Genomic DNA, 144,179 nt, shown 5'->3' with positions numbered 1-144,179 from the left:
GTGGTAATTAACTGGTATCTCTCTATTTCCCTCTCCCTTTGTCGCCCCTCTCTGCTGTCGAAGATAGCAATTAGCAAGCAGTAACTATGAATGTGAATGGATATTAGTGTTGTACACAGATATTGAAAGATGTGGCTGAACATTAATGGCTAGAGTATTATATATTTCTTATAAGTTTCAAAAATTAACTAGCCTCATCACACGCGCTTCGCGCCTGCGATGAGGCTTATTTTTTATTTTTTATAGTGTCATAATTTTTCATTTAGGTTTTAATGTTTTCTCATTAATATTATGTATTTAGAACTGCTAATATAACTAGAGTGTCATGAGGCTAGCTTCAAGAAATGAACAAATATTACATATTTATTTTATATATATATATATATAATTTTTATTTTGAAAATCTAATTTATAAGTAGATAAAACAATTTGAAAATCAATGGGAAGAGTGACCCTGTTTTTTAGCCAATGTTTTAGTGGATTGTCCTTTAGTTTTGTTTCTACTTAAACATAAGGTGTACGAGCATTTTTGAACTAAAAAAAGAGATCCCAAACAAGGAAAGCCCATTAAATAGTAGTGTGTGTGTGTGTATATATATATATATGAGATTAAATTTTATAAGGACGTGGTGTAAAACCCATGTTTTACCCCTCCAATCCCAACATGCCACATTATCTTATCACATATTTAAGAATAAACACAATTACACTCAATCAATTCTAATACCCATATATAAATCCAACCAAATTGGGAATCTATCGAGATGTTATTAGGTGTGGTAGGATGTATTGAATTTTAAGTAAAATGCTAATGTGTCAATCACTTATTGGATGATGTAAAACATGAGTTTTACACCCCATCCTTATAGAATTTAATCTCTCTCTCTCTCTCTCTCTCTCTCTCTCTCTCTCTCTCTCTCTCTCTCTCTCTCTCTCTCTCTCTCTCTCTCTCTCTCTATATATATATATATATATATATATATTATTGTTCTTTATATAGATTTTGAGGTAAAGACAAACTTTTGTATAATTGTTCATTTTATTTGACTTCACCCAAACAGTAATTTAAGTCCATTCCCTTATTTGGGAGTTTAAGTAGGAGGGAATGGAATGGGTAGGAGGGAACACTCATTCCTCTCTATTCTCTTAAAATCTCAAATTTTCATTCTCCCCGAAATTGGGAGGAATTGGAAGGAATGGAATTAGATTTAATGATTTTTTTACTAAAACTCCCAAAATACCCCTGTATATTCAACTCTTTATTTTAAAATAGGGGTCTAATAATAATATTGTTATAAAATGATTCTGTTCCTTTTCCTCCATGTCGCTCCCAAACAAGATTACTTACATTCCATTCATTTATTTTAAAATATCCAATCAAGGTTACTTAATTCCATTCTTTTCCATTCATTTCCCTTACTTAAATACATTCCATTCATTTCCATTCCCTTATGATCATTTCATTCAATTCCATTTCATTCTCTTATGAACTCCCAAATGGAGCCTAAAAGAAAAGGAGGAATGAACCAACTAGAATCACAATGATAATGGACTGAGAGGGAGTTGAGGGTGACCTTAAAGGCGGGGTGCTCTACTTAACGGAGGGTGGAGAGATAGAAGAGGCTGCATTATGGTTTGGAAAGCAAAGTAAGTGAATGAATGAGAGCAAGAGATATTGAGCCAAAAGAAGCGTATCTAAAAAAGAGTCAGGTTTTCCAAAGAGTTCTTGTAATATTCATACAATAAAAATTATATAATTTTTAAAATAAAATTGAAGTGTAAAATTCTAGAGGCTACAAAACTAAGGTGGCACACTCTCATGAGGTCAACAAAAAACTAGAGGCTCCAGTTATCTATTCTTTTATTATAATAAATTAATAGGTAAAAGGAATCAGAAGAAAGGTAGAGAAGAAACATAAAACTTAGAGAAATGTTATATTCACAGTATTTTTACAACACTTTCACAACAAATTTTATGTGGCAGATTGTTACTTGTTATTACTAGTGAGCAAGAAAGTAATTTCAGTGGTGGATTCGAATTAAAAACTTATAACAACCTGCCAACTAAGATTTGTTGTGAAAATATTGTGAACATAGTACTTCTTTAAAACTTAACATGTTTAGTGCCATATTTTTATTAAAAACTATTAAATAACTGGAGTAATTTAAGAAAACTCATTTAATCTTGAATTAAATACAAATATTTAAGTAATAAACTTTACGAATATCAAATATGTATAACAGTCATTTAATTATGAGTATTTAACTAAACTCATTATGATGTGTCAAGTACTTATGACTTGTACAAATAGTTGTTTGCTAAATGGCGCCATTGTAGATTTACAAACATATTTTGTTATAGGCTTTGCCAGAGGGACACTTGCCACCATTTTGTGTATCTACCAGTTTTAAAGATTCAGATTTTATAATATACTAACATCTGAGCATGTGCTCATGTGCGTGTTCAGAAACTCTTTTATTTTTATTTTTTTATTTTTGTAATGGTTAATAGTTTTCATTCATCATAATTCAAAGTTGTTACAATTTTTAATTACAAAATACATAAGGGTATGATGAGATTTATGCCAAAACATTATTTCACCAACAATTCGAAGTTGCTACATTTTATAATTTTTTTTATTCATAAATATGTGAAAAGAGTAAATTTATCTTATAAGAAGTTCTCATTAAATTTCTCTCTCGTAATTTGTGTGGGCCTCCTATACCTAAATTAAAGCCACCCAAAAAAGACATATAAAAAAAAATATAACGACCCCCGGCCCCCCCCCCCCTCGAAAAAAAAACAAAAAAACAAAAAAATAACGATAGATAATAATTCAACCTGTAAAATAATTACATACATACAAAGGAAATGCCCAAATAAGTAAATTACAAAAATGTGCTAAAAAAAGAATGAAAATTTTCCCTAGGAAGGAAAGCCTTAAAAGACTTTGAAGATAAATTTCTATTACATCAATATTGTAAAATAAAACAAAGCAAACCCAACAAAATATTCGTAAGTCTTGAAGGCTTGAAACTCGCATGATAAGATAGTCATAAAGTTTGAGGTAATCACCCGCAAAAATTTTAGGATCCTATTGCTTTTCTTTTTTGGAGAAACTTCTGAAAGATAGGAAATTTATTGACCAAAATCAAGATAATGGAAAACAAAAGCCTAATCAAATTATCATTTTGTTGAAACAAAAAGAAGAAGAGAGAGAGAGAGAGTACGTTATAATTTTAAGATGTTCAATGGCCTAGAAATCAAATAAGTAAATAGCACATACACGACAATATAAAAATCACATAACATCGCTAATCTGAAAAATAATCTCTGTTTGACATAATCTACCACTTTTTTTTTTTCATGGTGTACCTTCCTTCTCTATGTTAGAAGTTTATGGTGATTGGCATTAAAAACTATCATATTTTTATAGCAAATGATTGTTGGGAAGTTTTGAGAATAACACCTACATGATAAGTGATAACTGATAAGCAGTTTTTATTTTATTTTATTTATTTAACATTGAAAAAGTAAATGAGTAAAAAATGTGAGTAAAAAACAACACAAAAAAGAGTTTTTGGGGCCGTTTGGTAATATTGCTCTTGTAACGTTGTTTGTATTTTTTGGAAATATGTGTGGGTAAAAAAGTGTATAGAAATATGTGTAATATTGTTTAAACATTGAAAATTGTTACTCAAAACACCTTACCAAACCGCCCCTTTATTTTTAAAAACATGTAAGCTTGTGTTTTTTTTTTTAATCTATATTTATCCTAAAAGAAAAAAAAAACATTCATTTCAATTTTCTAAAAAAAAAAAAAAAAAAAACTCAGGTTCCTATATAAAAAAAACCCACGGTAATTATATTAAAAAATACGTATCCTTATCCTTATCCCTATTTCCATGTAGTTTATTTATTTATTTATTATTTTTATGAGATTATTCTATGTAGTTGAAAGAATATCTAGTTATCTATTACTCTTTTTCACTTATCTAAGTAAAATTATTATGTTTTAAAATTTAAAATTTTAGGTTACTTATTTTTGATACAAGATAGAATTCTACTCTAGCCTAATCTAAGTGTTACATGTGTGTGAAGCTCCCTCCTGGAGACTTGAACCCCGACCCTTGCCCCCCACACTCCACAAGCACTTATACCTGTGGAGTGACCATCGCACCAAGGGTGTGCGGTGGTTTTAGGTTACTTATAAAAGCTCTCCTTTTTTTTTTTTTTTTTTCTCTCTCTCACCTTTTTCTTTTTTGCACATGTTCAACTCGAGAAGGTATTTAGTATCAAATGATACCATATCAGCAATATCAAAATCCAATAAATGTCAGACATATTAGCCAAAAATAACTAACCCACTAATAAATGAAAGACATGTGTTAGTGAGTAATTATTTTTGCACACATGTCTCTCGTTTATTGGATTTTGATTAGGATGATGTGGTATCATTTAATATAAAATACTTTTGTTCAACTCTATCAAAAATAAACCCAAGTTGATATAACCTCAAAAAAAATAAAAAAAATAAAAAGTGTAAGGAGAGGTAGTGCCTAATTTTATGTGATATGGAGACTCAAGGTGGGGTGGGGCAAAATTGCCATCCTTGAAATGGTGCTCACTCAAACATGGCTTAACGTGGTGAAATCATTGAGTCCCACGTATGAAAAGAGTTGGGCTTTAGATAGGTTTATATATTAGTTGGCTATTAGTTTGAGCCTTGAGGAGTAACTCACTTAGTGGAGGGGGAAGGACTGACTCAATGGATCTACTCAAAGCCGAAGGGTGCGTGTGTTCGTGGGCTAGACCTAGTCCATTGAGTATTAACTTTTTTTTTTTTTTTTGGTAAAAATGCAAAATCCACCCATTAAATTTCCACTTAATATCATTCTAATTAAGCTAAACAATGGTTGTGTTTGACGTTTTTCTAATTTATTGTTTTTGCAATATCTTAATCCTTTTAAATTCGATATTGGCCTATGAGCAATCATTTTAAAGTGAATTCAATTACCTTCAACAAAGACTTGAATTTATCCCAATCAAATGATCAGATTTTTGGTCAAATTGTAATCAGTCATGAGTTAACCTTGCTTAAACTTGATCAAACTTTGGGGAAGTGTTTGGAAGTATGAATTTTGATGCAAAATAATAGAATTTGGTGGTTAGGTGAACTTTTGAGTTCATTTGATTGTCAATTAACTAGGTCAAAGTTTGGTCAACTTAAGATATTTTGGCCATTTTGCCTATGGACCCATAAAATTGGCTAATTCAACATTCAAATGGGACAAATTTTGACATTTGCTTGATCTCAAGGTAAAAATATAATTTTTGAAATTTAAATTAGGACTGCTGCAAGTAAAGCGAGGGTGGCCAAAATAGAATATTGACAATCATGAGATTTATACAATGATTTATATTTATACGATAAATTGAATTGAATATATGAGTGAAAATTAATTTTTTTAAATAAAATAATAGGTGTTGAATTTATAATTTTCACTCAATTAGTATAAATCATTTTTAACCTATCAGATTGTAAAAAATGTAATAAAATTGTCCTTTGAATATAAGTTTCTAATTCCCAATTCACAATAGATCCTTATAAGGCATATACTTCATTAAGTTCTCTCTCTCTCTCTCTAACAAATAGAAAAGATATTATAACAGCAAAACACTTTGAATATAAGTTTCTAATTCCCAATTCACAATAGATCCTTATAAGGCATATACTTCATTAAGTTCTCTCTCTCACTCTAACAAATAGAAAAGATATTATAACAGCAAAACAAGCCAGAAAAGGGTTGAACAATCAGCCTTCCATCAAGAACCAACATAAGCATTCTTTGGAGACCAACTCAAAAGCGCCTGTAATGTTGTATTGGTGAATAATTGTCAATAGAATTGATTGATCAATTTTTATGAGACTCTCTATCATAGTATTTCCCAGGAATATAACTGAATTTATTTTGAGATAAAGACAGAAAATAATAGTTAATAACGATTTTTTTTTTTGAGAAAAATTTAATAACAACTAAATACAAGTAAAAGAGAAAATAAAAAAGTAGTATATGTTGGAAGAGATCAAAACTCTAGGAAAAAAACCTACAAACAATATACTATCAATACAAGGAAACCACCTCAAATTAAGGAGAAGTATCAATGAAAATTTTGAGAAACCAAAAAACCAAAGCTCTCCAATAGGCAATAATCCACCTCAAAAGCTAACAAAGTCGCTCAGGGGAAAATCAAATCCAGAAGAGAAAGCCCACACTGAGCCATGTTAACACAGATGCTCTATTCTATAGCCATGACTGACTGAGGAGGTACCCATCTGGTGTTAGAACTGTAGCCTTGAGATCCAAAACATTTTGGTGCAAAGAAACTTTAGATTTTCAAATTAGCCCAAGATTGATCTAGACCAAAACTATTCCACAAGGGCTTTTAAGAGCGGTCTACAGAGCCCTGCACCGCAAGGTAGACTCGATACCCATGTGAGGGATGATGAAAACTGCCACAAAAAAATGTCACCTTTACAACTATCATTATTTGACTTTAACATGAGTCCTTACAATCGATCACGTTATGTGTACATTATTTATTATCGATAATTTTAAAATAATAATATTTCCATGTATACATCACTTATTAAATCTTTTTTTTTGAGAACATTAAATCTATTAATTTAGAATTATACAATACACACTAATAAATTAAAATAATAGATGAATGGTCAAGGTTAAGAATATATAGTATATAACAAAAGAAAGTCATGTATTGTAGAATGACCCTTAACTCTAATTTAAAATAAAACAAAAAAAAAATTTCACTGATTTAGAATTAATTGTTTAAAATACTAAATGTAACGGTACACACTAATAGATTTTATAATAATAAATGAACAGTTAAAATTAAGAAGATACGACACGTGATATAAATAACTGTGTAACGTATTATGCCCTTTAACTCTAATGTAAAATACAAACAAAAAAATTGATTTTTCATAAATCTAAAATTGACTGCTCAAATTCTAAATATAACGAACTAATGATGATCTAATTGACAAAGCAAATTGATTACATTTGTAAAACCTTCATATATTTGATAAAATAGGAAACAACCTTTTAAACTCATCTCTAGCTAGTAAAATCTAGAAGCAACTAATCTTACCCTCACACTTGAACCAGTTGCTCAGAAATCTAGGATTCACTAGAAATAAGAATTTTTTAAACTTGTGTCTAGCTAGTAAAACTTACTAGCAAACTAGTTGTCGGGTAATCTCAGACATTCAATAGAAAGAAGAATCTTTTAAACTCGTCTCTAACTAGTAAAACCTACAAGCAGCCAATCACACTCACACACCTGAACTAGTTGCTGGCTATCTAGAATTTACTAGAAAGAAGAATATTTTAAACTCATACTAATCCAAACTAGTTGCCGGGTAATCCAAGACATTCACTAGAAAGAAGAATCTTTTAAAATCGTCTCTAACCAGTAAAACCTACAAGCAACCAATCACACTCACACACTTAAACTAGTTGCCGACTAATCCAGAATTCACTAGAAAGAAGAATATTTTAAACTCATACTAATCCAAACTAATTGCCGCGTAATCCACATAATATTCACTAGAAAGAAGAATCTTTTATACTATTCCGAACTAGTTGCTGCGTAATCCACAGGATATTCACTAGAAAGAAGAATCTTTTAAACTAGTCTCTAGTTAGTAAAACTTACCTGCAGGCAGCTAGTTCTAGTTACCAAAACCAGTTATCGGGTAATTCAGGATAATGTTGACTGCCTAAATAGTACTCCATATGTCTATATTCCATATATAAATAAAGAAATAGAAAGGGGAAAGTGTAAGAAAAGGAAGGTGAGAGAGAGAGAGAGAGAGAGAGAGAGCATAGATAGCAAATAGCAATCATCGAAGACCAGAAGAATTGGTAGAGAGAGAGAGAGAGAGAGAAAAGACTGACTGAGTAAGCCCTCTCTGACTCTGACTCTATAGACTCCCAGACCCTCTTCTCTTTCTCTCCTTCATTCCATTCTCAACACACAAACCAACACAACACACACAAAAAAAAGTCTTCACCTTTTCTCTTCTCTCTCTCTCTCTCTCTGATCGGAGCTCGATCTCTTCTCTCTTATCTTCTCTCTTTCTCTGTTTCGATCGGAGAATCGGAAACCTCTCTCCATCGAGGTAAGCTTCGTTGCATGCACAATTCCGTTCCTTTTCGAAGCTCTTATCTGTCAAAACCGCTGACTTTTTAGGGTTCTAGGGTTTCGTTTTCCGATTTTGCTGTGAATTTGTGTTTAGGAAATGAAATCGGAGATAAACAAAAAAAGGGTTTTTATTTTTTTATTTTTTATTTTTTAGGGTTATGTGAATTTTGATATTTCAGTATTTTCTAGGAGTTTTGACTTTTTGTATTTTCTTCTTTGTGTAGATGGATTATTTTGATTTTTGTAATTTAGTTAGTTTTTTTTTTTTTTTTCAATTGGGTTTTAGAAAGTTTTTTTTTTTATTTTTTTTTATTTTTTTATAATGCTATTTTTGGTGGTGATGATGCGAAATTGGTTTGAGTGTGTGTATGTTTGTTTGTGTAATTATAAGTTTGTATTATGGTCTTATAATTTGTGGGTTTTGTTTGGCTACACGAGAAATTCTGAGCCTCAAGGACTGTTTGTTATGTTGGGCCTGTTTGTTTGTTTTTCATTATGCTAAAATTTCTTCTTTTGGGTTTATTGAAAATCTTGAACTTTTATGTTATGGGGCTTCAAATTAATTGTGGGTTTGCTTTAGATTTCTAATAAAATTTGTTGATTTTGTGTTTCATAATAATCTAGGATTTTGTTATAAAGACCCTTTTTTTTCTTCACTTAATTATTATTTATCTAGAATTTAGAGTACAGAAAAGAAAAAAGAAAAGGTATGAAATGGTTTAGTGTCAGGCTAATAATACATGGGAGAGACATGTGATAGTAAGAAAAAATAACTCTGCTCGAATGCTTGATTGAGCCAAATATTTTTATGCTTGCACGGTTGAATCTTTATATTTTTTTAAAATTATCTTCCAACATATTTCACACAACCTGTTGGAGATATTAGGTTCTAATGAAATTATTTATATGCCTCAGAGTTTAAGTTGATTACAAATTTAGGATTTTTGTTGGTTATGGGATTGTGATGTATAAGAGGCCAATGCTGAAAATGTTTGTATAAAAATTTTATGTTTCAGGGTTTAATTAAGTGGATTGAGTTTGCAATTTCTGATGCAGAAGAAATAAGGAGGCTTGCTAGATTTGCTTGTCAGTCAGAAAATGTTGGAGGGTGGTCCAAAGTTCGCAGGAATAATAGACCTTAACAAAAATGACAACAACTATTACGACTTGTCCCAGGGGTTTTACCAGAAACTTGGTGAGGGTACCAACATGTCAATTGACAGTGTTGGCAGTTTACAAACAAGTACTGGCGGAGGCTCTGTTGCAATGTCTATAGATAACAGCAGTGTTGGATCAAATGATTCTCGTACTCGCATTTTGAACCACCAAGGCTTGCGGAGGCGTGCTAATGACAATTACTCTGTGCAACACAGCGTTAATCGTCGTGGAAAAGTCACGCATGCTCTCAGTGATGATGCACTGGCCCGAGCTCTAATGGACAGTAATACCCCTACTGAGGGGCTTGAGAATTTTGATGACTGGACAATTGATTTAAGGAGGCTTAATATGGGCGATGCTTTTGCTCAAGGGGCTTTTGGGAAACTGTACAGAGGTACTTACAATGGCGAGGATGTTGCCATCAAAATTTTGGAAAGGCCAGAAAATGACCTGGGAAGGGCTCAGTTGATGGAGACACAGTTTCAGCAGGAAGTGATGATGTTGGCTACACTTAAGCATCCAAACATAGTTCGCTTCATCGGTGCATGCCGGAAACCAATGCTTTGGTGCATTGTGACTGAGTATGCAAAGGGTGGTTCAGTTCGGCAGTTCCTGACAAGGCGCTCAAACCGATCAGTTCCATTGAAATTAGCTGTCAAGCAAGCCTTGGATGTAGCAAGGGGGATGGCTTATGTTCATGGACTTGGATTGATCCATAGGGACCTAAAATCTGATAACCTGTTGATTTTCGCAGACAAATCAATTAAAATTGCTGACTTTGGGGTTGCGCGGATAGAGGTGCAGACTGAAGGAATGACACCTGAGACAGGGACATACCGCTGGATGGCTCCGTAAGACTCCTTAACCCATTAGCTGCTAAGATTTATTTGCTGTATTGGTTTTATTTCATTAAAATGTTTTGCAAGCTCATGTTTTGGCTGTCATGATTTTATCCCTTGATAGTCTTTCCTGGGGGAGATACATACATACATACACACACACACACACACACACACACACACACACATATATATATATATATATATGTATTATGTATATTAATTATATGTATATGACTATTCTATGTTAGGTTAGTATGCTTTTAACATAAGTTTAAATGTTGATTATGTGCCTTATTTGCAGGTAGAAAATTAGCAATGCACATTTACTATGAATTACAGATATTTTACTTGTTTTAAAATCTGAGTTTGCTTGCTATTGCACATGTATCTTGCTCTGCTTTTGGATATGGCTACTCTTTGTAAGTTTGAGAGTAGGATTTTGTGTCATTGACCATTTTAGCAATTGTTTCTTCTTCAAGATATGAAGTTGCTTAGTTTATGCAAAAAATACTAGCGTAGAATTTTGTACTTATTTAAAATATCTGATAAAAAATTCTTTTATTCTGTTCACTACCTAATTGATCTTGTACACATTTCTTTAATGCAAGGACAGCTATTGTTTTGATTTCAAAATCAATTAGGCTTTGATTGCTTTGACATAAATATTTTCCACAATATGTTATTCTTCATGTTCTTACATTTGGTGCAACTGACAAACCCTGTCAACAGAAAATAAGCTCAAAATGGGGGAAATGACTTATGCTTTGGCCTTGACATTGCAATCTGAGACAAAAAGAAGGTTATCATAGGGCTTCCAGATTAAGATACAGTACCATCGCAATCTTCTTCTACTTCCTTCTCTCTCACTCTCCTGGTTATAATCTTTTCTTGGATCTGGCTTTTCTCAGATCCAAGTTTTATTCTGCCTTTGCCTCAAATCCTACCCCCTCCACACTGTGAGCCCCATGTCCGAGATCCAAAACTTCCTCAATTTACCAACACTTGCACCTTGTCAAGCAGCTCCTCCAGCTCTAGCCCTCAACAAAGCAGATCCCTTAAACACTCCAAAAAATTAGATTGCAAGCATTGCTCCTTTAATCGCTGATCCACCTAAATTCCTCCAAGCCCTTTGCTCAAAATTGATTTGCAAACCCCACCAAATGGGTTTTTGATAATGGTCAGGTTTGGTATCAGATTGGAGAATGGAGATTCTGATAAGGCTCCTGTTGTGTCTTTGTAAATTCATGGAAATTGTTATATCTATGGTTATATAGAGATCCACAAATATATTGAGAATTTGAGTTTTCCATTGCATGCTAAACAACATGATTATTTTCTCAACATTTCCATACATCCAGCCAAACAGTGGAGAATATGTCAATTTCCTCGAAACAGTTTACATTGAAAACTTTTTCTGGGAGAAAATATTTTGCATTGAGAAGTCTGCTGTGGCAGAAGACAATTCTCGAGGGTTTCCTGGGGGCTCATTCTATCTGAAACAAGTTGTGGGTCTTTAACCCACTTAAATAATATTCAATTTTATTTAGTCATTAAGTATCAGGCTTCCCCTGCTGCTTCAGCTTGGAACCTGTTATTTTTGCATAATTTCCTTCAAGAGTACGACACCTATTATGGCCTTCCCCTTTTAGTTAATGTCTGAGGGGAACGTGTTCACTAAATACTATGTTGTCATTCTTCTAAGATTTAAATGTGTGTTTGAGATGTCGTTAGCTCAATTGTATTACCCCGCAAAAAAAAATTTCTGACAATTAAGAGCAGGATATAATTGTCCTCTAAAAGCCAGTTTTAGATTTTCAAAGCATGTGATGTAGTTTGATATTCAATGACCATAAAAAGCCAATAAGCCCTAGCTCAAATGCAATCTCCTCCCCAAGAACAGGTTGAAGTCAGGTTCATGATTCATTTTACAAATATATTTATCGAGCCAAAAAAAAAAAAATTGCCAAAATAGAGATTGGCTGCATTTTAAGTGGATGATGTTGACTTTTTTATGAGATTATGATAACTTACTGTGTAGAATTTTTGCTTTCCTTGTTTGATATATTATTCTTATAAGCTCTTCTGCTTGTTTTCTGGTTGTTTCATTTCCTTGGCTTTTAACAAAACGTTCTTTTTATTCAAATTGTGCTTGGATGTAAAATTCTTGTTCTCCATTGCTTATTTCAAACTTTGACCAGCATGTAGGAGAAAAGTTTTGATTACAACCATTATTGTCAAAAGAGAATTGTAATGGGTCTCTTCATAGTGGAGAGGTTATCGTAATTCAGATCTCATTAGAAGTTTGATGGTGGTCATTCTAGCATCATTACAACCAAATTGGATGATCCTTTTCAAAATGTGTGAGGTGCATTGCTAATATTTCCCACTTTGCAGCGTCTGTCAGAGGCGACATAAGTTTGTCCTTTCTCCCTTTTAAACTTGATTCAGAATTTTAATATGATTTTTTTTCCGAATTTTCTTGTGTCTACTTAAGGAAGATATTCTTGGGCTCTTTTCTTTTAATTCTTTCTTAAAGCTAATTGATGTTTTTAACTTGAGAGTTGGGTTGTGATTGTGATGGTCTCATAGTATACAGCCTGTACGCTTGGGGTATCTTCTTCTCCTCCTCCTCCTTCTTCTTCTTCTTCTTCTTCTTCTTGTTTTTATTTTTGTTTTTAAGTTCTGTTATTTATCAAAAAATAATAATATGTATATCGCTGGGTTATGGAGCTAATGGGATTTAATTGTAATCAGATTTTGCCTGATCTGCTTAAGTTGGTCAGATATGGTTGCCATTAGTGCATAGTAGAAATATTAGTCGGCTGGTGGCTTGGTGCACTGTCTGTTACTTCCGATTTTCCAAGCTTTAGAATCACATTGCTATCTATAAAATGTTATTGTGAAACCTAACTCTCTATTAATCTAATGAAAAAGTTGGATTAGGTATACTAGGGAGTGATGGATTCAATCAATTTGAGTGATATGGGTGTAAAATATAGTCATTGAGATATGGTTCCATATTGTGAACAACTTTCATTTTTGGAACGTTAATGTTTTGATGCTATTATGTAGGAAAATCCTGGGTATCATGGTAAAAGTAGAATCTCAATCTTTCATCTAATTTTTACTCTTTCCAATTTTTTGCTATTTCTTATTCTTTGCCCTTTGTCATACATTAGTAAACCGGGCCTGCTTTTGTGATTGTGCTGAGGATCGACTTGGCTTTCTGCAGTTTTATGTCTACTGCATTTTCTAGTACTATTATCTAGTGAGGGGTTGGGGTCCTGGTGAATAAGGTTGACTGGCAAAATGGTTTAAACATTGCAGTTTGGTTTTTCCAGAACCATCATTATATTCTGCTGAGCAATCAAGCGGCCGGCTAGTTTTATGTGTTAGTAGTTATGGATTTGTGCTTATAGAGTAGTTGGTCTGGCTTTGATCCTACTTGCCTATTGTAATTGACTTTGTTTCCCATTCTCTCTGAGGTTCTGGAAGAAAGTTTGCTTCTTCTTTTTTACCTCTACTGAATGGGAGACTATCTTTGTGGCTTATAGATTTTGTCATGTGGTTTTCTTTTTTGATATGTATTGAATTGCTCCTGGTTGTATTAATTGGATTTGTTGTAATGGTAGTTCAGGTCGAAGTAAAAGCAAAACATGTTTGATCATCTTACTAATGGTATTTAGTATTGTACGATATTCCTGAACTTCATTGATCATTATTTTATTCAAAGGACTGCTATCTGAAAAGTTGTTAGATTCTAAATAGCAAAAAAAGAAAAGTTTTTAGATTATCTTTTTGTCATTTTCATCACAAGCTTTGCTTCTTATATTAACAAATTAGTTAGTAACTAAATATCTGCTTGTTTAGTATGTTTCAGTTCTCTTTTGATCTAGAGAATCTTAACAATTTGCTATTCGTTGATGGTTGGTATGACATTTCTTGTTTGATGAATCTGACAAATTTACTGATTCTTTTTTGGTATTCTCTCTCTTGAAACTTCACTGAGGATTACTTGAGTGCATGATTATTTTTTATCTGGCTATGCAGGGAGATGATCCAGCACAGGCCTTATACACAGAAAGTGGATGTGTATAGTTTCGGGATTGTTCTCTGGGAACTCATAACGGGAATGCTACCATTCCAGAACATGACAGCTGTGCAGGCAGCATTTGCAGTCGTTAACAAGGGAGTTCGTCCAATAGTACCCAGTGACTGCTTACCTGTTCTCAGTGATATCATGACCCGGTGCTGGGATGCCAACCCTGATGTCAGGCCCCCTTTCATGGAAGTTGTCAGAATGCTGGAGAACGCAGAGACAGAGATAATGACTACTGTCCGCAAGGCTCGTTTCAGGTGTTGCATGAGCCAACCTAGGACAATGGAGTGATCCTATCAGAGAAACATTAAATGAGAAAACAATCAGCAGAACATAAAAAGTAAAAAAGAAACTGGAAAAAAGAGAAAAAGAGGCAGAAGGAGGTGATTACATTTGTAGCCTTGTGTATTTATGAGTTGGAATTTATTTCTGAAGATAGAAAAAGGAAAAGGTATGATAAAACTTTTGGTTTTGGTGTTTCAACATGAATGGATTCCATTTGCTGAATTAGTGATAGAAAAGGAGATTGATGTGTATGTATAATTCTCACTCTGCTTTGTATTAACCTATACCTTGTTTAGCTGTTGTGCTTTCTTGAGAAATACAGCTCTCTCTCTCATTTGTCTTTAATCCCAACCCCCCCCCCCCCCCCCCCCCCCCCCAAAAAAAAAAAAAGAAAAACCCTGGAAAGGACATTATTATTATTATTTTTATTTTTTCAAATGGATTATGCTTGTTTGGTTGTAATCAGATTTGTCTATATAATGAAAGTGAACTTGAAAGAAGTCAAAGCTCTGAGGTGAATATAGGCAACTGGGTACCAAATGTGATTGAGCTGTGTGAGTTGAAGATTATTGGAGGTTGCTGTTGGCTAGAAGTTGGAAGAAATTGCTAGAAGTCCCTCTTCTACTAGAATACCAAGCAGCCCTGGAAGTTCAAATATTACATCTCTTCTTGCAGGAGCTGTGTGGAAAGGTGGAGTTGTGACTTGTCCCAAATATCAGAGATGGAGAGGGTGCGAAATGTCTGCTTGCTAAGCGTTAAGCATAGCTTTGATTAAAGTTGCTTAATAATCAAGAAAAGCAAAGCTCATTGAGTTGAAATTTTATTCAGGAAAAAGAGAGAGAGAGATTTTAGGTCCAGAAAAGAGCCCACTAATGAAAAAAAATGTCCCACACATTTTTTTAGTTCCGCCCTGCGTACAATCATTCCTTATAAAAATATTAATGATTTTGAACTAAAAAAAAAAAAAAAAAAATTCTAGTTTATTTTTAGGAAGCAACCAATTTCCAAACACAGGAAATAAGTAGATTTTTCATAAAAAAAAAAAAAAAAAGAAATGAAAAGAAATAATTATTAAAAAAATATCCTCCAAAAACAAATGAAGTACATGCACCTCTGTGGGTATTTTTTTTTCTTCATGTCATTAATTAATTGTTTTTAAATTTTGGGTAAAATATAAGTTTGGTTCTTAATACGTTGTATTTTAATTTAGTCTTTAACCTTTTAAATGTGTCAATTTGATTCCTACCATATCACCGAGGACTAAATTAAACTAAATAAAAAACAACCCTGGGGTGGCATGGCATGAATCTGGACTCCGACACCCTTCACTCTAGCTCTTTGCTGTGTGTGTGAAAGCCTCTCACTTTGACCCACTGCGTTCTTAAACTTGATAATGCAGTCACTTTTTGTTATTTTCTCTTTTTATGTTTGTTTAATGATAAATAAAGGCAAAAATAAAAAGGCAACCAAATCAAAGACAGATGAGATGTGGCTTGGGCCAAGGACCAACCGGTGACTGGTAAGTTTATCAATTGCATACTCTTCATCCTCATCATATTGATTAATTACAAGAAAAATGTTGGAAATTTTTTAAGTAAAAATTTCAATTTTGTCCAACTAAAATTCATCGTTAAAAAAGTTTTTAAAAGTCTGAAATACTACTAAATTTACTCCATTAAATATTTTTTTTTTCTATAATATTAATAATTTGTAATTAATATAAATTGATATTTATTTGTCCCTTCATATCAGAAGTGATATACATAATATTATATTTGCTTTTTTATTATTATAAAAACAATGACAATTTTTCATTTTAGGGACAAAACAAAATAAAATTTTCACCTCTCTCTCTCTCTCTCTCTCTCTCTCTCTCTCTCTCTCTCTCTCTCTCTCTCTCTCTCTCTATATATATATATATATATATATATATTTATACATATAAAGGGGAGGAAAGCCCGTTCCTTCCTTTATGTTTGGGGTAGTTAACAATTCTCCCCTTAAATTTCGAAATAGAGTAATTTCTTCCATTTTGTTATGTTTTGGAAATGAGCAATATACCCTTTTATTATCAAATTCTTTGATAAATCCCAACAAAATCTTTTGATTCTTGAAATATTTTATTGTTTATTGTCTAAATCATTCCCAATTAGTTGCTAAGTACTTTATCCCTGTAATTCATAATCGCCCAAACCTTTGAAACCAAGCAATTTTTCCTTTTATGGTTTGAAATGAGCAAAGCTAGCTAGTACCCCCTCTACTATAAATTATCGGTTAAACCCTAACAAAATCTTTTGATTCGTAAAATATTTCATTGTGTAATGGCTAAAACGCCACCCCAAAATAATTACTACATCCTGAAAATACTCCCATGCCAAACCCAATCAACTTAATAGAGTTAAACTTAATTAAACCAAGTAATCCACACAACCTATCTAAACCCAAACCTCACTTGGTAACTAAACCAGTTGTGAACATGCGTGAGACTCAGGATTTTCTGTTTAGGTTTGCATTTGAGACTGTTTAGGCATCACATGCAACACATCAATAAGGCTTTTGAAATAGGCAGCAACATGCTATCTAAACCCAAACAGTCAAACACAGGTTAGTTAGAGCATTCACAGTAAAACATCTAAAATATTTAGCTTTTAGCAACTTAAAATACTACTTTATCTATTTTAACAGCTCACTTTATAATACACCCTACAGCAAATGTTTTATATTAACATTCAACACATTAAAATAATATAAACAACACAATAAATAATATATCTAACACAATAACTAACAATCACAATCATCAATACATTAAAATACTTTCTTTTTTTAACACTCTACATTAAAAAATATATATATATATATATATATATATATATGTATATATTTTGTTTTTAAGTTTTGAGCAGCCCACTGTAGCTCAAAGTTAATTTTTTTTAACGTTAGCTGCTTTGCTGCAGCCACAGTTTTGGAGAGTTGGTTGCTAAATTGATTTTTTTGTCAATTTAGCAACTTCACTGGGGATGCTCTTAGCTCACTAAATATATCTAAAAGCTGAAGTATAACATTTATTGTTGCTATGTTCTTGTTGAGCCATCTCATCGCCACGTCATTGGCCACATAAATTAGTCGTTTTCATATTTATTTTTTACGTTTAATTTTTTTACAATATTAAATATATTAATATATTGGCTTTTTAAATTCATCTTAGGCGGGTTTAACTTTAAATATTTATTTACTTTAATTTTGATGTTATAATCTATATAATAAATCAATGGAAAATCAAACAAAAATATTGTTAATATATATTCATCTTGGGCGGTTTTAACTTTTCATATTATTTTGTCCCTTCATCTTCCTTTATTTTGGCTCTTCTTATTCCCATCGTCTTACTATAAATTCATCTCTCTCTCCCATTCCATGCATATTTTTCCTATACAAAAAAGGTTCTCTCTCTCTCTCTCAATTTTTTTTTTCATTTTTTGTTGGATTTTTTTTTTTTAAATTTTCCCTGTATCTCTACCTTAGATTGATGAATATTTGTTTTTTAGAATTCTACTTTTTAAAAATTTTCTATAAAAAAAATTCATTGCCCATAGAAGGATCTTTGACTAGAGGTTCATTCCCTTATTGTCCTATTATTAACTAATTCATATGTGTTCCTTGATGCAAGTTGTTGTTGTTGTTGTTGTTGTTTTTTTATTTTATTTTATTTTATTTTATCATTTTATTTATTACAACACTAAATACTTTTAATGAATGGTGTTTGATGTTGATTTGAATTAGGGAAAAATCATATTATAATGTCATATTTTGTGGTGTTATCAAATTTTAGTTTTTTTGGAAAACAACAGGATAATCTGGACAAGTTGATGAAGAATAGTTAGTGTAGCTAAAGACAATGGTCTTTGTGCAGTTTCTTTTCACTGTTTGTAAATATTATGTTTAATATATTAGTAGCAAATTGTTATATTAACCATCCAATTATTTTTTATTTGACTAACCTTTGCTTTTCTTTGAATAAATGACATTATAGAGTACTTCTACTACAACTATTAAGAGTACTTTGTCCACCTTAAAGGATTAAAAAAAAAAAAAAAAGGTAAAGTCTCATAGTTTAACATCTAAATTGATCACTATAAATAAATAAATAAATAAATAAAAATTCTAACTTGCAAAACAACTAATTATTAACTCAAATCAAATCAAACCAATGGGATAAAGAAAAAAAAAATTGTGATCATGAATTGGAATACCAAACTACTTTAATATGCATAAAAGTTGATAAAAATTTACCAAAAAAATAAACAAGTGTGATGTGACAATTAAATCAATAATAACAAAAAGAACCATTAGTAGAAAAAAAAAAGTGGTTGAAACAATAATAAAAAAATGGAGAAATTACACTTTACCACTCTAAACTATAACTCATATTACACTTTGCACCCTAAACTATTTGAATGCACAATTTGCACTCTAAACTATAACACTTATTATCCTTTGCCCCTTGATGTTAGTTTTACAGTTATCTTAGATGGAACTTTCATGCATGTGACAAGCACTTGTGTTTTGCTTAAGTGGAACAAAGTTAAAAGACAAAAACACATGTACAAGTACAAGTAAAACTCTCTCCAATCTCCCCATATCAATTGGCTTTATCATAGTTTAGGGTGCAAACTGTGCATTCAAATAGTTTAGGATACAAAGTGTAATCTGAGGTATAGTTTAGGGTGGTAAAGTATAATTTTTTCTGAAAAAAAAAAAAAAAAAACCCACGAAAGAGAAACAAAATTGGAGAAAAAGAGTGAGTATTGACCTTTTTTATTGTTGACAACTTGGAAGGAATAGGGAAGAGAGGTGGAAATGAAGTAAGAAGATATTTATATGAAAATTAAGATGAAAGAGGAATGGTACAAGTAGATGAAAGGTTGAACAAAGTGAAACTGTAGGATTTAAGAAGATATAAAGGAAAAAAAAATAAAAATCTAAAGGGAATCAAATGAAATTTTTTTAAAAAAATATTTATTGGAGGGGATGAAAGATTAAACTAAAAAGAAAATGGTTGAAGAAGAAGAAAAGTTGAACAAAGGAAGAATTGTGAAAAAGAAAAAAAAAACAAAAACAAAAAATAAGGAAAGACGCTAAAGATTTAGTGCATAAAGAGCTTTATAAAATTTATTATAAAACTTCCATTATTATAGGGGTGATAGGCCCGGTAGTATATATCTATGTATATATTGGGCTTGGGGCCTAATCTGAGGACATAAGTAGTCCGAAAACGGGTAAACACTATCATGGGAGTCCGCATTAGTGAGTGAAAAGGTGAGGTTTGGTCATAAGAGTCCGAGAGGGTGGTTTGAGGAGGAATGCCTCCTCAGTTGAGCAAAGCCGAGGTCCAAAGGTGTGGTTTGCTATCTAGGGCAACATTCCGGGAGATTCTATTAATGACGATACGCATCATAGAAGCACAAGACAGAGGGAAGCCATAAAATATTTAAGAAAAAACTGCTACCACCGCATTGAATGCTCTGTAACTAACTCTCTGGTCACATTAATGAGGAAGTGATACTTGAATAGTAATTTTCAGCCTTACAGCTACTCCTAAAGACTTCAAGAAGGTGCTGATGGGATAAGGATCAACACCAGTGATCTAATCTACACATGGAAGGTGGAGATGAAAAAAAGAAGAGAGTATAAAACAGAAAGAAGACCTTGAGGGGAGGGGATCGGAGAATTAAGAGCAAAACATTGTAAGAACAAGAGCTGTGCTTGTAATCAAATTCAAGAGATATATATATAAGAACTGATCTCCTCGGATTGTACTGAGGATGATTTTCTTTAGATAAAACCAGTCTATCTTTACTTTATTGTCATCTGGATCCATTATAATTGTTACCCAACTCATTAGAACCTAGTTTTCTAATCCACTCTCTACAAATTCATTGTATTAGGCTCTTTGGGCCTAGATCCTTTTACCTTTTAAGCTTAGGAACCAAAACTTGTGACCTTACAATTATATATAGTATAGATATGTTAGACATTGTTTTTGGCTTTAAAATTTTCATTGATTTCATGATTTAGTTATAAACATCTAAATTAATGTAGATAAATATGCAAAGGAAAAATTATATGTAATTTTAAAATAGCCCAAGATGAATGTGTAAAGTCAATAATCTATTTATATATTTTTTGTAAAAAAAAATATAAATTAAAGTAGATGAATATGTAGAAGCAAAATTATATGTAATGTTAAAACTGTCTAAGATGAATGTGCAAAGTCAATAATATACTTATATATTTTTTGTAAAAAAATAGGAATAAAAAATAAATAAGAAAAATAATAATTATGTGGCCAATGACGTGGTGATAAGATGGCATAATAGGAGCTCAGTAGTAATAAATGTTATGCTTAAGATTTTAGATGTATAAATCTCGTAGGTACTATTGAGGCTATGACAACTAATGCACAAACAGTCAAACATAGGTTAGTTAGCTCACTAAATATATTTAAAAGTTGAAGCATAACATTTATTATTTCTATGCTCCTATTGAGCCACCTCATCACCACATCATTGGCCACATAATTAGTCTTTTTAATATTCATTTTTTACGTTTAATTTTTTTACAATATTAAATATATAAATATATTAGCTTTATAAATTCATCTAAGGTGGTTTTAACTTTAAATATTCATCTATTTTAATTTTGATATTATAATTTATATAATAAATCAATGAAAAATCAAACAAAAGTATTGTTAATATATATTCATCTTGGGCGGTTTGAACTTTACATATTATTTTGCCCCTTCATCTTTCTTTATTTTGGCTCTTCTTATTCCTATCATCTTACTATAAATTTTCCACTTTCTCCCATTCTATACATATTTTTCCCAAACAAAAAAAGTTCTCTCTCTCTCTCTCTCTATTTTTTTTTTCATTTTTTATTGATTTTTTTTTAATTTTCTCTGTATATCTACCTTAGATTGATGAATATATATATTTTTTTAGAATTCTACTTTTAAAATATTTTCTATAAAAAAAATATATTCACTGTCCAAAGGAGGATCTCTGACTAGAGGTTTGTTCCCTTATTATCCTATTATTAACTAATTCATATATGTTCCTTGATGCAAATATATATATATATATATATATTATCATTTTATTTACAACACTAAATACTTTTAATGAATAGTGTTTGATGTTGATCTAAATTGGGGAAAAAATATATTATAATATGTCATATTTTTGTGTTGTTATCATATTTTAGTTTATTTGGAAAACAACAGGACAATCTAGACAAACTAATGAAGAATAGTTAGTGTAGCCGAAGACAATGGTTTTTGTGCAATTTCTTTTCACTGTTTGTAAATATTATGTTTAATATATTAGCGGCAAATTGTTATATTAACCATACTATTATTTTTTGTTTGACTAACCTTAGCTTTTCTTTGAATAAATGGTATTATATAGTACTCCTAGTACAACTATTAAGAGTATTTTGTCCACCTCAAAGGACTAAAAAATAATAAAAAATTAGTTAAGTTTCATAGTTTAACATCTAAATTTATTACTATAAAAAAAAAAAAAATCAAATTCTAACTTGTAAAACAACTAATTATTAACCCAAATCAAATCAAACCAATAGGATAAAGAAAAAGAATTTGTGATCAGGAATTGGAATACCAAACTACCTTAATATGCATAAAAGTTTATCCAAATTTACAAAAAAAAAAAAAAAAAATCCACCAAATGAGAAACAAGATTGGAGAAAGAGAGTGTGTACTGACATTTTTTATCATGACCAACTTGGAAGGAATAGGGGAGAGAGGTGGAAATGAAGTAAGAAGAAATTTATATGAAAATTAAGATGAAAGAGGAAGGGTAGAAGTAGATGAAAGGTTGAACAAAGTGAAATTGTAGAATTTGAAAGGATATAAAGGAAAAAAATTTAAAATCTAAAGGGAATCAAATGAAAATTTTAAAGATAAATATTTATTGGAGGGGATGAAAGATTAAACTAAAAAGATAATAGTTGAAGAAGATGAAAAGTTGAACAAACGAAGAATTGCAAAAAAAAAAACAAAAACAAAACAAAAAATAAGGAAAGATGCTAAAGATGTAGTGCATAAAGAGCTTTATAAAATTTATTACAAAATTCCATTATTATATATAGTATAGATATGTATAGACATTATTTTTGGTTTTAAATTTTTTATTAATTTTATAATTTAGTTATGAACATCTAAATTAAAGTTGATAAATATGTAAATGCAAAATTATATATAATGTTCAACTGGTAAAATCTCTGATAATTATATAAGATATCTGGAGTTCAATCTCTGCCTACACCAATAATTGATTGGTGTCTTGATCTGATAATAAAAACTATCATTGGGAGCGGACAACATAGGTTGAAACTCTCTAAAAAAAAGTCAATAATCTATTTAAATATTTTTGGTAAAAAAATAGGAATAAATAAGAAATTCTAAATTAAAGTAAATGAATATGTATAGACAAAATTATATGTAATGTTAAAACTATCTAAGATGAATGTGTAAATTCAATAATCTACTTATATATTTTTTGTAAAAAAAAATAGTAATAAAAAATAAATAAGAAAGATAATAATTTTGTGGCCAATTATGTGACAATGAGGTGGCACAACAAGAGTTTAGCAGTAATAAATGTTAAGTTTCAGCTTGAAGATATAAAATTATAATATAGATAGATTACAATGGCAACCCAAGAAAACAACAAAGCAATCCCCAAAAACAACAAAGCAATCCTCAAGTTTTTGTTTCCTTCACGAAGTATAACTAACTCATCTTGATCAACTTTATCCTTATCAATCTTCTCCAGGCGTTCTTGTAGTTCACATATCACTCTTCGTTCATGGGAACACATTTCTTGATCTTCCCATTCGAAGAACCCGCAACTTACATTTTGCTTGATTTTGCCACAACTCCAAAACCTTCTTCCAAGATTCTCATGAGTAGTGAATATTGTTTTCAGTGGAGCTCGGGCTGGACAGTAACAATTCTTTTGATCGCTTACACTAATGTTGCTTGGGTATAAAATTTGTATACCTACAAAACAAAACATTATTTGGACGTATTTCACAAACACCTACCATGCTTATCAAAACAAAGCATTATATATAGAATAAGACAACAGAATAGTTCAACTTCTAAAAATCTAACTAACTTCTTGTCTACAGAATGCCAGCAAGCCCTCACTGAGTCTAATAGCTTAACAGCTCTAAATTTGAATTGGGCACATGTTGCACATGGCCCGTGACCATTTTCAGTCAGGGCAAGAATGCATCAATTAGTTGCACTTAATCAACGAGTGAAGCTTGAGAACGTGTTTCTTATGCAGATAATATTCTCAACTTGGCTAATAAGGTTTACTAGTTATTAAGCTTCTTGTAAGTGATGGTGATGTAGAGGCCTAGACAATTTGCAATGAATTCATGCGGGAGAATCTAAAGTTAATTTTTAGGAACACAGAAAATATAGGATGTTTGGATAATTGCTTGCACGTGGTCAGCAGAGAGAAGAAAAAGATAAATGAATCGACTGACTTGCTAGCGAATAACCCAGCTGAACAACTAGAAAGAGCATAAAATAAAATAGGATTTGGCATGCATGTAACATAAGGATGTTTAATAAGATCATTACCATTGTCTGAAGAGATGCAACTTTCAATTTCCTCAGAAGAGCTGCAAATTGCACTAGGTTCATTTTCATTATAGTCATCACAGTTTCTCCATAAATTGTCAAATTCATTATGAGAACCATCCCAACCCTCAAAAGTAATGCCATTACTGCTGCATATTGTTTGGGTGAACATTTCCACACCTTGCTTATATACCAAACTGAGCCCACATTTCCGCACAAATAAGCCTGGCCTAGAGCTCTCAAATACAACCTCAATCTGATTGAATTCACCACTCCGAGCAGTAGCAAACCAATCATCACGAGACAGATGCAATAGCCAAATGTGCCTCGCAACAAGTTTTGTGCTACAGGAAATTTCAGTGGTATAATAACAGTGAGGCATATCACCAAGGGCTATCACACGAGCTTTAAGTCCAAATGTTTCGCCATGGACAAACTCTTCAACAGAAATATGTGAATATGATGCATCCAAAGAAGCGCAGAGTGCGAATCCCATCCACCTGCTATTACACCAATTTGGAGGCAGCTCTATGCTTATTGAGTTCCCTGACCTTTGATGAGTTATCCACCACGGAATTTCACATCCAGGAATAATTATCTGAAATGCAATTCCAAATCCGTCCTCTTTCCTTCTGATAGAAGTTTCATATCCAGTTTTTGGACAAAGGAGCCCCTGTACACCCCCAAAATAAAAACACTTGACACTTCAGTTATCAATTAAAGAGAGAGAGGAGAAGGATTACCTGTAGGTAACGATTCAATATTGTCAATGTCATTCCAACGCTGATTTCATTATATTGAGGCCATTGCGACCAGAGTTGTGACCAACTGCTCTGCCCGTGCAGTGCTGGTGATGGTTCCAGACAAAGGAGCCCCTGTGAACCACACAAAATTTTTTAAAATAAAATAAAAATAATAATTCACCAAAACATTAAGTAAACCACAATGTAGAAAATAATTCACCAAAAAATAATTGATTGTAAACTTTAAACAAAAGCCACGTTCATAAAATTATATTTTCTTAAACATTAAAAAAATAAAAGGAATAAAAATGACTAAATACCCTTGTAAAAAAAATAGAAAAAAGTAAATCAAAACAACTCATACCATATTTTTAATTAGTATTTCAGGAGCATCCTCATAACACAATAGCCTACTACGATTTTTTTTTGAAGTTAGAACATTCACAATGATGGTGCTAAAAATTTAGCTTTTAGCACTTCAAAAAGCTACTTTATCTATTTTACCACCCAACTTTACAATACACCCAATATCAAATGTTTTTTTTATCACTTCATTTAAAATAATATAAACAACTCATTAAAAAAATAAAAGAAGCGAGAAAATTTGAGTTTTTTAATTAAATGAAGAGATATAATCATAATAAAATATTTTATTTTATTTTTAACAACTTGCTATTGTCAACTGATATTTATACCAATTTACTATAATTGCAAAAAATTTACCTTTAGCTTCTCCAATAACACATTATTTTAAAGTTCTTTGCTGGTAAAATTAATAGTTTTTTATTTTTTTGCTAAAATACAATTTTCATTGTGCCTGTTTTTATTGTTTTTGTTAATTTTTTGGGTTGGATAGATGCTATTTGAATGAAGCTAGTTAAACTTATTGAGAAAAAAGTGACCTAAAGTTTTGAAAATAGAACACAACTACAAAAATAAAATATATTATAATTATAAAATAAAAAAATAATTAAAAAAATGGGACCCAAGGAGCCCGGGCCCCCTTTGGGCCCCCACCTGAATCCGTAATGGTTCTAGGGAAAAAAAATCTTCAGCACTTATATTATATCTCAAATGGTTTGACACTGATTGAAGCAGTGTTTCAAATTCGCCGTCTAATGGCAGTCCCAATGCTGGTGGTGATTGAGTTTCAAGAATATTTAATGAAAGCCTTGGAAGTGACTTAAGTCTTGATGATTTAATTACAGGTAAGAGTTTCAATTATAAGTGATTGAAGAGCTAGTGATACTTCCAGGGAAGTACAATGTTCAGCAGTTATATACGTAATATGTGATGGATGGAAACTTTGGACGTACCAGAAGTTGAACTACCTCAAGCCAATCAAGTTCGATAGTCAATGACCAGCTCATGTAAACTTTTTTTATTATATTAGAAGTCGTAGGTTCCATAGGATAATAAAGAGGGACAACTGAAGTATCACATATGTTCACTTTTTCAAACCATTTCGGAATTTCCCTTCCAGGAATAATATAACATTTCCCAAGTTGTTTACTACTTTGCCCTTAAAATATACAAACCATGATCTTGGGGGTTAATAAATAAAACCCAACACACACAGACAACAGAGACAGAGATAGACACCTGAAGAATATTAGCGTAATTTCTCAAGTAGGTGATATTTAGAAAATACACATAGAGATTAGAGAGAGAGATACCTGAAACATATTACTGAAGTTTTGAATATTGTAAGCCAATGTGAAGCGGTTGAAACACTGGACAGTGAAATTGTTATATGACCAGTAGAAATCATTTGGTGGTTCTGGCACTATCTCCAGTGAGGTAATGATTGAAGGAATATTTGATGATGATCGAAGGATTTTGCAACCATCCAAGCAAAAAAGTTTTAGTTCAGAGAGTTGATAGGTGCTTTCAGGAAGGGAAACGAAATTATTTCTACTTAGATCTAAGTTCTGTAGGTCACTGAGATCTATCGCGTAACTTCCTGGCGTAGAAGTCAACAAAGATGATGACAATTGACATCCCTTGAAAGATACTCTCCAGATATGGTTAGGTGTAAATGGTGGAAACCTACTCAGCGTTGGGGAAAGTGACCGGCTCCTCACAGAAACATTTCTATCTAGAGGCTGTCCAAATGCAGTTCGACTCAAATCATGTTCCAAACACTCTATATTCCGAAGGTGCTCTGGCAGGTAGGTAAGTTTTGAGCATCCAATAACAAGAAGTTTTTTAAGTGGCCTCAAACTATCCTTGTTACGTGGAAGACATGTGAGATATTGACAATCCCTCATACTCAATAAAGTAAGGGCAGTCAAACACTCGATTGATGAGGGTAGTTTTTCAATAGCAGTCTTATCCAAATGAAGTTCTGATGATAGGCTTCTCATTATTCCCTTAAATTCCGGAATCTTCCTGATTTTTGAGCAACCGCAGAGTTTAAGAATTTTAAGGGATTCCATTTCACTAGACATGCTGGGAAGATCAGTAAGAGAGACACAGTATTCTAGATCTAAAACAATAAGCCTACTGAGTTGCCCAATAGATGGGTGGATCTCAACCAAATTATCACACCATCTAAAATGTAGTCTCTCAAGTCTTGGAACTCCTGTGAAGTCAGGTGTCTCAATAAGGTCCTTGGAATTTCTAAGATCCATGCATTTCAAATTGTCCAAATACTGTTCAACCCACAAAAGAAAAAAAAACTTCCATTAAATAGAGTATTTATATTTTAATAAGATAAATATTTTTTTAAAAAAATTAAGGAAATGAAAGGAGGAAACTCAAATACGCAAGAGTGTAGCCACTCCTAAGAAAAGAAAAATACTAAATAATAGAAAAATAGTTAAAAGAATAAAACAAAATTACCTTTAATCCTTTCCAAAGATATTTCATTTTGCTATCACGTAAACTAAGTTCCAGAAGCTTTTTTGGTTGGAAACTGGATGGCAAACATTCTGAAGGATACCCAATCCATTGAAGAAATTTTAGGTTGTTAGAAACATGATTCAAACCATTGGGGATGTGCACATTGTGAATTATAAGCAATCTAAGATTACACATCTTTGAAAAAGCTTCAGAAAAGGTTTCAAAGTTCCAGTCTTGTCTTTCCCATTCATAACGATTTAGGACTATGGCTTGAAGTGCTTCCGCTGCCTAAGAATCAATAGCAAAGGATAGGAAAATTAATTATACAATAAAAGATAAGAATAATTGAATTCTCAAGTTTTAAATTGTGTCAAAGGAGATGAAAATATCAACTCAGTTTTCCATACAAATTTTAAAAGATTATATAAGAACAAATTATCCTTGGATAAAATCCAGAATATCCTCTGACCAAACTTTGTCTATTCTAAGTACCTAGATAATTACTTTTCTCTTATAAAAAAAAAAAAGGTTTACTTTTCTATTGGATAATTTTTTTAAAGAACATTTAAGAACAAAATTATGTTATTATTATACCTACTTAATCTTGGTTGCTGAAATTGAGTTCTAGCTTTGTCATTGTTCTTACCATATCTTTCTTCAATACATGAAGCAAATCTTCAAAAGACCATAATCTGCTACGCTTTCCAGGCTTTTTATGTGATTCTAGGACAATTTGTCTGCCCATTTCTTGTAATAGATCATGCATCCACAATTTCTTATTTTCTATGGTTATGAGAGATCTTTCCATCAGAACCTTTATACCGATTCTCGCATCAAAACCACGATACTCTAATAACTCTATTACTCAACCTTCCGTCTTTCCTCTAAAGAAACATGCAATATCCAAAAATATCTCCTTCCATGTTTCCTCTAGTCCATCATAACTTACTTTAAGAGTATGAAATATTTTTCCTTGTGGAATTTGTTTAAAATTGACCAATGCACTTTTCCATTGTTCCATTGTTCTTCCAACCAGAAAGGAACCCAAAGTAACAAGTGCTAATGGAAGGCCTTTAGCATAGTGTACAATATCCTGAGAGAGTTGCTTATAACCTTCTTTAGGGTTTTCATTCTTGAATGCTTTCAAACAAAAAAGTTTTAAAGCATCAGCACTATTCAATACATTAGGCGAATATATGTTATGCACACCATGTTGGACCAACAAATGTTCATCTCTAGTTGTTATAATGATCCAACTACCCAATCCAAACTAGTCAGGCTCTCCTGCCAATTTTTCTAATTGGTCCAATTGATTAACATCATCAAGAACAAGAAGAACTTTTTTATGACGTAGCCTATTCTTGATCATGTCAGTTGCACGATCAACACTGTTTATCTTTCTTTCCATCAAAATATCTTTAAGAAGTTGTCGTTGTAGTAAAAACAATTACCTTTTTCTGAAACTTCCCTAATGTGAGCAATAAAACTAAAACCTTCAAAAGAATTAGAGAACCTATCATAAACAGCTCTAGCAAGAGTTGTCTTTCCCAGCCCCCCCATGCCACAAATCCCTATCATAGAAACCTTGTTCACAAGACCAAAATACGAAGTGAACAATTTCTCCACTGAAGAATTTATTCCTACCAAGTCTTTGGTAAAGCTTGAGGATTTTGGATTTAACTTGAGTGAAATCACTTCCACGAGGTGCTCAATAAATTCTGCCTCGTGCCTGTGGAAAAGATAGAACAACAATTACGTGATGGTACAAATCTATCATAAAACCATGGGGGAGGAAGAAGAATATTAGGTAGTGATATTCTTTGGCAAGCAAATATGAGTTAATTAATTACTTATAAAGCATACAATTATCATTCTTGCACAAGACATGTGGGTCTTCCCAATCATAGAACCAAAAAAATATGAAAATTAGCAAAAGAGGGAGAGAAAGTAAGTGCTCAACCACTACCATTTCTTAGCTTAGCAATGATATTAGCTCGCTAAATCCAAAATCAATTTGGGTTAGAGATATATTGATTGACCAAAAAACATTAGGTGTCTTATTTCATGCTTGATCGCTAAGAGAAACTTCATTGGAATGTTTGAAGTTAAACATGCTAAATATAAAAGTCCCTGACCTTTTAAGATTGCTTGAGAACAAAAGAATAAAAATCTTTCGTCCTAAATTGCCAATTGTACCACGTTCAAACTTAGGATGATCTACTCTAACATCCTATTAAGTGTTCCACTTTATACTACACCAACTATATCTTGTTGCATGTCTATTTTTTCCTTTATTAAGTAACCAAAGCTTAAAAAGGATGGGTGGGCAAGAACACATAGTATAATATAATTGGCACATAAAGTAGAACACTAACAATTTTTGTTCCAAGGGAAATTGTGTAATATTCCTGGAATATAATAACATTGTACTCCCTTATTTCAGATAAATGTTGGGTCTCACTATTTAAATTCATGATAGAATCCACTATTTAAATTCACCATACTCTGAGAATGTTGAATAATTTTCTTCCAAAATATTAATATCGATGGCTTACACAAATTTAGCAGAGTAGACAGCCAAAAAGCTGAAAACACATCCTAATTGCAGGTAAAATGACTAAATGAGTGAAGAGAATGTAATGATCTCTGGAAAAAAAAAAAAAAAAAAAAAAAAAAAAAGAATATTTAAGCCTTTGTGCCAAAACAAACCCAATCTTCCTCCTCCTGAGTCGAGCCCAAATTAAGGTATGCGATTTTCATTGTTGAAGAAAAAAAAAATGGAATACTTCAATTAGGTTTGTTTTTACTTCTTTTAAGTGAAGGTATTCTTTGAATTTATATATCGGTGGATTAATATCAATTATAAACTACTACCCGTTCTACTTCTTCAAAATTATGTAAGCATTTTTCTACTAAATAAAATTATGTAAACAATTGGTTTATGAATAAAACGGTTAAACGAGCTCCAAGGATTTTATTTAACCCAAAACAATGATTGAGCCAAAACTACATCTTTCTGAAAACAACCTACTTGTCCACTTTGAACTTAATACAATCTGTAACTTGGCATGCAGAAGAAAATTTTGGCTCATTAAAGCATTACTTTGAGTTATAAAAGTGTTAAAATGTCTCCAAAATTTGAGTTTGATTGACTAGAAGTCTTAGGGGCTAGGTTAATGGAATTGTTAAATGAAGTGACTCTAGTTATCGGATTAGAGGCACATGTTGTAGGAACATCGTCTTCGGCCACCGGACCGCCAGCACAGGTCGTTAGCACTGTAGTTCCGAGCACCAGACCGGTGACCTAGCCACCAAATGGGAGAGAGGGAGTCACTATGTGTTTTTGTAAAATGTTTTACCAAGTTTTTAAAGGTAAAACGTTTTACAACTTTTTATAAAAGATTTACAATCAATGAAAAATATCTTACAAATTTGACCACATTTTACATGCAAACAAACACTTAAAAATAGGAAAGCATTTTTAAGAAAATATTTTTCTTCAAAACAAACGGTTTATATATATATATGGTAATTTATGGTTGTGCCTCTTAAAGTTTGGACTGGAATGAAACCATTAGAATTCTGTCCAATCTAGACTTTTTTCACACTTGTGATATGAGCAATTTTATGGTACTAGCTTGACAAAAACACCCTTCACAGATCCAACAACATTCCATTCTTTCAATTTTTTTTCCCTTAGAAATTGTCAATCAATTTTCCATATTTTCTAAAAGTGCTTTTGTAGTTGCAATTAGTTTTTTTTTTTTTTTTTTTGTGAAGCGGTTACAATTAGTTAGTTTGTTAGTTTCAATTAGTTAACTTTAGTGATATTTTCTTGATTTTCCTCGTGTATATAAGAGAAGTTAGTCATGTAATAACACTCTCTTCAATTTTTGACAACATCATAGGGAGTTGAATGGCGCTCAAGTCCGACACCAAGATTCTGTCATTCTCGTTGGCATCAAAGCAGTTGAAGAAGACCTTGTCAATGTTTTGGAGGTAGACCAATGCCGAGTTGGTTTAGTCTTGAGGTTCGACTATGGGTTTGTTGTGAGAGAGACAAAGAGCGTGTGCGTGTGAGAGATTTTTTTTTTTGATAGCATGTGTGTGTGAGAATTTAGATAATGAGTTAATGGTTATTTGTTGTGATTTTGGATTGATTCTGTTTGGTTTGGGACTCACCAATTGAGTGTGAAATTGGCTCAACCAATTAGGTGTGAATCGTGTGATGCAATTTGTTATATTGGTTTACTATGATTCTTAAGAATTTGGTTCAAATTGTTCTTAATTCTCAAGAATTTTGATGGGTTGTACATATGCAATTTTTTTTTTTTTTTTTTTTTTTTTTTTTTTTTTTACTTTGAAAATTTGCGATTTTCTTCAGACTGTGCTTTTAATTCCCAATTCAACATGGAGAACATTGTTGGCTATACAGTATACAGAGCAGATTAATTGACCAATTCAATATTATTAGAAACTTCTCCAATTGATTTTAAGGCATATTTATTTTATTTTTATTTATTGTTTGGAATACAATCAGTACATATTGGAGGAGTAAGAAGAAGAGAGAGTAAATTGAGGTATAAATTTGTTTCGTAAGAGATATATATATATATATATATTTTATATAATTGGAAATTTATAGACTAAATTATGTAATGGGCAGCAAGCAAAATGTAAATAGTAATTCTTCTCAAAATTACATATATTGAAGATGATAAATAATATAATTAGATTTATGTGGGATAATTACCCTCTTTTTTAAAAATACACACATAAGAGTTTAACACAACATCAATAAATTTATTATTCATAGAAAGTTACGTTCTTTAATCAACTAGGTCCGTCTTAATCATTTCAAAGGTGCTCTTCTTAAAAAAAGAAAGAAAAAAAAAAAAAAAAAAGGGGCTCACGGACTATTTATAATGGTATCAAGTATCAACACCTCCCAAAACACAACTGAATTTTAACTAGTATATGTAATATTTCAATCTATTCATATCATGACACATTATAATAGCTATTTTTATGATGAGCCATGCTAACGAGTATCCTTAGGGCATTGGTTAATAATCCATTTTAAAAAAGTTTTGACACCACTTTTATAGAAAACGAAAAAAGTTGTTAAAACATTAATTGTTTTTTTTTTCTTTTCTCATAAAAACTTTCTTTAAATGAATGGTTAACTAATGTCCTAAGGGCATTCGTTAGCATTCCCCTTTTATGATATATGAAAGAATTACTATGGCTTATATATCAAGAGAAATAAATTTGTCATTGAAATTACCTATCTTGTAAATGCCAACCAGAGAGATTGGCCACTTTCTTCAAAGCATCTCTCCACATTTCTACCTTTTTTATGTTCTCTTCATCTTCATGTTTATTAAAAGCTTGTCCAAAAGTTCCTGTCTGTTTTCGTATAACATAAGGATCCACATCATAAAAAATGGGTAAAATTGTCAATCCCTTCTCTTCCCTACACCTAACGATCTCTGCAAGTTCATCTAAGCACCACCTAGAAGATGCATAGTTTTTAGAGAAAATGATAATAGCAAACCTCGATTCTTCTATTGCTTTCAAAAGCTCTGATAAAATAGATTTTCCTCTGTCAAGTCCTTCATCGTCCTCAAATGTCAGAATGCCCTTCCATTTCAAAGCAGCCAATAGATGATCCGTAAAACTTCGACGGGTGTTTACACCTCTAAAACTAAGAAACACATCATATTTCCGCCAAGTTGTCGTAGAAGAAGATGGTGACAATGTTGAGGCTCCTTGCCTGCTCATGGAAACCTTTAAAAATATACTAGAAAATCTTAACCTGTTATAAAAATTAGAAAAAGGACCATTCAATTAAAGCTAAATAAAAAAAAAATAAAATAAAAAAAACTTCTTTTGCTTTTTAAGAGGATGATGATAGCAAACCTTGATTCTTCTTTTGCTTTTTCAAGAGCTCTAACAAAATTAATTTTCCTCCCTCAAGTTCTTTGTTGTCCGGAAAGGGCCAAACGCAAATCCTTAGCCAAGCAGCAAATACAGAGACTGCAAAACTTTTTCTAAAACTCTGCCAAGGTGATGAAGAAGAAAGAAGATGATAATGATAATGAGGTTCCTTGAGTTCTCATGTAAACTGATGTAAATATACTTGTAAATCTTAAACTATAATATAAATTTAAAAAGTACATTAAATTAAAACTAAAAAAAAAAAATATATATATATATATATATATATTGAGTGCTCATGTAAACTGATGTAAATATACTTGTAAATCTTAAACTAAAATATAAACTTAAAAAGTACATTAAATTAAAACTAAAAAAAATATATATATATATATATATATATATATATAAAGGAAAGTAAATTAGTAAGAACAAAACAATTTGATGTGGAATTTTAATTTCAAGGACGAAGTGAATGGAAATAAACAAAACTGATGAATATGTCGGAGAAATGATGACTAACAGATATGATAATTGAAATCTAAGTAGTAGTGATTGTAATGCTCGAAACCCTCTTTTTTTTTTTCTTTTTTCTTTTTTCTTTTTTTTTTTTTGAGAAGGAAACCCTCTTGAAATAAAGCTGGATTCAATTCCAATATCCAATTAGATAATGGCCTGTTAAATAAAGGAATGGACTGTGTTCTTTTTCCGTGTGTTTCTTTGCGTCCACTACTTCAACATTATCTGTTTTGAGTCAAGTCAACAACCCTCTCTAGTTATTATTATTTTTTTAATGAAAAACAACCTTTTTAATTAGTGAAAGTTAACTCAAGATATTTTAAGACTACAACTTTTTATACCATAATTTTGTCACAATTATAATGTGGTAGATTGTGAGTTCCATATATTACACTTTTTTTTTTATCTACTCTTTGTAACCTGTTACATCAAAATTGTGACATAGGTGTGGCATAAAAAGTTGCGATGCCAGATTTTAAAGTCGGTGCCTCTATGATTGCTCTCTTTAGACCAATTACATTAGCTTGTGCATAAGATTCCGTCTATTTTACAATTAAAACCTACTTTTTCTATTTTACACCATCACTTTTACAAAACACTCACATCAATTTATCTATTATACACAATTATTCAATAAAATATTCATTATTTTATAATTTTTTATTAAACTCTCCCTCACCGCCTCTCTCTCTCTCAGACCCATTCTCTACAACATCAAAGCAAGAAACCAAAGGCTATGGCAAGCACTGAACCCGAGCACGAGCACAAAGAAGAAGTGGAAGCCCCAACCACCGGCGATCGTTAAGCTCCGATCGGCAAGAAACTGCCTCTCTCTCTCAGACCCATGCTCCGATCGTTAAGCTCGAGGAGATTGCCGTCACCACCGGCAAGGAGGATGAAACTTCCATTCTCGATCTGTACGTTTCTCTTTCCTATCTCTCTCACTCTCTCTATTCCTATGGTTTTCCTTTCTTTTTCATCGCTATCTAATTGGATCTAGGGATTTTTTATTTTGCAGCAAAGCTAAACTTTACACATTTTCATCCCTGTTCTGTCAAGTTTCTCAGGCACAAAGAGCACCAGAGATGAGACAGAGAAAAAACGAATAAAATAATAAATAGAAGTGCTACAGTAACTATGCATATATGCACAATTACTGTAGCAATTGTGCATAAATGCACAATTATGCACAAGCTGGTGTGAGTGTTTTTTTGCTCAAATTGTGTAAAATTGGCCACTTTTTCCATTTTGCACAATTATGCACTAGCTGATGTAATTGCTCTTAGTCTTACTGTGGCAAAAGGGACAAACTCACCGACATGAGGCAAGTCACTCTCACTCTCTTGATCCTTTATGTGCTGTACGCCAATTATTGCTACACTAGCGGTACACAATTTATAATTGTGAGGAATGAGATCCAAGTGTAACTCTGACGCAATTGCTACAAGTAACTAAGATTTAAGGTTGTAAAAAATAATTTTAAATCTCAATAATAAAAAAGAAAAAGTAAAAAAAGTAAGATTAGTAAAAAAATATTGTGAAAGGGAGGGGGTTAATTGCATGGTGCAATTGCACCAGATCTCAATCCTAATTATGAAATGATGAAATCATATTGTCATTCAACACATGATTTGACAATTTTAACTTAAAATTGTAATTTAATTTTCACTTTTAAAGCCTATGTATAAGTACATGATAGACTACATACTACATGATAATCATTAATCTATACTGTCACTACAACAAAATGTATTTTCGGTGACGAAAAAATTCGTCACTAAAAGTCCAGTTTTTCGTCACTAAGGACCTTTAGTGATGAAATTGGACTTTTAGTGACGAAACTCATTTCGTCACTGTAGCCCCGTCACTAAAAGTCCTGGTGACGAAAAATTTCGTCACTAAAAGTCCGATTTGATTTTAAAAAAAAAACTTTTAGTGACGAAAATGTTTCGTCACTAAATGTTTTCCTCACTAAAAACACTATTCAGTGACGGAAATATTTCGTCAGTAAAACTATATTCGGGTACATATAATGACGAAAAAATGTCACTAAAACTATTTTTAAGAAAATCTAGGCACATATAGTGACGAAAATTTTCGTCACTAAAACCATTTTTACAAAATTTTGCTATATTTAGCGACAAAATATTTTGTCACTAAAACAATTTTTTGTTGCTACATTTGTGATGAAAAAATTCGTTGCTAAAACTTATTTTCTGTTTTTATTTTTTTATGGCTTTGATATTAACCTGTAACTTGTCATTACATTACTAAAACCTCACATTTGATTAACACATTTATTTCAACAACACATTTATTAAAAAAAAAAATCCATACATTCCACAAGTAAAAAATAAAACAAGTATCCAATTCAAACTCCTTTCATACAATAATTGTTTGCAACACATACAATAACTCAAGATGTTTTATAACAATACAAAAAGTGTAACATAATATAATTAGAATTAACGGAAGATGTCCTCATATGTCTTCAAGTAATGCCAAAAGTAAATCCCCTAAAAGCCACCAATAAGAAATCTGAACAAATATAAAAACAATACTACATTAAAATCGTAAAGTAAAAACATTAACTATGTTATAAGAACATTTCTAACAATGCATTAAGAGTAACCACACCAATGAATTAAAATCACAACTCCTAATGTATAAATTGTAGTAAGCAAATATAAATTTTCAAGTGTAATATAATACAAGTTTCAAATAATGCATAAAAAAAAGTAGTCACACCATGTAGTGTGGATCAATTGCTAAAATAAAGTACTAACCAAAAAGTGTTTTAACTTGAAGTTGAACCACCCCCAATAGGTAAGAGTGTCATCATAACCCTTACTCCTCAAAAAGTTAAGAACATTCTATTAGACCTCTTCTTGCTTAGCTCGTGCCTCTTGGTCCCTAGCACACTCAAACACTCTCAATATGAATTTCAACCACCTTATAAGACCATGCAAGCCACCCGCTTGCTTAACACAACAACTCACCACAAAACCAATCACAAACATCACAACAATAATACTTACAAGTATTTAAATCAAATAAAATATTATTCATCACATCTAATCAATAATACTCGTTCACATTTGCAAGAAATAAAAAACACTCTCAATATGAATTTAAACCACCTTATAACACCATGCAAACCACCCGCTTGCTCCAACACAACAACCCATCATAAAACCAATCACCAACATACAATATATAATGCTTACAAGTATTGAAAACACTTAAAATATTTCCATCACATGTAAATCAATAATACCCAATCACAATTCAAAAGAATGAAAAACACTTCCAATATTAGTTTAAACCACCTTATAACACCATACAAGTCACCCGCTTGCTTCAACACAACATACCACTACAAATCTAATTTCCAATATCACAAGTATAGAGTTTTATAAGTTTTTAACTAAAATTTACTTACTTTACTCAAGCTAAGCTATTGCAAACCATCTAATCAAAGTTATTGCAAATAATTTGTATTTAGCCTGCAAATAAAAAATTAAATTTATAAGTACTTCAGTCTTGAAAATGATCCTCTCATAAATTACAAAGGCACGGGTTCCAAATTAAAAAATATATAAGCAAAAATTTCACAAATGATCTTTGGCTCAAAGGGGTTTAATTCATAGATTCAAAACCCATTGAGTGGGTGGGTTGTATAACTTGGACAAAAATTTAAACAAAAAATCAAATCAAGCCTAAAAACCGAGAACCCCAACTAATAATGAAGTTTTTGAAGGGGTTAAAAAGAAAAAAAAAGGAGCGCTTTGCCTTTGCCTTTGGGTGCTCTCTTCTCTTCTCTTCTAGTTCTAGTACACTACTACTTGCATGATATGACATATGAGAGAGAGAGAGAGAGAGAGAGAGAGAGAGAGAGAGAGTTTTTATGTGGGGGAAAATCCCTCTCATGTGAAGGAGACGAGGAGAGAGAGTTTTTATGTGGGGGAAAATCCCTCTCATGTGAAGGAGACGAGGTTGTTCCGAAAAGTGTTTTTAAGAGTGCTGTGTACTCTTTATTTTTTATAGTGTTTTATTTATTTTTATTTATTAATAGTACTTTTTTTAGGTAAACACACTGTTCTCAACTTTTCATGAATTTACTACTTCTAGTAAAAGAGAAGTTTTTATTTATGAGATTATAGGTGTGTTCTGCATATTTTTATTTATTTAATAGTAATCCGAATATTAATATCTACTTGGTTTTTGGTATCCCAAGATTTATAGTAATTAAACAAAAACTCTTTGAATTCTCTAATCACAGTGATACGCATATGACTGTATTAAAGTTCCTCTTCCCAAGATATTGATAATATTAAGGTTTTTACCAAAAAAAAAAAGATAATATTAAGGTGAAGTAGCTGACTTGATTTTTGGGAGGTGAAGTAGCTGAAACCAATTGTTGCTCAAGTGGGTTTCAGAACTTTAAGGACCACTTTCTTTTGTTTTGAACATGGGAAAGCACTTACAGAGTTATATAATAATAATAATAATAATAATAATAATAATAATAATAATAATAATAATAATAATATTCTGTTGGCAATCATCAAACGCGTGAACCCATCCCTTCTCAAGGTAGAATGACTACAATTTGTATGTATTATTTATTTTAGATTGGGAGCTTTAAATATGCCAGCTACCAGAAAGCATGGAATTCATTTCATTGTATCAAACACCTTGACCTTGACCTTGTCATAAAATGGAAGTTAACTGATTCCAAGAATCTCACAACTCGTATAAAAAAAAAAAAAAAAAAAAATCTCACAACTTGTTATTAATTAATTTGATAATTTCACGAATAAAAAGGAATCCGCAGTGCCAATTTGTTAGAAATAATAATAATAATAGGTTACCAAGAAATGGGTAACCTATTATTATTATTAGTTGTGCATTAAATTTTGAGAGGTCTCCATGAAATGGGTATATTTAAAAAAATTCACAGAGAAATAAATGAAAGCTTAAAGAAACGGTAACTTGGAGAGTACTGAAAATGGTTTGACAAATTTTATGTACAAAATTCAAATTTAAAGTCAATTCAAAGTTATTTTCATTTTCAAAACTATTGTATCATTTTCTCTTGGAAAACTAGCCTAATAATCGAAATTCGAACCCCAACAAAATGTCAAATTTATAACCAATACCACATAGATCCTTGTAATTTTTAATCCCAAAAAAAAAATCCGAGGCCTGTGACTAGATCCACTCTTGATCAAAGTCATCAAAACTAAATCTTTGTAACCAAACAAGGGAAATAGACAGATTCCAGTGAGGCCCAGATGATGAAATGGAAGTAAAATTTAAAAAAGGAGGTGAAAACCCCACACACCAAAAAAGGAAAAAAAAATACTAATGGTTACAGTATCCTAATCTAAGTAAGTTAGTTACTTTATCTATGTTTCTAAGGTTTTTTTTTTTATACGTGTCTTATCACTTTAAATATTAAAAAAAAGAAAAAAAAAAGAATGATAAGACACTTATAAAAAAAAGGTGCAATGTGAAAAACAGCAACATAGTATTTGATTTTGTTCTAAAGATCTATTTTAAAATTCTATTCAACTACTTTTAGTGTTTTAATAAAACACTAAATTCCCTTCATTTTTTTTTTTTTTTTGGATAAATACAAAAACTTAGTTAATATCAACTTTTTTTTTTACATGGTTTTACTTTTTCTATTTTGTGATATAAACTTTTTTTTTTATTCTATGGTATAACACAATTTCTTACATGATCCTAATCTAAGTAAATTAGCTATCTTATCCATGTTTCTAAGGGTTTTTTTTTTTAAGTGTCTTATCATTTTAAATCTTTAAAAAAAAAATTCGGCAATATTGATTAGACTTTTATTAGTAATATATAACTTTTTTATATATAAAATTTTTCTTTTTATGTGTATTGTAGTAATTAAAAAATAAAATAAAATAATTGTTGCTTTTTCTTTATAATACACTACACGTAAAAAAAATTAAAAAAAAAAAAGAAGAAGGATTACATGGATAAGATGAAGAATTTGGGTTGTAAAAAAATAGATATACTTTTTTTTTCTTATCTTCTTCTCCTATAATTTTTAAGTTGATAAAAATCTTAATTTAATTACAATCCAAATTCTTTTCTTCGTCTATTTCTTCTTAATTTGATTACAATCCCAAAATCTTCATCTTCATCCAATCTTCTTTTTTCTTTTTTCTTTTTTCTTTTTTCTTTTTTTTTTTTTTTTTTCATTTAGGTTATATTACTACCCTATTAGCTACAATTTGTTTTGGATAAATAAAAAAATAAAAAATAAAAAGAGCAACGTGAGTTGAACTAATCTTTTTAAATTCTACAATATTGATTAGACTTTTATTTGTAATATATAGCCTTTTTTATATAAAATTTTTCTTTTTTATAATACACTATACATAAAAAATAAGGATTACATGGATAAGATAAAGAATTTGGATTTTAATCAAATTAAAATTTTTATCAGCTTAGAAGTTATAGGAGTATCGATAATTTTAGATTTTAAATTTTAAATAAAATACTAATGGTTACATGATCCTAATCTAAGTAAATTAGTTATCTTATCTATGTTTCTAAGGTTTTTTTTTTTTGTTTTTTTACATTATTATTTTTTTTAACGTGTCTTATATATCATTTTAAATCTAAAAACAATTTTTCAATATTGATTAGACTTTTATTAGTAATATATAACCTTTTTTTATATAAAATTTTTCTTTTTACGTATAGAGTAGTAATTAAAAAAATAAGAAAATTGTTGCTTTTTCTTTATAATACACAACACATAAAAAATAAGGATTACATGGATAAAATGAAGAATTTGGGTTATAATCAAATTAAGATTTTTATCAACTTAGAAACTATAGGAAAAGAAAAATTATATATATATATATATATTTTTTTTTTTTTTAAATCTAAAAATCTAAAAAAATTTCTATAATATGGTGAAGCCATTTGGCGCAACCACCGCGTCTAAACCAAACTTTTATTATATAATATATATACGATATAGGTAGATTACAATGGCAATCCAAGAAAACGACAAAGCAATCCCAAAAAACAACAAAGCAATCCTCAAGTTTTTGTTTTCTTCACGAAGCATAACTAACTCATGTTGATCAACTTTATCCTTATCAATCGTCTCCAGGCGTTCTTGCAGTTCACATATTACTCTTCGTCCATACAGACACACTTCTGGATCTTCCCATTCAAAGAACCCACAATTTACGTTTTGCTTGTATTTGCCACAACTCCAAAACCTTCTCCCAAAATTCTCATCAGTGAATATTGTTTTCAGTGAAGCTTGGGCCGGACAGTGACATATTTTTTGGTGGCTTACATTAATGTTGCTTGGGTATGAAATTTGCACACCTACAAAACAAGACATTATTTGGACGTATTTGACGAACACCTACCATTCTTATCAAAACAAAGCATTATATATAGAATAAGGAGTAATTAATAAGATGACAGAATAGTTCAACTACCAAAAATGTAACTAACTTCTTGTCTACAGAATGTCAATTGGCCCTCAATGATTCTAATGGTTTAACATCTCTCAATTCTAATTAGGCACATGTTGCACATGGCCTGTGACCATTTTCAGACAGGGCAGCAATGCATCAATCAGTTGAACTGAATCAGCTACCAGCCCATACACTGACACTAAAACATTCTAGCTATTGCAAACCTTAAAGTCTCCTAATGCCACCCAGAAGCTAGTACAATGCATCCGACTTAAACCAATTTCATTATCCAAAAAAAGAAGAAGGTGTAATTCAACTTAATTAAGCTTCATGACAGCTTTAGACCAACTACTTGTTCCAGCAGTCCTTAATGATGACTTGTTTTTCCCCCCAAAAAAAAAAAAAAAATTTAATAATTCACTCATTAATAATCAGTCTAATTGGATTTCCTTCATAGCAGTCCTAGAGAAGGAAGTACTCTACAGTCTGTAGTTTTCATGTGTCAAAATTTTCTTGCTTTCACCAGCACAAGGTGAATATGAAAATTAAAATAATACTCAAGACACTTACAAATAGGATGCCAAACTAGGACTGGACCATGCATTTACCTTAGCAAAATCCTGAAAGCAATGTAGCAGTGTAATGAGTGAAGCTTGAGAATGTATTTCTTATGCAGATAATACTCTCAACTTGGCTAATAAGGCTTTACTAGTTATTAAGCTTCTTGTAAGTGATGGTGATGTAGAGGCCTTGACAATTTGCAATGAATTCATGCGGGAGAATCTAAAGTTAATTTTTAGTAACACAGAAAATATAGGATGATTGGATAATTGCTTGCGCGTGGTCAGCAGAAAGAAGAAAAAGATAAATGAATCGACTGACTTGCTAGCTACTAAGCTGAACAACTAGAAAGAATATAAAATAAAATAGGATTTGGCATGTTTTATGTAACATAAGGATGTTTAATAAGATCATTACCATTGACTGAAGAGCTGAAACTTTCAATGTCCTCAAAAGAGCTGCAACTTGCACTCTTTATTTTATATTCTTTATCGTTATAGTCATCAGAGTCTCCCCATAAATAGTGAATTTCATCATCTTGCTTATATACCAAACTGAGCCCACATTTCCGCACAAACAAGCCTGGCTTAGAGCTCTCAAATACAACCTCAATCTGATTAAATTCACCACTCTGAGCAGTAGCAAACCAATCATCACGAGACAGATGCAATAGCCAAATGTGCCTCGCAACAATTTTTGTGCTGAAGGAAATTTCAGTGGCATAATAACTTTGAGGCGTATCACCGAGGGCTATCACACGAGCTTTAAGACCAAATGCTTCGCCAAGGTCAAACTCTTCAACAGAAATATGTGAATATGATGCATCCAAAGAAGCGCAGAGTGTGAATCCCATCCACCTACTATTACACCAATTTGGAGGCAGCTCTATGCTTATTGAGTTCCCTAACCTTTGATGAGTCATCCAGCACGGAATTTCACATCCAGGAATAATTATCTGAAATGCAATTCTAAATCTGTCCTCTTTCCTTCTGGTAGAAGTTTCATATCCAGTTTTTGGACAAAGGAGCCCCTGTACCCAAGAAAAAAACTTGATACTTCATTTATCAATTAGAGAGAGAGAAGAGATTACCTGTAGGTAGCGATTCAATATTGCAAATGTCACTCCAATGCTGCTCTCATTATATCGAGGCCACTGAGACCAGGGTTGTGACAAGCTGCTCTGCCCGTGCAGTGCTGGTGATGGTTCTAGGGAATAACAATCTTCAGCATTTATGTGTGTCATATGCATACCATGTTTGACCCACAAATGTACATTTATAGTTGTCATGCTGATTTGACTACCAAATCCTAACAGGTAATGGTCTCCTATGAAGTCGGGTATCACCTTAAGATTGCAATAACTAAGATACAAACTCTGTTCACCCCCAAAAAAAAAAAAAAAAAAATCCTTGCATTAAATATAGAATTTGTATTTTAATAAGATAAAGGAGGAAACTCAAATACCCAGAGTGTAGCCACTCCTAAGAAAAGAAGGATGCTAAATAATAGAAAGACAGTTAAAAGAAAAAAACAAAATTACCGTTAAAGACTCGTTTAGTTGGAAACTGGATAGCAAACGTTTGAATGTTAGGGGATACCCAATCCGTATCCGTTTGAATGTTGGGGGATACCCAATCCGTTTGAATGTTGGGGAAAGTGACCGACACCTCACAGAAACAAGTCTGTCTAATGGCTGTCTAAATGCAGTTTGACTCAAATCATGTTCCAAACACTTCATATTCCAAAGGTGCTCTGGCAGGTAGGTAAGTTTTGAGCATCCGATAACAACAAGTTTTTCAAGTGACCTCAAACTATCCATGTTACGTGGAAGACATGTGAGATATTGACAATCCCTTAGACTCAATAAAGTAAGGGCAGTCAAAAACTCGATTGATGAGGGTAGTTTTTCAATAGCAGTCTTATCCAAATGAAGTTCTGATAGGCTTCTCATTATTCCCTTAAATTCTGGAATCTTCCTGATTTTTGAGCAACCGCAGAGTTTAAGAATTTTAAGTGACTCCATTTCACTAGACATGCTGGGAAGATCAGAAAGAGAGACACAGTATTCTAGATCTAAAGCAATAAGCCTACTGAGTTGCCCAATAGATGGGTGGATCTCAACCAAGTTATTGCACCAACTAAGATGTAATCTCTCAAGTCTTGGAACTCCTCTGAAGTCAGGTGTCTCAATAAGGTCCTTGGAATATCTAAGATCCATGCATTTCAAATTGTCCAAATACTGTTCAACCCAAAAAAAAAAAAAAAAATCCTTCCATTAAATAGAGAATTTATATTTTAATAAGATTAATATTTTTTTTCAATTAAGGAAATTTATTAATGAATGGAGGAAACTCAAATACGCAGAGTGTAGCCACTCCTAAGAAAAGAAAAATACTAAATAATAGAAAGACAGTTAAAAGAATAAAACAAAATTACCTTTATTCCTTCCCAAAGAGATTTAATTTTGCTACCAATTAAACTGAGTTCCTCAAGCTCTTTTGGTTGGAAACTGGGTGGCAAACATTCTGAAGGATACCCAGTCCATTGAAGAAATCTCAGGTTGTTAGAAACATGATTCAGACCATTGGGGACGTGCACATTGTGAATTATAAGCAATCTAAGATTACTCATCTTTGAAAAAGCATCAGGAAAGATTTCAAAGCTCCTCCAGTCTTGAGTTTCCCATTCATAACGATTTAGGACTATGGCTTGAAGTGCTTCCGCTTCCTAAGAATCAATAGCAAAGGATAGGTAAATTAACTATACAACAAAAGATAAGAATAATTGAATACTCAAGTTTTAAATTGTGTCAAAGGAGATGAAAATATCAACTCAGTTTTCCATACAAATTTTAAAAGCTTGTATAGGAACAAATTATCCTTGGATAAAATCCGGAATATCCTCTGCCCAAACTTTGTCTATTCTAAGTACCTAGATAATTACTTTTCTCTTATCAAAAAAAGAAAGTTTACTTTTCTATTGGATAATTTTTTTAAAGAACAATTAAGAACAAAATTATGTTATTATTATACCTACTTAATCTTGGTTGCTGAAATTGAATTCTAGCTTTGTCATTGTTCTTACCGTATCTTTCTTCAATACATGAAGCAAATCTTCAAAAGACCACAATCTGCTACGATTTCCAGGCTTTTTATGTGATTCTAGGACAATTTGTCTGCCCATTTCTTGTAATAGATCATGCATCCACAATATGTTATTTTCTATGGTTATGAGAGATCTTTTCATCAAAACCTTTATACCGATTCTCGCCTCAAAACCATGATACTTCAATAACTCTATTACTCGACCTTCTGTCTTTCCTCTAAAGAAACATGCAATATCAAAAAATATCTCCTTTGACACTTCATCTAATCCATCATAACTCACTTTAAGAATATGAAATATTTCTTTGTGAGGAATTTTTTTTAAATTGACCAATGCACTTTGCCATTCTTCCGTTGTTCTTCCATACAGAAAGGAACCCAAAGTAACAAGAGTTAATGGAAGGCCATTAGCATATTGTACAATATTCTGGGAGAGTTGCCTATAACCTTCTTTGGGGTTTTCAATTTTAAAGGCTTTCAAACAAAAAAGTTTTAAAGCATCCTCTCTATTCAATACATCAGGCTTATATATGTTATGCACACCATGTTGGACCAACAAATGTTTATTTCTAGTTGTTATAATGATCCAACTACCAAATCCAAACCAACCATCCTCTCCTACCAACTTTTGTAATTGGTCCAATTGATTAACATCATCAAGAACTAGTAGAACTTTTTTACCTTGTAGCCTATTCTTGATCATTTCAACTCCATGATAAACATTCCATATCTTGCTATTTTTTTCCCCCAAAATATCTTCAAGAAGTTGTTGTTGTAGTGAAATCAAATCACCTTTTTCTGAAACTTCCCTAACGTTAGCAATAAAGCTAGAACCTTCAAAATATTCAGAGAACCTATCATAAACAGCTCTAGCAAGGGTTGTCTTTCCCAGCCCCCCCATGCCACAAATCCCTACAATACAAACCTTGTTCACAAGACCAAAATAACAAGTGATCAATTTCTCCACTGAAGAATTTATTCCTACCAAGTCTTTGGTAAAGCTTGGGGATTCTAGATTTAACCTATGTGAAATCTCTCCCACGAGGTGCGTGATAAATTCTGCCTCATGCCTGTCGAGAAGATAGAACAACAATTACGTGATGGTACAAATCTATCATAAAACAATTACATGAAGATAGAACAACTATGGCTTATATATCAATAGAAATAAATTTGTTATGGAAATTACCTATCCTGTAAATGCCAACCAGAGAGATTGGCCACTTCCTTCAAAGCATCTCTCCATGTTTCTACCCTTTCTATGCTCTCTTTACCTTCATGTTTAATAAAAGCTTGTCCAAAAGTTTCTATCTGTTTTCGTACATGAGATGGATCCACATGATAAAAAATTGGCAAAATTGTCAATCCTTTCTCTTCCCTCCATCTAACGATCTTTGCAAGTTCATCTAAGCACCGTCTAGAAGATGCATAGTTTGTAGAGAAAATGATAATCGCAAACCTCGATTCTTCTGTTACTTTCAAAGGCTCTGATAAAATTGATTTTCCTCTGTCAAGTCCTTCATCGTCCTTAAAGGTCAGAATGCCCTTCCGTTTCAAAGCAGCCAAAAGATGATTCGTAAAACTTTGACGGGTGTCTATACCACTAAAACTAAGAAACAAATCGTATTTCCAGCAAGATGTCATAGAAGAAGATGGCGACAACATTGAGGCTCCTTGTCTGCTCATGGAAACCTTTAAAAATATACTAAAAAATCTTAAACTGTTATAAAAATTAGAAAAAGGTACATTCAATTAACCCAAAAAAAAAAAAAATACTTGCAGTAAATAGAGAATTTAGATTTTAATGAGATAAAGGAGGAAAAGAAACTCTTTTTTTTTTTTTTGGGTGGGGGGGGGGAAGGAGGAAAGGAAACTCAAATACGCAGTGTAGCCACTCCTAAGAAAAGAAGGATGCTAAATAATAGAAAGACAGTTAAAAGAACAAAACAAAATTAATTACCTTCATTCCTTTCTTATGATTAGTAATTTTGATAAAAAGATGTTCCCAAAGCTCTTTTGGACTGGATGGCAAACATTGTGAAGGATACCCAATCCGTTTGAATGTTGGGGAAAGTGACCGACACCTCACAGAAACATTTTTGTCTAACGGCTGTCTAAATACAGTTCGACTCAAATCATGTTCCAAACACTTATTATTCCAAAGGTGCTGTGGCAGGTAGGTAAGTTTTGAGCATCCGATAACAACAAGTTTTTCAAGTGACCTCAAACTATCCATGTTACGTGGAAGACATGTGAGATATTGACAATCCCTTAGACTCAATAAAGTAAGGGCAGTCAAAAACTCGATTGATGAGGGTAGTTTTTCAATAGTAGTCTTATCCAAATGAAGTTCTGATAGGCTTCTCATTATTCCCTTAAATTCCGGAATCTTACTGATTTTTGAGCAACCGCAGAGTTTAAGAATTTTAAGTGACTCCATTTCACTAGACATGCTGGGAAGATGAATGAGAGAGACACAGTATTCTAGATCTAAAACAATAAGGCTACTGAGTTGCCCAATAGATGGGTGGATGTCAACCAAATTATTGCACCAACTAAGATGTAATCTCTCAAGTCTTGGAACTCCTCTGAAGTCAGGTGTCTCAATAAGGTCCTTGGAATATCTAAGATCCATACATTTCAAATTGTCCAAATACTGTTCAACCCAAAAAAAAAAAAAAAAAAAACTTCCATTAAATAGAGTATTATAAGATAAATATTTAAAAAAAAAAAATTAAGGAAATGAAAGGAGGAAACTCAAATACACAAGAGTGTAGCCACTCCTAAGAAAAGAAAAATACTAAATAATAGAAAAATAGTTAAAAGAATAAAACAAAATTACCTTTACTCCTTTCCATAGATATTTCATTTTGCTATCATGTAAACAAAGTTCCAGAAGCTCTTTTGGTTGGAAACTGGATGGCAAACATTCTGAAGGATACCCAATCCATTGAAGAAATCTTAGGTTGTTAGAAACATGATTCAGACCATTGGGGATGTGCACATTGTGAATTATAAGCAATCTAAGATTACACATCTTTGAAAAAGCTTCAAAAAAGGTTTCAGAGTTCCAGTCTTGTCTTTCCCATTCATAACGATTTAGGACTATGGCTTGAAGTGCTTCCGCTGCCTAAGAATCAATAGCAAAGGATAGGTAAATTAATTATACAATAAAAGATAAGAATAATTGAATTCTCAAGTTTTAAATTGTGTCAAAGGAGAAGAAAATATCAACTCAGTTTTCCATACAAATTTTAAAAGCTTATATAAGAACAAATTATCCTTGGATAAAATCCGGAGTATCCTCTGACCAAACTTTGTCTATTCTAAGTACCTAGATAATTACTTTTCTCTTATAAAAAAAAAAAGGTTTACTTTTCTACTGGATAATTTTGTTAAAGAACAATTAAGAACAAAATTATGTTATTATTATACCAACTTAATCTTGGTTGCTGAAATTGAATTCTAGCTTTGTCATTGTTCTTACCTTATCTTTCTTCAATACATGAAGCAAATCTTTAAAAGTCCACAATCTGCTACGCTTTCTAGGCTTTTTATGTAATTCTTGGACAATTTTTCTGCCCATTTCTTGTAATAGATCATGCATCCACAATCTGTTATTTTCTATGGTTATGAGAGATCTTTCCATCAGAACCTTTATACCGAGTCTCGCCTCAAAACCACGATAGTTTAATAACTCTATTACTCGACTTTCCGTCTTTCCTCTAAAGAAACATGCAATATCCAAAAATATCTCCTTCCACCTTTCCTCTAGTCCATAATAACTTACTTTAAGAGTATCAAATATTTTTCCTTGAGGAATTTGTTTTAAATCAACCAATGCACTTTTCCATTCTTCCATTGTTCTTCCAATGAAAAAGGAACCCAAAATAACAAGAGCTAATGGAAGGCCTTTAGCATAGTGTACAATATTCTGGGAGAGTTGCTTATAACGTTCATCAGGGTTTTCATTCTTGAAGGCTTTCAAACAAAAAAGTTTTAAAGCATCATCACTATTCAATACATTAGGCGTATATATGTTATCCACGCCATGTTCGACCAACAAATGTTTATCTGTAGTTGTTATAATGATCCAACTACCCAATCCAAACCAATTAGGCTTTCCTGCCAAATCTTCTAATTGGTCCAATTGACTAACATCATCAAGAACAAGAAGAACTTTCTTACGATGTAGTCTATTCTTGATAATGTTAATTGCACGATCAACACTCAGTATATTTCTTTCCATCAAAATTTCTTCAAGAAGTTGTTGTAGAAGTAAAATCAAATTTCCTTTTTCAGAAACTTCCCTAATGTTAGCAATAAAGCTAAAACCATCAAAATAATTAGAGAACTCATAATAAATAGCTTTAGCAAGAGTAGTCTTTCCCAGCCCCCCCCATGCCACAAATCCCTACCATACAAACTTTGTTCACAAAACCCAAATGCGAAGTGAACAATTTCTCCACTGAAGAATTTATTCCTACCAAGTCTTTGGTAAAGCTTGAGGATTTTGGATTTAACCTATGTGAAATCACTTCCACGAGGTGCTCGATAAATTCTGCCTCATGCCTGTCAAGAAGATAGAACAACAATTATGTGATGGTACAAATCTATCATAAACCGATGGGGGAGGAAGAAGAATATTAGGTAGTGATACTCTTTGGCAAGCAAATATGAGTTTATTAGCTCAAAGCAACGAGGATAAAAATACCCAGAGAAGAAATGTATAAGTCAAATGAACAGATTGGGAGCTATAGTTTTTTGTTATATTTATTTATAACAGATCCATACAGTTTTGTTAATTAATTTCTTATAAAGCATACAATTATCGATCTTGCACAAGACATGTGGTTCTTCCCAATCATAGAACCCAAAAAAATGAAAATTAGCAAAAGAGGGAGAGAAAGTAAGTGCTCAACCACTACCATTTCTTAGCTTAGCAATGATATTAGCCTGCTAAATCCAAAATCAATTTGGGCTAGAGATATATTGATTGACCAAAAAAAAAAAAAAAAAATTAGGTGTCTTACTTCATGCTTGATCGCTGAGAGTAACTTCATTGGAATGTTTTTAGTTAAACATGCTGAATATAAAAGTCCATGACCTTTTAAGATTGCTTAAGAACAAAAGAATAAAAATCTTTCGTCCTAAATTGCCAATTGTACCAGGTTCAAAATTAGGATGATCTAATCTAACATCCTATTAAAGTGTTCCACTTTATACTATACCAACTACATCTTGTTGCATGCCTATTTTTTCCTTTCTAAAGTAACCAAAGCTTTAAAAGGATGGGTGGGCGCAAGAACACATAGTATAATATAATTAGCGCATAAAGTAGAACACTGATGATTTTTGTTCCAAGGGAAATTATGCAATACTCCTAGAATATAATAACGTTGTACTCCTTTCAGATAAATGTTGGATCTCACTATTTAAATTCACCATACTCTAAGAATGTTGAATAATTTTCTTCCAAAATATTGCTATCAATGGCTTACACAAATTTAGCAGAGTAGACAGCCAAAAAGCTGAAAATGTTTTCTAATTGCATGTAAAATGAGTGAAGAGAATGTAATGATCTCTAAAGAAAACAAGAAAAAGAATTAGAATATTTAAGCCTTTGTGCCAACACAAAACCTATCTTCTTCCTCCTGAGTTGAGCCCAAATTAAGGCATGCGATTTTCATTGTTGAAGAGAAAAAAAAATAAAATAGAATACTTCAATTAGGTTTGTTTTTACTCTTTTAAGTGAAGGTATTCTTTGAATTTATATATCGGTGGATTAATATCAATTATAAACTACTACCTGTTCTACTTCTTCAAAATTATGTAAACAATTGGTTTGTGAATAAAACGGATAAACGAGCTCCAAGGATTTTATTTAACCCAAAACATTGATTGAGCCAAAACTACATCTTTCTGAAAACAACCTACTTGTCCACTTTGAACTTAATACAATCTTGTAACTTAGCATGCAGAAGACAAATTTGGCTCATTAAAGCATCACTTTGAGTTATAAAAGTGTTAAAATGTCTACAAAATTTGAGTTCGATTGACTAAAAGTCTTAGGGGCTAGGTTAATGGAATTGTTAAATGAAGTGTCTCTAGTTATCGGACTAGCAGCACAGGTTGTTGGAACATCGTCTTCGGCCATCGGACTGCCAGCAAAGGTCATCGGCATGGCAGTTCCGAGCACCAGATCAGTGACTAGCCACCAAATGGAGGAGGGGGAGTCACTTTGTGTTTTTGTAAAAAAATTTAGCAAGTTTTTTTTTTTTTTGAGAAAGTATTTTACGAAGTTTTTAAAGGTAAAATGTTTTACAACTTTTTATAAAAGATTTACAATCATTGAAAAATATTTTACAAGTTTGATCACATTTTGCATGCAAACAAACACTTAAAAATAGGAAAACATTTTTAAGAAAAATATTTTTCTTCAAAACAAACTGTTTATATATATATATATATATATATATATACGGTAATTTATGGTTGTGCCTCTTAAAGTTTGGACTAGAATGAAACCATTAGAATTCTGTCCAATTTAGAGTTTTTTTCACACTTGTGATATTAGCAATTTTATGGTACTAGCTTGACAAAAACACCCTTCACAGATCCAACAACATTCCATTCTTCCAATTTTTTTCCCTTAGAAATTGTCAATCAATTTTCCATATTTTCTAAAAGTGCTTTTGTAGTTGCAATTAGGTTTTTTTTTTTTTTTTGGAAGCGGTTACAATTAGATAGTTTGTTAGTTTCAATTAGTTAACTTTAGTGATATTTTCTTGATTTTCCTCGTGTATATAAGAGAAGTTAGTCAAGTAATAACACTCTTCAATTTTTGACAACATCAGACGGAGTTGAATGGTGCTCAACTCCGATACCAAGATTCTATCATTCTCGTTGGCATCAAAGCAGTTGAAGAAGGCCTTGTACACCTCGTCAATGTTCTGGAGGTAGACCAATGCCAAGTTGGTTTAGTCTTGAGGTTCGACTTTGGGTTTGTTGTGAGAGAGACAGAGAGTGTGTCTGTGTGTGTGAGATTTTTTTTTTATTTTTTATAACATGTGTGTGTGAGAATTTAGATTATGAGTTAATGGTTATGGGTTCAAATTTTTATTATTTGTTGTGATTTTGGATTGATTTTGCTTGGTTTGGGACTCACCAATTGAGTGTGAAATTGGCTCGACCAATTAGGTGTGAATCGTGTGATGCAATTTATTATATTGGTTTGCTATGATTCTTAAGAATTTGGTTCAAATTGTTCTTAATTCTCAAGAATTTTGATGGGTTGTACATATGCAAATTTTATTTTACTTCAAAATTTTGCGATTTCTTCAGATTGTGCTTTTAATTCCCAATTCAACGTGGAGAACATTGTTGGCTGTTTCCATAAATTACAAAGTAGATTTATTGACCAATTCAATATCGTTAGAAACTTCTCCAAATGATTTATGGCATATTCATTATATTTTTATTTGTTTTTTGGAATACAATCAATACATATTGGAGGAAGAAGAAGAAGAAGATGAGAAAGTAAATTGAGGTATAAATTTGTTCGTAAGGAAAAAAAAAATTAATATAATTGAAAATTTATAGTCTAAATTATGAAATGGGCAATGAGCAAAATGTAAATTGTAATTCTTCTAGAAAAATTACATATATTGAAGATGATAAATAATATTATTAGATTTATGTGGGATAATTGCCTCTCTTTTTTTTTTTAACAAACACACAAATTGGAGTTTAATATCAATAGATTTATTATTCATAAAAAGTTATGTTCTTTAATCAACTAGGCCAATCTTAATCATTTCAAAGGTGCTCTTCTTTAAAAAAGAAGAAGAAGAAGGTCACTGACTATTTGTAATAGTATCAAGTATCAACACCTCCCAAATTACAACAGAATTTAGTATATGTAATATTTCAACCCATTCATATCATGATACATTATAATAGTAGCTATTTATATGGTATATGAAAGAATTACTATGGCTTATATATTAATATAAATAAATTTGTCATGAAAATTACCTATCTTGTAAATCCCAACCAGCGAGATTGGCCACTTCTTTCAAAGCTTCTCTCCATTTTTTCACCTCTTCTATGTTCTCTTCATCTTCATGTTTATTAAAAACTTGTCCAAAAATTCCTGTCTGTTTTCGTACATCAGATGGATTCACATCATAAAAAATGGGAAAAATTGTCAATCCTGTCTCTTTCATGCATCTAACAATCGCTGCAAGTTCATCTAAGCACCAACTTGAAGATGCATAGTTTCTAGAGAAAATGATAACAGCAAACCTAGATTCTTCTATTGTTTTCAAGAGCTCTGATGAAATAGGTTTTCCTCGCTCAAGTTTATTGTCAATAAAGGTCAAAATGCCCTTCCTTTCCAAAGCAGCAAATAGATGGCCCGTAAACTTGTTACGGGTGTCTACACCGCTAAAACTAAGAAACACATCGTATTTCCACTGAGATGTCATAGAAGAAGATGGCGATGACATTGAGGCTCCTTGTCTGCTCTTGGAAACCTTTAAAAATATAATAGAAAATCTTAAACTATTATAAAAATTAGAAAAAGGTACATTCAAGTAAAACTGAAGAGAAAAAACTTACTGTTAAAGATGCATAGTTTTTTGAGAGAATGATGATAGCAAAGTTTGATTCTTCTTTTGCTTTTTCAAGAGCTCTAACAAAATTGATTTTCCTTAGCCAAACGCAAATCCTTATCCAAGCAGCATATACAAGGCGTGCAAACTTTTTCTAAAACTCTGCCAAGGTGATGAAGAAGAAGATGATGATGACCTCAATGAGGTTCTTGAGTGCTCATGTAAACTGATGTAAATATACTTGTAAATCTTAAACTATAATATAAATTTAAAAAGTACATTAAATTAAAAGTAGAGAAAAATATATATAAAGGAAAGTAAATTAGTAAGAACAAAACAATTTGATGTGGAATTTTAATTTCAAGGACGAAGTGAAAGGAAATAAACAAAACTGATGAATATGTTGGAGAAATGATGACTTACAGATTTGAAATTGAAATCTAAGTAGTAGTGATTGTAATGCTTGAAAGTCGAAACCCTCTTGAAATAAAGCTGGATTCAATTCCAATTAGATAATGGCCTGTTAAATATAGGAATGGACTGTTCTTTTCCGCGTGTTTGTGTCCGCGACTTCATCATTCTCTGTTTTGAGTCAAGTCAACAATTCTTTCTGATTAGTGTTTAGTGGAAGCTCGCGTGAGTTGATTTAGGACTGCAACTTTTTATACTACAGTTTTGCCTTAATTATGATGTGGAAGATGGTAATTTCCACATCAAAATTATGATGCGACTGTGATATAAAAAGTTGTGAGCCTAAATTTCAAAGTTGGTGCCTCTACGATTATTGCTCTCTTAACTCTTTAGTCTTTCAGCGTGGAAAAAGGGACAAACTTACCGACACATGCAAATCATTCTCCCACTTTCTTGATACTAGCTTTTATCCTTTTTTTTGAGAAAAATAAAAAAATAAAAAGCTGCTAAGAGTTATGTGCTGTACGCCAATTATTGCTATCCTATCGGTGCACATAACTGTTCTGTGAGAGGATGAAACTGTATTTTCAACAAATGATTTGACAATTTTAACTAAATTGTATTTTTATTTTCACTTTTAGTGCTGTATGATAATCTTTAGTCTTCGCTTTATTAATTATTGGCTCATGTTATGGCTCTCATGATTTTATTCTTGATAGTCTTTCCTAATTAATGCTATAGTATGATATAAAAAGTTGTCATCAAGAGCAAACGTCATAAATTGAAATTCTCTAAAAAAATTGTTTGCTTAGTATACTTTTCATATACGTTTAAATGTTGTTAATGTTTCTTATTTGCAAGTATAAATGTGCATTAACTTCTAATTACTGACTTTTTTTACTTGTATTAAAATATGAGTATGCTTGCTATTGCAAAAGCATGATGCATCCCATGTTCAATACTTGGACCCGACAAACAGCTCCTCCACCTTTGGCCCTCAACAAAGCAGATCTTTCAAACACTCCAAAAAATTAAGATTGCAAGCCTTGCTCCTTCAATTGTTGATCCACCTAAATTCCTCCAAGACCCTTTGCTCAGAATTGATTTGCATACCCCACCAAATGGGTTTGATAATGCTTAGGTTTGGTATCAAATTAGAGAATGTGATTCTGATAATGCTCCTGTTGTTTCTTTGTTTGTAAATTCATGGAAATTGTTGTTTTTATGGTTATATAGAGTTCCACAAATATGTTGAGAATAGGAGTTTTCCATTGCATGCTAAACAACATTGTTATTTCTCAACAATTGCATACTTCCAGCCAAACAGTGGAGAATATGGGTCCGTTTGGATTGAGCTTATTGTTGCTGAAACTGAAAATTGAAAACTGAAAACACTGTAACAAAATAATTTTTAAATGTGTAAATAGTGTCGTGGGATCCATGAACAGTATGTGAACAGTGCATGAACAGTGCATAAATAGTGTTTTTTGTCCCCTGCACAGTGATTTTACTGTTCACTGCAGAGCAAAAAAAAAAAAAAAAAAAAGGCATGAAAACACAGGGCTGAAACGCAACTTTCAGCCCTGCCCAAACGCTCACTATGTCAATTTCCTCAAAACAGTTTAAATTGCAAACTTTTTCTAAGAGAAAATATTTTACATTAAGAAGTCTACTGTTGGCAGTAGCAAAATTTTTAATTTGGAGCTTTTACGCTAAAGCTTTAAGTCATTGTCTATATCTCTGGCTTTATCAAAACGTAACCTCCAATCTCTCACAAAACTCCTAAACTCAGTCTCAAGCTACAAAACTCTCAAAATCAAGACCAAAACTTTAAATCTACCTCATGAATAAAATAAAATAAAATAAAAAAATCCGAACATAATTTCACCTAACCCAAAAAAAAAGTATCATAAAGTCTTCTAAATGCTAAATGATTATGCTAATATAAATGGTAACTAATACATAAATTAATATGCTTATTGTGCAAATTCATTTATATATATATAATTAAATAAACATACATACTTCAAGTGCAAGCAAGTTAAGGCTCGTTTGGTACATGAGTTTAAACACATGTTTTCAATTTTTAAACAACATTATACGTATTTCTACACATTTTTTTACCCACACAAATTTTCAAAAAAACTAAAAACTATTATTTAAATATACGTACCAAACAGACCCTTACTCTTTAGAAAATTGTGCTCATAATAGTGGAAGTTTGTGCCAAGGGCAAGTGGTTGTTTCGCAGTAGTCGCTGGTTCCAAGTTCTGACTAGAGGGAGAGGGAGAGAAAAAGGGATCATAAAACATTAAAACTTTATTTTTGATAGAGTTGTTCATAAAACGTTAAAAACTTTAAAAGTGAAAACAACAACAATTCATGTGTGAAAGGTTTTATTGAACTTTGGAAAATGAGTTGATAGGAAATTAGGAAACTTCCAGGAAGTTTCCTGGTTATAAATATAGTCTTAAAATCTTGTTTATTTACTAGAATACCATAATTGCTTCATTTCCTTTTCTTTTCTTTTTTTGAGAAAAAAAATGGGGGTGTTTATGGTTATATTAAACCCCTAGGCAGAGCATACACGCTTAGGGATGTGATACCCACCAACGGACTCCTGCTGATAGCGGGAATCGAACCTGAGCGTGTTAAGTAGAGCGAACGAACCATACCCAGTTGAGCCAAGCCCCCGTTAGCGCTTCATTTCCTTTTATACGTTTACTATATTTTCAAAACAAATCATAAGTAGTAAATTGTTATTAGTTCTAATTTAAATCCACTACTTAAATTACTTTTTTTCCCACTCGTAACAACAAATAAACACTTACCACATAAAATTTGTTGTGAAAATATTATAAACATAACATTTTTCTTTAATATAACATTTTTTAAAGGAAATTCTTTAGTATAATTGATAATTCTTCAATTTTTTTTTTTTTTTATTCAGCACTTCACTCTAGGATATTAATTTAATTTGAATAAATTACTTTGAAACTCTCTTCACATGTATTTCTCTCACAATAATGATACCAATAATAATAACACAACATTTATATATATACATCTGGCCCTTAATCCTAAAACAGTGTAGCGGAATACACTAATACCGAAATATTTCTTTTTGTAGCCAATTCGAATGCCTCCGAAACGGAATTCAAAACCTTGGTTTCCAAGTTGGGTGCGGCTTGTGTCTAGTGGCAACCACTGGACCCGTTGGATTGCGGACACATGTCCACTCTTGGACACGTGTTCGTATCCTAACGTGTCCAGTGGCAGCCATTGGACCCATTGGATTGCGGACACGTGTCCACTCTTGGACACATGTTCGTATCCTGACGTATCTAGTGGCAGTTGTCCACTCTTGGACACATGTCCGTATCCTGACGTGTCCAGTGGCAACTGCCACTGGACACAAGCCCTTCCCTTCCAAGTTCTAACTTGAGAGAGAAGGAGAGAAAAAGGGATCATAAAACATTAAAACTTTATTTTTGATAGAGTTGAACATAAAACATTAAAACTTTAAGAGTGAAAACAACAACAATTCCTATGTGAAAGGTTTTATTGAACTTTGGAAAATGAGTTGATAGGAAATTAGGAAACTTCCAGGAAGTTTCCTAATTATAAATATAGTCTTAAAACCTTGTTTACTTTATAGAATACCACAATTGCTTCATTTCCTTTTATACGTCTACAATATTTTCAAAACAAATCATAAGTAGTAAATTGTTATTAGTTTTAATTTCAATTTACAACTTCAATTACTTTTTTTCTCACTTGTAACAACAAATAACTAGGGGTGTCCACGGGTCCTCATCACCCGACCAACCCGCCGGACCCGCCCGAAACCGACCGGCCACCACCCGAACCGACCAATCCGATGGTCGGCGGCGGGTCGCCACGCACAGAACCCGAACCCTTCGGGTCGGTTGGCGGGTTTCCTCCCCAAAAACCTGAGCCACCCGACCCGACCATCAACTCAAAACATCCGGCGACATTCGAAGGTATTCCGACAATAAGTGACAAATACCGGTGATATTTTTGCTTTTCCGACGAAGATCTACTTGAAATCCACCAGATCCAGCAATATTTCGTCGAGATCTAGTCCAGATTCGACGGATCCAGCCAAATATCGGCCAGATCTCGCCGGATCCTGCGAAATTTCGGCACCGGCGGCGAAACCCGAAACCGACCGACACAAACCCGAAAACCGATAGACCCGAACCGGACAACCCGACCATTAATACGGGTCGGTTTCGGTTCTGATTTTCGCCCACCCGAGAAATTCGGGTCGGTTCCAGGTCAGGCACAAACCCGACCCGGCCCGACCCGTGGACACCCCTACAAATAACAACTTACCACATAAGATTTGTTGTGAAAATATTATAGATATGTGGGTTCCAGTTAGCTCAACTGGTAAAGTCTCTGATGGTTGTATAAGAGATCTCGGGCTCAATCCCCACCTACACCAAAAACTGATTGATGTCTTAGTCTGATGATAAAGAGCTATTATCAGAAGTGGATGCCATAGGTTGAAACTTTCCCTAACAAAAAAAAATATAGATATAACATTTTTCTTTAATATAACTTTTTTTTAAGGAAATTCTTTAGTATAACTGATAATTTTTTAATTCTTTTGTTTTTTTTTTGTTTTTTTATTCAGCACTTCACTCTAGGATATTAATTTAATTTGAATAAATTACTATGAAACTCTCTTCACATGTATTTCTCTCACAATAATGATACCAATAATAATAACACAACATTTACATATATATATATATATATATATATATATATATATGGCGCTTAATCCTAAAAAGTGTAGCGGAATACATTAATACCGAAATATTTCTTTCCGTAGCCAGTTCCAATGCCTCCGAAACGGAATTCAAAACCTTGGTTCCATCATTTGATAGTAAACCTCCAACAGGATGGTGCTCACTACTAAAGCCTTAAAAGTACGCTAATTTCATTGCTAAAAATCCTCAAAGAGAGAAAGGATCAAGAGAGAGATTAGTCCTTCGCTTCTATGCTCTTTTTTTTCTTTTTCTTTTTATATATATATATATATATATATAAGAAAGAAATTCTACTCTAGCCTAATCTAAATGTATATGTGTGTAAAATTTCCTTCTAAAGACTTAAATCCCGGCTCTTGAGCCCACATACCCCACAAGCACTTATACTTATGAAGTGACTATCGCGCCAATTAAGGATGTATGGTAGTTTTTCACTACTATACTCACCTGTTCAAGGGCGTCAATCAAAATAAATGGTTTGCAATTTTCTTTGTAATGGCCATGAATGTTTTAATGAGCCAACTTGGCTAACAAAATGTAATGTGTATTCTTATATTGAGATTACGTTAATATAAAATTACATTAATATAAGATTACAATAATGTAATATTACAGTGTAATGTAACATCACAACAAACCACATGCGTCCAAGGTTTACTAGGGTTGGGTTTCCTTTTTGTCATCCTCCTCTCTTTCTATGAGTTAGCATAACTAATACATACATTATATTTATATACCGGGTAACACGAGTATAATAATAATAATAATAATAATAAAACATGTATTAAACATTTTCTTTATACTTATATAAAACTTTCTTGAACGATTAACAGTTTTCTATAATACCTATAAAAAAAAAAAATAAACAGTTTTCTATAATATTTTATTAAAAAAAAAACATTTTTCTATAATATTAATGACATAAGATCTTAATCTCTCTTTCTCACACACAAAAATAGATTTATAAAATAAGCAAAACCAAATTAATTTAAATTACAATAACATGAGAAAGTAAATACTTTTGTTTGTTATTTTGTTTGTCAAAATTTGAAATTAAATTACTAAATATATAAAACTACTTGAATAATGCCTTTAATTAGTTTTTTTTTTTTTTTTTGAGAAGAAGAATCCCTTAAATTAGTTGGTTTTTTGTTTTTGTATGTCTTGGAAATGTTTTCATTTATTTTAAAGAAAAAAAAAAAACGGAAATGATTTGACTAAATTTTTGATATTATGATTTTGGCAAAAATCACCATATCTGGCTCTTTCGTAATAAAGCACTACTTTATTCGATCCAAAAATAAAGCACTCATTCAAGCATTTTTAGGGAAAAAAAAAAAGAAGAAGCCAAATTCTGCGGAGAGAGAGAGAAAGTGAGTAAGGCAGAGAGCAAGAGCAAGAGCAAGGGAGAGAAGAGTCCGCCACCAGCCACCGCCACCTCCACCGCCACAGTCAGACTGCCGGAACCACCGCAACCGGTAATTTTATATTTTATATTTTTAAAATTTGAGCATTATATATGATTAGATACTGATTGAAGAAAGAATCCAATACGTCAAAAATCAAACGCATAGTCTGATTCCGTTGCATGCATATATAGATAATATAAAATTGGTATAAATAAATAAAATTATGATCCAAATAGAAATATTGGTGCTAATTAATTGCATTTGCGTGTTGAGGTTTAGCGGAATGGGATACATAGGGGCACACGGTGTTGCAGCGCTTCACAGGTACAAGTACAGCGGCGTGGATCACTCCTACGTCGCCAAATATGTGCTCCAACCCTTTTGGTCTCGCTTCGTTCATTTCTTCCCCCTTTGGATGCCGTATGTCTCTTCTTCTTTTTTCTACACACTACATATTTTGTTCTTTTTTCTACACACATTGCCACATGGACTGAAATCGCATTTTTGAAAAACGTGATTTCAGTTAAAATTATGAAATCGTGTTTTCAAAACGCCATTTCAAGAGGAGTGATAATAGTTTACATACTCACCACCGTATACACATTGTTACATGGACTGAAATCGTGTTTTTGAAATGAGTTCCTTATTACACACTTTGCCACGTGGACTGACTCTCACCGAATACACATTGCCACATGTACTGAGATCGTGTTTTTAAAATGAGTTTCTTTTTATTACACACTCTCACTGTATACACATTGCCACATTAACTGAAATCATGTTTTTAAAACTAATTCCTTATTACACAAACTCAGTGTACATTGCCACATGGACTGAAATTGTGTTTTTAAAATGAGTTCCTTATTACACACACACACTCACTGTATACACATTTCCACGGGGATGGAAATCGTGTTTTTAAAATGAGTTCCTTATTACACACGCTCACTGTATACGCATTGCCACGTAGACGGGAATCGTGTTTTTAAAAACGAGTGCCGTTGATTACACACCTCTGTGTGTGTGCCACCTTAGCTGAATACACGATTTTAGTTCAATTGTGAAATCATGTTTTCAAGACGTGATTTCACTTTTTCGAAATTATAACTGAAATCGTATCTTGAACACACAATTTTCAAGGCTGTGTATACTGATGTGTGCAACAAACATTAACCTTTTAAAACATGATTTTTTAGTTAAAATTGTGTTTTTAAAACACGATTTCAAAAGGGAGTGTGTAATAAGATTTTCCAATATTTTTTTATTGAGATTAGATATGCTGACTTCCTTTCTCTTTTTCTTTGATCTTTGGTGTTGCATTGCATTTCGGGATCATTTGCCAGTCCAAACATGGTATAGTAATCTTCTTTTTCTCTTTGTATCGTTGCATTTGTTTGTAACTTTTACTTTGATGTAATACGCTCATGCCTGTTCAATTCACTGATGGAATAATCTTTATGTTTTGTCAGATAACACTTATCGGATTCATGTTCTTAGTTGTTTCTGCACTGCTTGGCTATGTGAGTGGGCGTTTCTCTATTATCATATTTTTAACTTTCATATTTGTTAGATTCTCCTGTTTATAGTTCTAATATTCTGAGAACAAAAGGCTATTATTGTTTTTCAAGAAGTTAAAAATTTGTGCAAATTAAATTTACCTCCCGTGGCTAGGTTTACTGCACTTTACTTGACTTTTAAAAAATTACAGTAAACCTCCATACAATTTGAAATCATTAAATTTATACATTTTGATGAACCCTCAATTGATATCACATCATGACGTGGGTACAATCAAGTGTTGGTGTGCTTTGTGCCCTAAATGCATGGGTTTTGTATCATGTTATGTAATAACTGAATCTCTATGTTACTTGGAATAAATTTTTTGTTGAAATATTGATGCGGGAAGCTCAAAGAGTTACCTGTTTAAATTTATTTTTATTTAACTTTGGAGATAATTGTATTTAATTAGTAGTTAATTAGGTTTGTAATTCAATAATTGGGATTTCCCAAGTCATTTATCCAAAAAAAAAAAATTTGGGATTTCCCCAGTCAGTTAGGATTAGGTTTTCGTATGTTAGTTAGAATTAGGGTTCGGTAGTCTATATAAGCACAAGAATCTACTCCTATGAAGGGGGGATTATTTTGATGAATAAAATTTCTATTGAAATTTTCCCAATGATTTGGTGTCAACTTTAATGAAACCTAGATGATGTAGGACAATATATGGGGTTTTATTTTTATCATTTGTTAATTTTTATGCAATTTTCCACTTATCAAAAAAAAAAAAATTATGCAATTTTCCTAATTTTTGGCAATAAAGCTTTATTTCCTTGATTTCATGTGTTTTTAAGAGTTTCCCAGCCAAAGTAGAATCTTATTATGGCACTCTTTCAATTAGGATATGTTTAGGAATATTTTTCTTTTAAAATAAGTTTTTTGGAGTCTTAAATTGGCTTGGAGCCTGTAAAACGAAAATAGCAATCTGCTTGAAGTAAAATTGAGTTTTTCTTTATTTGTGGTGGATTCTAGAGTTCTTCCTTGTGGATTCAAGGAGACCCTTATGGATTTAAGAGTTTGCGTCTAGCTAGAATGAGATCTAGTCCTTTCATGTTTTCCGTTTTGCGTCACTACATGTTGACTCCTATAGGTTTTCAAAGCAGGTCTAGGTGTTGACCCCTAGGTCCTCAATCTTTATTGGCTTTTGTTAACGAATGTCCTAAGGGTAGTGGTTAAAATGCATTTAATGCTTTATTAAAAAAAAATTTATACATTTTTCAAAAAATAAAGTCAAACTTTACACATATATCCAAAAAAGCACATATAGCACAATGAATTTGTGCATGTAAGCCAATGGATCATTAGCACACTTATTTTTTAAAAAGAGTGCATTACAGCTCATAATTGAGCATTTATTAGTCTTTAACCTATGCCCTTCGGACCCTCGTTAACAAGACCCATCTTTATTATTCATGTTCTTTAATTTTCCTGTTGCGTTGTTTTGGTTTGTCACGCATCAAAGTTCTTTGTAAAGAATAGTCATGTGGCAGCCTCCATTTATGTGCTTTGTGCCCTAAATTGGCTCTCCAGTAATTTGACAGAAAATTTGGTATATAATTTGTTAGATGATGAGTTGCATGAAATATATTGTTTACAAACACACTGATTGTTCTTTCAGATGTTTCCAACTTTATAAAGAGAAGCAAGATTGTTTAGTGTTCCTTCTAACTTCTCTGACTCCTTTATATAAATATTTTTGTTTCAGATATACTCGCCTCGCTTAGATTCGGCTCCTCCAAGATGGGTTCATTTTGCCCATGGATTGCTTCTTTTTCTCTATCAGGTCTATATGGATTTTATTCAAGCTGTGTAGTCCAATCATGTTTTTTTGTTTTATTTATATAGGCAAGCTTCTTTGTGACACCTGAATAGATTAATAAAGTTAAATTACTTATCCAATATTTCATTAATCTTATGTCTTTTACTTTCATGTATAATTTTAGTTTTATGGTTGTGCAGTTTTTTTGCTTTCAATTTATTGTAATTGTTATGATGTTCTTACTTTATCAAGATGCTCTAGAATCTAATGACTTTCAATTAAGTAGGACCAAAACATAGTACATCAAATGTAAGTTTAGTAAAAGTAGATACATAGATGAAGGGGTTGTAAGGATTGATGGTGAAGAGATTTCAAAGAGTGAGAGTTTTTGATATCTTGGATTAATAATTCATAGAGATGAGAGATTGAAGAGTATGTGAGTCATTGGATAAGAGCAGGGTGGATGAAGTGGAGAAGTGCATCAGGATTATAATGTGATTGTAGAAGACCTATTAAGTTTAAAGGAAAATTTTTATAAGACAAGCTATTCTCTATGATATTGATTGTTGGGCTGATAAGAAGTAACGTATTCATAAAATGCTGAACTGAAAATTTTAATTGGAAATACAAGGAATGATAGGGTTCGAAATTAGGAATTTTTCTTAAAGATAGGGATGACCCTTGTTGATAAAAAGATGAGGGAGAGTTGCTTGAGGTGGTTTAGTAATGTTCAAAGGAGTGATTAATGCACCAATGAGAGAGTGAGTTGATTCAAGTTGAGGAAATGAAAAAAGGCAGAGGAAGACCAATAATAAAATTAGTAGTAGTAGTAAAAATGGACTAGTCAATTATAAAGTAATAAAGAGTGACTTAGGAGAAAAAAGAATGGCGGAAAAGAATACATTTGGCCAACCTTGAAGTCAAGAATTGGCTTGTGGATTTTAATCACCCAAACTGAAGATGTCTAGTTAACACTTAACGGCATTGGAAACTGATGCCGACCAAGATCACTTGAGAAGCCAACTGAAGTGTAGCCGTTTGTTTTGGTCATCATTGTCTGAGAATCAACTAATGATTTGTAGGAGGGGCTGTGGCGGTGGCTTTGTCTAGGAGACCAATGTGTGTGTTTGGGGGGGGGGGGGGGGGTGGTGGTTTAATAAATACCTTTCCAAATTGATCTCCACCTTGGACATGCCATCCTTATTGTCTCCAAATCAAAATTTTCCTTTGTTGAGGCAGAGGCTATGAGAGAGAGATACTGAGGACGGCAGATAGACTAGGGGAGAGAGAGAGGAAGGGAGAGGATAGGGGATGCATGTCAATAAAAGGAAGGGGAAATCTATGCAATCAATCACATAGTGCCATGTGTATTGATAGGGTTTGTATTGGTTGGGTTGGGTTCATTTAGATGAATGAAAACTGACATCTGAACTGATTCGGTTGTGTTTTCATCTCAAAACCCAAATTCAACCAAATGCCCTGTTTAAATCGAGCAGATGCTTTTGAGTTGAGTTAGGTGGGATGGTTTTGATGGGTTGATTGGGTTTTTGAACAGCCCTAGTTCTTAAACAAGTTGAATGTTGGGGATTGTGTTGTAAGGCTTTAGACTCCATTAGGTATTATTGTATATTGAATGGTTTGAAATATGTAGTAATTGTGGAAATTTTAGTATGCTGCTGTTAACTATAATATGGACACAATTATTGGAAAATTCAGAAACACTAGTATATGATACAGTGGGGAGACGGAAATTAATTAATTAATATAATTTTTTAAGTATATTTGATGATAGTTTTAGGTTTTAAAAAATAACAATCAACTATTAAAAGTGAGTTTCAATCTTTTTTGGGCTTCTAAAATGCAACCATTTTCAAGCTGTTTTGGCTTCTAATTAATAAATTATTTAAGTTGAGCATATTTTCTAATGATTGTCAAAGGACCAATTCAGTCCTAAGAGTTGGAGTAGGATCAAGCTGTTATGAGAAGCAACATCTGGAAAATTAAAAAAGAACAGAGAGGCGAGATGAACCAAAGGAATAAGACAATGCAGAAGTGGAAGATAACTATGAGAGAGAGAGAGAGAGAGAGAGAGAGAGAGAGGTGGATTTTCCTAAGTATTCACTAGATACATATTAAAATCCTTTTTTCCGCCCCAATTTTTTAACCTCCTGTGTTCAGATTGTACCCAGTATGTCCATCCTGTATTTTAAATCTTTTTTAAAAATTGCTTGAAATGTCCTGGACATGCATGCAGCTGTGCCCTTGGGACTGTGTCCAATAAGTGTCTCATGTGAACATTATGGAGAGTTTGCCATATCCATGCTCCCTTGGTCTCTGCGAATAGAAATTTTATTGCAACTTAATTTTTTTCCCTCATTCTAAATCTCAATTCCTGATCAGTAGATAGAATTTCTGCCATGCCCTTTGCAATGTCTTTTATACTGATTATTTATCAATATTCTCATATTGGCATGCCCTTCTCTTTCCCCTTCCTTTTTTTAATTATTCTTTTTACCACTTTTCTTTCTAACCTTTCACTACTTTTATTTAGACCTTTGATGCTGTTGATGGGAAGCAAGCAAGACGGACAAATTCCTCCAGTCCATTAGGGGAGCTTTTTGACCATGGTGATATACAATTGTCATGTATTTTGTCTTTCTTTCCATTTTTTCCATAGTTTAAGTGTTAATATTGATAAATAACATTCTTGCCTTTCTCAATATATTGCAGGATGTGATGCTATTGCTTGTGCGGTATGTATCATCATATTTGGTTGTCATTTTGTAGCCCTTGGAAATCCATCACCTTTATCATTTTCTTTCTTAAATATAGTTAGAAGCATTGGCTTTTGGGAGCACTGCTATGTGTGGAAGAGATACTTTCTGGTTCTGGGTAATTTCAGCTGTTCCATTTTATGGCGCAACATGGGAAAGGTAAGTTGTCTTATTGATACCCTTTCATTATTTATGCATGTTATCCATTATGTTAGTTCCCATCTTTATGGATCTGCTAACTATAATGGTATTTTCTTTTTTACATTTCTATCAATAAGAAGAAAAACATTGTTGTATACATTTGAATGCTATAAATTAATAATTTTCTTCCATGCTCCCATGTTCTGGGGGTCATAGCTGCGGGCTTTGGAGGGTTTTTTTTTTTTTTGGGGGGGGGGGGGGGGAATATATTAAAATCCTTGTTGTTGTTATTTAATCTTTGTCCCTGTATGATGATTACCAATCTGTTTGTGTTTCTTGACTTCAATGCATCCGTCTTTTCTATTGAAAATTGAATTATTGAAATTATTATTTAAAACTATGCTTTCCAGGACAGGTTTTGTCATTGTTCAAATGTGTACATTCCAGTATTCCACTGACTGTTGGATCTTTTATCAGCAGTATTGATATTTGATTTGATACAGCTATTTCACCAATACCCTTATTCTTCCGGCGATCAATGGACCTACTGAGGGTCTTATGTTGATATATTTCGTTCATTTCTTCACAGCTATTGTAGGTATGCTCCTGCCACCAATGTGCCTTCAACCCCTCCACACCCCCTCCCCCTCCCCTCTTTAAGTAATGTGCTTTTGTGCACTTTCAATCAATATTCTGAAACTTCATGTAAAATCCAATACAATATAATTTTCTTTATGGGTTGCCTTTATATATTTTGTTCTTTATTAAGCTTCCGAGCTTCATGAAAGTTTGGAAGATCTCAGACTTCTCTGCTAAGAAATAGAGCCTGTGAATCATTTGATTTGTACTTAAGAGTTCTTAACTTCTCCAGGTGCTGAGTGGTGGGCTCAACAGTTTGGAAAGTCTATACCCTTCTTAAGTTGGGTACCATTTCTTCATGGTAAGACTATTCTTTTTAAGGCCAACAACCTACAACACATTATTTTGGATCTGGAAAAACCATATGAAAACTATGCTCAATGTTATGCATAATATATTTTAATGGTTTAACAATATTCAGACCCAGCAGAATGTTTTTATTATGAGAGATCTTATTTGGGGCTTGTTCACAGAATGCTGTTTCTGTTTGTATTTGATTGTGTCCTCCTTTAGCCGTCTCATTCTTATTGACTCTGAATTAAATGATCTGTAAGTCTTTTAGATTACAGCAGTGTTCTTAAAGTTTTTGGTGAGGTCATGGGGGAATGTGATTCAGGGGTAATATTTGAAGTTTTTATACATAATTACCCTATGCCTGTAAGCAATGTCATTTAGGTGGTTTTATCTTGCTAAGTGCTGTAATTAGTATATGTTGGCCAAAATATTTAATTTTATTTTTCTCATGTGGCCTTCACTGGAAACTGTAGAGAAAATGCATTACATTCCATTCCATTTTTTCCTCTGCTATTGACATTGGTTCTGTGTAGTTGAAGGGTCATCTTTGTTGGTATGGCACATTCTACCTTTTCATTAAGGCATTTATTTCAATGCTTTTAGGATTTGAGCATTTCATCTATGGATCCTAATGTGGTAATATATGCACACGAATTCAACATTATTTTCATTTTATTACTTTTCTTGGTGTCCTTCCCAATTGTGTACTGTTTCCATCCTGCATTTTTCTTTCATATGTTCCTTCTTTGATATAGCTGCTGTTTGCTGGTAAGTCAAAATTTATTTTTTCTGTTTAAGACACCATAACTTAAGTGGTACTTCTGTAGAAAGAGTTTGTACTAGGCATCTCATAATGTTCAGTTGATAATACTTATCTATCTTTCAGGCTCAACCACTGCTTAAATTAGCAATTTATACTTCCTGTTTACCTGTTTTTCACCTTCTCACTTTTACATTGCGCTACTTTTTCTTCCCTGCTTGATAATTGTGAATAAACTCCTGAATCCCTTTTGCAATTGTTTGAAATGTAATGTTTTCAGTTTTATTTATTTATTTTCTCCAGAAATTCCCACATCCAGAGCTGCGTTGTTTCTGATGATTGCTTTTGCTGTTATACCAACAATCACTTTCAAGTATGTACTCCATACCCTAAATTGCATGATTTTCTGAGTTTTGATGCATCTTATATGACTTCTTCAACGTATGATGTAAACCATTTTTGATGGATTGTTTCATATGCAACTTCAAGTGCTTTCCCACTCTATGATATAGGAATAACAAAGAAACAAGAAGGCACATGATATTAATTTAACCTTGACTTATTTTTTGAAAAAAAATAAAGAGAGAATTGAAATAAAGACAAGGGCAAAGAGAAGGCACAAATGGAAATGGTGTGGATCTTAAGCTAGCAAGTGACTAAAGGTTAAAGTTTCAGCGGCCAACTGATTAGATGTGAAATGACGGAGATCGTCATTTATACTGTTTAAATACACACTGCCTGTCACACTGTGGGAGCTAGCCATGCCCAAAGTCATTACCTTAACCATGTTGAGGTGGGTGTTGAAGGCAGGGCTAGTGACATGAGGGAAGCTTAAATAGATTAAAGTTTCAGCTCTTCTTTTATTTTTTATTTTTTTTGGTTTTTCCTTTCTTTCTGTTATGTTGAGCTATGGATATTGGAATGACATTTCCATGATATCAAATTGCTGTGTAGTTGTTCCACAATGGGATGTGTATGCATATCTGTGTATATGTGCAAGGCCTTCAAGACATATTGCAACCAAGTGTGAATTTACACAATTTTTAAAATGAAATAATTGTGCATGTGTATCTGTATCCATTAGTGTTGATGTTAAAGAGTTCAAAGGATTTCTATTATTGTGTCTTGTGTTGTGGGCTTAGGCATGCTCAGTGCTTAAAGCTCTCAGCCCCGAGGTTTAAGCACTTCATTTTGCTGAAGCGAAGCTCCCTTAATGAAGCGTGACTTAGAAGCACTTTTCTGTTTCTTTTTGAAGCACAAAGCATGTTTAGGTGCACTCTTTTATTTTATTGTTAAAAAAGATAAGAATCTTTAAAATTAAGTGCTTGATCTTGAAGCAAATGACATGAACCATTGATTTATTATACAAACATGATTCTTAAGGTGTTGTACTACAAATATGAAAAAAATTAAAAAAAAAATAACACTAAGCATATACTACAAAAAAAAAAAAAAACATCAAATATATATATATATATATTTTTGATAGGTAATAACAAACTTTATTGATAATAGAAGTACAATGGATTTACGATAGTAACATCAAATATATATTATATTAAAAAGACACAAACAAGGAATTTATTGTTATTGTGCTTCTTGGTCTTTGCCTTTTGGACATATTTAGATTGAATCATGTACTTCATTTTGATAGTAACTATCAAAGTTATGTACTTTTATAAAGCATAAGAGAAATAATAACTATTGTCAATCATGTACTTTTATATAGCATAAGAGGATTCTAAAAAATGTTATGCGTAAACTTTATATGAATATATTATTATCATATTATATATTGTCAATTTTTTTCAAATTTAATATATAAAATTTTAAGAAATTTTAACAATATATTTAAAATTTGAACTTAAGAAACTTTGTACAAGTGCATTATCCTTTTGAGCAATAGGAAAACTATGTTATTATTTTGAGCTTATAATTTTTTTTTGGTATATATCATAAATATTTTTATTAGAGGTTATTAACTTATTATATGTTTTTATCTGAAAATATGCGCTTTACTTGAATAAGTTGCGGGCTTGTATGTTGGGAATTTGAATGCTTTGGCTCGTACCCTTTGTTGCAAGGTGGGTACTCTGCCTATGAGATATCTGGGCACGCCTCTTGGGGCACATTATAAGGATTCGTTGATATGGAATCCTATTATAGAAAAGATGGAGAAAAGGTTGTCTAGTTGGAAATGACTTTATTTGTCGAAAGGTGGCAGGCTTACTTTGTTAAAAAGTACTCTCACAAGCCTTCCCACCTACTTTTTGTCTTTGTTTACTATACCTCAGGCTATGGCAGCTAGAATAGAAAGGATTCAAAGGAATTTCCTTTGGGGGGCCTCAGAGGATGTTTTTAAATATCCTTTAGTTGCTTGAGATAAGGTCTGTTTGCCAGTTGAGTGTGGTGGTTTGGGGATTAGGAGGATTGGGTTGTTTAACAAGGCATTGCTTGGGAAGTGGTTGTGGCGTTTTGGGAAAGAGAGTAATAGATTATGGCGTCAAGTTATAGCAGTCAAATATGGTGAGGCGAGAGGAGGCCGGTGCACTAGAGGGGTAAGAGTTTCTCATGGGTGTGAGATGTGGAGGAGTATTAAGGAAGGAATAGATAAGTTCTTTAGTTAGATTCTGTATAATGTGGGGGAGGGTTGCCGTGTTAGTTTTTGGCATAATCCATGGAGTGGGCCTATTCCTTCGAAGGAACTCTTTTATGCTATGTTTGCTTGCTCTCTATCTAAAGAAGCATGGGTCTCTAACTTGGTAGTATCTATTTCAAAAGGAGGCAGGAGTTGGAATTTACTTTTCCGTCATGGTCCTCAGGATTGGGAGGCAACCACTATTTATTCCTTTTTTGAGCTTATTTATTCCTCTATGCCGAGGGGTGAGGGGGATGATCACCTAGTCTGGAGATTGACTACGTCTGGGGTATTTGATGTGCGCTCTTTTTATAAGCAGTTATATGGTCCTAACATTGGTGTTTTTCCTTGGGAGTGCATTTGGAGTGCAAAGGTGCCTAAACGGGTGTCTTTCTTCTCATGGACAATAGCTAATGATGGGATACTCACCATTGATAATCTTGTTAAGAGAGGTCAGTCTCTAGTTAATAGGTGTTGTTTATGCTACTGTGATGGGGAATCAGTGGATCATCTCTTCTTCATTGTAAGTTTTCTTATGCCTTATGGTGTGAAACTTTTGCGGTGTTTAGGATCTAGTGGGTAATGCTGAGGTCAGTCAGCTCTTTTTTCTTCATCTGGAGAAATTGGTTTGGAAAGCATCTTTCAACCATTTGGAATATGGTCCTGACATGTTTAATGTGGTTAGTTTGTCACGAACGCAATACCCTGACATGTTTAATGTGGTTAGTTTGTCATGAACGCAATACCTGCATTTTTAAAGACAAGGAGAGAACATTGGATCATCTAAAATCTCTCCTCTTTGGTACTCTGTTTCATTGGGCTCGTATTTGGGGGTGTACGAACTGTATTTCTTTATCTGAATTCTTAGTCTCTATTTCCTTTAGTTCTTGATTATATTATATTTGTTTCTTGTTCAGAGTGTTCACCATCGTGAACATGATCAATTTTTTTCAATAAAAGTCTTATAATCTATAATAAATAAATAAATAAAAAGGTGAATTTGATGCTTTTACCTATAACATTACTGTCAGCTCACATGTTTTACTTAATGATGTTGTTTGCTAAAGGGCAGCTAAGATCTCCCTTGTTTTGTGTTTATTTGCAGCATACAGAATGTTTATAAGGTAGTTCAAGCAAGAAAAGGAAGCATGCTTCTGGCATTAGCAATGGTAATACTGCTACCTATTGGATACCTATCTTTTTTCGTTGCTCATAGGAGATGTGATATTATTTTCTTCTTGTTTCTCATCAGCTTTACCCTTTTGCTGTACTCTTGGGAGGAGTGTTAGTTTGGTATGATTCAAACCTGTTATATATTATTTCTATATGTTTTTCTTTAAAACATGCTTATGGGTTTACATACTGGCATTATTTTAAATGCAGGGACTATTTGTCTCCATCTGACATAATGGGGAACTATCCGCATTTAGTTGTATTGGGAACTGGACTTGCCTTTGGTTTTCTTGTGGTAAGATATTTGAGTTTTAGTGTGACTACCCCATTCATTGGAATTTTCTATTTTTCCTTCTCTGACTTGAATTGATTTTATTAAAATTGCTGTTACTATGCATTCTTTAAATTTTTTTGATTTTCAGTTTTGCTGTTCTGTGGTCACTAGCAAATATATTTTACTTATTTGTGACAGGCTAAGATAAATTGGAATTTTCTGTTTAATAATTAAAAGATCAATTTATAGAGATGAGAACATTATCATGCAGGAAGTATACTAGAGCAACACCTAAAGAATGCAATAACCTTCCAGATTTCACTCTTATACCCAGATTGCACTTACTTTGCCAACAAACCAGAAGTTTACAACTGTCTTAGGCTTCACCCATTTAACCCCATAAAAAGAAAATGCGAGTGCTCTTGTACCCAGATTGCACTTCCTTTGTTGTTGCATGATGGACAACATAGGAAATTAAATTGATGGTATAGATTTGGACAGAATCAGGATTTGACTTGAACATGTTTTCTGGTGCTGTATCTTTGGCTTAACAAATAAATCTGCTATAAATAAGTGATATATTTGAGCTTTTTGTAAATTTGGCAATGTTTGTCGATCCCCATCTGAAAGCTGAGAGGAACTAAGAGGATCCTGCTTTGATTTAGGTAGTCAAGGTTTTGTTGATCCCTGTTTGAAAGCTGGTGATCAAGGTTTTGTGGTTATGGTAGTAGCTGCATCATAGTGCAACTTGATTTCAATATTTGCCATTTTATATCTTATTTGTGTAGCTATGGGTGGCACATGATCATATGAAAGCAGTGATTTAGGTTCCAAAAAGCTAGGAACTGATGCTGCACCAAGAATGTGTACCAACTGATGATCATATGAAAGCAGCTATTTAGATTCCAAAACAACTAAGAACTGATGCTACATCAAGAATGTGTACCATCTTGTGCTGTATTTTTCTAGAAATATGATAATTAAATTTTTTAATAGCGCAATAGTAATTTTGGTAGCCTTTGTGTGCCAATATAAAGTTGTAGTTTTGGTGCAACTTTGTAGATGACTTTTTTGCAGGTTGGTTACTGCTTAATTTGCAAATTGATAATTTTTATGTCCATGTAATTGCATGTTTTTCTTTAGTTGCTATGGTAGTCACTACGACATTCAATAATCAGTTGTATAGATTGCCAAAGAACTTTAGGTTGACTCACACAAGATACCTGGTGTTTTGTTATTGGTTAGAGATAGTCTTTAGATTACTTATCAAAAAGAAATGAAGTCCTTAGAGAATTGCTGTGGTTACATGATATGTGATTATGTTAACCTTTTATCTTTCTCATTCTAGATTTTTGGTAATAAACTGTAGAAAGAGCTTACTATAGTCAAATGGGTTTTAGAACCCTAATGGTGTATAATTGACTCTGCAAGGTGCCGTAATTAGTTGTGGTTTAAAGATCAAGCTTGTTTTTATGGTTTGTGGCATTCTAACATGGTACAATGTATCTCTGGCTTGTATTTTGGGCTGTCCTGTAGATTTTCCTCTGGAAGCCATAGCATGTGATTGACAATATCAAAAAATAGGATAAATAAATAATTCACACATATACATGGTCATTTTCGTTCTAGCCTTGTTATTTGGTGTTGTAATGTCTGCTCAATGTTTTATTTTTTCCTTCTTATAGCTACCTTTTGCTGTATAAGTTTTTAATTTTTTCCCGAGCACTACTGTTTTCGACAATCAAATTCTTTATCATTGAATTGTTGCTGAATTACATCTGTTTTCGCAGGGAAGGATGATCCTCGCTCATTTGTGCGATGAACCAAAGGGCTTGAAAACTAATATGTGCATAGTATGTTGCTTTCTCATACCAAACCACTTTGAAATTAGTTGGTAATCTAGAATTTGGTTATGGTTATGGCTTTTTTTTTGGCTGTGTTGTTTCTGAATATGTTGCCTATCTGTCTCTTTCCACCATAACTGGTTTTTGAACTACTCAAATGTTTAAAGTAAGCCTACTTATCAAAAAGTTTCTGTCATGTTATTAACTGCCAAGTAGGAAGAACAGACATAACAAAAAGGTCTGCATGTCATGTCAGACACAGGCATGCCTGGGATATGGCTGTTTGCATGTCTTTAGGGTCCATTTGGTTGGAGGAGTGGAAAAGTGGGAGGATGGAAAAATAGGAGAATAGAAAAAATTTGGTTTTCCCTCATGTGTGTTTGGTTGGAGGGGTGTAAAAGTGGGAGGGTGTAAAACTTTTTTGTTTGGTTAGAGAGAAAAAGGGGAGGATGGAAAATGTAGTTTATATAAATTGACTATTATGTCCTTATTATATAACATATAAGAAATAGATATATTTACACTCATTAAATAATATAAAAATTAACACAAATACATGTAAATTTATATTAATTATTTTATTATAATAATAATTTAAAATTTATGGCTCCTGCTTACTGCCTGGGAAGACAATTTTCAAAAAAAAAAAAAAAGGGGAATGACATAACAAACAACTATTGGCTTGCTCTTTTTGTGTCTATTGTTTAGTTATATTATATACGTGCTGTGTGAAGACCTCTGGGAATAATGGAAAAAAATAATAATAATCATTCACATGTGAGATAAATAAGGTGAGGGGTAGGTGAGATGAATAAAGTGAGGATATTTGTGTAAAGTACATCATTCAACACTTTTTCCTTCCCATTTTCCTCCCAAATTGGGAGGATAAAAAAATGAGGGCCCAGAGGGAAAATTTTCCTCCCCATTTTCTGTCTCTCTTGAACCAAACAATGAAAAATGCTATTTTCCACCCTATTTTCCATCTTCCCTATTTTCACCCCAACCAAACATACCCTTAAGGTATCCGGCCCAAAATAATAATTTTATATTATTTATTTTTAATTTCGAACATGGAGGGGACACAAGCGTGACACAGCTGAACAAAAAAATTAAAAAAGATTACCGATTTGTTTTCTTGACACAATAATGATTGTAGATTTATAGACTACACGGCTTAAAATAAAATTAAAAAAAAAAAAAAAAAAAAAAATCTCTCTTTCTCAATCTGCGTTGCACCATAAGCCATCGATATGCTCTTTCACAATCAGATAGGGGACCAAACAGCCCATTTGCACCTCCTTGGCAACCCTCACTGTCAGATTGGTAACCCATCTGGCAGCTTGATCTGATTTCTAGAAGCTTTGCTGCAACTGTTAGCTCCTCTTGCCTGCCCCTGTTGTGCTCCCTTTGTGGGATTTTTTTTTTACTAGTGTTGTAAAATTCTGAGTGATGGAAACGGGTCTGATGGGGTTTAAACACTTATTTTAATGGTTATAAAATTAGAAAATTTTGGTTATTGTTTATTATTTTTACTGTTTAGTGATGTTTATTGTATATGTTTACTGCTTACTGTTTAGTGGTTATAAACTTATAATTGTAATGTGATTATCATTTATTGTTAAGAGCATTGAGGGTTAGTAAGTCATATCATTTATTTGCATTTCAATGGTTATTTATTTTTAAAACCTAGAGCATACGTAATATATGTCCAATAATATATAAATATATATAATTTTTATTAATTAATTGCTCTTTCCTGCCATGACTTGTTCTAAATTTTCAAGAACTGTTGCGTTGTGTCTGTGTCTGTGCTTCTTAGGTATGGGATTGTGGGTGATGTCATGTGTCTAGACTCCTTGGCTCAAAAAAGCAATTGCAATTCACAATCTCTATTATTTTGTGCAGTCACTACTGTATCTCCCTTTTGCCATTGCAAATGTACTCACAGCCAGACTAAATGATGGGTATGTTGTAATTTGATTTTTGTGTGCTGAATAATGGACTTACCATTCTATTCTCAATGCTTGTGGTTCTATTTCACTCATGAACCTCTGTTCATCTTTTGTGGCAGAGTCCCTTTAGTTGATGAGAGGCTGGTCCTTCTTCTTTACTGTGCATTCTCAGGTATGGTGACTTTTACCCTTTTTTTTAAAAAAATGCATTTGGTCAACTGTCATAAATTACTTATTTTTTCACATTTTACAAACTCCTATATCCAATTATTTGCTTGAAATAGGTCTAGGTGGAGCTTAGTATATGGAAAGAAAACATATTTAGATCTTTACTGCTGCAGTGGCTACTTGGGAATATTGTCTAGATTTTACTATTGATTAGAGATGTAATATTGTGATTTTATGATCTTTCTGTTCTGTGCCTGACATCTTCTTTTACTGAACTCAGTGGTACTGTATTTGCACTTTGCCACATCCGTCATTCATGAAATCACAACTGCGTTGGGAATTTATTGCTTCAGGTGAGGCTACCATCAAAAACCGTGTAAAACTTCACATTTCCTTTTTGCCCGACTTGGTTCAAATCAGGTTTAGATTGGATGTGGGTTTTTTGGCTTTAAAATCAGTTGTGACTTTGCCAAATTGAGCATATTTAACTTATTTGTTCAAATTATATTGAAATTTATAATATGTTTGCTACTGTGGTATGAAATGTGTATAAATTTCGTTTTCTATATTTTTATTTGGTGGGTATGACACTTGTGTTAGTCCAAAAAAAGGTTTTAGTTAACTCCAGCTGGCTGTTTTATTTAGGATGTAATATACTTACTCGCAAGTCATTACTAACCCAGACGCTAGTATTTGTTTCCTCCAATATTCCCTTGGTTTCTTGTAAGGAAAATGCTAAAGGTACTACAAGCTTTACTGTATAAAGTTTACAAATTGATATGACAATAAATGTGATTGATGGGCTTCAACTACCTCATAAATGAATCTTTGAATTGTCATTTTATGATTGGTGACCCATTAGTTTGTAAGCTCAATGCAGTAAAACTCATAGTACTTGTAGATTGTAGCACTACTCTTCATGTAAATGAACACAAAGTATGTTCAACTACGTTGAATCTTTATTTTTATAAAAACAACCATTTTACATGTAACTTACTTAGCAATTTAATTGTAATTTATAATAGCACAATATAATGAATACTGCGGTATTAAGGTTTCAGATATTTACCCTGCAATAATAGCTTTACATAGAGTATGACCTTTGCATATGTTTTTCTTTGTCAATTACAGGATAACTAGGAAAGAAGCTTGAACTTTGCCAGTGTTTCCCAGGTTCACCCATCTTTCTTGAGACTTGCCCAACTTATTTCCCCTATACAGATTTCAATTTTATGATCAATAGCTGGGTCTCTGCTTCCTAGCATTTATACCAAACATTTTGTAGTGCTGATTGTGTTTGGTGCTTTTGTATCTGCATGTTCTCTTCTGCTCATTTTGACCTTCCTTTTGCCTTCCAGCTGTGAGTTGCAGAATGATGGAGCTATGCTGAGGTTTTGGGGTTCTTTTTTTTTTTTTTTTTAATAGAACATTGATGACATAGTTGTCAATGGGTTTTAGTGTTCGAGCTCCAATTTGATCATCCTTACCTTTGCAATAGAATATTTTTTTTCTTTTAATTTATTTAGATTTGTAAACTCGTTTCATATAATACAAGCAAATGTATAACACTAGCGTGTGTGTTTTTTTCCTTTCAGAATCATGTATAACACTGGTTAGTAGTAACCCATAACCCATGCAATGTCTCTTTTTTTATTTTATTAAATATGTAATTTTATAATTGTAGAAATGCTCTGAATTCTGTTTCGGTGCCAATTCCAATTTGTGACGGAATATTTTAGTACCCCCTATTTTGGCATACCATTTTGGGATGTGTGTGTGTGTGTGTGTGTGTGTATGTATAGTTCTATAATAATGATAAGAACAATAATAAAACGTTTTTACTTATTATTATTATTAACCTAAAGTAGTCAAACAGTTCATCTAATGCAAGGTTTAAAAGTGAAAAAAATTCTTCTACTTTTGTAAATAAGCAAGTATAATCTGGTGTAGGGAAGTGGTAATTACATTGTGTAATAGCTCCGGATCCAAATCCACATGACTGGTAAAAGCCACAAAATAAGGAAAAGGCATTAAAAAAAAAAAAAAAAAAAAAAAAAAAAAAACTACTACTAGGGGTGTCAATGTTCGACCCAACCCGCGAACACGACACGAACCCAACACGGTTTTTTCCGGGTTAGGGTTGGGCCTTAATGGGTTTGGGTCATAAACGGGTCGACCCGAAAGCGACACGATAAGAAGCGGGTCATAAGCGGGTCAACTCGCGTAACCCGCAATAGACACGTTTGACACGTCAATTTATTTGTGTCAAACCCGAAATGACCCACTTAACACAACCCGTTTAACTCGTATAACAAATAAATAATTATTTTATTTTATATTTGTCAAATACCTTTTATATCCAACATATATTTTAAATTTAAAAAGAAAAGTAAGTAATTACAAAAATTTACAAGGGATGTAATTGAAAATTAAAACTTCACAAACCCTAAATCTCTAAACCCTACAAACCCTAAACCTCTGAACCTTCTTATAAATATCTAAATTTTTTTTATTCCAGCCGTATTATTCTTCTCACGCCAATTCTCAACAGTACTCTCAAGCCGGTTATCTCTCTCTCTCTCTCTCTAATGTGTTTTTTTTTTTTTTTTTTTTTTTCTGCATGATGCTTTTCAGCTTTTGTACCGTAAACTTTGAACCCATGTGCCTTGTGTTTTTCTTGATTGCATGATATGGTTATGGTCCACTTGTTTTAGTTTCTTTGAATGATAATAAGACAACTTGATATTATATTATTATGCTTGTTGGCCATCTTATAAACGTGTTAAGATGCAAAAGCTGAAAAGCAACAAAAGTGTATTTCATATGTTGCGGATTATAGAATTCATAACCCTTGTATCCATAACATCCGTATATCCATCAGTGAAAAACAACAAAAATTCATAACCCTTGGATCCGTATATTATTTTTTGAAGTGTATTTCATATGTTGCGGATTATAGAATTAAAAAGTGTTTGTGACGGAAAATAATAATAAAACGTCAAGAACAGTGTTTATATTTGTATTGTGTTGTTTATTTGCATTTTGTGAACTGTGTAGGTATAGATGGAGGAAACCAATAAGAGCAATAACATGGAAAATACAAATGATGTGGAGATTATAACTGAGGAAGAAGTTGATGACTTGGAAGATGTAACAGTTCTAATGGAAGGTCAAAAAAAGAAAAGACGTAGGAAAACTTCACTAGTTTGGCCACACTTTGAGATGGTTTCTCCCGGACCAGACAAGAAGCCAAGATGCAAATGTAAGAGATGTGGACTTGTTTACTTGGTTCCAGGTAATTACGGAACTGGAAACTTAAGGCGTCATTTGGAAAATTGTGTGAGAAGAGATACACGAGATGTGGGTCAATTACTTTTAAGTAAAAATGGTGGGGCTGTATCTAAATTTGAACCTGATAAATTTAGAGAGTTGCTAGTTGCTGCTATTGTTATGCATGACTTACCATTTCGTTTTGTTGAGTATACTGCCATAAGAGCTATATTTGCTTATTTATGCCCTGAAGCTACCATTATTACTAGAAATACTGCTAGGGCTGATTTGATTAGGATGCATGGAAGGGAGAAAGAAAAGATTAAATTCATGTTAAAAGATGCTCCAAGTAGAATTAGTTTAACATCTGATTTGTGGACTTCTGTAACCACTGATGGATATATGTGCATTACTGCACATTTCATTGATAGAAACTGGGTTCTACAAAAAAGGGTGTTGAATTTTTGTTTTATGCCTCCACCACACAATGGAGTTTCTTTGTCTGAGAAAATGTATAATTTGCTTTGTGAGTGGGAAATTGAGAACAAGGTATTCTCTGTGACTTTAGATAATGCCTCCTCTAATGATGTTTCTGTTGAAATCTTGAGAACTCAGTTGAGTATTAGGAAAGCACTTGTTTGTAATGGTGATTTTTTTCATCTTCGTTGTTGTGCTCATATTCTTAATTTAATAGTACAAGATGGCTTAAAGGAGATTGATATTGCTATCCAAAAAATTCGAGAAAGTGTTAAATATGTGAAAGGTTCACAGGTGAGGAAGCAAAAATTTTTAGAGTCGGTGAATCAAATGTCTTTAGATGGTAAGAGAGGCTTAAGACAAGATGTTCCCACTAGGTGGAATTCTACCTTTCTTATGATTGAGAATGCTCTTTACTACAGGCGTGCTTTTTGTCATTTAGAATTGACTGACTCTAATTATAAGAATTGTCCCACTGTTGATGAGTGGAGTAAGGTAGAAAAGATTGACAAATTCTTGGCTGTTTTTTATGATGCTACTTGTGCATTTTCTGGAACCAAATATCCTGCTGCCAATTTGTACTTTCCATCAGTGTTCATGATTTATTTAACCTTGAGGCAACAAATGGAGAATGAAGATGAGTACATGAGAAGAATGGCAATCCAGATGCTTGCCAAGTTTGAGAAGTATTGGTTGGACTTCAATGTACTACTAGCTATAGCAGTTTCTTTGGACCCTCGTTATAAGCTTCAGTTTGTGGATTTTTGCTATAAGAAGCTTTATGGATATAGTGGTTCTCCTGCATATTTGAATGTTCGTGAGAAATTATTTTCTCTTTTCTTGGAATATGCAAGTAATGCTCCTACAACATCAACGGCTACTGGAAAACGTGGTGGAAAGGTTGTTAATGTGAGTCCAATTCAATCTTTTAGCAAAGAGACTAGAGCAGTTATGCAGGTAAAAAATTATTTTAATTTAATATGTTATTTTTTATTGCTATTTTTTATTTTAATTTAATAAGTTATTTGCTATTTTGTAAGAGTGATATTTAATATTTATTGATATTGTTGTTTATTTAGGAATTTGATTCATTTGAAATTGATGAAGAGTCTGCCCATTCACAAAAAAGTCAATTAGAGCTCTATTTGGATGAGCCAAGAGTAGACAGGAGTGCAAACTTAGATATTCTCTCATTTTGGAAAGGAAATCAATTTCGATTCCCTGAATTAGCTTCCATGGCTCGTGATGTTTTGAGTGTTCCTATTTCTACTGTTGCCTCAGAGTCTACTTTTAGTGTTGGTGGGAGAGTGATTGATCAATTTAGGAGTTCATTGAGGTCGGACACTGTCGAGGCATTGGTTTGCACTAGAGATTGGCTGTATGGAGAGAAAGGTAATCTTATTTGTTTCATTAGTTATTATTACTCTTACATTATTATTATTTAGTTCTTGTAAAACTGTTGAGGCATGATCATATTTTGTAACTACTAATATTTTTTTTTTTTTTTTTTTTTTTGGCATAGAACTTGCACAAATGAAATTGGATGAGCTTGTGGAAGATGTTATGAACTTGGACATCAACAAAGAATCTATGGATGATAATTGTGGTCATAGTCAAGATTAGTCTACTGTTTGCTCAAATTATTTCAATATTGATACTTAGCATTTGGCAAGTTCCAAGGATATTATATTTTTGTTGAACTATGTTATTTTATTTTTATTAAACTATGTTATTTTGAATTTGGGTTGAAGTGTTGCACTTCTTTTGGAGTGTAAAGAACTTTTTCTAGATGAATGTTATATTTTTATTGAACTATATTATTTTGAATGTGGGTCGAAGACTTAAAGTGTATGCACTGGTTTTTGGGATGTAAAAAAATAATAATTTATAGATGGATGTTATATTTAATATTATGCAGGTTGAAATGGGTTGTGTTACATTCGTGTCAACCCAACACGACTCGTTTATTAAACGTGTCAAATGGGTTGGGTCAGGTCAACCCGCCTTATTAACAGGTCGGGTTAGGGTTGAAGGATCCTGACACGATTATTAAATGGGTCGGGTTAGGGTTGAGCCATTTAGTCTAATACCCCTACCTCGACACGACACGAACCCGACACGCTAACCCGAATTGACACCCCTAACTACTACTACGGAACTTGGTGACCAATTTGCAAAACTTGGTGACCAATTTGAAACAGCAAAACCAGATGAGGCGTAGCAAAATAGAAAAAGAACTCAATTTGTAAAATAGCTACGATAAATGGATATTGAATGTAGTTAATATTTAAATAAAATGTAGTTAATATGAAATTGAACGTTTTAAAAAGTAATCAAAAAAAAAAAATTCTTATAGGACTAAAATGACAAATGATAAAACGAAAAGTATTATGTTTATAATATTTTTATAATAAATTATAATAAATTGTTATTAATTTTAATTTAAATTCATAACTTAAATTATTTTTTAACCTACTTATATAAATCAATAATAATCTACTACTTAAGATTTATTGTGAAAAAAAAATTATGAAAATATTATAGACATAAATTTTTTCATTCTAAAATAAATTTTGTGTCTAGTAGGGAAAAATATACCGTGCAACGGGTATATGTTACTTGTGTCTCACAATTGGTGGGTCTGGTCCCAAGTGGGACCCACCAGTTGTGACACACATGCAACACATACCAGTTGCAAGGTAGAACTTCTCCTACGCTAGGACCTTCCTGTGATGCAACTGTGGTCATCTACGGTCAAAAATCGAGGGTGACCTTAATGAGCATCCTCAGTAGGTGAGGGAATCATTACTAGCGAAATGCAGAATCCAAGGAATATCTAATGATTTGGCTTACAAAAAGCGGTGAATGTGCAAACCAAAACTACATTGTCAATCTCTAATATTTTAGAGCATCTCCAACAGATGCTGTATTTTTATTTTTCTGAGATAAAATGCTACTATTCACACACTGATCAGACTCCAATAGCTTCTCTAAACATAAAACTTTTCCAAATATTTTTTTTGAAATTACTACAGTAATTATCTTAATTTAGAGATTGCTGTAACAACTCCTAACCCTTATTTTATCTTAAAAAAAATACCCGGCTGAATAAAAAAAATATTCTTTCTCTTTCCTCCTCTCTTCTTTGTTCATCTGTCTCTCTCTCTCAAACGGTTACACAATCTAAAATCAGAATAGAAACAACAGATCAAGAACAGGAAAAAATACAAATTTAATTAGAACAACAAATCTAAAAGGAGGTAGGAGTTGGAATTTACTTTTCCGTCATGGTCCTCAAGATTGGGAGGCAGCCCCTGTTTATTCCTTTTTTGAGCTTATTTATTCCTCTATGCTGAGGGGTGAGGGGGATGATCACCTAGTCTAGAGATTGACTACGTTTGGGGTATTTGATGTGCGCTCTTTTTATAAGCTATTATCTGGTCCTAACATTGGTGTTTTTCCTTGGGAGTGCATTTGGAGTGCAAAGGTGCCTAAACGGGTGTCTTTCTTCTCATGGATGATAGCCAATGATGGGATACTCACCATTGATAATCTTGTTAAGAGAGGCCAATCTCTAGTTAATAGGTGTTGTTTATGCTACTGTGATGGGGAATCAGTGGATCATCTCTTCTTCATTGTAAGTTTTCTCACGCCTTATGGTGTGAAGCTTTTGTGGTGTTTAGGATCCTGTGGGTAATGCCAAGGTCAGTCAACTCTTTTTTCTTCATTTGGAGAAATTGGTTTGGAAAGCATCTTTCAACCATTTGGAATATGGTCCTGACATGTTTAATGTGGTTAGTTTGTCACGAATGCAATACCCGCATTTTTGAAGACAAGGAGAGAACAGTGGATCATCTAAAATCTCTCCTCTTTGGGACTCTGTTTCATTGGGCTCGTATTTGGGGGTGCATGAACTATATTTCTTTATCTGAATTCTTAGTCTCTATTTCCTTTAGTTCTTGATTATATTATATTTGTTTCTTGTTCAGAGTGTTCACCATCGTGAACATGATGTTCAATTTTTTTAAACAAAAGTCTTATAATCTATATAAAAAAAAAAAGGTGAATTTGATGCTTTTACCTATAACATTACTGTCAGCTCACATGTTTTACTTAATGATGTTGTTTGCTAAAGGGCAGCTAAGATCTCCCTTGTTTTGTGTTTATTTGCAGCATACAGAATGTTTATAAGGTAGTTCAAGCAAGAAAAGGAAGCATGCTTCTGGCATTAGCAATGGTAATACTGCTACCTATTGGATACATGTCTTTTTTCGTTGCTCATAGGAGATGTGATATTATTTTCTTGTTATTTCTCATCAGCTTTACCCTTTTGCTGTACTCTTGGGAGGAGTGCTAGTTTGGTATGATTCAAACCTGTTATATGTTATTTCTACATGTTTTTCTTTAAAACATGCTTATGGGTTTACATACTGGCATTACTTTAAATGCAGGGACTATTTGTCTCCATCTGACATAATGGGGAACTATCCGCATTTAGTTGTATTGGGAACTGGTCTTGCCTTTGGTTTTCTTGTGGTAAGATATTTGAGTTTTAGTGTGACTACCCCATTCATTGGAATTTTCTATTTTTCCTTCTCTGACTTGAATTGATTTTATTAAAATTGCTGTTACCATGCATTCTTTAAATTTTTTTGATTTTCAGTTTTGCTGTTCTGTGGTCACTAGCAAATATATTTTACTTATTTGTGACGGGCTAAGATAAATTGGAATTTTCTGTTTAATAATTAAAAGATCAATTTATAGAGATGAGAACATTATCATGCAGGAAGTATACTAGAGCAACACCTAAAGAATGCAATAACCTTCCAGATTTCACTCTTATACCCAGATTGCACTTCCTTTGCCAACAAACCAGAAGTTTACAACTGTCTTAGGCTTCACCCATTTAACCCCATAAAAAGAAAATGCGAGTGCTCTTGTACCCAGATTGCACTTCCTTTGTTGTTGCATGATGGACAACATAGGAAATTAAATTGATGGTATAGATTTGGACAGAATCAGGATTTGACTTGAACATGTTTTCTGGTGCTGTATCTTTGGCTTAACAAATAAATCTGCCATAAATAAGTGATATATTTGAGCTTTTTGTAAATTTGGCAATGTTTGTTGATCCCCATTTGAAAGCTGAGAGGAACTAAGAGGATCCTGCTTTGATTTAGGTAGTCAAGGTTTTGTTGATCCCTGTTTGAAAGCTGGTGATCAAGGTTTTGTGGTTATGGTAGTAGCTGCATCATGGTGCAACTTGATTTCAATATTTTCCATTTTATATCTTATTTGTGTAGCTATGGGTGGCACATGATCATATAAAAGCAGTGATTTAGGTTCCAAAAAGCTAGGAACTGATGCTGCATCAAGAACGTGTACCGACAGATGATCATATGAAAGCAGCTATTTAGATTCCAAAACAACTAAGAACTGATGCTACATCAAGAATGTGTACCATCTTGTGCTGTATTTTTCTAGAAATATGATAATTAAAATTTTTAATAGCGCAATAGTAATTTTGGTAGCCTTTGTGTGCCAATATAAGGTTGTAGTTTTGGTGCAACTTTGTAGATGACTTTTTTGCAGGTTGGTTACTGCTTAATTTGCAAATTGATAATTTTTATGTCCATGTAATTGCATGTTTTTCTTTAGTTGCTATGGTAGTCACTATGACATTCAATACTCAGTTGTATAGATTGCCAAAGAACTGTAGGTTGACTTGCACAAGATACCTGGTGTTTTGTTATTGGTTAGAGATAAAGTCTTTAGAGTACTTATCAAAAAGAAATGAAGTCCTTAGAGAATTGCTGTGGTTACATGATATGTGATTATGTTAACCTTTTATCTTTCTCATACTAAATTTTTGGTAATAAACTGTAGAAAGAGCTTAATATAGTCAAATGGGTTTTAGAACCCTAATGGTGTATAATTGACTCTGCAAGGTGCCGTAATTAGTTGTGGTTTAAAGATCAAGCTTGTTTTTATGGTTTGTGGCATTCTAACATGGTACGATGTATCTCTGGCTTGTATTTTGGGGGCTGTCCTGTAGATTTTCCTCTGGAAGCCATAGCATGTGATTGACAATATCAAAAAATAGGATAAATAAATAATTCACACATATACATGGTCATTTACGTTCTAGCCTTGTTATCTGGTGTTGTAATGTCTGCTCAATGTTTGACTTTTTCCTTCTTATAGCTACCTTTTGGCTTTTGCTGTATAAGTTTTTAATTTTTTCCCCTGAGCACTACTGTTTTAGACAATCAAATTCTTTATCATTGAATTGTTGCTGAATTACATCTGTTTTCGCAGGGAAGGATGATCCTCGCTCATTTGTGCGATGAACCAAAGGGCTTGAAAACTAATATGTGCATAGTATGTTGCTTTCTCATACCAAACCACTTTGAAATTAGTTGGTAATCTAGAATTTGGTTATGGTTATGGCTTTTTTTTGGCTGTGTTGTTTCTGAATATGTTGCCTATCTGTCTCTTTCCACCATAACTGGTTTTTGAACTACTCAAATGTTTAAAGTAAGCCTACTTATCCAAAAAAAAAAAGTTTAAAGTATGCCGAAAATGAAAACTCAAAATAGTATACTTTTTCAGCTAAATATTTTATTCAAAGATAAGTCGGGTTTTCCTTTACTTTTCAGTGGTGCATAAGGTCCCATTTTCATGAAAAATAAAAAATGGGAAATTGGTATTACTCTACCGGTTGTTCGGGTTGACATTTCTTCTAACATCAGTCAGCTTTATTGCTCTAGAGCTTGACATGAGATAAGTGTTGCTTCTTTGGCCAGCCTTTCTGCTGGAAACTAGAAATTTGAGAATTAAAAAGGGCATGTCAGTTTCTGTCATGTTATTAACTGCCAAGTAGGAAGAACAGACATAACAAAAAGGTCTGCATGTCATTTCAGACACAGGCATGCCTGGGACATGGCTGTATGCATGTCTTTGGGATCTATTTGGTTAGAGGAGTGGAAAAGTGAGAGGATAGAAAAAATTTGGTTTTCTATTATGTGTGTTTGGTTGGAGGGGTGGAAAAGTGGGAGGGTGGAAAACTTTTTTGTTTGGTTGGAGAGAAAAAAGGGAGGATAGAAAATATAGTTTATATAAATTGACTATTATGTCCTTGTTATATAATATATAAGAAATAGATATATTTACACTCATTAAATAATATAAAAATTAACACAAATACATGTAAATTTATATTAATTATATTATTATTATAATAATTTAAAATTTATGGCTCCTGCTTACTGCCTGGGAAGACAATTTTCAAAAAAGAAAAAAAAAAGGAATGACATAACAAACAACTATTGGCTTGCACTTTTTGTGTCTGTCGTTTAGCTATATTATATACGTGCTGTGTGAAGACCTCTGGGAATAATGGAAAAAAATAATAATAATCATTCACACGTGAGATGAATAAGGTGAGGGGTAGGTGAGATGAATAAAGTGAGGGTATTTGTGTAAAGTACATCATTCAGCACTTTTTCCTTCCCATTCCCAAATTGGGAGGATAAAAAAATGTGGGCCTGGAGGGAAAATTTTCCTCCCCATTTTTTGTCTCTTTTGTTTTCTCTCTTGAACCAAACAGCAAAAAATGTTATTTTCCACCCTATTTTCCTCTCCCTATTTTCCATCCTCCCTGTTTTCACCCCAACCAAACATACCTTAAGGTATCTGCCCCAAAATAATAATTTTTTATTATTTATTTTTAATTTCGAACATGGAGGGGACACAAGCGTGACACGGCTGAACAAAAAAATTAAAAAAGATCACCGATTTGCTTTCTTGACACGATAATGATTGTAGATTTATAGACTACACGGCCTAAAATAAAATTTAAAAAAAAAAAAAATCTCTCTTTCTCGATCTGCGTTGCACCATTAGCCATCGATATGCTCTTTCACAATCAGATAGGGGACCAAACAGCCCATTTGCACCTCCTTGGCAACCCTTACTGTCAGATTGGTAACCCATCTGGCAGCTTGATCTGATTTCTAGAAGCTTTGCTGCAACTGTTAGCTCCTCTTGCCTGCCCCTGTTGTGCTCCTTTTGTGGGATTTTTTTTTTACTAGGAGTGTCGTAAAATTTTGAGTGATGGAAACGGGTCCAATGGGGTTTAAACACTTATTATAATGGTTATAAAATTAGAAAATTTTGGTTATTGTTTATTATTTTTACTGTTTAGTGATGTTTATTGTATATGTTTACTGCTTACTGTTTAGTGGTTATAAACTTATAATTGTAATGTGATTATCATTTATTGTTAAGACCATTGTTTGAGGGTTAGTAAGTCATATCATTTATTTGCATTTCAATGGTTATTTATTTTTAAAACCTAGAGCATACGTAATATATGTCCAATAATATATAAATATATATAATTTTTATTAATTAATTGCTCTTTCCTGCCATGACTTGTTCTAAATTTTCAAGAAATGTTGCGTTGTGTCTGTGTCTGTGCTTCTTAGGTATGGGATTGTGGGTGATGTCATGTGTCTAGACTCCTTGGGTTGAATTACAACCTCAAAAAAGCTATTGCAATTCACAATCTCTATTATTTTGTGCAGTCACTACTATATCTCCCTTTCGCCATTGCAAATGTACTCACAGCCAGACTAAATGATGGGTATGTTGTAATTTGATTTTTGTGTGCTGAATAATGGACTTACCATTCTATTCTCAATGCTTGTGGTTCTATTTCACTCATGAACCTCTGTTCATCTTTTGTGGCAGAGTCCCTTTAGTTGATGAGAGGCTGGTCCTTCTTCTTTACTGTGCATTCTCAGGTATGGTGACTTTTACCCTTTAAAAAAAAAAAATGCATTTGGTCAACTGTCGTAAATTACTTATTTTTTCACATTTTACAAACTCCTATATCCAATTATTTGCTTGAAATAGGTCTAGGTGGAGCTTAGTATATGGAAAGAAAACATATTTAGATCTTTACTGCTGCAGTGGCTACTTGGGAATATTGTCTAGATTTTACTATTGATTAGAGATGTAATATTGTGATTTTATGATCTTTCTGTTCTGTGCCTGACATCATCTTTTACTGAACTCAGTGGTACTGTATTTGCACTTTGCCACATCCGTCATTCATGAAATCACAACTGCGTTGGGAATTTATTGCTTCAGGTGAGGCTACCATCAAAAACCGTGTAAAACTTCACATTTCCTTTTTGCCCGACTTGGTTCAAATCAGGTTTAGATTGGATGTGGGTTTTTTGGCTTTAAAATCAGTTGTGACTTTGCCAAATTGAGCATATTTAACTATATGCTCAATTTATAATATGTTTGCTACTGTGGTATGAAATGTGTATAAATTTCGTTTTCTATATTTTTATTTGGTGGGTATGACACTTGTGTTAGTCCAAAAAAAGGTTTTAGTTAACTCCAGCTGGCTGTTTTATTTAGGATGTAATATACTTACTCGCAAGTCATTACCAACCCAGATGCTAGTATTTGTTTCCTCCAATATTCCCTTGGTTTCTTGTAAGAAAAATGCTAAAGGTACTACAAGCTTTACTGTATAAAGCTTACAAACTGATATGACAATAAATGTGATTGGTAAACTTTAACCACCTCATAAATGAATATTTGAATTGTCTTTTTATGATTGGTGACCCATTCCATTAGTTTGTAAGCTCAATGCAGTAAAACTTGTAGTACTTGTAGATTGTAGCACTACTCTTCATGTAAATGAACATAGTACGTTCAACTACGTTGAATCTTTATTTTTATAAAAACAACCATTTTACATGTAACTTAGTTAGCAATTTAATTGTAGTTTATAATAGCACAATATAATGAATACTGCAGTATTAAGGTTTCAGATATTTCCCTGTAATAATAGCTTTACATAGAGTATGACCTTTGCATATGTTTTTCTTTGTCAATTACAGGATAACTAGGAAAGAAGCTTGAACTTTGCCAGTGTTCCCCAGGTTCACCCATCTTTCTTGAGACTTGCCCAACTTTTTTCCCCCATACAGATTTCAATTTTATGATCAATAGCTGGGTCTCTGCTTCCTAGCATTTGTACCAAACATTTTGTAGTGCTGATTGTGTTTGGTGCTTTTGTATCTGCATGTTCTCTTCTGCTCATTTTGACCTTCCTTTTGCCTTCCAGCTGTGAGTTGCAGAATGATTGAGCTATGCTGAGGTTTTGGTGGGTTTTCTTTTTTTTTTTAATAGAACATTGATGACATAGTTGTCAATGGATTTTAGTGTTCGAGCTCCAATTTGATCATCCTTACCTTTGCAATAGAATTTTTTTTTTCTTTTAATTTATTTAGATTTGTAAACTCGTTTCATATAATACAAGCAAATGTATAACACTAGCGTGTGTGTGTTTTTTCCCTTTCAGAATCATGTATAACACTGGTTAGTAGTAACCCATAACCCATGCAATGTCTCTCTTTTTATTTTATTAAATATGTAATTTGATAATTGTAGAAATGCTCTGAATTCTGTTTCGGTGCCAATTCCAATTTGTGACGGAATATGTATAGTTCTATAATAATGATAAGAACAATAATAAAACGTTTTTACTTATTATTATTAACCTAAAGTAGTCAAACAGTTCATCTAATGCAAGGTTTAAAAGTGAAAAAAATTCTTGTACTTTTGTAAATAAGCAACTATAATCTGGTGTAGGGAAGTGGTAATTACATTGTGCAATAGCTCCGGATCCAAATCCACATGACTGGTAAAAGCCACAAAATAAGGAAAAGGAATTTTAAAAAAAAAAAAAAAGGCGTAGCAAAATAGAAAAAGAACTCAATTTGTAAAATAGCTACGATAAATGGATATTGAATGTAGTTAATATTTAAATAAAATGTAGTTAATATGAAATTGAACGTTTTAAAAAGTAATCAAAAAAAAAAAAAAAAAAAAAGGTTCTTATAAGGCTACTACGCTAAAATGACAAACGATAAAATGAAAAGTATTTTGTTTATAATATTTTTATAATAAACTATAATAAATTATTATAAATTTTAATTTAAATTCATAACTTAAATTATTTTTTAACCCACTTATAATAAATCAATAATAACCTACTATTTAGGATTTATTGTAAAAAAATAATTATGAAAATATTATTGACATAATTTTTTTCATTCTAAAATAAATTTTGTGTCTAGCAGGGAAAAATATACCCTGCAACGGGTATATGTTACTTGTGTCTCACAATTGGTGGGTCTGGTCCCAAGTGGGACCCACCAGTTGTGACACACATGCAACACATACCAGTTGCAAGGTAGAACTTCTCCTACGCTAGGACCTTCCTGTGATGCAACTGTGGTCATCTGCGGTCAAAAATCGAGGGTGACCTTAATGAGCATCCTCAGCAGGTGAGGGAATCATTACTAGCGAAATGCAGAATCCAAGGAATATCTAATGATTTGGCTTACAAAACGGTGAAAGTGCAAACCAAAACTACATTGTCAATCTCTTAATATTTTAGAGCATCTCCAACAGATGCTGTATTTTTATTTTTCTTAGATAAAATGTTACTATTCACACACTGAACACACTCCAACAGCTTCTCTAAACATAAAACTTTTCCAAATATTTTTTTGAAATTACTACAATAATTATCTTAATTTAGAGATCGCTGTAACAACTCTAAACCCTTATTTTATCTTTAAAAAAAATATCCGACTGAATAAAAAAAATATTCTTTCTCTTTCCTCCTCTCTTCTTTGTTCATCTGTCTCTCTCTCTCAAGCGGTAACACAATCAAAACACAAACACAATCTAAAATCAGAATAGAAACAACAGATCAAGAACAGAAAAAAATACAAATTTAATTAGAACAACAAATCTAAAATCAAAACAAAAACAACAGATCAAGAGCATGAAAGCCTATCCAAACTCCATTGTAACAACAGAGTGAATCAGAACAAGAAAGGAAGGAAGGAAAAAAAAGAAGAAGAAGAAGATAGACGAAGGCCATGTTGGCTGTGTGTGTGTGAAGTGAGCTGAAGAGGAAAGAAAATAGAAGTAGAAACAGAAGTCAAAAGATCATACTAGAGAGTGTTCTAGAATCAAGTAGAAATAGAAAAAGTAAAAAAAAGAATAAGAAAAAAAAAGAGAGCTAGAGAATGAAAGAGAGAGTCCGGAGTGTTCTTGAAGGTGAGGGACTAATAGAAAATAAAAGAAGGGGTGGGGGGATAGAGATAGACTGGACATGTGTGTGGAGGATAAAAACAAGAAAAAAGGAAAAGAAAAAAAGAAATGAAAACAAATGGATGAGAATGAATTGAAAGAAAGGAAAAATAATATAAAAAATAAAAAATCTTAATTAAGAAATGTTGTTACAATATTTTCATAATAAATTTTAAGTGATAAATTGTTATTAGTTAATATTGATGAGTAAAAAAATAATTTCAGCAGTGGGTTCAAATTAGAACTAGTTACTAACAACTTTTCATATAAGATTTTAATGTGATTCTTGTGAAAGTATTATGAAAAATGTTGTGAATATAATACTTTTTATTGAAAAATATAATTGTTGGGAATGAATATAAGAAGAATAAATGATGATAAAAAAAGAATAAAGAATGAATGAATAAATAATATTTAAATAAGATAGAGAATCTGTTGGAAAATGTATTTAAAAAAGCGGATAGCTAAAAGGTAAAAATTATGGTTCATTCTCCAAACAGTATAAAAATATGGAGAATCTGCTGGAGATGCTCTTATATATCGATCTAGCCAAACTTTGACAGGTTAGTATTTGTTTTGTTTTCTACCATAAGTTGGGAACAATTTATTTTCTTGGAATTGAAAACTTTTTTTTGAAATTACTGTAGGTAAAACTAAAAGGTAATTAAAATAATATAATAAGATCCATGAATAATATCAAAAGCGTAATAGAACTTATGAATAATAACAAAAATAAACTAAATAATAATAATAATAATAATAAATGCTTTTTAAGCTGGTATCAATCCCACACCACGTCTGGTTTCCTCTATAAATTGTTATTTACCAGTCCCCAAATAAAAGCAGAACAATGATGACTCACGAGAAACAAAATTTTGGCCTCATAAAGTTATTGCCTTGCTAGTTGCTGCAAAACTCTCATTTCATTTTCCACTGTGTGTAAGAAATTATTATAGATAAACTACACCGAAATTTTAATCCTTAGCTGCGCTATAACTTTTGTCAAAATTCTGATATGATGTGGCATACTATAAGTAATAGAAAAAAATAGTGTGATAGAGAGTGATAGGTTTATATGAAAATGATAAATATCTACTTATAGTCTGAATTTTGACGTAAAATTTGTGATTCTAATGGTGTGTTTGGATGACAAGATTTGGACATATAAATTTAAATTTGGGTAATTAAAATCTAATTACCTTATTTGGATTTTTTTACAAATGATAAATGATCCGGATTTGATAAATCCACCACAATAAATCTTAAAATTCGTTTAAAATTTTTGAATTCAAAATAACTTCTAAGCTTATGGAATTTTAAAAATCCAAAAGACATATTTCAATATCTATAGATTTGGAATTAAAATATTTCAAATCCATCACTTTAAAAATCAGTTTCAAATCCAAATTCAAATTCAAGTATACAAAAATCAGTTTCAAATCCAAATTCAAATTCAAGTATACAAACGCAACCTAAAACCTAAAAAGAATTAGATGCGGATACCATAATTGTAACTAAAAAAAAAAAGAAAAAAGAAAAAAAAGAGAGTCTCTGTTCATGCAATTAGAAACTTGTGAGATCCTAGAAAAAAGATAAAAAATTAGTGACTTACTCCACGGTAAAGTACAATTTAATATGCTCCTCAAAAAAAAAAAAAAAAAAAAGAAAGAGTACAATTTAATATAAAAGATACACCGCCGATTCAAAGTACAACTATTTTAAATAGCTAATTTCCATAAATAAATAATAATAATAATACGCACAGAAGTCAACCATCGTCAGAATTAATAATCATTCTCTTCAGCACATGATCCAAGCTCAGACGCTGGTATTCACTAAAGGCAGGGTATTTAAGTTTTATAATTTTAGCTGAGAGTTTTGGCTGAAATTGTGTTGTTCTTATTGCAGCTTTTTACTTGGAGAGTAATCACTGATAGTAAGTAAAAGAGTGAAGAGTGAGGAGTGGAGAGTGTGACACATGGAGTGTGCAACTGTGTGCAAGTTTTGTTCTCCAATCTTGTTAAGTCCCAGGAGTGCAGTGGTAGGAAACAGGAAGCAGCAATTGAGTAACCACACCAAGTTCAAGTTTTGCTATTCCAAATTTAAGATTCAAGCTATTCATTCTGCTCAGACCCATCTATCATCAGAGGTTTTCTCTATGCCTTAGTCACTTCCTTTATGTGAATTATGCAAAAACTAGTCTTGTCTCTTTTTTTATGGAAGGAAAAAAATATCCTATTTATTTACATGTTAACTAGTGTTGGATTAGTGGGGTCAGAATGATTTGGATGCACCATCACTATGCAATATTTTGAGGTTCAAATTTGGGTTGGTTGATAGAAATTTAGAAGAGAATATCATTAAATATGGTTTGGTAAGTTGATGTAGACAGAAGATCATTACAGTCCTGGCTATGCAATAGAAACAAAACCCTGAAATTGCAAAGACTCAATTTAGAATTTTGTTGAAATTCCAAATTCATTGAAGATTTGGCAGTGGGTTAGTTGTAGGACTTTGCTGGATTCATTGGGAAATTTGAGTGCACTGATCGGTAAAGGTAGAGGAAAACCAAAAATAACATTAGTAAAATTAGTAAAAAAATGACTTATCAATTAAGAAAGTAATAGAGAGTATGATTTTGGATATAATAAAATGGTAGAAAAGAATACATGTGGCTAACCCTGACTAATGTATTGATGATCCATAGCCAACCCCAAGAAATTTGAGACTAAGCTTGGCTGTTGTTGTTAGTTGGGAAAGGTAGGCCAGAGTAAGCTTTAAAAGTGGTGCCTCTTTGTGTGGTATGAGGAGACTGAGTAGCACAATAGAGCATTTGTGGACATTCTTTAACTTTCTGTTATGGAAGGTGATGCCCTTGGAGCATTACATTACGTACTCAAATATTATTTCAACTTGAGACTTGTTTATTCTTTGTGGGGTTTGTTGATTCTCTTAGTCTTATGAAGTGAACAACTGTTGGTGGCTGGGGGCATCTTTATATACATACAACCTATATGTGCTTAAGCCTTTTACCTTAATCAAAATTTCGTCTGTATTTTTTTGGGCTATGTTCATTAATTGAATTTAGTATATACAGATCATAGATAGTATTGACTAAAACTTTTCATGGTCTTTCAATTCTATTATTTCTCCTCCTAATTGCAGGTAGCTGCTGAAAAAAGCCAAAGTTCAACAGATTTTGCTATTGGAGAACTTGTTTGGCCTTCTCCTAGTGATGAAATCCCTTTTTGGAAAAAGGACTTCCCTTCTTGGGGCGTGAACCCAGAAGTTCCTGTTGACATAAAGAAGGATTCTGATCCCATGCACATAATTCATATTACAGCTGAAATGGCTCCAATAGCAAAAGTTGGTGGTCTGGGTGATGTTGTAACTGGACTTGCTCGTGCATGTTTATCGCGTGGCCATACAGTGGACATAATGCTCCCTTTCTACGAATGTATTCAGAAGCAGCAGATCAAAGACTTGGAATTGGTCACTACATATAACTCTTATCATGACGGAAATTGGATCCAAACTAATGCATATCATGGGGTAGTTTCAGGCATCTCAGTAATATTCATTGAACCATCCAACCAGTTCTTCAAGGGGCAAAATGTATATGGGGGTTCATTCAATGAGCTGGAGGCATATTTGTTCTTTAGTCGTGCTAGCCTTGAATGGATGCAGGTTTGTGCATGAGTACTTGGTGTATCTTCTAATTTGATTCTGCTTTTTAATTTAAAAGCTCAAGTTGGCCTGCTGATGTAGAAACAATAAAGGGATTAGTATCTTACATTTGAGTGTTTTTAGACATTGAAGAAAATGTGTTAAAGCTAAAAGCTGCGTAAACTGTCATAACTGTGAATGAAATGTAAATGGAATTTTTCTTCTTGATTCTATTTTCCTAACTGACTCTATGCTTGAGATGATAATTACTTGTTTTACCCATCTAGTTTGAAAAATGTGCAATAGAGAATTTTGTTAAGTTGGTGACATCTCAAACCATGTTCTTCCAATTCTAACAAGATAATGCATCATAGCAGGTGACTGGAGCACAACCTGATATCATTCATGTCCATGAATGGCAGACTGGAGCTTTACCCCTGCTTTACTGGGATATGTACCATTCTCTTTCACTCAAGGTTTTTACTTCTGTTATTTCTACTATGTTGCATTTTCTATTTGAAGTTTGTGACAGATAACAATGTCATTAAATAGTTTCTTTCTTTTTATCTTTTTCCCTACCTTTCTTTCATATAAATATTTGATATTAATGTTAATATATTTACTTTATAGAAGCCAAGATTAGTGTTGACAATCCACAACATGGAGCATTATGGGGAGTGTACGTAAGTTTTTTGTTTTCTTGTTCTTGGAGTTATCAACTCTCTGCAAGTTCTGCCATCTCTGATTTTATGAACTTGCAATTGCTTGTTTAACCCCATTGCACGATCATATGTCACTTATTGAAAGAGAGCAGTTGTACAAGAAATTTTTTGGTTGTTATACCTTTCTTCTTTAGAAAATTTATGTGCTACAAACAGGAATATGAGATGTCTGCTATTATATGGGACATTGCTTTTTCAGTCGTGAATGCATGGCTTTATATTTGTGAATGTATATGGAGAGCAGCATTATGTGCGCCAGTACATGATAAATAAATCCTTCAAAGCCTACATGATAATTATGCAAGTCTAACTTGCATGTATCCATGCCAGAGCTGTCCTAGTGCAGTGGTGAAGAGTCAAGAAGGGTGAGATAAAGCTGTACTTATGTATCTATTTTGACTGAAATGTAAAATATGTACTCCTGAGGACCAAATGATCATATGTTGTTAAGCTAAACACTTTTATCTGCACATCTTTTAATAGAGTGGAGGGAAATTGTCTGTAGATATCCAGTCATTTAGAAGTAATTTTTTTTTTTTTTTTACATATTGTAGGGAAGATCTTTAAATTTCCTTCTCTTTTATAAGGTTATGGATATGTTTAACTCAGATTCTTCTTTAATTTGAAATGCCATGAGGTTATATTAGAATTTAAAAGTGGACAAGCAAACATTTAAAGTCAGTACTTCTTTCTACAAAACTTTTGATTAATGGGGCCAGGTTCTGGGTTATATTTTAGAACTTCAATTATCGTGTACAAGTATGATTCTAATTCACAACTGCGTATCTTTACTCTCTAGTCATCAAACTTGAATATTTGATATCACTGCTAAAAAATTCTTATATAACAATACCACATGATTAGCTCCACATATTGACATCCATAATTTCATTTAAAAAAAAATTAAAAAAAATTTGACCTTTGCAACTGTATATGCTTAAAAATGTTATGAGATTGATGCTAATTCCCCTTAGCAGATTCAACATTATGAATTATAAATGAAACTAGTCTTGAAACAATCTTTTGAGTTCTTTTTAAGTCTGTCAAAACTTCTTATTGGCATGACTTTGTTTACCTTTGCAGCAAAGAGCAACTCAGCAAGAGTGGTCTGGATGGATTTATATATGCAACCATAGAAAAGGTGTCTTCATTATATCCTGGAACTTTCATGACTCATTCTTTTATATTTTCATGATATGTGTAATAGGTTTACGTGCTAGTTACATCTAGTATAACAGTATAACTTTTGTTAAAATAATGTTACTCAATGACTTTCATTTTGGATGAGTATTTTGACAAACCCATCATTGAATAACATTGTCCTTTCATACCCTTTATGCATGCAAAATATTAAGATAATTAGAGGTAAGAATTGTCTCATCCATAAAATGTTCAAATTTTAGTTTTCTTAGGTCTTAAAAATATATGTATGAAAAATGGGTGTACGGGTTGGATAGTATATGTTATCTCAAAAAGTGTGTTAAGGGTATTCAAAGTTAATTACCCTAACAAAACATAAGTATCACTTATATATGGGGATGATTACAATGATATTACTATTTTTTCCCTAACTCAATACAAACTGATAATAGTATATGTTGACAAAAATATTGGCGTGCATGGCATGAAGAAAATGTGTAATCCAATAGTAGGATTATTGATATTTTAATCAAATTCAATTGAGTGGTGTAAAATTAAAAGGGTTGCAATAAGTGTAACTTGAATCTGACCCAAATATTATATTATATTATGTATTTATAAATGTAGTTGTATAGAGTAGTGAATGAAATCCTCCTAAAATATTTTGCTTGCTTACCAAAAATAATGAGTGTTGGGATATTCATGTGTGTTGGTGTCCACAGGTTGAAGCATTTTGGTCAAAGTGGTGTCCCTATATATTATATTAATTCCTCAACTTGAGTGTCCCCAAGATATCATCTTCCTAACAATAAGTTATGCTATTTGATTTCATTGGACAATAAGTGTGTCAGGAAGTCTCATGAATTGATCTAGTTTTCAATGCGAATGAGTTTTCTTAACTGATAAGAGAGTTCTTTTAGTCATACACCTCCATTCCTGCTAGAAAAGTTGCTTTCATTGCTAAAACCTTTGTGAACTCAGATCAGTGGTCAGTACTACTCATTATTCTTTTGTTAAGTGTCGCCATATTTCCAAGTCAGTTCCTCTTTTGTGACTAAAACTTCTAGCTTTGTGTTCTCTCTGTACATGCAGGCAGTTGACGATCGAACTATTGGCCACAATCCAGAGAGATTAAGCTTATTGAAAGGTGGAATTGTGTACAGCAATGCAGTGGTGTAAGTAACCTTTTTATATCTAGTGATTCTTCCTTTATATCTGGTGCTTTCTCTTTTACATATCCCAAGGGCTCACTGTGCTCCGGATAACTTGTGAGATTTTTTATGAGAAATTCTCACAAGTAGTTATATCCTTAATAAATTGACAAGTGGAAATACACACAGATGCATGCATGATGAATATTCAGTAAACAATTAGTAAATTTTGTTGAGAAAACATGATGTGTGTGAGTAAATGTATATATTAAAGCTCATTCTGACATCCATATTATTGTCAATCAAGTGATTTTCCTTCATATTTCAGCACAGTCTCTCCAACATATCTCAAGGAAACACTATGCACTGGATGGCTTGCTAGCACCTTAATAAGGAATCGGGATAAGTAAGTTCCACTCCACACGTTTTAGTTATAATCAATACACGTTACTTTGGGTTATGGGATTAAAATTTTATATAAATCTCCTGTTAAGTATGGAATATCCTTAAATGGCCACCTTCAATGCTATCGGGAGTCACATTATAGGTAATCACTTGATGATTTTACATTTTTTCACATTAATAATTCTGATATCTTCAAGTAGACAGTTTCCATTTCAGGAACTAACTCATTTGCCAGAAAATTGTTTCAAATGACTACAAATCTTTATGTATGTTAAAGAAGTAATCTTTGAAGTTCCAAGAAGCAAAAGATGTCACAAATGCCCTTGAAATTGAAGGACCAAAAAAAATTACAGAAAACAGGCAATTTCTAGAAGAGGTCTGTCGGATTTTATTTTATTCCTTTCCATTCCCCTCAACCCAGCTGATGACTTTGTTTTATTCATTGATGCCAAATTCAGGTTTATTGTTAAGGGAGAAATATGGAGAAATACTGACATATAGAAATCTTACTTAAGTACAATATATTTTCTGTAAACCTTGGGAGTTGATGAGATGAAATATTGAAGATTAAATGGCTTTTGGAGATACACTTTCTCTTTCATTTCTTTGCCAATGTATAACCCTCACCCCAGAAACCCTGCACTCATTAGGAGTAGAATCCTAGGGCTCCACTTTTGGACAGAGGAGAAGGAACATTAAGCATTGAGGTAAAAATCACTAGAAGGAGAAATGCAAAGGAGTTCATGTGGCAATGAGGTTCTAGTGAACTGAGTAGGGTGCTTGTACAGGGCCCCATTTCCATTAACAGGCCGTTAATAATGTGTTAAAATATTCTTTTGTTATATTTTCCCTCTTTTAGTAGTAACATTGAGTACTATCAAGATTTGAATGATTACCTAAAAATAAATAATGATCAATTTAAGTGTAAAGCTTGTGTAAAAGTAATGGTAAATCTGTAGATCAATTGCTTCCATTGCTCTAGCATAAGAGATCTGTCATCCTTTGATTATTGAAAAAGTGGGAAAGAATAGATGCTAAGCTTGAGCACTCTATAATGATTTTTATGCTATGATATGTATGCCATATTTTCTAACTACTGAGGTTATCTGTAGGAATATGCTTACATGTCTCAACACCAGGTTGTAGGCACAAATCATAAAGGTTCCTCTGCCTCCCTCCTCTCTTTGGGCTTATGAAGGCTGAGAAAATGTGTATTTTGTGCAGTTTAATTGTATACCTAATTTAAGGTAGATCTGGCACCTCCTTCCTTTGTAAGTAGAGGGTGGAGGATCAGGCTATAGGTTCAAGACCTATAAGGTGCTCATGTGACTTAGTAATTAAAAGAAAAAGACAAGAGTTGGAAATATTTAAGCAGTATATGGTCCCTTTTCAGGTGTATTAACTTAATTTTCAGTTGGGTTCTCAACTACAAATAGGTTGTGCTTGAAGTAGGCACCGATACTTACTATCTTGTTAGGGCATGTCTGCATGAAGTGTATTTTACAATTTAGATCAAGGTATTCTTGAATAAACTGATGATGCAATATTACTGATATCTTGTAGTAATTTGAAATACAACTTGGAACATTTTTCTGATTTTACCATGGGACCACTCATTGGGCTTTTCAAGGCTTGCATAGAAGATTCCACACATCTTTATGCAAGCATTGTTTTATATATGATATTTTTAGTAGTATTTATAAACTATATAAGAAAGTGAACCCTCTTTCCCATGTCAAGATGTATCTAAATAGAAAAATATCCCAATTTATATGAAAATTGGAATACCATGTCAAACACCAAAATAGTATTTGACATGAATTTTTTAAAACTGGAGCTGTTAGTTTCTTATTTACCACGTGCATGTTGAGTTGCCTTGTAGCAGTCTTGCTTGCTTCAAATTTCTCCCTGATTGTTCTTGCTTAGTCTGAGTCTTTGGGTTACCAATATGCTTGTGAATCTTGTAGGGAATATTTTAATGGGGACTTCTTCCTTATGAATAGCAATAATGTGTTTAGCTGCTTCTTCCTTAGTTTGTACATGACTTTTCAATTTAACAGAAATTATTACTGTTCTTACGTACCAAAAAAAAGAAAAAAGTGCATACTTTTCTTTCCATTGTAACAATCTTCCATTCTGTAATTATGTAGATACTTTGGTATTTTGAATGGGATAGACACTGCAATGTGGAACCCTGCTACTGACATCTTCTTGCCTGCTAAGTTCAATGGTAACTTTTAGTTTCTATATGAATTGAATAAATTTTTGTTTGATTTCACATTAGCAAGAAGAGAATAATGTCTAAAATGGAAAAAACTCCCCCCCCCCCCCCCCTCCTTTTGTCATATGGTTGCATACTTGTGAGATTGATACTGATTCGACAAAGTGCAGTGCAGAGAATCGCTGGCTCCCTGCTACTATTATCATAACATGCTGGTCCATAATAATTAAAGACAGGAAAAAATTTGTGCACTCAACTGTCTACCACTCTCAGGGTGGAAAGTTTTTAGTTGCAAATATGATTTCATCAAAGTACCAGTACTTGTTTTTCCTGATGTGTGAACAGTTTTTCTTTCAATCTCCCTGTAGTTATCTGTATTTAACAATGAATTCCCAAGGTGCTGTAGATTTCCTTTAAATTCTCTCTATTTTACTTTTGACAGCTCAAGACCCTGAGGGCAAGAAGTTATGCAAATACTATGTTCAAAGGGGGCTTGGTTTGGCTTCAGAAGGCATTCTAGATGGTAACCATGTACTAGATATGACACACAAGGTGCCTTTAGTTGTCTGTATTACTCGACTAGTCCCACAAAAGGGTCTTCATTTGATTTCTCATGCAATCAAGCGTGTTGAAGAACTTGTAAGTGTCTCATGTTCTATGTCTCATGTTGTACTTTTGAATATGACTGCCTGACCATATCATTTAAATCAAGTTCAAAATTTGATTTCAACTGGTTTCCTTCTTTTTCAATGGAGTTTCTTTTAGGGTGCTCAGATGGTCATACTTGGGAAAACTTCAGATGGTCGGGTTGAAAGAGAATTTGAAGGGCTTGCAAAATTGGTATTGGATTTGAGATTTTTTTCTTACATATTGTGCTAGAATTCATAAATTGTATAGACATGACACGACATACCATGAAACAGGATATGTGTGTGTGTGTAGTTACACTTGGTGTGTCATTCTTGTTTATGTTACACCATTTGATAGCTTTGTATTGAGAGTGAGGTTTTTTGATAAATTCGTTGTTGGATTAGATTGCCGCCTTACCCTTTGTGCTTGCAAAATATCAAGATGATCCGAGATGAATAACTCTCATCTATAAAATGCTTAAATTTCAAGGTTTGTTTTTGGGTATTTTAAAATTATATGTAGAATATGATTGACATTCATATTAAATAGGGTTCATTTTTTATTTTTTAATAAATTTTGATTATTATTATTAATTTTCTGAAATTTCTAGAACATGGTTGTATTTCCTTGTTTTAGTGATTTTTTTTAGAATATTTTAGTCAAAATTGAGTCCTTAGGGTATTAATTAATATATTTTTAAGAATATATTTGCTTGGAAAATAAGTTTTATGAAGCCTTTAAATTGACCTCCAAATTGTAAAACAAAAATCAGAAGTCTATTATCAATAAAATTTTAGTCAACTTATTTTCTTTTGTCTATTGGATTTCAAAGTTCTTCCTTATAGATTCAAGGATTCCCTTATGGTTTTGTATCTAGCTAAAATGATATCTATTCTATTGCATTTTCTGTTCTGCATCACCTATTTGTAGAGTTGTAGGCCTCAACTGAGGCTCGATCTCTTTGTGTCCCATTCTCTGCCTCACCATCTGTGTCTGTTCATAATTTATGATTCTATAGTCAATTACTCACTGCACTACATAATAAAATGAAATTATAATATTCAGTAAATGAGTATCCATAAAAGGCATGTCTATCAGGTTGGAAGGAGAGGCTGATAATTGGCAACTTAGTTGATGAAGATATCCTCTTAGCTTGTGTCTAAATCCAAGAAATTCTCCAATGCATGTGGACACCTTTCCCCAAACAACCAGCTCTGTCATTCATTCTTTTTAGTTTTCATTATTTACCTTCATTTTTATCAGCCAATTTTTTTTCTGCATGTAACTCATTCCAATTCATCGTATTTTTGGTATTTATATTCATGGTATTCTTTTTTCTCATTTAGTCTTTTTATCTAAAATTAGTTTTGCAATTATTTGTTAATTTTTCCAGTCATCCTGAAGGTATTTTTTTATAGAAACCTACCGCTCAAGAAACCTGTGCCTTAAGATGCCTATAAATTATTAATACTTTTTTTTTTTATTAATAAATGTATAATTTTTAATAATCTTAGTGGAATTACTTATTGGAACTTGTTTGGAGTTTCTTTGTATTGTCAACTTCAGATACTTAAGAGTTTTGAGTTAGGAGTTTCCCTGAAATTTTTGTAAATTGAACCATTGAAGTCACTAATATATCACAGCTAATTTTGCAATTAATTGAGGCAAGTTTATTTGACACTTACAGGTTCAATAATTTAAAAAAATGTTGAGCTTGTGGTATATATATTCTCTATCTCTTTGCTCCTCTTTTCCTTTTGAGTACAAACAAACAGATGAGTTGACGGACATTCATTTATTGTACTCTTTTTTTTGTAGCATAACCAAGGTCCTAGCATCCGGATCCTATTGATGTTTAGGTAAATCTTCTTTGAATATACAATACAATTGTATCGCTAGAGTCTGAACTCTGTTATTGTTATTGTTCTTGTATTGTAAATATTTACTTATTTGTAGGTTGAATAGAAATTTGTTCCTTAGTTATCACTGGAGTGCCTTCACTAACAATATAATTTATATAAACTACTGTTTCTTTACTGAAATAGCATGTACAAGACTGCTGCTATTTAATGTCTGAAAATATGTTTTTTTGTGATACTTTCTATGCAGTGAAGAACTGTCCCACTTGCTATATGCTGCAGCAGATATAGTGTTAGTTCCTTCCATGTATGAGCCTTGTGGACTTGCCCAAATGATTGGAATGCGTTATGGAGCTGTATGTACCATAAAACGATTATATTCTGCTATCAAATTTGTGGTGATCATTCAAAGTAATAATATTTAAAGTTCAATCTTAAATACTCTTTTGGTGCTCATATGTAACTGGCAAACTTTGGAGAAACTATCTGAAATTAAGATGGTGATGATTCTCTGATTAGTAGAACTTCAAAAGAAAAAAAGTTTACATCTCTGGTTAAACAAAATAATTCTATTATTTTGCTTGTGTTTGCTACAATAAATTTTGTGGTTATCTGCATAGATTCTGTGTTTTTTTTTTTTTTTTTTTTGGGGGGGGTGGTGGGGGTGATAATATTCCTGTGTTCTATGTGTGCATAACACAGGTTCTCAAGGAAGACTGCCATAAGGTGAAGATCTCATTTGAATTAAATGATTATTGCAGGTTCCAGTAGTAAGAAAGACTGGTGGTCTTGCAGATACAGTTTTTGACATGGATGATCAATCAAACCATGAAATGGCTAATGGGTATTGTATTTTTATATGTTCATTTATTAATTATTTTATTTATTGATAAGTAAATACAACTCATGCACCTATATGGGATAGAACTCATGACCTGGCTCTCCACTTGTCTTATGGAATTAGGAGATGCTATTTGGGCCAAAGACTGTCGGCCTATTTTACTTATATTCTTTAGATTTAAAGAAACTTAGATTAAAAAAAAAAAAAAAATCATGTAATCTTGCCCACCGTTTTGTGATCTATTAAGGCAACATTAGTTTGTAAGCCATGATGTCAGTTTCATTCACTTGCTGCATTGAACTTTCCTTGTTTTCACTTTATCAATGTCTTCTATTCTGTGATCATGATCTAGTAAGTTGTTTTTAGTTATTACCCATTTTTGTTCTTATTTAAGTGGGATCCTCGGAGTAGTGGCTTGGATATGCATTTTTGCATGAGGTAGCTGCTCTGAAGACTTTACGGATTTAACAAAATGTGGCCCTCTAGCTAGATTGGATTTTCCATGTAACAAGCTGGGATTATATAATATATATATATATATATATATGTGCCCTAGCTTGAGGGAGAGTGTTGTGATGTGAGTAGTTACATGTTAGGGGTAAATTTGTAATAATGTACTGAAGTTATTTGTATAAATATTAATAATTTGTGTTAGGTTAGAATATTAAACACTAAGCATACTTCCTGAAGTTAATAAAAATATCATAGGCAAGTTTTTTATTTTCTTCTATTTCGTTCAATGTGGACTCTAAGCAATTTTACTGTCATTTTAATTGTCCTTTAGAGAGGTTGTGATCTTTTCTAGCAAAAGGTTTAACCTCTTAAGATTTTATGCTCTTTCAATTTGGGAACAAATGGCTAGAAAGGATTACTCTTGAATAGTTGGAATGAATTAGTTGAATTGAATTATTTTTCTCTCTTTTTTAACTGTGTTAATGAATCAACAATTATGTCTCCAAGTGCTAGTTTATGTCAAGAGAATGAAAATTATTAGCCTTATATGCTTGGTTATACAAGTCCCAAATTCTGCTGGTGCAAGTGCTTCACTGATTTTGTATTTATTTACTCACGCATTTATTTATTCAAATTTCAGGTTTGTTTTTGAAGGAATTGATGAAGGATCCTTGGACTCGGCTCTAGACCGTGCATTGGCTCACTATAGACAGAGTATGTTCAATCTAAGTTAGGCTGTATGTCATCTTGTGGCTAATGATTTTCTTACAACTGACTAATTCTTAGGCTGAAGAGCTGCATAGGCTACTTCAGTCTCCTATAATGAGGTGCAATGCTAATACTGCCAGGTTTTGAGGGCCAGCAGTGTGATCAATTGGCCATGGCCAGACTAACTAGTATTAGTCTTTTAAATCTTCAAGGGTCTTTTCTTTTGAATGCTTACATATGACTCTAATTTGGCACCGTGGTATTTTCAAAAAAAGGAATTTGTCACCTACCTCCCTTGAGTTCTTCAATTTAGTATCAATTACATTCCTTCACAAAATTCAACCACCACTGATAGTTGGAAAATATTTGTTAGTATGTATAAAAATATTTTGGGTGTCAAATCAGGGGTGAAATAGTTTTCAGAACTATTCAAAATGAAGAAAAAAATCAACTGAAGGGTGGGAAATGGCTTGTACAAAACCTTGGTGTTGAAATTATTTTTATTTGAGATTGTTAAATTATCACTTATCCCAAAAACTTAAACTATTAGGAAAAATTTCTAATAATTTAACCATTATTTTAACACTCTCCCTCATGTGTGGCCCAAACTTCCCCTTAATGGCCAACATGTGAGACTTTTAACCTTTGAAATGGGAGGTATGATGCCAGACAAAAAATAGAAAAAATCAAATAAGAAAAAAGAACATGAAAAATCTGAGGCTTTACCACCTAGAATATATCTGCCTGAACTTTTAGACTTCAAAGATAACTTTTTTTTTTCTTCTCAAATTTTTTGTTTACGTTGATGAATGCAGAACCAGATGAATGGAATGGCATTGTACAGAAGGTTATGGAGTTAGACTATAGTTGGAACAACACGGCTGGGAAATACGTTGAGGTATACAACTCAGTAAGAGTGAGATTGTGATGGTACTCAGCAAGAGGAATGCTACATCAAAGATACAGAAATCAACTTTCCTCCTGTTTGCGTTTTAGTGCCAGAGGTTCCACACGGAGCAATGCTCTTGTTATGGAATGAAGCACAAGACAAAAAAGAAGGAAGAGAGACTAGGAAGCACACAATAAAACAATTACATTGACTTGTAATGGACACCCCAGTGTCAACTACTCGCATCATTCCACGTGGTGGTGTATGTAAATATGCATACTCATGAATGATTTTTGAAATCGACTCTTGTACATTGATGTTTCCATTTTTTCCCTACAATAAGGTGCAAATATTTCCACAACTACTGTAGCATGGAGCCACTTTTAGCTGGATAGTTTTTATTTAGATGTAAGACGTGGCATTTAATAATAATAATAATAATAATATAAATGTCACATGTCACACTTTTGGCTAAAAATAGGAGGGAATTGGAGGGAATCCAGGAACTTTGGTGGCACTAGATAAAATTTTTTGTTTCCATATAAATCATGCCTGCCATGTTATGATCTATCAAGTCAATTAAACATTGATTTGGGTCAATTCAACATTAGGTGATATGGTAAGCCAAGATGTCAGTTTCATCCACTTGCTGCATTGAATCTTTCTTATTTTTACTCTATAAAAAGTAATGCTACATATACAAACTATTTTATAACATTTTTACAAACTGCTAATATGACTTTAGTATTTTCCAAATAGTTATTGTAAATAAAAATGTGATGTTAGTGATGAGCCTATATTAGAACTAGTAAGAATTTGTCACATCAGCAGTTTGTAAAAATATTGTTAAATAGTTTATGTCTATAGCATTATTTCTCTATAAAAGGTCTTCTTTAAAGTCATCAGTATTGAACCTTCCTTATTTTTACTCTATAAATGTCTTCTTTAATGTGATATGCATGATAGTCTTTTGTTACTACCCATTGTTATCATTTAGGTGGGGACCTGGGAAGGGTGGCTTGGATATGATTTCTCTTCCGCATTTTACCATGAACTGCTCTCGAGACATGAGCTGCTGCAGCCTGCAGTTGCTCATTCTCATTTTAGTCTTGGGACTTTTACCATTGTAACAAAAGATTGACCCTTATGATTAGCAATGTTGTAAAATGAGATTTCCCATAAGTTGACACCATTAGTAATGATATTACGAGTTAAATATATGAAAACTGGGTGCTAAACAAGGGTCCTACCCTTTAGGATTTCTATTAGGGTCTTGTTGTCTTTCTTGTGAACTGAGGGTTTGAAATTTTAAGAAATTTACTAAAATTTTGCTCTCTTGTCAAGAATTAGTGGACTTCTAATATGTAGAAAATTTTAAACCTGTATAGACTTATACAGTAGGGAATCACAAGTCACAACAGTAAGTTATTGAGCTCTAATAACTAAAATGAAATTTCTTTTTTCTAAAACAATGAGTGGAGGTTGAGTTGTGAATTCAAATCTTATAAGTGTGTGTAATTTACCAATCAATAGAGATCATAACAAAACATCTTATAAAAAAATCCAAATCCTGTAACTTCTTGTTGCAACTGGCATCATCTTCACATAGACAGTTCACACTTTCATTCCATAATTGACACTTGCAACCATACTAATTGGCATTGATCTCGTTGAGCCAAACTGACCAGAAATAATGGTTTCCATTACTCAGGAGTTAGGGACATTTGTGGGGGATGAATCACAATGGCCCAGAAAGGGGTTGCCATTGGCCCACAAAGAGCCCATTAAATCGAGCGGGTAGTAAATCCACTAACAAAAGACACGTTTAAACAGTTACGATGGCCGAATAGCAAAGGTTTTATTTATTAATGGTAAAAATGCAAAACTAACCATCTATCTTTCACATTTTTTTATTTCAGTCCTCTAACTTTCAAATTTTTGTTAATGCAAAGCTCCGTTACGACTTAGTTAGTGGCTGCCGTTAGACCATTGAAATGACGCCGTTTTGCATTTCTTTTAATTCAGAATTAAAAGAAAATAAGAAAAATCTGGAAAAAAAAAAAAAAGAAAACATTTCTCTCATTTCCATAGCCGAAACCAGGAACTACCTTCGCTCTCTGATTCTGTTGTACATGCTCCTGCATTGAGTACCCCATCAGGTCTCACCGTCCCAACCCCCTACTATGCATTCACTTTGATATGTATCGCAGTCTTGGCGCACACCGCCTCATATACCGAGCTCGAATCTGACGCCTGGTCAAAACTGGTCTCATCGATCAAGCAGTCCAAGTGTTCGACGAAATGACTCAATCAAATTGCCGCATTTTCAGCATCGACTACAACCGCTTCCTCGGCGTACTGGTCCGTGAATCTCGTTTCGACTTAGCTGAGCACTACTACTACAAATGACCCACCAGGGTTTTTCTCTAATCCCATTTACATACTCAGCTTAATGTGTTTTTTTTTTTTTTTTTCTTATTTTTCTTATTTTTTATTCCGATTTAAAATTTAAAAAAATATGTAAAATGGCGTCGTTTCAATGGGTCTAACGGCAGCCACTAACTGAGTTGTAACGGATCCTTATATTAATAAAAATTGGAAGTTAGAGGACTGAATTGACAAAACTGAAAGTTAGAAAACTAAAATAAAAAAATGTGAAAGATAAAGGGTCAATTTTGCATTTTTACATTTATTTATTTATTTATTTTATACAACTTTCTAGGGAAGCATATGAGAGAAATGGATTTGCATTGGTGCAATAGGCTAGCTATTTCACCGTGCAACTATAATTTCTACGTGGGATATAAAAGCTAGTACAGTCAAAAAAATTAAGAAAAAAAACTATTTTTATCAATTTTTACATCTCATGTGAGTGGTAGTTATTGTATCAAATCTTAATCCAAAAGAAGTTTCCCAATCTATCACATCAACATTAATTGCCCTCACTAGCCCTACTTCCCAGCATTAAGTGCTAAGAGACAAACCACACTTCTATGGCAATGGAGTGAGTACCCTAAGAACATGTCCACTCAACCAACTTTTTGAATAGTGGGTATGGTCCCTGTATACTTAGGATCTAGTTAACAAGTGTCGAAATGCATTAATTAATGTTAAATTTTTTTATTGTAATCAATCAGTTTTTTTAGGAATTCACAACATTTAGTTAAATGTGCATTTAGATATTGCTTGAAAACTGAAAACAATAAAAATCATTTTTTGGTTACTGTTTACTTTTAAAATTACTGTTCATAAGCCTAAATGCACTGTTCATCATGTCCCATGAACAGTGCACCAGGCACTAAAAAAAAAAAAAAGGGCTGCGTGAAAATGCAGACGCAATCCAAACAAAACTTAAGAGTATTCTTTTATTAACTTTTGCTACTTCTCAATGTAATAGGATCCGCTCAATTCCTCCTTAACGAGTGCAATCCAACACCCATTAACGTATTCGATATACTTATATCACTTAAAGAGTAGCATACGTTTTTGTCAAATCACTTGTTTGCTATCAACCCCTTCTTACAATTTCTTCTATTTGGTTATTAATTTTACTGCATAGTAGTTATTGAAACTTAATCAGTTAATTGATCGCAGCAACATGAATGGACACAGCAAATCCGCTTGAAGTTCTGCTGAGTGCTAACAGTGAGTGTAGGTGAGTTAAAGCCCTAGTTCTATAATTTAGTGCATGCTGGCATCCGCAAGGCACAGAACACTTCCAAGTACCATTCTAGCTAGTTCAACAAAAGTGGTTCAGTATAGCAAAAATGTTGTTTCAGATCTCGAGTCAACATTCTTGCATGACAACCTGTCTCTTCCTACATATGAATCAAGCCCACTTTTGTATCAAGCTCTGCAGCCTTGCTTTTCAAGAACAAACTCTCAAAAATTCAAGAGTAACTGAATAAGATGTATGCCAAGAGGCATTATCTTATTTAACACTTTATGGTATTTTCAACGTAAACATCCAAGATTCAAATCTCCTCTCTCCCACTGTAACTAAAACAAACATGAGTAAGATGTACAAACTAGAAAGCAACAAAGCATGAGGGCAAACGACATGTAGATGACACCAGCTTCAGCGGTTAAAACCTTTGAAAAGCGGTCATTACAATTGCCAAAGTTACTCGTATGCAAGGTTGAAATCCATACAAAGAATCATGAAAGCAAGCACCAAACTGGTAAGGGACAAATATATTGAATCACAAAACATTTATTAGATGATTTTAAGTGAATCAGCAATCAGGTCTAAAGATATAGAGAAACGAGCAAGTGTTCTAAAACCAAAAGAATTTTCAACATTATAGTTTTTCAGCCATTGTGGCTCAATGCAGTTCAATTTAAAAACACTTCCCTTTCCAAAAAACACAGACAAATAAATAAATATAAAACTTACTGCAGAAGAAATACTGAACAGAAAACATTAAATAGACAACAACAAAAGATGCACAATTAACCATGCCACAAGAATTACAAACGCGAAGCTCAACAATGTTCCTCAAAATGGATCCCAACTCACACGTCATTGCTAAGATTAAACCCATTTTCTTTCTGCAAAGTTGTAGACGTTGCTGCAATGGTAACTTATCTGCATGAGTCTTAGCTGGTCATTGCCAAAATATAACAAATGGCATAATTTAGAAGAAACAGAGCACCTATCATACAGATACTCGCATTCACAAAAGAACAATCAAGGCAATTCCTTATCATATTTCTATAAAATTTCATTTTGCTGAAATCCTTTATTAAATTGCCTCCCTAAAAGGGGGTTCACTGTCCTTCCAGTACCCACAGCAGCCCACAATTAACTAGTAAGAGAATGTAAAGTTACAGCCACAAGGCATCAGCCGTAGTATACAGAAGCTGCTCCAAAAACATCAACCATTCAACTAATTCCACAACACCAATACCCATCTACCTTAAGAGGAAACAATTGTGAGAAAACTCAAAGGAAAATAAGGCATCAGATATCAAACAGCCTTCCTCCCAACTGAGCATGCCTGGATTACCTCCTAACTTCTCTGAACAATTGACTCAAAAAAAAAACCAAAAAAAAAAGGTCAGTTTGCAGCTTCACTGTTTGAGATACCTGAAATTTGATCTCAAATATTGTCAGTGCGCCAAAATTTCATAAAATCCCAAAGGTACAAGGAGTGTAGGACAAAGATTCTGGCCACACCAACTAAATGCTGCTAGCACTCAAACCAACTGTTACCATCTTTGACTGACTCAATTTTTGTGTCCACCACCTTTCTCAGATGCTAATACTTCATTGTTACTCTCTTCCAACCGCACAACTCGATTAAAGCTATCAGACAAGCTATTAGACGTTTGATTCACGGAATCATGGGAAAGTGAAAGTGGAGCATCTGATCTTGAGCTACCACCTTGTTCAGTTGCAGGAACTTCTTTGTTGTTCCTCTCATCCAATTTGAGGGCTTGAGCAAAACTATCAGATATTTGATTAACAGACTCATCAGCAGGTGAATCAGAAACATCTGCTGTTGAAGAAGCTATCTGTCTGGCCTTCCTTTCCCTCAAGACTCTCTCCCGCTCATCATAAAATTCAAAATCATCTAGGATGGATGTTCGTGTATCATAATCCTTGAAAATTTTCAACATCTCAATACCCTCTTTCAGTGCCACCTGCAAATATTTCAGTGTCAATAGAGAAAATATTAGGCAGATGTGACTTTATTATTTAACAACTGAGCCAAAGGTTTACTCCAGATGGAAAAATTCAATATTGAATTTGTTGGGAATATAGAGATTAAAGTTTGACACCAGTTGAATTACTATAAAAGAATAGTGAAAGTATTGGAAAGGAAAAGGGCCACTTGAAAAAAATTAATGTCATATAAAATAAGCATCAAAAGTAGTTAAGACCCATAATTAGGCCAAGTGAACACAAATATATATTCACTCTTTAGAGTGACTTGCAAGTGAGGAATTAACAGTTAAACACGAGACCAACATTAACTTTGTGATTTGTGAGGACACATGTAAGTGGACAGCTAGGGATACTATAGAAATGAATATATATATATATATATATATATATATCCAAAATAAGGAAAAAAAAAAAAAAAAAGTATGCTTTTAGAATCTAGCACGGTAACCGATTCAACTATCCTCCATCCCACAATATACTATAATGCCCTTTTTATTTTTGATAGGTAACAATATGCTATAATGCCCTTCAATCTTAGATTTCTACATTTCCACTAGGTAAATGTGAGAGCACTTAGGATCACAATTGGAAATTGTGATTTGCCCTTTCCTCAGACCAGGGCCTGAGGTAACAAATCCATCAAAAGATGGAAAACTTGATATTTTATTCAAGAAACAGAACTGCACTATAGTAAGAAACATCAACGAAGGCATGGTGTTCCTCAGGAGATGTGGCAATTGGCATTCAGTTAAACAATGTTTAGGCATATCTGAACATATACATACATACATACATACATATATATATATATATATAAATAAAATTAACTGCTACCTCCTGAGAATCTCGGCTGTGAGTAACAGGCTTGTTATCATTGCTTTCAAGTAGAATGTGACGGAAACGAATATTGGGAACATCTTTGATGATGTGCCACCGAACTGAAAACTGTCCACTCCATCTATCTTGCTGCCAGTAATCTGCATCCTTTTCAAAATCTACAGGTCCAACCATTTCAGCTACCCCACAAAATTGTCCGCTAGCATTAACCTGAAAAAATTTTAACCAAAAGAATCTATGATGACTGATTAAATAAAGGCAAAAGGACAAGTTCAGACATAGTGGCAGAAAATCTGCAGCGACTGAAATAATGGCTTAAATTAACTTGATAATATTTATCAGTTCCAAAAAAACAAATGTGAAATAAGTTATTTACTTGATACATTGCCATGAATTACTAATACTGCTTAAGCCAGGCATTATAGTAGAAGGAAATAGTAAAGCAGATCAAATTTCCAAAAAGAATTGCAAGGTTTGAAATTAATTCAACACAGAGAGTATGAACCCATAGATAGTAAATTTGAAGAAACAAAGAAAGATAAACCCTCAACAAACACACCCTCAAAGCTTCATATAAGCCATTGGAATTTTATTAAATTCAATCTCACTATCTTTTTTTTTGATAGATAATAAGAGTTTTATTGATGAAAAAGAACAATGTGTTTACGATTGTAAACACACTGCCCTTGAAACAGATACAGTCAAATCATAAGGAAAGACTAATAGAGTTACGGAAATCAGACAAGGCACTACAATGCGTAAGCCCACAAATACGAGACCACTCAAACAAAGTCCTAACAAGCAAGGTCTTCAACTTATCTATAGAACTCTCAACGTCCTCAAAAGTTCGGGTATTGCGTTCCTTCCATACTAACCACATAAGGCAAGCTGGTACCAAATTCCAAACCTTTGAAGAGTAAGTTCCCAACCAATTCCTCCAAGCAAAAAGAAGAGAAACAATATTGTCCGGCATCACCCACTGAACCCCAAACATACTAAGGACCTCACTCCACAAAGCAGATGCAAACTTACAATGGATCAAAAGGTGATCCACAGTCTCCTCATCACACCTACATAAACAACACCAGTTGACAAGGGGCAAGGTCTTCTTAACTAGATTATCAATAGTAAGAATCCCACCCCTAGCAGCAGTCCATAAAAAGAAAGAGACCCTTTTAGGTACCTTTACACACCAAATGCTCTGCCAAGGGAAAGAAACAGAAGGGGCTTTCAATAAAGCAATATAAAAGGATCGCACATCAAAAACACCATTACGATTCAATAGCCAGATCAAAATGTCCTCCCCCTCCCCACTAGGAATCCTGGCAGAAACATGCCCATAGAAAGAATAAAACCTCCTCAACTCCCCTTCATTAAAAGCCTTTAAATAGGGTATTGCAATTGCAAAACCCTTTCCTAGAAAGACGAGGACTCCTAAATAACCTTTTTTTAAGAAAGAGTAGGACTCTTGATAGCCAAGAAGAGAGAGAGAGAGAGAGAGAGTACATAAAATAAGACTTATGAGCCATATCATCAAATTTGTAGATAATGACAAAATCATATCTGGTATTTCTTCTTGCATTACCAAAATTATTTAGAACACAAATTGTGATGAAGTTCTCTTTCACAGCAATTTACTTTTGTTTCACATTTCAATATCCAACTTTCTAACCTATGAAGGTGCCAAGAAGATATTACAGCAAAACTAGGCCACAATTCTTGACTTTGTATTTAATATTGCTTTTCCTCAAACTCTCTCCTGGCTACGTCATAGCAAAGTCATGTTATAGACCAAATGAAGACTCATTCAATAGTTTCATAAATGCAAAATGTCAAATAAACATCGCTCTAAAAAGCAAAATATATGAACTAAAAAATTAAAATAAAAAATAAAAGAAGGTAGAAAAAGAGTTTTAGTTTATTAAAGCAACATTTTTTTTTGGATAGGTAAGGTTGTTAAAGTAACATACTGAAAACAATAGGAATACTGGACAGTAGCCTTTAATCTCCTTTGCTTCATGATAAGCAGCATCTAGTTTCTTGTTTCCATGTGGTGTGCTGGCCCAAACATTGTATTTAATACTTTTATGAACATTGTCCTCACTGAAGGATTTGATGATGAAGAATTTTGCATTCTCATAATCTGTGACAAAATCCAGCCGGTTGTATGAATCAAGACGAATTCCAAGAGTAGATATAACATATTTGCTAAAAGATGAAGAGCCCTGTTCAGTGCCACTCTTGCTCCTCAGCTTTGAAGCCCTTGGACCACGATTACGGTCATTGAAGATATCCTGTGAATCATTAAAAAGGGAAATTGAATCCCGGTCCCTTTCCCTTCTTCTGCCCTTGTCAAGAGTGAGACGATTCCGGTCATTAACAACAGGATAAGAAATTGAAGCACCACCAAAGGTAGAGCTCTGATTAGAACTACCGTGTGGGTAGCGTCCACCAAAGGAACTTGACATCAACCCATATCCATGCATTGGTCTCTGTTGTTGGGAAATCTGGAAATATATAATAAATTAATGTCAGAGACATGAGATTTAACATGTCTACATTGATCCTCATAATCAGAGGAGCAAATACATGGCAAGGACAGTGTTTTGTGTTACCGAGCTAGAAGTCTAAGTAGCAGTACATGCCTACATAATTCCAGTAAGCCCAGGGAGTATTACTTAAGAGATGTAAACAGACTAGTAGTACCCAAATGTTTAATTTCAAAAGCTCAAATTGCAGTTAAATTTAGCCCCTTAGTATATTTGGTATCCAAAAATGTTCTACATGTATAGATGGGAGTTTGATGCCCATGAAGAAGCATGTGAATAGGTGCAGTCCATTTCTTCATCCCACAAGGGGCACAATATTTTAAAGTGGATTCCCTGCTATTTTGGATTCCAGTGGGTATTCTCATATGACCCTGAAGAGATAATACCCTCAGGAAGCTCTCACTTCAAAAGATAGAACAGTCATTTAATTTTTGAATGAAGACACCATTTTGGGATTTTTTTTTTTTTTTTTTTTAATAAGTCAAATAGTTCTCTTCAAAAAGATGTAGCTTATTGAATAATCAACACGAGAAGCAAACTACTCCTTAATAATTATCATTTTGGGATTATTTTCAATTATCTTAGATTCATCAATGATACGACAATATTAGTAAAAAGAATGACAAACCTAAGTTGCTCGCTTAGGCTTCTGAAATAAGAGATACGGTTGCACCATTGCAATATAAATTTTTAATAACCAAAGAAGGGGGATATCAAAGTCACAGGTTCAAACCTCTCATGGAGTGTGTGAGTTGAATTAAATTTTTCAAAAAAAAAAAAAGAAAAAAAGAACAAGATAATTTAATGCCTTTTTAAAAAAAAAAATGCTCATCAATATTTCTTAAGTTAATTATAACACCATTCATTGGTGCTATTTTCCCCGTCTTGGAATGAGTCAGACCTCATTTTGGGAGCATAATGGCTGGGATATAAACCAGTGCAGCATGCCCTTTAGTGCCAAAGTTTTCATACTATCAAGGAATGACAATCTTCAAAATCAACTTAAAACAAACCTGTCCAGCATTGTGCTCATATGATCCAAGTATGCCCATTGGTTGATAAGTTACTGGAGACGTTAGAGAACTAGAACCAAGATTTCCAGAAAGGTTTCCTCCACCAAATGACCCAAAACCTACATAACCTGATCCTGGCCCATAAAGCATAGTGTCAATGCTACTATTTTCTGGCAACATCAGGTCAGCTGGTGAAATTGGAATAGGTGAAGACATATGAGGCAAATTTGGAGCAGGTGCCTGTGCATAATAAGATGGAGAAAATGGGACTTGCTGTGGAGAGTACAGTTGGCCATCCATCATTAAAGGATGCAGTTGTGTAGCAACTGGAGAATATTGTCCGTATGCCATTTCAGGATTGAAGCCATAACCAGAATGAAATACAACAGATGGGTTATCATTGTAGATGACCTAAAACAGGTTAAAATAAGAAGATAAAAATGGTGAGCTTAGTTTGAAACATTAAAATCTGATAAAATGCAAGAGTGTGGGTTGTATCCTCACCGGTGATACAACATGCATGGCCTCATTATTAACATACTGAGAATAGCCATCCCAAATACCAGTGTTATTAGCATAACCTGAATCAAGAGAGAAAACTTTAGAAACATTAATTAATATTAAAAATGATATATAATATTAATAATAAATTGAGCGTAGCTAAAATGCGAGTGCAAAGATGGATAAGTGGCAATACAAGAAAACATAGGAGACAAAATGAAGAACTTTTTTTAAAGATAGGGTGGCTCCTATTAAAGAAAAGATGAAGGTGAGTCGCTTGAGATGGTTTAATCATGTGCAAAGCAGAGCAATTAATGCACCAGTAAGGAAGAGTGATTTGATTCAAGTCGAGAGAACAAAAAGAGGTGAGGACTAAAATAACACTAGCAGAAGTAACAAAAAAAGACATGTTAATTAAGGAAATAACAGAGAGTATTTTGGTTAGAATAGAAAGGTGAAGAAGACATATAGTCAACCCCAATTAGTCTGTTAGGTATCCATAACTACCCCCAAAGTTTCAAGACTAAGGGTTTCTCATTGTTTGTTCTTGTTGTAAGAAATATTATCAATGATTTATGTTAAGACATAGCACAACCTAGACTAATCACTGTATGACCACCACTATGGATGAAAAGGTTCTCAAATTCAATTTTAAAATGAACCCTCCTATAGGTATTAATACAATAACATGTTTTTACTCTCCAAATATTGTTTATGAACTCCTTGAAACTTAGAAATTTTGTGTTAAAATGATCACAATTTCAAAATGGCTCAAAGTGCAAAAAAATGCCACAGTACTCAATTTTACAAGAGCAGGTCACAAAGTCCACCACCACAAGTTAAAGCTTCATTCTAAATTGGTCAGAGCAGCATAAGAACTAGAAACTAACCACCATATGATACATTTTGCTCATGAGAAACATAGGCATTGAGTGGATGGACAGTGTTCAAATCTCCAACAGCTTCGGTAGATTCTTGTTGTTCGGTGACATCCCTTGATGGTCCTACGATGACTGCATTCGGAGAAGGATTCGCTGAAACAATCCTTTCATCTTTGGGCGAAAGTGGCTGATAATAAATTACAAAATGAAGTGCTAAAGGAACATATTTACCTAACCTCACCAAAATATATAGAAACAAACATAAAAAAAATATTTTAGGGGGTAAAAACTGCAAGCAAGTACCTGCTCTGTCAGCTTATCTGGCTTAACAGGTCTCTCTCCTGCATCCAAAATTGATGTGCCAAGTATCTCAGTACAATGCAATAAACACAGGCATTATCGAGAAGTAGTTAATGAAGCAACATATAACAAAGAGAAAATTGTATATACACAAAGGCAATTCATGTACACATACAGCATTGACACCTAGCGACGACACATAGACAAGCATGAAAACTATAATAGGAAAAGGAAAGTTGATAACACTCCAACAAAAAAAAAAAAAAAATCTCCAAAATATTGATACAGGGAGAAAAATACATGCCAAGAGCAAAATAGAAACTTGTCTCATAAAACCCAACATATCCATGCAACTAAACCACTTACCTCTCAGAATTGGAGTAGGGCTTTATAAATAAAGAAAGTACGAAATTTTCAAGAGGGTCCACCAAAGAAAGGAAAATTTTGAAAACCTGGGGCCAACCTCTTAATCAACTTGTGTAGTTGTATTTAATTACTTTATTTTGAACTTCCAACAAACTTTATCATACATAAGAGACAGAAACCTTCAACTTCTTCAGAAACTCAATGATACAAACTCATCCAAAGCAAGGTTGATATGAACACCAAAACACCACCCACAGACCCATCAAAACACCACCACTTTCACATGAAATTTATACATATATACGATTCCATTCCATCAAAGAAAATTATATTTATTTTATTGCATATAAACTGTAGCGTCACAAAAGAGGAACTTCCTAGAAAACCTCAATTCTTGATAGTCCTTTACCAATTAGCCTTTTCAATCTAAATTTGTAATCCATACAATAGAGGAGTATGAACCAAGAACTACCAAATCTAAGAGTTCTGATCCTCCCCAAATCTTTTCAAGTTTCATGGCAAGCTGTACCTACTGTCAGATAGACTAGTCAATCAACCCAATCTATATATATATATATATATATTTAAAAATAAATAAATAAATAAAAAAGGATAGAAAATTCAAATCAAAATGTTCTAGGTTTGCAACAGTATCTAGCAGCTCCCGTATATTCTCTGCTCATTTAAATATATCATCTATTGCTGGCAAAGAGGTTTTGATACCATATATGTACAACTACAAACTTCAAGAAAGCTGTTTCATTACTTAAAATGGCCACCACCCAGCGATTGCCCCCACCAATGGGTTCTAGGAGAGTAGATCTGGACATTCCCAGAACCATCACCAATCTAGCACAAATTAGCCACCCACAAGAAACTAAACCCGCACCTGCCTCGTAGCACAATGAAATGGTCATCACTTCTATAACTAAAATGAGAATTGAATGACTCCAATTTCCCAAATCCACACTAATTTAACAAAATCCCCAATTCCAAACAAATATTATTATAAATAAACAAATCCTATAAAAACCCATTTTCCATACAAACAATGAAACTAGAAAACCTAGCTCATTCAAATGCTTAAATACTAATTTTGGCATATACTTGTGGCATAAGGAATTAAAGTAAAAACCAATAACAATGACAAATAACCAAAAAAACCCAATTCTAAATACATTTATCAATAATAATAAAAAACCCTAGAAAGACCCATTAACAATACAAACAAACAAATAGGAATAGCATAACCTTGCTTCTTGATTCTTCACATTCACTATCACTGAGATACCAAAACGTACATTCCAAGTCACCAAAACACAAAAAACATATCCCGAAAACGCAAATTTCACATCAGAGATTCGAATTGCTCCACTAATCTCAAATTTTAACGTTACAAACATCAAAAAAAAAAAAAAAAAAAAAAAAAACCACGTATAAAACAAAAACATAAACAAATAAACATAAACAAAAAATTCACATTCAAATTAGCAAAAACCAAACTATAAATACACGCAAATTTTACGTAAGAAAATACATAGATAACGTAGAAAAAAAATACCGGTGGAGACGATTCGATCCCGTTCTTGTAGAGAGTTGTCCATGATTCAAAGATCTGAGAAAGAGAGAGAAAAAAGAGAAAGAATGGAAAAGCAAATCACAAGGAATTCAATTTCCGCGAGAAAATAATTGAATTCTCTGAAAGAGAAAGAGAGAGAGAGAGAAAAAAAAGGGGTTTTGGATTTGGTTTTTCAAATCTCTGGAAAAATTAAAACAAAAACAAGGGTTTTAGGTTTTGTGTATTTATATATTTATATATATACTTTTATTTATTTTTTTCTACTTTATAATATAGGATCTTTTTTTTCTGTGTGTGTGTGTATTTAATTAAAGAAGGAAGTTTTTACAGTAATTTTTTTTTATGAGAATTTTTACAGTAATAAAAGGCGGTTTCCTTTTTAAATTCACCAAAGCATGTTTAGAGAGTGCTCTCTATCTTATCCTTAATTAATGTGTTAACATATAAAGTAAGTTTAGGCTCTTAATTATTTTATAATAAAAACAAAATTACTTGTTTTGCTAATTTAGTTTTTTTAAAATTTAGGGGACCCACATGTTTGAGGTCAATGCAGGTGGAATTCACTCGTGTAGACCAAGAAATTGAGCATGAAACTTCTATGTACTTTCACAATATTACCAATGTAAAAACCTTCAATGTGAACATTTATAGGACATTTATAGGATTTTGATATTATTAATTTATTGATTATTATAATCAATTATGATATTATCAATGGCATTGCGATGATATATATATTTTTATTTATTATTATTACTTTGACTTTATGTTATAGGAAAGCACAAATACTTTGTTACAAATTTTGTTTTAAAGCAACCGTATTAATAGTCTTTTTTAAGAACATCTCAATTGATACACGTTTGTTTAGTATTGCTTACTTTCTAAGATTTGCATATTTTTGCTAAGATGTCATTAGATCCCTGTTATTGAGGTGGTAAATGAGTTGAGTTGATTGTGCTAAAAAAAAAAAAAAGAGTTGAGTTGAGTTGAATCGAGCATTTAAAGTTTAATATTAGTTTATTTAATTTTATTTCAAATATTAATCGATTTGGAAGTCATTAGTTATTATCAAGTTCTGATGGGATAGTTATTACCAAGTTGGTTACTTGTTCTTTCTAAAAAAAGTTAGTTAAATATTTAAACATGGTGCATTTCGTGTTGAAAAAGATCGAGCTTATTTACAATTTACTTGATTGATTTAATCTTTTCTTATATATGGTAAACATCACAATTAAAATTTTTATTACATTCACAAATATATGCTAAAAATTAATAACTAAATTATAATTGAAATTATATTATTTGAGTTATTTAGATAAATTGATTTCCATTTGTGAACTTACATATATATTAGATTCACCACCTATTGTTAGTTATGTTAAATTAGAAATTAATTTTTAAAAATTGACTTGTGTTCAATTTCATTCCTAAAGTTTAGTTTAGTTTTTTTTTTTTTTTTTTTTTTTTTTTTTCATTTCAGTCCTTTAATTTAATTTTTTTTAATCTAATCTTTCAGTCTAGTTCCAGTTTTTCACCATTCAAGAACCCAAAAGTGATGTGGTCTAGCTATTTTTTTTTATTTCAAATATAGTGACACTATTAATAAACATTATGGAAGAAATTGAAAATAGATCAAACTTAGATGGTGTAATATATAATTTAGCCTAATTTTTATTGATTAAATTGACTATTCATATTGTCAATAATTTACAAATAATAATTTTATATCATATAAACTTATTTATAAACGTTCTCAATCTAAATTATCAAATCTAAAGGCTATACCATTTTTTTTTTTTTTTTTTTTGCATGTATACATACATAAACAAATAATATATTATACATACGCAAATTGATTTTTTATACTCAAAAGCTTCTCCTCAAGCACTACATTTAAGATTAGCACAACTAATACTTGAGTATAAGTCCGCACTTGAACTTTGTTGGCTTGCTAAATAAATGAACATATTACTTTTTTTTAAGTTCAAATTATTCATAAAAAACTCAATTCACTTACGGTTCTAATAGTGATTAATCGATATTTTATTTTTATCTACAAACATCAGTTAACCCTTTACAATAGGAAATAAATGAATTATTTAGTAAAACATACATTTTATTGTCCCAAAATTATACCAACACTCAATGGAGCTTACAATCCCATCACACATATATTTTAATGAATTTTTGATAGGAGGGTGTGAATTTGAACTATGAAAAGCAAAAAGGTTTGGTGTGAGCTTGAGCATGGTCAAAAAAAAAAAAAATGCCTTTTACTGCGATACACAAATTAATAAATAAAAATTATGTAGTGTGCAAATTTTATTATATTAAATTAAAAAAATATAATAAGTTATTAAAATAATTAGATTTTAGTTAAAAAAATTTTAAATTTGATAATAAAATTTTAGTTGAAGTAGAATTTTAAATTTGTTGATCTTAAAATTTAGGTAATAGATTTTTAACTAAAACTTAGGTAATTGAGTTTTAGCCACTTGTTGTAGAAAGAACATAGCCACTTAGCGCAACCACCATTTCTAAAACCCAAATTTTATTATATAGTATATAATATTATTGAGTCAAGTAGTATGTTTAATACAAGTTAACATTTATTTCCTTCTCCAAAAAAAAAAAAAGTTAACATTTATTTATTCATCTAATTGTATAATAATCAGAGTATAGTTTTACATAATAATAAAAAATAAAAAAATAAAAAAGTATCATGAAGGTGTTTAACTAGCAGCTAATTTGGTTAAAACAGCCACGTCAGCTCAAAACATTAAAACAAATATCCTAAATAAAGTTTCTTTATTATTATTTTTTTTCTTGACAACAATGATCTAAAACTAGAAATATATTTTACAGAATCCTTACATCATACCTTGCACCACAAGTTGCGGCACAAATAAGATAATAGTTTAAGGGATTTTTTTTCCCTCCCTTTTATTATTATTTTTTCACCTTCAAGTTTGTCCAAATTGTGTTTGGACTATTTATTGTGAGTAACTATTTATGGTAATAGTTTTTATATCATATATATATATATATATATATATATATATATATATATATCTATATAGAAGATAGAATTTCTACTCTAGTCTAATCTAAGTGTATATATGTGTGAAACTCCCTCCTGGAGGAGAAATTATAAGGTCCACATGGTGGACAAGTGATGTGGTCCACCATTCCACTAAAAAACTTCCACTTGTTTAAAATTGTTAGTTAGAAATTTTTTTAAAATATAAATTAATTATTGACTCAGCAATTTTAAACAAGTGGAAGTTTTTAGTGGAATGGTGGACAAGTGACGTGATCCACCAGAGGACTCTATAATTTCTCCTCCTGGAGACTTAAACCCCAGTCCTTACCCCACACACCCCCACAAGCACTTATACTTGTGAAGTGACCATCGCATCAAAGGTGTGTAGTGGTTATTTTTGGTATTAGTTATTGTAAGTAGGATGAGAATATAGGCTCTTTGAGATATACATCATTGTCAGTTTCTTTAAAACATTTCTCTCATTTTCTAGTGTGTATTAAAAATAATTAGTATTCTCCATAATAAAAAATTAAAAAAAAAAAAATTCATGTTTAATTTCAACCCTCGCAATTGTATCACCACCAAACTGACCAGCTTGTGTTTAATGCACGCACACTGAAGAGAGGAACAAGGAAAGTATGGCTTAAACCTATACATTTATATGGGTAACACTTGTTTTACACACACAGACCTTATTTTGAAACTAAAACCGTACCTTTTCTTGAGCAAGAACTAAAACTGTAACTTGATGTCACGATTTGTATTAATTTGTGTACAATAAACACAACCTTACATTTATTATGCCCCATAAACAAGAATTCCTATGTCAAGCCCAAGCCAAGACCCATCACAACCTTCACTCAACCATGACCAAGTGCAAGTTGGAATGGGATAGAAAGAAAGGACCAAAAGTCATAGGATGTGTTTAGATACCGCTTATTTTACTGAAACTGAAAAATTATTATTGAAAATATTATAAATAAATGTAAAAGTTAGTTGAAATAGTACAATGGAGTTCATGAATAGTGCCAAAAAGTGCAGTAGGACTCATAAATAGTAAAAAAAAAAAAAAAAAAACCTGAATAGTGAAATAATTTTAATTTTTAATCCTAATCCAAATGCACACATAATATGGATATTTTTTTTCATGTTATCCCTGTCTCTTTGACTTTTTCTTTCTTTCTTTTTTTAAGCACGAATTTTCATAAATCTCATATATGGGTTGAACCTAATAATTCATTTTTTTGTTATTAAGTAATTGAGGAAAATAGAGTGCCTTATAGCTTGTGTGTGTCCTAATAATTCAATGTTATATCATAGATGAATGCTTTACAAGTACAAGTCAAGAGTCCACTCCAATTAAGAGAACTCAATCAAAGAGAAGAAAAGTACAGCTTTGTTATAATATTATTGACCAATAATCTGCGTGTGCTTAATAGTCCTTATATTACTTTCTTCCCTTGTTTTCCCCCCTTATGGCCTCAGTTTCTTTGAGCAAGTGAATATTGCAAGCTAATAAAAACCAAATAAAATTTAATTTTGCACCAAATGTTCTTCTTTGATTACTTTTTCCTAGATTCAATATAGAAAATTTTCCTAGGTTATACTAGTATATTACATAACAGTATGAACTATGAAGACTGCTGGTGCGCATGAAACTAATGTGTGGTTACTTTTTTCTTTTTTTTTTGAGAAATTAATGTGTGGTTACAACAAAAAAACAATTACAAGAGAGAGAGAGAAAGAGAGAGAGAGAGAGAGAATATTGCAACAAATAAGGAACTCAAGTTTACATAGAGGATAGTTGAAATGATTGTGTTGTGGACTTTATGTTACATCATTGGACAGCCACACACATGACCCTTGACAACCATGTGGAATTGAAAAGTTTCCATCTTGTTTCTCTAGATGAAAACTTTGATTGATTACGACCCTCTTGCAAATGATTGCGAATACCTTGAAGAAGAAATTGCTGATCTATACATGATAGAAAGTATTTCTCTTTAAAACAATTTATTTATCATTATAATTAGAATTTTGCTAATGTATGCCCTAAAGACACATAATAATTAATCATTTTTGGAAAAAAAAAATTTCAACAACTGAAAAAGTATTGACAACTTTTTCAATTCCCGATAAAATGTTTCTAAAAATGAATAACTTAATGTGTACCCTAAATTAACTGGACTCTTATAATTATATCATATATCATATCATATATATACTATATAATAAAAGTTGGGTTTAGAAGTCATGATTGCACCATATAATTTTTTTAGTCTTATCTTCTTCTCCTTTAATTTCTAAGATGATAAAAAAATTAATTTGATTACAATACAAATTCTAATCTTTTTATTATTAATTTATTTTTTACTATTTTTTTTCCTCTTCACACACGGTTACTTTTTTTTTTTCTTTGGATTTCCTCTTCACATGCCACTTATTTTTAAGATTTAGATTTTAGCTTCACAATTCCACAAATTTATAGATAAAAACAATTTCCTATTTGTTCTTATCAACTATTGCTTTATCACTAATTTTTAGATAAAAATAACAAATTTTTTAATATACATGCTAATGATATCTCACCAAATAAAAATTAAAAAGAAAAAAAAAAGAGGAAAAAAAAAAAACCAACATGCATAGTTAGGAAGAGTTAGACATGTGCATAAGTTGGAGAGTTATAACCTACATATATATATATATATATATATATATATATATATATATTTGATTATTGAGATAAAACCAATCTTTATTGTATTTTGTACTCTTCACACAGGTTACTTTTTTTTTTCTTTTCCTTTTTACTTGAATAGGAGTTACGTACACATTGGAATATACATACACATCCAAGTCTACTTGGTAACCCCATAAAGTCATTTATTTATTTATAATAATAATAAAAAAAACATAAATTTATTACCCGATTTTTTGTTTTTTTGATAACTCAAGTCTTTTTCCTATAAAGACAGACCAATTAGAGAAACATTCACGGCTAGGCCCCTCTGAAATTATCAAGTTAGGATTATGGGTGTAATTTACGTGAATTGAAAAAAAATTATGATTATTATTATTTGAGATTATCTATTAGATAAAATTATTATGATTTTTTTTTTTTTGAGATTATCTATTAGATGAAGACTTTTGAATCCTAATTAAGTTAGGATTTCTAATATATGTATATAGAGAGAACCTTTTTAGTGTATTCTTATACATTCCCACCACGGCTGCTTCTTCTTCTTTTTACGGCTTCTTCTTTCTTTTTTCTTTTTTCTTTTTTTTTGGTTTTTTTTTTTTTTTTTTTTTTGATAGAAAGTAGAAACACTACTTATTATTCTAATCAGTACTCTCCCTCATTATCAATAATTCTCATTCTCTCATGATTTCTATGTTGATTAGAAATTTAACTCTCCTTTTGTTTTGTTTTGTTTTGTTTTGTTTTTTCTTATTACTTAGGCAATTTGATATTTGTGAAATCCATAGTAGAATGCTTTATCAAACCTACTATCCACACTATTGCAAGTATGTATTTCTCTTCTTCGTTTTTGGTTTTTTTTTTTTTTTTTTTTTTTTCAAGATTTTGCTTATGAGTCATAAAGGCAATTTTAAATCCATGAAATCCATTATATAAACCATTATAAATACTTACACTTTATCTATTTATTATTTAAGAATGATCAAATTTTGTATTCTCTCCTTCAAGGGTTTGTATTTGTGTTATGTTTAATTTACATATACTTTTCTACTATATTATCATTGAAAAGTTATTAAATAAAATTCATTTTCCCTTTGTAGTGGGTTGGATATGAAACTTATTTTCAAATATATATTATGCAAAATTATAAAAAACAAAATCTAAGTATAAATACTTATGAGGTGTGAGGGTCAAGGGCCGGGGTTCAAGTTTCTAGGAGGGAGATTCATACACATATACACTTAGATTAGGTTAGAGTAGAAATTCTATCTTGTATCCAAAAAATAAAAATAAAAAACAAAATCCATAAATGAATAGATGGTATAAGTATAACCATCCAAAAATAGAATAGAAAACTATTGACATTTATAATATATTTATATATATATATATATAATTTGCAAGTAAATGGAAATAAGAGAATAAAATAGAATTCAAGTTTCTACTAAGAATTCTTTTCATATAACGTATAAACAAAGAGCTTGGTTATAAAGATTTTACTTCATATAAACATTTATCCCATTGTATATTTTGAGTATCCAAAAAGAATGTAAGAAATTGTTGGGGATAGATTACCCAAGTTCACAAAAGAGGAGGTTGAATAGATTTTATGTTATCTTCATCCTCCTCCTTATTCTCTCTCTTTTAGCCTTATGGGTTGAACAAATGGTTTTATTCTCTCTTTATTCAAAATAGTAGTGAGAAAATTACGTGGCATATGAAAAGTTTTGCAATTTTTTTTAGTTCATTGCAAACTTTTTTTAGTCTATGTATAAAACCGTGCAACGTACAGGTCTTTCACTAGTTAAATAACAAAAGTCGTATTATAAAAATTGTAGGTCTTACAATATACTCATTCGCTAATTATTAAGAAGTCTGGTAAATGAATCTCTATTACCAAAATTTAAAGAAATTTGAATATTACTTCATATAAAATTCTATTACTAATAAATATTGTATTTTATATGTTGTGGTTTCACAAAAGGATTAAACATAAATTGTTCACTTTGTACAATATGCTTCTGTCAATGGCTTACTATTTAAAAATAGTTTACTTTGTGAGAAAGTTTAATACCAAAGTTTTTAAAAATAAAAATAAAAACTACCCTAATTAAACTTCTATTATTAAAAGTTTCAAAAAATTTAAATGAAGTTTCATGATTAATCATGTACCATAATTTCTAGTTTAATAAAACCTAGTACCACAAAACATGCATGCTTCCATCATGTAACATAAGATAATTTTTATCATGTAACAAAACCAAAAAAGCCAAAATCCAAGGCCTAAAAACACCAAAACTGGACTTTGATAGTCACTCATACCCTGTTTGCGTGTGATAGTCAAGGCCCAAATCAACCAAACCTAGCCTAGAAAAGCAAAGCTTGCTGGGCATAAGTGTATGTGCGATAAGCTCTACTTGTTGCTCAAGTTTAGCTCCCTAACACAAGCCTAAAAGCCAAGAACACGCGATTAAAGGTGGCAGATTTTGCGTATATAGTGTATGCACCAATAGGCCTGGACATCATGTTTACGGTTTTTTTTTTTTTTTTTTTTTATTTTTTAAATAACTATAAAACTCAAACTATATTATAAGTTAGGCAACATTTCAAACATATTTCATTTCTAACAATTTGAGTCCAGTAGACTCGGTTTACCAGAAGCTGAGGTGGACAAAGTAGGAAACCAAGTTCATTTCTATACATAGAAATCGAGTTCAATGAACTCGGTTTTTGTTCATAGAAACCGATTTCATTGAACTCGAGCCTACTGGACTTGATTTCTATGAATGGTCTCCAGCCCTCCACGTGTTGCCGTGGGTTCCAACTAGGACCTGTTTTCCTCCTTGTCTGTTTCTTCACTCACTATACTCTCTCTTCACTCACTATACTCTCTCTTCACTCACTACTTTCTCAGTAACTCTCTTCACTCACTACACTCATCTCACACAACATCTTAGGTATCTTCATATAATATTGTGATTATTTGCTAGTTTTTTTTTTTAAAGAAAAATTTAGAACATATTAGGAAAAGTTATGTTTTTTTTTATTTGCTATACATTTTATTGCTTGACTTATGATTAAAGGCCTCACATCCTCTTAACCTTTGGATGGTAATAATATAAATTAGAAGTTAGATGGCTAACAAATCTATAAAATCTTATAATTGGTAGTGATTCCACATACCCATCCCAGCATATAAAAAACCTCACCAAGATTCGAACCAAATTCGGTATTGACAGTTTGACAGCTCCAACTTGGGATCCAGGGGATTCAAACCCAAATATTACTATTACTTTGAATGTTCTCATGTATAGATTAATGTAGAATAGTATATGAATTATGTTAGGTTTTAGAGTGTTGACAGATTTGAAAATTACTAGTTTCAAAACATATCAAATTTGGGTTATATTAATAGAATTGTGTTAGGATTGAGTCTTAGTCAGAAGTTGCTCAAAGACGACAAAGTTCCAATCTACAAAAAAAAAAATGATGGGGAAATGATATTTTGATCATACCTTGTGTACCGAGGGCCGGCTCAAGGCCTAGGCAAGTTAGGCCTAGGCCTAAGGCCCCACCCAAAAAAAAAAAAATCCCCTTAGAAAAAAGGGTCCCATTTTTCATAGTTAAAGACCCAAAATTTTATAAAATTATATATATTTTCTAAAGATTGTACATTTTTTTTATTAGTGATATACAAATTTTATTATTGGCTTACAAATTGCCATGTTATTAATCACAAAAAACGTGATATAAACATTCATTAGTTAAATTGATGAAGTTCATCAATGAGAGACAATATCACATTATATTTTGAACATTTTATAGTGTTTTTAATTAGCGCATTTTTCTTTTTCATTTCTATTAAGACTCTCAAAGTATAAGACCAATAGAACTTTAACTCAATTGAAATCCTAAAATATTTCAAAAAGATGTTGCAAATGTGTTAAATCATCAATTATAGATTAATTTTCCCTAATAGTTTGAGACTTTGATTTTTGTAAATTAATATCCTACAAAACCGTACACCAAATAATATCTATCTCTCTCTCTCTCTTAAAATCAAAATATAAAATTAAAAATTCGATAACAATTTTATTTAACTATGCATCGTCTTATATCCAAAATAAAGTATCATTTTCAATCGCAATATATTTTTATTTCTTTTATTAATATTTATAATTCAACTATGATATTCAATTCACTATATGAAATTAACATTAGTCCAGTTGGTATTATTTATGTATTTAATGTATCAAATTAACCTTAATTTGATTAATATTAAATAATTTTGTTTAATTAATATTTACATATTAAAGGCCCCTCATAAATTTTTCGCCTTAGGCCTCAAATTATGTTGGGCCGCCCCTGTGTGTACCATAGCTAATTTCTAAATTAACCCAGTTTTATTGGAAAGTAGACATCCAAAATTTCAAAATGGATAAAAATTTAAACCAATTTAGGTTTGAAATGAATGAGTATGACTGTTTGAAGTTAGCACAATTGTGTTGTCTTTGAGAGCTTCGCTTGACCAAAAATATTCTCGCTCAAGAGAAATCATCAAGTTATGAATGTTGAATTTTGCTAGAAAACATGCTTGTGCTTACCATAAAGCCACAAAAAGAAGATCTTGAAGCCTTCATCCTTGAGCTTTAATCAGAAAAACCAATCTTTGTGCTTTGTTCCAAAAACCAAAAAACGAATCTATGAGTGTTCATGATGATACCTTGAACCATAAACATTTCCTTGAAATCTTATAGGTTCTATCATGTGAATTCATTGCAATAAATCTTTGAGGAGTTCCTTGCAGTGTCAGAGGTTCTGGTTCATGCAAGTGATGTCTTCTTATTGGGAAAATTACTATAGAAAGATTCCAGATGTTCTAGGACTACTACAGTAGGAGGGCAAGTAGGGTCAGTAGAAGTTACATAAAGCAAAGGTTTTGCAAGTATAGATTATCATAATTATTCCTTTATAGTGGATTTTCTAACAGGGTTGGAGCCTCAGAGTTTTTCCATTGAAGAGTTTCTTCATTGGTTTTTAACTTCGTTGCCAGATCTTTGTGATAATTGTTTACTACTTTAAATCTGATATTTGATAATTGTGAATGATATATATCCAGAGTATCCTTGTGCAATAAATCCATTAATTCCACCACATAAATTATTTAAAGTTCAAAAAATAATTTATCTGGAGGTGTCAAGCATTTAGAATACATAGGGATCTAAAAATGTAGATAATATGTCATAAGAATAGTATGTAAAATACATAAATAAATAATTCTTTAAAAAAGTAGCAATACAAGCAAGACTTGAACTGGCAAAGTCAAGATACCCTCATTTTTCCCACAAAGCATTTCTTCGATTGTTTATAATAATCAAGAAAAATCATATTTAAGCCTTAAATAGGGCACACCAAACAAGGAAAATTATTCCAAGGTTTGACCAAGGTTGATAAGAAACTTGGACCATCTGATCAAATCGAATGTTGGACCGATGCATAGATTTTCCAATTTCCTTTCAAAACAGGTGGCAATTCAAGAAGACTAAATGTATATTATTCAAGGTACGTTGAAAATACAAAAATAATTCCATAACTTGCAGTTTACTTTTTGCTTTAAGTGTTGGAAAGTTGGACTTTAGTTTAATTTTTGTCAAATGATGTCAAATTCGTGCGAGTTGTCATTCGAATTATTGGGTGACAAGCTTCATTTTGAGAGGTTGTGGGAGAGAAAAATCCAAGAATTGAGTCAAAATCATGTCAAATCATGTTCTTGCACACAACATTTTTGGTTATATCAAACACCAACAAAAAATAACTGGTGTTGTGAGTTTTTTAACCACATCTTATTTGTGTAAACCTAAACTCAGGAAAGCCTCAAAGTAAAGTGTATGAAAGAGAAAGTTTAAAGTTGTCAAATTGAGTCAATTGGGATGCTCATTTGCGTGTAAAGTTGTCGAGATTCGTACATAGTTGATTTAAATGGGGGGAAATTTTGTTAAACTAGGAAAAATGCTCTTCACCTTTGCTAAGCCACTTTTATAGATCATCTCTCAATCGTCAAGAAAAATAGCATAAAGTGGCACCCGAACCCGCAATGGAAACCCTCTATAAGAAAACTCTTATAGATCAATTAGCGTTGCAATGGTTTGACAAGTCCCTACTTTCATGAAGTATGTCACTTTTTCAAAATGGTACCTTCACCTAAGTGATCTGGATTGAGAGGAATCATGCACACAAGGTCACACCATCATAAGTTTCAAATGTTGAAAGGAAAAAAAAACTTGTTTGAGAAGTATCTAACTTCCCGAAATTACCAGGAAATTGAAAGAAAAAAAAAAATGGAATTTTCACTCATATTGATCATGCCAGCATGTAAGCATTACGATACATCGCCTAATTTTCCATATATAAATACCCCCCATTTCTTGAAGGATGGCATGAAAGATCCTTCTAGAGTCTCTCTCCCCTTCGTTTTCTTCATAAAAGTCTCTTCACAATCCTTAATCCACGAGCAAACTTCAACCGAAGTTTTTGAAGCTCAAGTGGTACAAACCTATCTTCCAACTTTTTGTGCCCCCACTTCTTGTGATAGAGTAACCATTTTGAATGCCCTTGGTATCTTGGTCTTAAAATTGGTTAATGGGTATGTTTGGGGTCTAAGCAAACCAGCAGCTGCTGTTGTAAGTATTTTATTAGAAGGAGAGACACCCAAGTACATTCAATAGTCGACTCATATCTTCTAAGAAAAATGATTCTAACCACAGCCATAACTACTCAAGAATATTCAACAGGAAAGAGAACACAAGGAACTTTAATAAAGGTTAAAAGTTCTCACACTTGGGATAAAACTTACAAAGATCTATTCATCACGCTTAAAATTAGGAACTCATCCAATTTGGGAGAGCAAAATTAGGAATAAGATCTTAAAAAGATGCAGTAAGCTGTCCAAAAGTAATATATAAACTACCAGACAAGCTTTGTAGCACTGGATAATGATAATATTCAAGTGTTTAGCCAAATTAAAGCCTGGTAGGCAGTCCTCTCGGACAAATTGGCCGACTATTAACATTATTTCAACAATAAGGAGATCAGATCAACATTATTTCGGTCAAGTAACCAATGAATGTTGCAGAAAACTTGTTTACTAGCAAACAATCCAATTTCAAAACACGTCGCTTTTGTGCTCTGGTTGGATGTCTTGCCAGCTTGACCAAAACTGCAACAAAATCCTGAAAGTAAATAATAACTTTTAGAACAATGCAAGTGGATGTTGGTCTTTAAAACAGTGAGTTAATGTTGTCTCTTGTCTTTCCACATTAATATTCCCACAAATGAGCATGAAAACCAGGCCACAACATTCAGTTGGAAATGTAAGGTATGAATCATTATGGATCAGGTCTGCATACAAAGTAACAAATATATGCTTCAACCTTACACATTATTTCATTTGTTCAATGGTGAGTTATATTGCATCAACTATTTATATCAGACGACAATATGAAGAAATTGGTAACTGTTCCAGAAAAGCTTGGTGAAATTCAGTCACATAAAACTTCAAGTCTTCTAATGGGTTCTTGAAGGATTCTCTATCTTGGTGTGCGTGTGTGACTGAAATTTGCCCAAGGCGAGGATGAAGGGTGAATTCAAGCAAGTGACTTTGACTTCATGAGGCTGGTTCCATCCGATTGTGCTACCCGTAAAGAATAAAATTCTAGACAAGTGAGTTTGACCCAAAGGGATGGGGAAGAGGAGACTAAAATTCTACAAGAGACATTGTCCCCAACTAATTGTGCAACCCCTTGGAGAATTGAGGAAGAAATTTAACTGCTTTTAGGGATTCGAGGGTGCATGTTTTACCATCACATCGTAGAGAAATAATGATAAAACTTAAATTAAACACTATTTTGACAACCAAAAATAACATGAAGTTTATACAGAAGTGATGGATCCACTGACCTTGCAGTGATTTCATAGGAAGTGCTAATTTCCAATAATCAGTTGATTTGATTGGAATAAAAGCAGCCAGATTCATAAGATGATTTGAACAACTGGAATTCCTGGTAATGGCCACTGCCATTATTATGGTAATTTAATGATCGCGTACGGGATTCAGGAGGTGGTTGTTCCACCTGCTCGTGTCCTGATGAGGAAAAATCCCAATTTTGCAGTTCTGCATGCACTGCTGGCTGGGCTACGCTGCTTCGATTAACATGCATGAGCTGGTCCAGTGCATTGCCTTCAGAGTCATTCAAACCCCATGAACTGGTTGACAGAAGAGAGAGAGCACGCCGAAGATCTGGCGCTACATTAACATTAGATGCAAACGAAGATGCCTCTAAACCTGTATAGAGAATTGTGATGTAAGAAATAGAGATTTTATTTATAGAAAGAAAATCCACAAATGAACTTGGTACACAACTTTGAATAAACACACCGGAGTCTGTGGGACGTGGTATATATGTGCTTGCTTCCTCAGCTTCTTATTAATATTATTTTACGAGTTAGTTTATTATTAATTTGATCACTCTATAAAAATTTAAAATTAAAAGGAATAGAGAACTAAGGGGAAGGTGGGAATAACTTCTTTTTTTTTTTAGAGAGTTTTAACTTATGGCATCTGTTCTGATGATAGCTCTTTATCATCAGAATAAGAAACCAATCAGATCTCTTATTCAACCATTAGAGATTTTACCGATTGAGTTAACTGGAACCCACTAAAGGTGGGAATAACTTAATTGCTAGATTGGCGTCTGTTGTCTAGATAGTCAAACCATTACTCAGAGTCATAATATTATATAGGGACACATACAACATTAAAATGTAAATATTTATAGACAATATTCTATCCACATTACAAAAATAAAAAGTGGCAGCTTAGCACTACCATATCCAAGCAATTTAAATACTACATTACCTGCAAAAATATAAATATTAACTACTTGCATAAATTAAAATCACAAAATTTCAAATTGTGAAGCGAGATTTATACCTTAGTTGGACAAAATCTAATTGCTGCAGGCATGAAGCCAAAATTGCAATAAAACTACTTGAAAGAGTACTTGAGGAAAATTATTCTTCCAAAAAAATAAATAAATAAATAGAAGAAGAAGAATGCTCGAGGAAAATGGGGGGTTTTATGGGCTAATGTTAGTGTTCTGCTGTAGGTTTGGGCTAATTTCTATTGTTGGCTTGGTTGGTGCATAATTGGGGCTTGGGTTGGTTAGTGGGTAGTTTGGGTCTCTCATTTGGATCTGGTCTTGGGTTTGATTTAGGACTTTGGGAGCCATTTTGGTTCAGGTAATGGGTTTTATGGACTATTCAAGCTCTAGACTTTGGTTACTGAGCTAGGAGCCATGGGAAAATTAAAAATGGGCTTGAACTATTTGGGTTTGGGTTTGGGTTTGGTTAAGTTTCAACTTGGACAAGTGTTTGGGCTTAAGGGGATTTTTTTGGGTTGGGTTTGGTAGTTTGGGCTTGAGATTCACTTGGACCAAGGCTTGGGTTTTTGCATTTATGCTGGGCTCGGGTTTGGGCTTGAGATGAAACTAAGCCCAATCCCTGAGCCCATCTCTTTTTTTTTTTTTTCCTTAGACTGATTTGCTATTCTCTTTCCACCTACCTCCTCTCTCACTTTGTCTATATCTTTTGTCCTTGAGTGCGGTCATGAATCAGAGACATAAACGGTGGGCATGGGTTCTGTTGGTTTGAGGCAGCCTGGATTGGGACTTTCATGGTTTTAGCAACTAGTGGTGCACAGGGATGAAGATTTCAGCCTTGGAGGTTTGGGTTTAGGTGGCTTCCTGATTAATGGTAGTTTGTGGTATGATTTTTGCCAACAGTGATGGGTTGTGGTTGTCGGCGTGGATGGAGGTTGGCTGATGGTGCTTAGATGTTTTGGATTAGATGTGTCTTTGATAGTGTGCATTGGATCAACGGATGGGTGATTGGCTGGCAACATATTTCGATAGTAGAGGTGTAACAACAATTAAAATATTTACAAACATATCTAAAATTAATTTATAAGTAATAATAGATATAAAAGTAATACATTAATACCCATAAAATGATGTTAAAATGGTACATTTTCAAGGAGAAAGGTACTCACTCAATAAAATTAAAACATGATTCTCAATGAAATTAGGTAATGTTTTCCAGAGAAAATTAGGACATGCTTCCTAGGGGAGAATTAACATGTTTTCCAATAAAAAATTAGGCGCTCTTTTCAAGAAAGATTGAACATTTTACAAATAAAATTAAGGCACACATTGCAAGAAAACATTGTGCACATCTTTCCATAAAAAATACAGTATGCTTTCCAAGGGAAAATAGCATACTTCTTCCAATAAAATTTAGGGCATGATTTCTAATGAGAATTAGAACATGTTTTGCAATAAAAATTGTGAATACCTTTCAAGAAAAACTTATGGGGTCAGAATTGTGTATCAACACTACTTGAGTGTGGTATACCTTATTTTCATCTGTTCATATTGCTTCAAAAAATAAGCTGGGTAAAATGACAACTATACCTAGAAACAGTGAGTGTTTGAAATGTTGTACATTGGCCAGCCTAAAAAATAAGCTAACCAATAAGCTATGACAAATAGAAGCAAGTGTTCATTTGGTATAACTTATTTTTATTGGCCTATTTTGTCTTAAAAATAAGCTAGGTAAAAGTACAAATGTGGCTAGAAATAAGTGAAACCTTGAAATGTTGTACATAAGCCAAGTAAGCTAAGCATGTTTGATTTGCCATATTTCAATGTATAACTCAGCAAAGAAATTAAAATTTATGTGTAACACTTCTACCAATACAAAACAGTTCTGTATAAAAGCAAGGAGAAATACCTTGACTAAGGACTTGAGGTGTACTGTTTTCAAAAGACAACATCTTGCTTGAATATGTTTGTAGCATGGAAGGAACCTCTGGCGTATCTGTGAGCAATTTCAGCTGCCTATCAATACCCCCAGTTTTTGTAGGCCTACTTAAAGAATGTCCAGTTTGTGTGACCTTGTTATCGTTGCATGCACTTTGCCATGTTGGATTTGCAGCTGACAATGGAACCCTATTCAATACAAGATTCATCTGCTGTCTCCCATCTGTAGAGATTAAAACCACAAAACCAAATGATACATAACCTTGCTTCAAAGATTCGCTATGAATCTCAGAAAATTTACCATGAGGAAAATGAAACAATCATGCATCATTGGCTTATAGAATCAAATGATGAAAGGCTAAAAAAAATGTTCCCAAAACAAACAAAAAATTTACAGAATAAGATGTTCACTTTTCTAATTGAGAATGTAACAAAAATGATGACTTAAATGCAGATAGACAGCCATATGAAGGACGGATTTAGTTAAGATATATAACTACTGGCACAACAGAAAAGTACAGAAATTTTCAGTGTCAAAATTACCACCATATATTGATGAAGACAGCCCAGGAGAATGGAACTGGATTGCCTCTGGCTGTGGCCTACGTCGCCGTGCATTGTGATCAGAGAGACGCCTACGACAGCTTCGCTTCTTATCATCAAACTCTGACAATTCATGGAACCTTAACATTCACAACCAAGTTATTGTCACATCAACAAATTCACTTAATAATAAGACAACCCCACAAAAATCTTCTTGTAAAAACAAAATCTTACAATCAAGAAGTGTTGAAAATGCAAAAAAGACATTTAGTAATACAAATTACTAAGAAAATAGAGATCCATACTTATAATATTCCTTAAATTAGATCCAAAGAAAACTTGCCTGCTGCACTGTTGGCAAAACCGACGCTCCATACCAGCAACGATGACCTTTGGGCTTTTTGAGTGGCTTTCACAAATTCTATGCCTACGATGGTAGTCTTTTGATGACTTTAAGTCAATATTGCATCCTTCAACTTGGCAACGTGGGGTTTGTGTACTCTGATAAGATGCCCTAGACCTTTTTCCAGGAACAGTTGAGGATGTCGGAGTCACAGATGTTGGTAATGTCTTAGTGGTGCTTGCCACGCACAAGTCTTCAAAATAAGTTCGTTTACCAAGCTTCAAACCAATTACTGGTTCACCAGAGCTGATAGATGCCCCCAAAGATGGAAATTTCCCAGTACTGTCCGCCCTGGTCCACTCATTCTTCTCGGTAAAATCTTTAGGAAAGCCATCAACAGTTCCACTTTTCTTAATTCCTTCCTTGGAAGAGGAATCAGCTGAAGCAGAGATGGAGCTCCTAGATGAAGAACCATGGCCCAAATCAGACCCTGAGAAACCACCACCACCTCCAGATGAATAAACAGATGTGTTGTCAACCCCTCCTTCAAGCTCATGATTTGATGGTTGTACCAATTCTGGAATATCAATTGTCTTTGAGCTGAACCCTGCCAATTTCTCCCAGTCCCACTCTGAGGTGGCTTTTGAGTTCCAGTCCATCAGAAAAAAATTATTAAGAAAACACCTATAAGAAAGAAAATCGGTTTTAGATGTAATGTGCACATGTAATTTTCCCAGCCAAGCACTGGTCAGCATGCAATGACTGCAACTAACATAATGCCAAAAGTGCAGCAAACAGTCACACTCTCAATAAGATGCGCTAACTGATGGAAAAGAGCAAGGACTAGAAACTCAAACAAGACAAGAGCCACATGTTACACAAGTAGTTGATATATGTGTGACATGTTTATCATGCTTTGACATATACAGCTCAAGTAAAGTCAAGGTTACCTTCAACTCAAATCTTGGAATCGCAGTGTTTGTCCATTCCCTCTACTTGAGCATCAACATGTAAGGGTGGGTAGCAAATTTCTTTGTTTTTTCCTTCAAGAGAACAGATTAGAACCAGACTGCTCCCCAAGTCTAGAAGAGAACCAAGATTAATGCAAAGACCATATAATGGAGTAACGGAACAATAACGGTTGGCATCCCTTTAAATACATCACTTTCAGCCCATTTGTCCCGTTAGATTCTTAATCTCCCACCCTACCAAACAAACAAGTGAACTTAAAACTGTCAGAGACCTCCATGTGGATTTTTTTCCTTCCCATTTCGGCCAAGACAAAATTGTCAAGTACATGTCATCAACGTGGTCCTACCAGCTCATTACCCACAAATTCACCACTCATACACAACTCTCCTGACCCCTCCGAGTGACATAATAGAATCCAACTCACACACCATTGAAAAAATTAGAACCAAGACAGTAAAGGGTAGCATTTTCTAATATCCAAAGTAAAACTGTAACTGCCATTCCTATGAATCGATAATAGCAATGGTCTAAGCAGTCCTACTCAATTAGACCCAAGATTTAAACTCATACACCATAAAAAGTAGCATTTTTTTTTTCCCAAACTTTACTTAGTGCCATTAACATCCATTGTCTCAGAAAACCTCTTTACCACACACATTCTTAAGAAAGCAGGAGTTACAGTTAGCCAGGAAATAACTTTTTTGTTTATACAAGGTTGATAATTTACAGCATCAGAAGATTGAGTGACTTTTTTCATATATTTGGCAATTGACAACCCCCCCCCCCCCCCCCCCCCACACACAAAAAATCCCCCTGGGGGAGGGAAAAAATAGAGAGAAGAAAAATGCCTCCAATAATTTCTGGCAAGAGAATAATGCAATACTGTAAAAAAGATCACTTTCTTCACCAACAACTACACTTAAAGCAGCAGTTGAGCAAGCATTCATGTTGAAAATGTTCATCTACTGCCATCAACATTCATTCATCACGGCACTTCTTTCTCAACAACAATTATTGCACATAATCGATCGCACTTTCATCTCAAATAAGTTTGGCAGGTAGTTATCAATAAGATACCCCATTTTTTTATTGGGATTACACAGTCCGATAAAAATTGCATTTGTTTCAATAATCCCTATCAGTTTTGTCAGTGTATCCCAAGCTAAAGCATCTTTAACTGACCCCATTTATCTAAATCCAAATACATGCATAATTCAAGCACTACTGCATGAAATCCACAAATCTCAATCTCCCATCTTTACATGAGATAACAAAAATTGTGTACCAGTTACATGTGCTTAAGAAATCCCTAAACTTTTGTACCACCACAAAACAATGAGTAAAAAAAATCCCAAACCATGGGTCTAAACTCTAAATTCTAACTCCCACCAGAAACAAAAACTCTAAATACTTTTGGACTTTAAAATTTTCTGCCCCCACCAATAAAAATCGTAGGCTTCCAAACATTCATTATTATGCACTTAAAGCATTGTCCCAACAACCCACATAATCATATCTAACTCAGAAATGAGAAATCCTAGAAATCCATTTATTATCATTTGGTTATAATTGCCTGAGTCTATACTAATAAAGTTATATATATGTGTGTGCGCGCGCACACGCACGCTATCGTAGGTGTTCACAACTCTTTTAGCACCCCAACTATTACACCAGGTGTGTGTAGTTTCCCATCCCACACGCTAGGTAATTATAGAGAGGAACCTAGGGGTGGCCCCAAGATGCTGGCTAGAAGTTTTGAATTCAAAAACCTCATGGATCTCATGAGCCCTTGGAACCACTAGACTAACAACTTGGGGTTTATATATGTGTACATGCATACCAACATACATTCATACATCACATAAAGATGACATACATTCATACATCACATATAGATGACATATATATATGGTGAACAATTCTGAAGCTTGGTATCAATATAGTGTACAACTGAGCAACTCTATTATATCCATTTATTGATTCACCTACACAAAAGTCAATCTTTAAGTTTCTTTTTACAGCAGCAGCACTCATCTGAGCTCTCCAAGGTATATACTATATACTTTTTCACCCATAAACCAAAAAAATCATTCAAAACCCAAAAATATAAAAGCTTTCCTTTTTTTTTTTTTTTTACCCAGTTCCCAATAAAACCCAGTTTCAAAAAATCAAAAATTTCCAAAATCTCAGTACACCCAAAAAAAAAAAAGGACAGAAGAATCTTATTCTCACAATCAAACCAAAACCCATTTCTAGAGAGAGAAAGTAAAGGTAAAAAAAAGGAAGGAAGGACATAAAATTGATGACTTACAGTACAGGTTCTGCTGGGAGAGAATAGTTCAGGCCATGTGGAGTGGACTGAGTCAAGGAGCGAGTGGAGTCAGAGTCTGAGTGAGAGACAAGTTGAGAAGGGCTTGGAAGAGGGATATGTACCAAAAGTGGAAAGTGTAGAAAGATGGGGCATAAAAGAAAGGAAAGAGATAGCCACTGGTTTTTTACTATTTATAGTATTATTATATTCTTTATTTTTTAGGGTATTTCAGTATTTGTCCAGGCTCACCCACTGGGCAATTAATTTTTGTCTGGTCCAAAAATTATGTCTGGACACGTGTCCCTCTCTTTTGCTCTGAGAGATATGCTGTTGTTTACCATTTATGTCCCTAAGTTAAGCTTTTCTCCCTGTCTCTCTCTCTCTCTCTCAGCAGCTACCTTTCTCCATGGACGGTGGGTGACTTTCTGTTTTGGTGTGCTCTCCATTCTCTAAAGATGTGCCAGGTTGTAGAAAGTGACTTCACAGGAGACTTCTGTGTTTGTGTTTGTGTTTGTGTTTTTATTTTTACTTTTACTTCTTTTTATAGATAGATATAATAAATAAAATTTTAACTTCAATCATTGTTCTTATGGCGAAAATGGCACATTATTACTGTTTAGCCCCAAAAAAATTAATAATTTATCACTGTTTTTGAAATATATAAGTATCTATTACCTTTTTTTTTTAACTCAAGCTCTTTAAAAAAATATATTCTGAAAAATTTTGAAATTTTTTCCTTAGTACTTAGGTTTTATGAACTTGAGTACCATGAAAAACTTGATTTCGCTAAACTCGAGTACCCAAAAAGTAATAGATTCCTACATATTTCTGAAACAGTGATAAATTGAAACATAATTTGAAAAAAGTGTTATTTGGCTATTTTCGCCGTGTTCTTATACTAAAATATTAATTGATTTTTGGAACTTGATTCTTGAATCTCTTTCTTAATCGCGTGAAATTTTACCAATTGAGTTAACTGAAACTCACAAGTTATGTGCATATTTGCATTTTGGAATTTAGATATTTTCTAAGGTAAACACAAATTCTTTTTTTTTTTTTCCTCTTCCGAATGATGAGATGAAAGATCAGGAGAATAGCTAGAAATTTTTGTTTAGGAGTCAACTTATGATACTAACTCATTAGCTTATACAAACTTTCATAAGTATGCACAAACACATACATCTATACACACATAAAATTTAGTATCATTCATAGTGAATCCTTAAAGTTTTCATTTTTAATATAAGTTACCAAATTGTTCATCAAAGTGAGTAAAAAAATTTCAATTGAACTAATGAAGTATTCAAAAACATAAATAATCCAAAACTTTAATAGACACAAAAACACATTTTACAGTAAAAAATGAATGTGAGAAAAAAAAAATTATCTATAACTACTAGATCAATTGGACAATTTTTTTAAGAGCATCATTGAACTAGCTCAAATATTTGGGGGGTTTTTTTTTTTGTAGGCTAATAATTAAAATGTTAAATATTTATTTGTAGTATTAAAATATTTTTAAAATTTTTAGGGAGGCATGGCCCCTCACTCATACATGTAGCTCCGCCCCTGTGGAAGATGAGTAGTGCAATATCACATTTTTTGGAATACTTGTCATTATTTTTATCATAACTAATGATACGGTATTTGTTGCTTTTTTTTTTTTTTTTAGAATTCAATATTTAAGAGAGCAAATTAAGATTTGAATTGTGAATGTCTCGTTTGAAATCAAATACCATAAAGTATTAACTGAATTACAAGGCTCTTGACACTTTACATATATTGTAACATTCATTTCAGTTTCCTTTAAAAAATTTCTTTATATATCTTTTATATGGTTAAAAATCATGATTAAACATGCTAACAATATTATCTTTTTATAATATACATCTTAATTACTAATTCTCATCATACACTTTACTATTACAAAATATTTGAACTAGTCATCACATTGAACATGTTAACTTATATTTATATAAGATATTTTCTTCCAAATCATTATGCAACATTTAGATGTTCATTAAGTCCATTTTAATTCGTTATTATTATTATTATTATTATTATTATTATCAAAACACCCCAACTATTAAATAAGGTGAATGGTCCCATATGCATGATGTTTTTGAAGAAAGTAATACTTGAAATTTTGACCAACATTTTGTCTTATACGGTGTTATTAATGCTGCCAATGAAGCAAGCTTGCTCTATGGCCTCTATACTATATCTTTTAGCCCTCATGTAATATATAGCTTGCTAGTTGTAGGAATAGACATTAGATATGGGCAACCCCAAAGGACTAAGGTTGTTTAAAAAGCATATGCTTATTAGTGTAACATTTAATATAAGGCAGAAAGACAAGACAACTAAAACATG

General features: G+C 32.6%; 8 protein-coding genes across 28 annotated transcripts; 3 read left to right on the top strand and 5 right to left on the bottom strand.

The window, feature by feature from the left end:
- Positions 1 to 7,872: 7,872 nt before the first annotated feature.
- LOC126706956 (serine/threonine-protein kinase STY13-like) lies at positions 7,873 to 14,973 on the top strand. 3 transcript variants are annotated; one of them, XM_050406549.1, is made up of 3 exons: positions 7,873 to 8,207; positions 9,290 to 10,239; positions 14,281 to 14,973. In XM_050406549.1, exons 2-3 carry the CDS (start codon positions 9,329 to 9,331, stop codon positions 14,618 to 14,620), a joined length of 1,251 nt encoding a protein of 416 aa, XP_050262506.1. In that variant the 5' UTR covers positions 7,873 to 8,207; positions 9,290 to 9,328; the 3' UTR covers positions 14,621 to 14,973. The 3 variants fall into 3 exon arrangements, with proteins under 3 accessions (XP_050262506.1, XP_050262505.1, XP_050262504.1); XM_050406548.1 differs by having other exon boundaries at positions 9,287 to 10,239; XM_050406547.1 differs by having other exon boundaries at positions 7,874 to 8,207; positions 9,247 to 10,239.
- Positions 14,974 to 23,236: 8,263 nt separating this feature from the next.
- On the bottom strand, positions 23,237 to 49,866 carry LOC126706238 (disease resistance protein RPP2B-like). Its single transcript, XM_050405581.1, has 10 exons — positions 48,979 to 49,866; positions 48,334 to 48,621; positions 47,452 to 48,147; positions 46,681 to 47,183; positions 45,472 to 46,561; positions 27,884 to 28,171; positions 26,716 to 27,693; positions 25,040 to 25,171; positions 24,297 to 24,969; positions 23,237 to 23,702 (listed from the first exon to the last, which is right to left on the bottom strand). The coding sequence occupies exons 1-10, from the start codon at positions 49,738 to 49,740 to the stop codon at positions 23,311 to 23,313; spliced, it is 5,802 nt and encodes a 1,933-aa protein (XP_050261538.1). The 5' UTR covers positions 49,741 to 49,866; the 3' UTR covers positions 23,237 to 23,310.
- LOC126706241 (uncharacterized) lies at positions 41,334 to 43,440 on the bottom strand. The gene is made up of 2 exons (XM_050405584.1): positions 42,805 to 43,440; positions 41,334 to 41,731 (listed from the first exon to the last, which is right to left on the bottom strand). Exons 1-2 carry the CDS (start codon positions 43,307 to 43,309, stop codon positions 41,349 to 41,351), a joined length of 888 nt encoding a protein of 295 aa, XP_050261541.1. The 5' UTR covers positions 43,310 to 43,440; the 3' UTR covers positions 41,334 to 41,348.
- On the bottom strand, positions 49,855 to 54,841 carry LOC126706239 (toll/interleukin-1 receptor-like protein). Of its 2 annotated transcripts, XM_050405582.1 has the most exons (4): positions 54,530 to 54,841; positions 54,114 to 54,268; positions 53,529 to 54,028; positions 49,855 to 50,063 (listed from the first exon to the last, which is right to left on the bottom strand). In XM_050405582.1, the coding sequence occupies exons 3-4, from the start codon at positions 53,999 to 54,001 to the stop codon at positions 49,862 to 49,864; spliced, it is 675 nt and encodes a 224-aa protein (XP_050261539.1). In that variant the 5' UTR covers positions 54,002 to 54,028; positions 54,114 to 54,268; positions 54,530 to 54,841; the 3' UTR covers positions 49,855 to 49,861. The 2 variants fall into 2 exon arrangements, with proteins under 2 accessions (XP_050261539.1, XP_050261540.1); XM_050405583.1 differs by having other exon boundaries at positions 54,114 to 54,841.
- A 5,770-nt stretch (positions 54,842 to 60,611) lies between these two features.
- Positions 60,612 to 90,828, top strand: LOC126705364 (choline/ethanolaminephosphotransferase 1-like). Of its 14 annotated transcripts, XM_050404332.1 has the most exons (20): positions 60,612 to 60,797; positions 61,008 to 61,148; positions 62,072 to 62,081; positions 62,198 to 62,248; positions 63,991 to 64,068; positions 66,596 to 66,671; positions 66,775 to 66,797; positions 66,877 to 66,977; positions 67,463 to 67,557; positions 67,831 to 67,899; positions 68,956 to 69,025; positions 72,396 to 72,459; positions 72,543 to 72,583; positions 72,674 to 72,758; positions 74,528 to 74,590; positions 76,487 to 76,545; positions 76,653 to 76,705; positions 76,982 to 77,054; positions 77,833 to 77,874; positions 78,060 to 78,449. In XM_050404332.1, exons 2-19 carry the CDS (start codon positions 61,012 to 61,014, stop codon positions 77,852 to 77,854), a joined length of 1,170 nt encoding a protein of 389 aa, XP_050260289.1. In that variant the 5' UTR covers positions 60,612 to 60,797; positions 61,008 to 61,011; the 3' UTR covers positions 77,855 to 77,874; positions 78,060 to 78,449. The 14 variants fall into 14 exon arrangements, with proteins under 14 accessions (XP_050260289.1, XP_050260283.1, XP_050260285.1 ...); XM_050404326.1 differs by lacking the exons at positions 60,612 to 60,797; positions 61,008 to 61,148; positions 62,072 to 62,081; ... (3 more) ...; positions 77,833 to 77,874; positions 78,060 to 78,449 and adding exons at positions 89,037 to 89,095; positions 89,203 to 89,255; positions 89,532 to 89,604; positions 90,372 to 90,413; positions 90,599 to 90,828 and having other exon boundaries at positions 62,200 to 62,248; XM_050404328.1 differs by lacking the exons at positions 60,612 to 60,797; positions 61,008 to 61,148; positions 62,072 to 62,081; ... (1 more) ...; positions 77,833 to 77,874; positions 78,060 to 78,449 and adding exons at positions 89,532 to 89,604; positions 90,372 to 90,413; positions 90,599 to 90,828 and having other exon boundaries at positions 62,200 to 62,248.
- A 3,544-nt stretch (positions 90,829 to 94,372) lies between these two features.
- Positions 94,373 to 107,686, top strand: LOC126704578 (uncharacterized). 3 transcript variants are annotated; one of them, XM_050403582.1, is made up of 16 exons: positions 94,373 to 94,468; positions 94,549 to 94,789; positions 95,806 to 96,327; positions 96,684 to 96,782; positions 96,937 to 96,989; positions 98,112 to 98,169; positions 99,261 to 99,343; positions 99,648 to 99,725; positions 101,875 to 101,954; positions 102,388 to 102,584; positions 102,711 to 102,785; positions 104,394 to 104,434; positions 104,685 to 104,790; positions 105,196 to 105,278; positions 106,369 to 106,442; positions 107,252 to 107,686. In XM_050403582.1, exons 2-16 carry the CDS (start codon positions 94,619 to 94,621, stop codon positions 107,362 to 107,364), a joined length of 1,833 nt encoding a protein of 610 aa, XP_050259539.1. In that variant the 5' UTR covers positions 94,373 to 94,468; positions 94,549 to 94,618; the 3' UTR covers positions 107,365 to 107,686. The 3 variants fall into 3 exon arrangements, with proteins under 3 accessions (XP_050259539.1, XP_050259538.1, XP_050259540.1); XM_050403581.1 differs by having other exon boundaries at positions 94,452 to 94,789; XM_050403583.1 differs by lacking the exons at positions 94,373 to 94,468; positions 94,549 to 94,789 and adding an exon at positions 97,359 to 97,393 and having other exon boundaries at positions 96,105 to 96,327.
- Positions 107,687 to 112,034: 4,348 nt separating this feature from the next.
- LOC126705466 (YTH domain-containing protein ECT1-like) lies at positions 112,035 to 121,228 on the bottom strand. Of its 2 annotated transcripts, none has more exons than XM_050404492.1 (8): positions 121,005 to 121,228; positions 119,081 to 119,118; positions 118,787 to 118,964; positions 117,900 to 117,976; positions 117,396 to 117,806; positions 115,804 to 116,340; positions 113,831 to 114,043; positions 112,035 to 112,971 (listed from the first exon to the last, which is right to left on the bottom strand). In XM_050404492.1, the coding sequence occupies exons 1-8, from the start codon at positions 121,045 to 121,047 to the stop codon at positions 112,555 to 112,557; spliced, it is 1,914 nt and encodes a 637-aa protein (XP_050260449.1). In that variant the 5' UTR covers positions 121,048 to 121,228; the 3' UTR covers positions 112,035 to 112,554. The 2 variants fall into 2 exon arrangements, with proteins under 2 accessions (XP_050260449.1, XP_050260450.1); XM_050404493.1 differs by having other exon boundaries at positions 118,787 to 118,909.
- Positions 121,229 to 133,600: 12,372 nt separating this feature from the next.
- LOC126707717 (squamosa promoter-binding-like protein 12) lies at positions 133,601 to 141,974 on the bottom strand. 2 transcript variants are annotated; one of them, XM_050407580.1, is made up of 7 exons: positions 141,807 to 141,974; positions 139,474 to 139,728; positions 138,524 to 139,207; positions 138,181 to 138,320; positions 137,609 to 137,860; positions 134,720 to 135,104; positions 133,601 to 133,992 (listed from the first exon to the last, which is right to left on the bottom strand). In XM_050407580.1, the coding sequence occupies exons 3-6, from the start codon at positions 139,180 to 139,182 to the stop codon at positions 134,758 to 134,760; spliced, it is 1,398 nt and encodes a 465-aa protein (XP_050263537.1). In that variant the 5' UTR covers positions 139,183 to 139,207; positions 139,474 to 139,728; positions 141,807 to 141,974; the 3' UTR covers positions 133,601 to 133,992; positions 134,720 to 134,757. The 2 variants fall into 2 exon arrangements, with proteins under 2 accessions (XP_050263537.1, XP_050263539.1); XM_050407582.1 differs by having other exon boundaries at positions 138,184 to 138,320.
- Between the last annotated feature and the right edge of the window lie 2,205 nt (positions 141,975 to 144,179).

Source organism: Quercus robur, chromosome 11 (genome assembly GCF_932294415.1).
Source record: "Quercus robur chromosome 11, dhQueRobu3.1, whole genome shotgun sequence".
Classification (NCBI taxonomy): domain Eukaryota; kingdom Viridiplantae; phylum Streptophyta; class Magnoliopsida; order Fagales; family Fagaceae; genus Quercus; species Quercus robur.
Note: the sequence above shows the minus strand (reverse complement) of the source record. Positions and strands in the feature narration are given on the sequence as shown.

Bases quoted from the DNA above. Each gene is read 5' to 3' on its own strand.
- LOC126706241 (XM_050405584.1), bottom strand. From the start codon at position 43,309: ATGACTCATCAAAGGTTAGGGAACTCAATAAGCATAGAGCTGCCTCCA. The intron at 41,732-42,804 runs GTAATGATCTTA...CTTGTTTTGTAG, and splicing joins TTTCAGCTCTTCAGTCAATG to GTGTGCAAATTTCATACCCA.
- LOC126705364 (XM_050404332.1), top strand. From the start codon at position 61,012: ATGGGATACATAGGGGCACACGGTGTTGCAGCGCTTCACAGGTACAAG. The intron at 72,584-72,673 runs GTATGATTCAAA...TTTTAAATGCAG, and splicing joins TTGGGAGGAGTGTTAGTTTG to GGACTATTTGTCTCCATCTG. The intron at 76,706-76,981 runs GTATGGTGACTT...TACTGAACTCAG, and splicing joins TCTTTACTGTGCATTCTCAG to TGGTACTGTATTTGCACTTT.
- LOC126705466 (XM_050404492.1), bottom strand. From the start codon at position 121,047: ATGGACAACTCTCTACAAGAACGGGATCGAATCGTCTCCACCG. The intron at 119,119-121,004 runs GTATTTTTTTTC...TTTTGGATGCAG, and splicing joins GGATCGAATCGTCTCCACCG to GAGAGAGACCTGTTAAGCCA. The intron at 118,965-119,080 runs GTACTTGCTTGC...ATTTATTATCAG, and splicing joins CAGATAAGCTGACAGAGCAG to CCACTTTCGCCCAAAGATGA.
- LOC126704578 (XM_050403582.1), top strand. From the start codon at position 94,619: ATGGAGTGTGCAACTGTGTGCAAGTTTTGTTCTCCAATCTTGTTAAGT. The intron at 94,790-95,805 runs GTTTTCTCTATG...TCCTAATTGCAG, and splicing joins AGACCCATCTATCATCAGAG to GTAGCTGCTGAAAAAAGCCA. The intron at 96,328-96,683 runs GTTTGTGCATGA...GCATCATAGCAG, and splicing joins CTAGCCTTGAATGGATGCAG to GTGACTGGAGCACAACCTGA.
- LOC126706956 (XM_050406549.1), top strand. From the start codon at position 9,329: ATGTTGGAGGGTGGTCCAAAGTTCGCAGGAATAATAGACCTTAACAAA. The intron at 10,240-14,280 runs GTAAGACTCCTT...CTGGCTATGCAG, and splicing joins ACATACCGCTGGATGGCTCC to GGAGATGATCCAGCACAGGC.
- LOC126707717 (XM_050407580.1), bottom strand. From the start codon at position 139,182: ATGGACTGGAACTCAAAAGCCACCTCAGAGTGGGACTGGGAGAAATTG. The intron at 137,861-138,180 runs GTAATTTTGACA...TAATCTCTACAG, and splicing joins GTCTTCATCAATATATGGTG to ATGGGAGACAGCAGATGAAT. The intron at 135,105-137,608 runs GTATTTCTCCTT...TTCTCTATACAG, and splicing joins ACCTCAAGTCCTTAGTCAAG to GTTTAGAGGCATCTTCGTTT.
- LOC126706239 (XM_050405583.1), bottom strand. From the start codon at position 54,001: ATGTCATCGCCATCTTCTTCTATGACATCTCAGTGGAAATACGATGTG. The intron at 50,064-53,528 runs GTAATTTTCATG...TCTTCTTGACAG, and splicing joins GGTTGGGATTTACAAGATAG to GCATGAGGCAGAATTTATCG.
- LOC126706238 (XM_050405581.1), bottom strand. From the start codon at position 49,740: ATGGAAAGAAATATACTGAGTGTTGATCGTGCAATTAACATTATCAAG. The intron at 27,694-27,883 runs GTAATTTTGTTT...TGGGTTGAACAG, and splicing joins ATCTTTGGAAAGGATTAAAG to TATTTGGACAATTTGAAATG. The intron at 23,703-24,296 runs GTAATGATCTTA...TTTGTTTTGTAG, and splicing joins TTGCATCTCTTCAGACAATG to GTATACAAATTTTATACCCA.